The sequence below is a fragment of the Strix uralensis genome, chromosome 10 (genome assembly GCF_047716275.1).
Source record: "Strix uralensis isolate ZFMK-TIS-50842 chromosome 10, bStrUra1, whole genome shotgun sequence".
Lineage (NCBI taxonomy): Eukaryota > Metazoa > Chordata > Aves > Strigiformes > Strigidae > Strix > Strix uralensis.
This window is the reverse complement of record NC_133981.1, coordinates 17,738,411-17,882,292: the sequence shown is the minus strand read 5'-3', so window position 1 is coordinate 17,882,292 and position 143,882 is coordinate 17,738,411. Positions and strand designations below refer to the sequence as shown.

Below are 143,882 nucleotides of genomic sequence, written 5' to 3'. Positions count from 1 at the left end.
CCAGGAGCTGAAGAAATCATGGCATCCACCTAACCCAAGCTTTTCTCAGGAAAACTAGGGAAGGCTTGGGTCTGGGTGGTGGCATTTCTCATGGGAAACGTTATTTCCTTGGAAACCATGGGTATTCAGGTCAAGTAAAAGCTATTAGCAAAGTGGCATCAGACTCATTGAGCCTGTTGAGTCAGAAGATAATTTCCAACAGCATGTAAGGTAATTTCCGAGGACCAGGAGTGTTTCATCACTGTTTTCCTGGTGACATCTTCAGCTGTTTTGCTTTTAAGAATCAGCCTTTTGTTTACTATTTTATCTCATTTCCCCACAGAAAGCCTTTTATTTACTCCTCAACATTACCTGTAGGTTTTCATCTGAGTGGGTGAGGAAGGAGGAGGTGGAAAAGGAACAGCTCTTCAGCAGCATGGCCAGTGTGCCAGAAATGATACTTTTTTTTCATGCTATTCATAAAGATAATGAGAGATGAAAAGGTTGTGTCGGGAGCGGGATCTTCTCTAGTTGGAAAACATGAAATACGAGAGACTGCTGTCTTTTCTGCTGGGGCCCTGACATTTCTGATGTTATCTTTCCCAGGGTTTGCCCTATGGGGCAGATGCCCCAGAAGGGCAGCCAAAGTGGATGGATAGATGGGAGAGGAGCCCACCAAGGGACTCACACCCACCCTAGAGGGGCTGCAAGGCCTCAAAGACAGAAGAAAACCTGGCTGAAAAGAAAACCCTCAGAACCCAGACTTGTTGGGTGAAAGGTGTTGGAAATGCAGATTATTCATTTAAAGAACTGGGACAGGAACCAGGGGTGTCAGGCTGAGCTGTTATCTGCTGCATCAGCTGTGAGTCTGGCTCAATATTTCAAAATAAAATTAGACTTGCAGTATATGTCTTTAAATATTTAAATTACTTTCAGTAATTCATATGGTGACATTTAAACAAAGTACGCCAAGCAAACGGCTCCCAGTGCTAAAAGGAAATGTTTGCAGGTAATAATATTTAATTTAAGAGGGAACAGCTGATATCAAGGCAGAATCTTAATGCTGAATTCAACCTACATTCCTTTCTGAACCAAGAAATGAAGAATAAATCCCTGGGCCTATGAATGGTTAAACACACAGAGTGATGTGATTAAAGAGTTGGTCCCAGGCACCCCAACAGAGCTGTGAGTTACATGCGTGCCAAAATATTTGCAGGATCGGGGCCTCTGTGCAGAGTTGCTTTGTGTGCTCCCAAAGGTGGGGATGGGCAGCTCCACGCTGGGAGGGGAGGATCACTGGGGCTTGGCAATGCCAACCCCTCCTGCCCCACTCACTTGCCAACCCGTATCCTGCTTGGGCCCTTTGCTGTGAGTCTGTTTTAGTAACTAAAGGTGAAATCCATCCTGGGTACAAACAAGCAAAACTCAATGAAGTCAACTTACACATGGGCTGTGCTTCCCTGTTGGTGCTCCCGGCCAATTTGCAGAGCTTAGCCGGGTCTGTTACATCAGTCACGCTGGATTTCATAACATTAGACGTTTCAATGAGGGTGACTCATTCTCTCTTGAAGTGTATTGTATGTATGAGCAAAGATGATTAACTTTTGCTGAATGGTATGATTTCTGGGATGGGAACTGCTATTAATTAGGAGCGGATCTCAGATGTTCACAAACCCTGTTTTCATGGCCTACTTTGTATATTTTTCTACATTCTACTTGTTTTTTTTAGCTCAGGATAAATATTAAAGTGCGCTTCCCTGCTATCCATCACTAAAGCAGTCAGAGAGCCAGAGAAGGCATCTGACTTTCACAGTCAGGCATGGCCCAGGGCTGTCAGTTCCTGTGGCCAGGATTCAGCTACCTGCCCCAAAAATCTCAGTTTTCACATTAAAAGCAAACAAAACATAATAAAAGGGAGCTTCCAGCCATTGCAAGTGAAGCAGATAAAATAGCAAGGAAGGTAAAATAGGCTCAAGTGGCTCAGAATGTAAAATACAAACAATTACCCTTCCTTATCCTCCCCCAAAATTTTTGTTATCAAAAGAAACTCAGCTGGGGGCTTATGCTAATCTCATGCTTCTGGCTGTAGAGGGTTGAGCTTTTGGGGTTAGAAACACCAAGGACTCTTGGGATAAAGAGTGTCCGAGGTTCAGGGAGAAAAATAGTCTTTCAGCTTCACTGGCTGCGAAGTTGACAATTTGCCAGCACAAAGGTCAGGATGCTCAGCAGCTTCAAATGCATCCACAGGACCTGACACCATGGTCCTTCATGAAGCACCACACTGCTCGAAGAGCCTGAAGGTATTAAGACCAGCCTGCTTGCAATAGCCAAAGGAGGCAGGCGTAGGACAGAGCCGTCCTTCCCCACCCCACCACTGCTGTGGGCATAGGCAGTGCCAGGGGGATGTTGATGAGCAGCCAGGGCTGAAGCTGAGGACTCAGCACGCCAGCATGGGCCAGGCTGTTTAGTGTCATCTTGCCACTACCCTGTGACTCCCAGCATCCCTGTTTTGATGACAAGGTCCCCTCCCAGCTCCAGCCTGTGAGCTCCCTCTTGCCCCATCCCATGGCACCAGCAGCGATCAACACACCATCCATCCCACAGAGCCGAACATTCCACCCTGCTCTGGCTCCATTGCTGCTGTGGGCAGCAAAACAGTCTTGGGAATAGACAACCTATGGCCAAACTCTCTGCCTGCCATTGAGGAGCTGGAGGCAGGTTTCTTGTCCTTGGTTCCTGGTGAAACACCACTGTGCAAGTCAATCAGGACTTCCAGAGAGAGAAAGGATGGGCGACAGCTCAGCCTGGTACTCTGCCAGCAAGGATGAGGTTCATCTGCTTTGCCCAGCACCCTCATTACTGTGCACCCCCACCCCCCCCCCCAGCACTTACGGTCACTCCTCAAATGTCAAGCAGGAACTGTGGGCAGCAGTTATGCAAACAAAGGTCACTGGATCCTGCTTTTCCCTTTCATCAGCTGAGGCTGCACAAAGCTCCTGGACACAGGCTGGAGGTCTGGTCCTGCTCCAAAGCGGGCAGTGATGTTGAGCACAGGCAAAGCCCAAGAGAAGCAAACCTTGCCCATGTTTGTAATTGATCGAGATGAGAAAAGATTAATTTTTCAGTCAAAACTGAGATGAGAGGGCTGGGCATTTCAGTGCAAATGGGGGGTGAGCAGTGAAACCATATGTGCAGCTGATCAGCCCTAAACTGGGGTGTTTTATAAACCTCTGGGGTAGCAACTTGCTCCAAGGCAGCCCCTCTTCCCTGGCAGCTCGGGGTCACTTGCTCTGGCTTGGGCACCTGGAAGCACCTGCTGCCCAAGCTTCCTTGTAACTACCACAGCTCCCAGGCTTGCTCTCAAGAAGCTGGGAGGTATGGGAGCATTAAAAGGCTTCTCCTTTCAGACTCAACGGTGAGGAATGTGCATTCAAAACAGAGATAGGGCTAGTTTTTCCTGAGATCATGGGAGGACATCCCTTCTCCTGCACACCAACCCAACCGTATCTTTGAGATAAAGTGGCATCTAGGCGTAGGAAAACCCCACAATTTGCCTAAAATGGGGCTGTTTGCACTAGCGAAATGCCACTGACAGATGGAAGTATGGATGTATGATTCAGACACAAGTCTAGGACACGTGAGCCACTGCCCAAATTCCGTGCGTGCAGCAGAGGCTGAGCCACGCAGCCCCAAGGGTTTCCTTGGAGACTGACGCAGAAGAGGCTGCTCCTCTAGAGGCTCTTTTTCCCTGCCTTACCAGGCAAAGAAACACCCTAAATCCCATCCCTACCAAGAGAGCCAGCAAGGCTCTGCTGTGACGCTGGAGGAAGGGGCAGCACTGGGAGCCTGGCGGGTGGCTTTCCTCCCCTCAGAGCGGTTTTCCTGCTGCGCAGCTCACTCATGCTTCTAAAAATGTACGCTGGAGCAACTGTCTCTAAGGCAATTTCCATAACAATGGGTGCAGAAGAAGAATCGAGGATGCTGGTGTGCCTTGCTCACTCACACGCATGCCGAGGAATGGGCACACTGCAATTTCAGTGGTGAGCTGCCTGTGTGAATGAGAGAAAAAGAGTGTTTAACCAATTTGCTCTCGATGTCTGCTAGAAATCTCCCCAGAAGACCTGCTGTCCATTGCCCAGCCAAGGGGCATATGCAGGGCTCCTGCCTGTCTTGTCCTGGGGAGGTAGCCTGGCCCTGGGTCATTGCCAGACAGCTGGAGCCTGTAGGCATAAAAACACCCAACAGTAAAGGTACAAAACCACAGAAAACACTTCCACACCTTGCCCACCAAAGCAGCTTACTGGTGTGCCACCACTTCCCAGTAAACATGCACCAGTGCAGGCAGACAGCAGAGGGGAAGGACCAGCACCAGAGGCAGGGTGCTTCAGCAGCAGTACTCAGTAACATCAGCCGAAAGCTCATGCTTCATCTGAGGCCCTGGTCCTTGAAAGGCCATGAGTTATGCAAAACCCTCAAGTGTTGTTATTTTATCACACAGTTCTGGGTGCTCAGCCCTAGCCAAACCCACCTGGGTTTGCTCCTTCCCACATCGTTTCCGGTTGACCCATTAAAGTCAACACTCAGCCACTGCCTCTGGTTTGAATCGTTCGCATCCTGCCATTACAGCTTTGTTTAAATCCATGCAGAGCTCAACCTGTTGTCAGACATACACTAATTTGTGTGTTTCTAATTATTTGTTTCCATCTTAAAACCTGTTTTTCAGCAGATTGCAGCTTTATTTTAATACATACTTGGCTAGAGCTCAATATACTGGTTGCCAGTAACCTAGACACAAATAGGTTTGCATTGCATAGGGGGAGCAGGGGGAGAAAAGAGGCTGAGTTAAACTGAATTAAAAGCCTGTTCATAAAAATGAATTAAGCAAAACCATGAAACAAGCAGCAGTTTTGCACTGCAGAAGGTTCTGCTTGTACATACCTCTGTTTCTACCACTTGAAGTAAGATGAATCTCAGCACTTGCACAAGGGCATTTGAAACATCTCCTTACATAAACACTTTGAGCACCTCCATTTTATGTGATTAAAGCTCTTAAACTTCTGTTTAAGCCTTTTTTCACTCACGCGCTTGGTGTTAAGAACTAGCTTGGCAGTGGATGACCAAGCCAGGATCATTTTCCACCTGTTTTCCCAGGATGTGAATGCAGAAAGTCAGACACTGTCCTCAGCGTCTTCATTCAAGCAACGCTCTACCAATAGCCTTTTGCTCTTCCAGTAGCAGGCTGGGCACTTTATTTCTTGGTCATTTCCATACAGGTCTTCAAAGGGCAGAAGTAGTAGTTGAAAGAAAACTGGGGTGCTATGCCAGGGCAGCTGACATCACTGCAACACACCAGACAGCATAACCAGTGCTCTGGGACCTGTCTTTGTTTCATTCTTTCTCTGTAGCTCTTTCTCCCATGCTGAGGATTTTGGGGTCTCTGATCTAAAATGCAGATTAGGAGACTTACTCTGAGGCAATTAAACGAAAAGAAAGAACGTATGTTATTTGTTGGAAAAGACTGACTTTTTAGTGGAGGCCATGTTTTGCATAACACACTGGTCTGGCTGCATATCCACCCAGCCTGGGAGAGCAGAAAGGGTGCTGTGGTGCTTGCAGCAGGCTGGGGAGACCCTCCCCAGCTCCTGGGACAACCAAAGCTGAAACAGCTATGGAAAGGTCCAGGCTAGATTTTTGCCCATGATAGTGCCGGTTGCTCCTTGCATTAGCGCTGAGATGGGACGAGTCATTTGCAGGGGGAGATGCTCAGCAGCAGCAACCATTGAGCAGGTCCCCACCACAAGGTGTTTCACCCTCAGCTCTTCTCTTCCTCAGGTCCAGGCCTGTCCCTTCCCATCCTTCATGTGCATGGCCCTGCCCTTGCTGGCGATGGTTGAACAAGTCGCCTGCCCTCTGTATCTGTGCTAAACTCTTCCCCGCTCAGCCATGTCAGCCCTTCTTGCTGGAAAGCCATGAGGAAGCCTTGGTTTAAATGGCCAGACATAGTGACATGAGACTCTGACACACGGCTTCACAGTCAAATCAGTGTATCTTCTGCAGGGATGGAGTGGGCTCAACAACTAAGCCTGTAACTGGGTGGTTTAAGAATCAAGTCCTGACTGAAGCTGCTTGCAACAGTCTCGCCTATGGCTTTTCCTCCCCAGCTCCGTCTTTCCCTGGGCGTGTGAAAACCCAGCAGGAGCATCCCATGGGCAAGAAAGCTTCAACCCCCCAGCACAGGGATTGTGGCTTGCCCTCCAGGATGGGCAGAAGCCACACGAGGAGCCAGCATGTGTGCATCCAGCAGCGCGTTGTTTCCCTGGCACAGCCTGGCCTCCAGCAGTCTCCATCGTCAGCCACAGAGGGAGAGTGAAATCCTTGTTCGGTTCTTTCCAGCAGTGAACACAGTCCAAGGACATTCTGATTTCTCTGCAGGTTTTTTGTCAGCAGACAAAGGGGCTCAAAATCTTGATGTGACCAGTGGGGTGTGAGGATACACCTCCCAGGAGGAACTGCTAGAGGCAAGCAGCTTTTCTGTGTCAACAAAGTGACCTGGGACTTTAGAGGGGACACTCAGTTTGAGTACACAGTCTAGAGCACCTGGGAAAGGTATCTTGCTCCTGGTGTGCAGAGGCCCAGCTGGAAGGCTGATGGTGTGCAGCATCTCCAGGTGAGCACCAGTGACCTCCTCCCTCTTGCAGGTCTTGGACTCTGCAGGACACGTAGCCAGGAGCAGCCCTTCCATCAGTACCAAACACTTGGCAGCAGCATGGAGGTCACCTGGGAAAAGGTCTTTTGCCAGGCCAAGTTTTGGTGTGGGCACCAACAGCAGGGAGATCGGCTGGAGGTGGCCACTGCCTCCTGTTTTCATCCTTGCAGAGGAGCATCTCATCCAGACACATCTGCCTTTACCTGCCAGCTGAGCCAGTGGGGACACAGAGGGTCCATCACCTCCTTGTAGCCCTTCCCTACTTCCGCCCAAAGTTGTTTTTGGTGAACTTCTGCTCCTTTTTTTGCTAAAAAGGAAAGAAAAAGGGAAGAGACGCACTTGATGTTAAGGAAATCTAAGAGCGTGCCGCAATCCAACTGCTCAGACACATATGCCGCCTTCCTTCTGCTCTGTACCAGCGAGGCTGTGCCATATTTAGATCTGGCTCCATCTCTTGCAAACTTGACCAACTGTTCCTCCACAGTGTCATCTTCGCTTGTTTACCCCCAAACTGTTCACTGAAATCCTCAATTCAGTGAGGGGGAAAAAAAATGTAGGTTTTTATTTTTAATGACAGGAAAAGCACTAAATGCCAAGAAAGCCAGATCACAACACTGCTGGGTAGAGAGGTCAAAAGATCTCTTCATGAGTCACCATCTTCACCAGGGACCTCCCGTGTGAGCAGGCGGACATGCTTCCTAGAAACCACTCTGCCGCAGGAGCGGGGCCAGCCCCGCACTGACTGCCAGGGCAGCGTTTGGCTGGCCGAGTCATCAGCCCGTGGGATGCTCCTACAGTGCCCCCAGATGAGTGGCAAGTTTAGCAACTACACGTGAAGGCAGGCAAAGACCTGTGGTCATGTTTGCCCATGGTGTAACTCCCCCATGGAGCCCCCCAGAAGCAGAGTGCTGTGCATCTGCAAAGCAAATGGGTAACAGCTACCTTAAGGAAAAGGCTGAAAAGTCCAGCTTTGTTACAAGTAGAAAACACAGGAAAGGACAGAGGGCATTCCCCTACCTTCTTGTGTGTGCTAAACCACTACAAGTTCACCCCAGTGTTTGGGCACTGGCTTTGGGACCAGGAGCCAAGCAGAGATGGTCTTGCCCAATGCTTGCACCCAGTTACATCGTGCACAAAGCAGAGGTGAGACCTTGCCCTCCCGCACACAGTGGGAAGCCTTGGAGGCTTCTCACTGAACATCCACATCTCTTCCTGGCTTGCCGTTGATGTCAAGATACCGCTATCTACTGGAGGATCTGGTGACGGTGACAACATGTCCTGCAGCCTTGCAGGATGCTGCAATGTGCAACATCTCAGCCCTCCCACCAGCTCTGGGGCTTGTATACGAAACATTCTCATGCTTGAGGCAGATCTTACGGAGTTAAGAGCATTTTCTTGGCTTGCTGTGCCGGTGGAAGAGCGACTTACAGCACAGCAGATGGATGAAATTCTAATTTGGGTTTCACATGATTTATATAAATAGGCTTAGACGAGGTTGCGCATAGATGGCGCAGTCATCTGCCAGCTTTGCTCTGTTTACCTTAAGACCCTCTCCTCCCTTCCCACTAATCTTACAGAGTACCCCAGTAACGTCTAGTGCATTTGCAGTGACAAGTCATCTCAGCCTGTGTCATCCTCCTGCAAACCACACAGCTCAGGTCTGGCCTCCCAGTAATGTGAAGCAGCCTCCTGGCCACCCCAGTTAGCTGGGGACAGCATTTATGCTCATCCCTCAAAACAAGAGGCAACTCGTCAAAGAGCCACCAGAGCCATGACTCCCCCACTTGGCTCAGGAGATTGGGGAGGGGGGTATGGACCATGTTGCTTCCTACTTCGGTGAATGGGGACAAGAACGGAGCTCCCCCATCTCCCCCACTCACTCACAGGACACTGATTTCTGCCAGGGCTTCTCCCCACCGGTGGGTGCTCTGAGTGAGGGGACACCAGTGGCCCCATTACCACCCTCATGAAGATGACACAGCAGCTCCCTCCTCCTCCTCCCTACCAGTGCGTCACAAAGGAGCCTCCACCACATCCTGATGAGGAACAAATCAGCAAGCACATCTTTGTTGGGTTTAATTAGAAACCCCTGCCTCATCCCCACCGCTCCTCTGTCCCTCCAAGAAGGAGCTTGTGACAATTAGATGAAGGTGTGGCTCCTGTGGCACTCCAGCATACATCTGCTGAACGTCTCCATCACATGTTTATTCTCTCCTAGAAAATAACCATGATGTGATCCCAGCAGGAAAAAATAGAAAACTAAGCTGCTGTTTATTTTATGTGGCTGCCAGAAGTTGGTTATGCGATAGCTGCATCGTCCCTGCGTTGGATACAGCTCAGGGGGTTATTCCACGCCTGATGCAGAGGAGAGCAGTAGGGCTCTGCTTTTAGCATCCATCAACCCCAAGCGATCCCCCAGTCTGAGCTGCAGGGCAGATCAATGCCAAAAATGCCAAGTCTAGGATGAAATGGGAAGTCAGACACATGTTTCTCCAGTTTGAAGGCCAAAAGCCAGACTGCTAAACAGAACGACACCTCCGCTCACCTGTGGACCCAAAGTACCCCAGCCCAACACCTTGTCATGCAGCATCTCTGCCTTTCGAGGTGCCTTTGCCTCTGGCAAAATGAGCATCATCACAAAGCGGGTGTGTAGTTTGCAGCAGAAACTAGCAAAAATGTTATTAAACATCCCCAGAGGATGCACTGCCTGCATCCTTCATTTTATAGTCTGATTTTCTATGGAAGCAAGGTTTATGCAGCCATACCATCCGTGCACCCCGCCTCTCTGCCTCTCCTTCTTGGACACTTTCAGCCACACTGTATAGGGGGTCCTGGTTATTATGGGAATGTAAATTTTGTGCAGTTTGGTGGCTGATGAGAAGTGATGAGCGCGTGTTTAGCTTTTACTGGCCAGCGAGAGTCTACGCACATGCTTTACCCCACGACACAAACCCATCGGAAACCAGGCTTTGCTGGTTTCTGACACTGGTGGAACAAGTTGTATTATTTGTATTATTGTATCCTAGGAGCCCTAGTTTCTGTCCTGCGTTTAGTCCCTGGCATGAGCAGTATTTTCCATGGTCAGCCTAGAAGGAGGAAGCAGACTTTAACCCCTGCAGTGCAAAGACCAGATTCCCACATCAGGCCATTTTCATGCAACCGTCCCCATGAGAAAAAAAGCCCGTCTAGGATCAAGGCACATACAGAGAAATCCCAACACCAGCATGGAGTTGCCTCTAGGAGAGATGCAGATGGCTCAGGAGTAGCTGGGGAGGCTGCTGGGGGGCTGCTTGAGCCTTTGCAGCTCCTGCAGCCGGTACCGTGCTCAAACCCCACCTTCAGCCCTGCTGCTGCCAAAACTCTCTGATTCAGTCTCTCTTTTCCAGACATGCATCATGAAACAGCTCTTTCCCAGCTGGACTAAGGCACAGGTCACCAAATGAAGAAAAAGATTTCTCAAGAGACAAGGCAGATAAAACTCCATGTTTTGGCCTAGTTCCCCTGCTTGTGGATCTCTGGTGGAGGAGAAGAGTGATGTCACACTGGCAGTTGGAGCTACCTCTACCTGGGTAGATGCAAGTACAGCCAGGGTCCCTGCTCTGGACCCCTGCAGAAGATAACAGGAGCTTCATCAGGCACCTCTGGCTTGAGATGGACAGCCAAGGCTTTTCAGAAGTGATACATGACTTGGGATCGGAGTCTGGTACATGCTGAAAGACCCAAGAAGACAAAGACTCAGGGAGGCTTTCAGGGAGATCACACCCATCCCGGAGTACAGCTACTCTTATCCTTGTGGTTTGAGTCCATTACTGAGGTCCTCCTTAGCCAGCCTGAGCCACATCAACTACCATTCCCACTCCTCCCATGGGTCTGTTGTCTGAGATCTGCCCCTAATTATGGGCAGCAGAGAGAAGAAAGGAAGCCCAGAAGGGCTAGAGATTCAGGTCAAGGAGTGGTGGGGTTCTGGGACACCAGCAATCTCCGAGGGAGCTGCAAAGGTGCTGCAGATGGGGGCTGTGAGAGATGCAAGGTGCAGGGCCACACCTCCAAGGGCATGGAGCCAAGCTGGGCTATTTGTAGTGTAGGTTGTGGCAGGCATGGGCCTGAAAAGCTGGACTATGAAACTTCTGTCAAGCTTGGAGACTCAGTTTCTGCTGCCCTGGGAAAGAAGAGCAAGTGGCAGATTCAGGGTACTGCCAGCAGAGCAAAGTTTACAACGACTGTTGAGCAAGCACTCTTGCATTTCCCTAGTGCCCACAACAGTGGCAGATGAGAAACATTGTCACATGGAAAATATTTGGGGTTTTCTTCTAACAGTTGCTGCCTCTGTGCTGAGGACATGCAAGAAAAAGAGCTGGATCTTCTGTCAAAACCATTTCCCACTATTGCAACGTTTTTAAGCAAAACCCAAAGCATTCCAAAAAGACCGAGGAAGATGCCCATAAACCAGAGAAAATAACTTCAGGAATGCAAAGCGACTCGTAGGTTTGGGTGTCATGTGCTTGTGGGATGAGTGGCAGCCTCTGCCCTGGCATCACCTGGAGAGAAGGAGAAAGTGAGCCCTGGGCTCAGGACCCGACTCGGCCTCCCCTCCTGCTCCCACCGCTGGATGGGGTGTGCCGGGAGGGACGGCACCTCAGCAACCCCATCGCCTACTGTGTCTCACTGTCAGAAACACTTTTGGCAGAGCTGGCGACGTGTCAACTGGGAAAGCCAAAGTCCCCAAGGAAAATCACCTGAAGGGAAGGGGCATCCTGAGCATCACCAGTGCGGAGTGGTGAAGGCAGCAGGAATACCAGGTGGGGACGATCCCTGCCCCAGACCCAATTTTGGGCTGAAAGTCAATCCTTTCACCTGCCAGGCCATCTCTGCTGATGGAAATTCAGCTCCCACCAAAGCTGCATGTGTTTCTCATCCAAGCCACAAATGACTTGTGGCAGGACTTGGAGTCAGAAGAGTTGATACACATCCCTTGTAGTGTTTCAAACAGAAATTTCTCCAAAAAGGTTTGAGTTTAGAATCAATTTCAGAACTGGATTATTTGATTATTCCTGGATTTCTTTTCAGTCTTCATTTTTCTAATCCTTTTAAAAAGCACCTACTTAGAAGTAAAGGCAAAGATATTCCCTTGTAGAAGTTTGAGTAGCTCGTAGAGGCAATGTTTGAAAAATAATAAAAAATAATAAAACTCTCCTCACTCCCAAGAGCAAAGAAAAAAAAAATTAAGTTTCTAGAAACATACTTACACCAGCAGAATTTTACTAGCCTGTGAACCAGTGTTTAGTATAGACACAGACTGAGGCTTTCCATGGGTATTAACAATAAGGTGACATTATTTCAGTCCCAAGCAGTAGAATTTCTTACAACATCTTCAACAGATATCCTGTGACCAAGCTGAAAGCTTTGATGAACAGGACAGCTGATTCCCACAACAGATTACAAATCGCTGCTTCCCCTTTGCGAAACAATGTTGAGTTAAGCACAGATTTCACTGTGAACCATTAAGCACAAATCCAGACCTCAATCCATGCCAGCATAAAAACTTGGATGAAGCATCTACTGAAACGTCTTTCTTGAGCGAGGGACTTTCCTGAGCTGGGCGCTCAGGGTCTTTGCCTCTCCCCTGGGATACAAGGGCATCGTCTCGGTTATTTCGGTCTCACACCGAGTGAAGTCACCACTGCTGCAGTGCTACTCGCAGAGAGCCATTCCCATTCACAACTCCAGTTCATTCACTCCAAAGCATTCCCGTTGGTCAGATATTTATCATTCTTGTATCACCCTCCAACTATTTTGCAGGGGTGGTAGGAGTGGCTTTTGGAAGACATTTGAGCACACACAAAAATACAGGCTTGGGCTGCTGTGTGTTTGGACAAATAAGTAAGTGCAATTTAATCAGAAGAAATGTTTTTATGGTAGCTACAAGCAGGAAGAGAGTATCCCAGCCCTGCCAGAAAACAAATCCCCGTGGGGATTTCTGAGCACACCCAAGACCAAACGCACTAAGACCCTGCCTGTCCATCCCACTGATTTGTGTGGGTGAGAAATTTGAGAAAATAGTAAGTTTTTAAAAAAATAAAACCAAGCAAACAAAATAAAATCCCCTTACCTTCATAAACACAGTCTAAACTGCCTGAAAAGCAACACAGCTGTGTGAGTTGGGCAATACAGCTGCTGGGCCAGGTCTCTTCAGCCCTGAGCTGGACATGCAGCGCTGATGGAGGTAGCTGCTCCTGCAACTCCCAGCACCCAGGGACCAGCAGCTTCCGCCCAAAACAGCCACTCACGTATATATATTCAAATATATCTTTTTTTACACCATTTATAAGACACCTAGGAAGGTCAGCCTGTCTGGGAGTGCTTTTTCTGGCCCCACAGCATGGTGGCAGCAGGTTAAGCAGCAGCCCTGGTGCAACACTGTTGGTGGTAGTGGTTTTCCACCCCCACATAAAGCCATCCCAGACCCGTTTGCCTCAACATCCAAGACAGATGCTGGCAGGACCTGGCGTTCCTGCTGGTTACAGGCAGCAATGAGCTGTTTCTGTGTCAGAAGACGGTTTTGAGAAGGCAACTGAAGAATTAGCAGCTGCAGCTCGCTGAGGTTTCACAGATGGCTCAAATAGAGCAAGGTGGCTGGGTCTGGAGCGAGGACCTGCACAGGGAAGAGAAAGCACAACCAGGGCACCAGCTGCCGTTCTAAGTGCTCTGTGAACATTGCACCTCCCAGGGAGCAGGATCCCAGCCGTGCACTCACCCCAGGCAGGGCAGCCCATCCCGCTGAGGTTGGTAGGACAGACATGCTGAACACCTGGCAGCAGGTCCCAGCCCTGATCCCTCTGAAACCAGCAGCTAAAGCTCCCATTTATCTTCAATGGGGCCAGGATTTAGCCTGGATCTCAACTAAACCCACGATCATCAATGGTTTTGCTCAGGATTTAATTCCTTGGATTAAAGGGAATTTGCCCCGCAGTCCCCTGGGGAGCCCCAGCTCCCTGGGCAGAGCTCAGTGCTCATGTCCCACCACTCTCCATCGCAGACCACGAGAGAAAACCAACCCGAGGTCCCTGGATTTTAAACAAACAAACAGCAAAAAGAGAAAGAAAAAAGAAGAGCAGCATTTATTTTCCCCACAGCTGTGCTCTCCCGGACAGAGGATTTCTGTGGCAGGACAATAACGCTTTATACGGAGAGGTTAAGTTTCAGTTACTTGAAACTATCAGCTCTTGTGTTCGAATCATCTTATTACCTCCACAATCAAACAAGGCTTCCCCGTTGGCAAGTATTCGGTCATGCTGTTTGAATCAGACACAGAAGCCAAGCAAGGCTGGATTTAAAGTGATCTAATGGGAGCTGCCCAAGGCCGCTTTGGGGAGGGGGTATAGCCACTGTGTTATTCACCCTGTTGGGCTGCCCAGCCCCTTTCCTGTGGGGGAGAGGCAGGTCCCACATGCTGAACCCCATTCCTAAGAAATAGGAACCCAAAATCAAGCTCTAGAGTTGAGCTTTTGGTTCCCAGATATCCCCCCTGACAGTGATGGGCAACCATCTAGCATCAGTTTTGGTCCTCTCCAAACTACTTGTTATCTTCAGGCCAGTGAGACACATCCAGTAGACTTTCTTCAGACAAACCTTCAACCCAATTCTCTTCTGGCTTTTGCCTCTCCCACCAGCAGATTGGGGAGGGCAGCATCTCTTCTAATTATCTATCCAAATGCTCTCTGTGACCCAAGTGGAGAGAAACACTCCTAGATCCCATTGGTCCGAGATAGATCCAGCCTGGGAAGTTACTTAATATTTGGGCACATCCCGCAGTGAGCAGTGCTAAACATGTGATGAAGCCAATGTGCATTTCAGAGCTGTAAAGCTAAAGATAGTAGATGCTACAGCCCGAAAGGTGCTTCTGAGCTACGACTGCAAGGAGGCAGCAGGAGTGCAGGAAATCATGTGCTGAACATCGCCTGGAGAGGCAGTGGGTGACCAAGCGCTTGCATTTGTCCCCATGCAGGGGACAGGGATTTACAGGCCAGCCCAGTGCCATGCAGATGCACAGAAACAAGGGGAACATCCCAGCCTGACATCTCACGACACAGGCATGGAAGGCAACCAGCAGTGGAACAGGAGGAAAACAAGCCACCTCCATCTTGTTTACTCGCACCGAAAACTGCTGCTCCTCCACCCAGCCTCATCCTGCTGGCTGCCCTTCCCTCTGCCACAGCCCAGCGAGTGCCTCAGAGCTGCAGTTAGAGCAAGGAGAAGCTGCTGGTAAAAATCAATGATGCTTCAGCCGTAAGAAGCAACCAATTACTGGCTGCTGCTGGTACCTTCTGCAGGCAGTGAAGCAGTCTGACTCCTGAACCAGGTGAGCGCCTCACGGCTTAGCAGACACCACATAATTGAGTTTGGGCTTCAGATGCAGCGTGACAGCCCTTCCGTGAGGCACCCTGGGTACCAGCCAAAGTCCAGCTGATGCCACGCCAGCATCTGCTTTGTCTGTCTCCTAGGTAGGATGCAGAGATTCATTAGCAACACGCTGCACGGAGGGAGCAGGCAGCGTAGAAGGAAAGAGCCTTATAGAAGACAGTCATGGGCTGGGGATACTTTACCCATCAAGGTACCATGCCTTGTCCTGCACAGCTACCCCAAACAGATGCTCCAAGCCAAAATCACTCCCAAAACATCCACTTTTGAACTCATTCTGAGAAAGAAGCAGCTGAGTTGGTCTTGCAGAAGGATCCTGCAGCCTTCACTGGCAGCCTGGCTGGCTGCTTCTGCCAGCCAAAACCTGGGCACTCCATCAGCCCCTGTACCAAAGCAGTCTGGTATGGAGCAGGCACCAAGCCTGGGAGCTGTGCTTGGAGTTGCCCCAGCTCTGCACAAAGTCTCCAAGGGAAAACTGTGGTTCTCATGATCGGATCCACCCCCTTGCCCACGGTAAGATGTCATTCTCCATTGAGGAGCTGTAGGATGAACATGTGGCTTGAAATCTTCCCTGCAATTAGCTTGCTACCTGCAGTCCTGACTACCAAAGGAAAAGATGTTGCATTATGGGACCCCAGTGCACAGTCCTTCCCTTCTCACACCCTGGGAAGGGAAGGCAAGGGAGCAACACAGAAAACCCCAGGGATGCACACAGGCAGCGAGCTGCTCAGAGCAGCCTTCTGGGCTAAGTGCTAAGGAAGCTTCCAAATGCATGAGGCCGGGTCATGTGTCAACTCAACCTGTGGCTCCTTTTAAATTAAAAAGCTTTTTCTCCCACCCAATTTCCTTCCCAATTCCTTAGGATCTCAGTCCAAGGGAAGGAGGAGGTCAGGTGAAAGCACAGAGGAGCTAAGTAGAGCCTTCCTAAAAGCGGTGTAAATGTTTCCACAAAGCAGGACCAACTCTGCCTCAAGACCAGCACCCGGGGTCTGCGTCCCAGATTCACATGCCTCTTCCTAGACCTCCCTTAGGTCCTGTCCTAACAGGCACCACCAACCTGAGCTCACTGGCTGACTCCTCAATGTGAGGTGACATCCTGGCCTTTTCAGGCAAGCCCCAACTGCTCTGCAAAGACAGAGCGGAAGCTTAGCCGGGCTTTCTGCACGAGCAAGCTCTGCCTGTCCCTCCAGGGGCACAAGCCAAGAACCAGAGTTGCTTCAGACAGCAGCTCTGTTCAAGGCAGGCAGATGCTCAGGGGATCGTCTAGACACAATCACCATTTCATATGCCTGATTTCACATCTTCCATCTTCAAGTAGCTCTTAAGTAGCTTGATTTAATGATCCAACACATTTCCACCCAAGCCCCAGGCTACAGGGAAATTTGCACAGGTGTGGCAGTGTTTCATTACACAGCAAGATGCAACAGCTCCCAGCCACACACCGGAGCTTCCCAGGGCTCCCAGAGTGCTCCAGACGCTACCACTGCGTTATCTCCTTCTTGAGATGCTCAGCATGCGGCCGACTTAAGCCTCAACACCTCTGAGCTCATCATCGGCGGGTAGAGCAGCCGGCGCAGGTCCGAGGCACAGCTGTGTCACACAGCAGTGGTGGAGCTGGGCATGGAGTCCACCTCCCCACCTCCCCTAATTGCTTTGTCTTGTATTTGACATCACGTGGTCACCCAGGGCATGAAAAAGTGCAGGGTAAATGAGCTAAATCCCATAATTATTTAATATAATTAACCACAGGATTGAAATAGGTTCATTAGCTAGAAGATATGCTGCTAGAAATCTTCCTTGTTCTTCTTAGAGCACTAACCTGAACACTGGAAAGGCTTTGCCACATCTTCCCCATTGGGGAGCAGAGAGGAGGAGGTCCTGCTTTTTAATGATCCTGACTTCAAAGAGAAGCTGTCTCTCATCTCAGGCTCTGGAACCCAGGATGCCAGTGTGACCCCAGGTTTCCAGACAGCCAGCATGGGTGCTCACACTGGTTTGGATCAAAGCAAGGGAGGCAGCTGCCTTCCACAGCTGCATCAACCGCTTCCCAGGGCCATGGCCAGCACCCTTCCAATGGGGCTAGTGAAATTAATTAATTAATTGCCTCCATCCTTTGGTGTTTCATGTGAGACAGCTTACAAGAACCATCCATTCTGCACTTCTCCCCCTTCCCAATGCAAAACAGGTAATTTTAAAGCACTTCTGGCAGTCCAGTGGAGATGCCTTTGATGAACCTGCTTCTTGCTCTTGCAAAAGCAGCCCCATGTGGGAGATGGAATGGGATGGGGGTTCTCCCTGCACAGCACACAGCGATGGGCTGTGGCCACATGCAGCCCTTGCACCAGGACTGGGGTGTTTCTGCAACACTCTTCTGTTGTGATCGTGGGTTGCAGGGATATCTCACAGCATGCTGAGGCCTGGGTTCATTTCACCAGCGACTGATTCAGCCCAAGGCAGCTGAGCTGCATTAGGAGATCCCCCCTTGTGCTTCAGGGGGAGAACATCACTACATCTGTGAATGCGGAAATCCTCATCTTGCAGGGCTGTGGGATCCAGAAACATCCATACTGGCTTCATCATTCAGGCAGAGCTCATTTACTTCAAGAAAGACAGCCAAATAGCCAGCTTTCTTCTTTCACTGCTTCCACTCCCATGGAGACATCCAAACCCACTGCTGTGACCCATGAGCCAAAACATACCATGGGGGTCTCGGGGCTTTGAGCAGAGCCACCAAGAGCTACGTTATCAGCCAAGCTGGCTGGCTTCTCACTGAACAGCATCGCCTTAGCGTTTGCAAACACTGCCTGTAACGGGGTACGAGGATGAAGACATCATTGGCAGTGCTTCGCCTGGGCTCCCTTCCAGCAGACCTCACTGCGAGGAGGGGGTGACCAATTCCCGGAGCAGCTCTGTGAAGTCATTCTCTCCCGACGTGCCTTCTCCTCCCTGACCTCATCAGCTGGGGAAAGCAGGCACAACAGCAGTCCCCTGCTGCAGGATTTTCTTCCAAAGGTGGCAGCAAATGATGCCATGCTGCTCACAGAGAGTTGGCCAGCACCCTGGGGAGTGCAATTGGGTGCACCCAAGACCTTTGCTCCAAGTAAACTGCCGTGGAGAAGCAGCCTCAGAGGACTGATGTTTGGTGAGCTGCGTGACACTGGTGGGAAACAGCTCAGAAAAGACAGGAAAAAAACAACTCACCCAGCTCAGTCCCTCTCATTGAACCTGGCTTGGGGGCACCCTCATGCTGTGGACAACCAGGAATTCATGGGTTCAGCAAAACCTCCATCTACCCTGAGGTCAAGGTCCTGCAGTGCAGACCTGTGTAGTCCAGAGCAGGGATGCAGAAACCTTCATTTAAATGAGAGAAATGTGTCATTAGTGATGAACATCTTCCAGAGGGGCTCTGATGGGAAAGGAGGGCACAAACCCTTCATTGCAGCTGGGGTTTTTCCTCCCGGTCTCTTTGATGCCCAGCAAAACACCCAGGCAGAGAGGGCAAGGAGCTGTCCTGGAGGATGCTGGACACCCAAGCTGCCAACCCTGGGAGCGGGGCATACCCCAGACCCAGGAAGAGCAGCTGGAAGTTGCTCCCAAATTAACAGGAGTGGGGGCTGAGCTCCTATGTTGGAAGTATTTAAAGATTTTCTGGGCTGGCGTCTTCACCTCCTCGTCCACCCCAGCAGCACCCGCCGTGGTTTTACCCAAAGAGAGTCCCAGTATAGCTCATCCTGCAGTGCTGGGGCTGCATGCTACCCTTCCAAAAGCTTTTATCCACTCAGGATGCCCCTGCCAACACACCCACAAACACTCACCTTCTGCCCCAGTTTCCAAATCAAACGTTTTAATTTAAGACTGGATGAATTCTTTGAAGTGGGGGGGAAAAAAAAATCACACGCAGAAAGTGGAATTTCTCTTCCTTTTTCCAGAAATTAGCATGAGCCACCTCTTTACTCTTTAAAGTTGTTAAAAGATTAACCAGCAAATGAAACATTTGGCCTTTTCATTACTTCTTCCCCTTTCTTCCTTTCACTTTTTTCTGTAACAAAATGAAAAGAAAAAAAGAAGAAAACATTGAAAATTTACTAAAGGGAAGAAACTTTTGTTTCTAAACTACAACATGAGGAAGATTTGGAGTCTTCTTTAGCATCTTCACTCTCTACCTTCTTACTCCTATAATTTAGCAGAAAGGGGAGACTACTTGAAAAGATTAGGGGGGAAAAAAAAAAGCTGGATTCCAGACATCCTGGCTCCTTGTGCTCTAGAGAAGTTGCCAAAACTTACTGATACTTGAAGACTATATACTAGCACTGGAACCACATTGGTGGTGAAAAGCCAAGAACTGGTTTGAAATTAAGTGGGTTTGATGGTGTTTGTACCTTTTTGTGTTCATTTTCATCCTGTCAGAGTTCAATAACAGGCTGAAACATAACCCTTGGGCTTATAAATCTCTTAACGGAGGCAGCAATATTCCTCCAGGCTGGGGACCGCAGCAAAGCCATGTGATCGGCCACAGCAAAGCTGCATAACTGGGATTTGCTCATTTGACTTCCAACCAAAGATAAAGTGCAATTTGAGAATAAGCTTCCCCTGAGCAACTTCTGTGACGAAGTCTGAGATAATCGTGGATCTGTTTGCAGATGCTCTGCCAGCAAGGGAGGATGTGCTCATGAACGACAGGATCTGTTCCAACTGCTGCCTGTCGGCTGTCCGCAGTTTATTCAGATGGCCGGGGAATACCAGCTTGGGAATGAGGTCTCCTTGCATGCTCCAGACCTACAGAGAGAAAACACGTAACGTGAAGGCTGTGTGTAGCTCAACGTGCTTTAGAGGTGCTCTTTAAGAGGCCTCCAAGCTCTTGCAAATCAAATGCACCTAAATACCAAATGGATTTCAACCTAATTCCAGAGGTAACGCCACCTACTCACATGCCAAAGCAGGGAGCAGACGGCTTGCTAATTAACGTGTCTCCTTCATGAATATTACACTTCCCGAGAAGGAGTTTGGTGCTTGAGCGAAAGACTGCTGAAAGCGAGCCAAGCTCAGTTGAGCAGAGAGGATGCTTTAAAACTGCTGAGATCCCTCCATCAGGGCTGGTGCTAAAGCCAGCCCCTGGTTTTCACACCTACCAGGTGAGTCGGTGGGTGCTACCCAGGTGACACCTCCAAAACACACAGCTCACAGCCACATCACGGGGGACACAGGAGAGGTGGTGGCAGGGACAGGGTGGGAAACGCAGTAAACCACAGAGCGTTTGTAGTCCTAAACCTCTGTGACATTTGATAGTACCTGGGGCATGACCTTTTTTAACCCACACCCAAATCCTTCTGTAAAACCTTCTGGGAGCTTCCTTGGGCTGTGATACCCCACTGGTGCTTGCCCTAATTTCTGCCATAAACAGCTGCCCCGGGCACCTGCCAACAGTCCCATCCACACACAGCAATTACACAGCCCAGGGAAGGGTTAGCACAGCCGCACACTTTGCGTTGGGAAGAGCCAGCTTTGCCAGCCCGATTGGAGCCAGGCAGGCGGGTTTCCCTTGGCCAGGGCTCCCAAGGCTCTCCCATGACGAGGTGTTACCTCGGTCTCTATTTGTTTCCACTGTCAGTCTCCTTTGATGTTACTCCACAAGACTGAGGGGGGAAAGACCAAAAAAACCTCACCAAGGTGCAGCTGGTGTTCTCAGAAAGCAGTTGTCCTTAGTGTCCTCCCCACTCCCCACTTCAGCACAGCTCAGATGCTCGGTCCTCCAAAACCCATGTAGCGCCTAAATCCCGTTGGTCTTGTGTATGGTTTAGATTTTAAAGTAGAAATTGTGCTCCTCAACCCCTGTCTCACTTTATTAGTTGTAATTGAACTGGACAAGCAAAGCCAGGTTTGACCACATTAAAAAGGTTCCTGCTTTTAACCAAAATGCTGGAACTGCCATGCTGGGGTCAAAAGACTCATCATTTTGGATGCCTGCAAAGTCAGCTGCTGTGCTAGAGACCAACCAACAGTTCCATCTACCAGCACTACCAACAGCCCCATCATGGCTTCATTTGGAAGAGGCTCCCAGAGATACCAAACAGACACTCTTGGACTACAACACATGCTCCAGAGGAGGAGACAATGTCAGGATGTTGCAAAGGCATCATCTGCCAAGCTGTGTACCCCCCAGCATTGGCTGCCAGCCCTTGCCCTACCAGTATAACACGTGCCACGGGCTTTGCCGCTCACGCCTAACACCACAGGAGGTTACAGGTTGCAGAGGGAACAGGGACCATTCAAGTCCTTTGGCCCAAGGATCCTTAGGTCACCTACCTCATGGAGCACCCCTCATGGGGTGACACCCCAATTACCCCAGCAGAGAGGTGGTAAAAGGATGATGGAAGGAGAGCAGGATGGACCAGAGTTTGAAGAACAAATGAACCTTTCTATTTTCCTCCCAGGTCAGCTTGAAGGATGCTGGTAACCCTGCTGAAAGCTAGCAGAGCAGCTCTGTCCTCCAGGCTGGCCATGCCAAGAGAGTGAGTATGGTCTCATCTTCATCACTGGCCATGCCAAAAAGCAGTCCTGCCCGGCTCTTGCTCTTCAGAGATCAAATTCAAGGGCTGTGTGAGAGCTCTCCCTGCAGCCGGGCTGTTGGCATTTGGCCCATGACAAACAGCCATCCCAGCAGCAGACTCCAAGCTGAGACTGGATCCCACAGCAACCTTTAAAGCCACTTCTAAGAAAATGCACAGCCTGTGTTATTGCCCTGTGGGACAGGTAGAGACTTCAGAGACCTGCTCCATAGCCCTTTCTTGACAATTACCCTTTAAATTTAGCACCTACTACAAGTGTGCATGAAATCTACTTGGCAGAGCAAAAAAACATCCCAGAAAACTTACTCAATCTTCGTTAGCATTTCTAGCACTGTACAAACGGCCTCCCTAGCCACTGGAAAGTCTGCCTTTCCCCAGCCAAAATGTTCCTCTGCAAGTCATTTGAGCTCTTACCTCAGAAAACTCCTTTCCTGCCTGCACACACAGGGAAGCAGCTGTAATCTGACTTTATTACGGCCGCGCACGTGCTGTTGCCATGGAAATGGCCGTGATGCTACTGGGGCCGACTGTGGCACAGCCAGGCATAGGCAGAGACCGCAGCCAGGCTCCCTGAGGCAGTGCTGCTGGAGAACCCCCCTCGGCCAAGTCACTAAAAAAACCCAACCAACCAGCAACAGTAAAACCCTCCCAGGCCAGGGATGAGAGGGTTTGGTGGCTGCCTGAGCCCTCAGGGTAGCACCAACAGTACATACACTGGGAGATCATTGGAGACCACTTTGAAGTTTATCTTGGTAGCAATGCAGCTCTTGCCATGTCATTATCAATGTGCCTGCTTAATTGGCTCCACTGAAAAGTCATTAATAACCCTTAGGTAAGCTAAGGGACGAACATCCCCAGATGTTTCTTGTTCTTCAGATAACTATTCTCAAAGACTTGGTCTCTTCAGTGGTTTGGCCAGTCAGGCCAGGGCCATGAGGGTGTAACATAAGCCATCACAAGGAAATAGAGAAAAGTGAAGAGCAGGACATCTTGCAGCCCAACACATCCTCCTCCTCAGTCTTGAACCTGCAAGGTGAAAGAGCAGGAAGAAACGGAAAGGTCTCACTGCCCTCCTTGTCCTGGTGGAGCAGGCACTGCCTGGATCCTGATCCACAGGGTGTAGACCAACCCTTCAGGAAAGTTATAGCAGCCTTGGTGACAGGAGCATTTCCATAGAGCCTGGAGGACAAGCTTGAATTGTGATAAAAAAAGAGGCTATAAATTCCTGAAGAAGCAGCCATCCTCTCTTAAGCATGATGGATTGGAAACCATCTACGCTGGGGAAGCAGAGCTTAAACCACAGCTTGCCAATGGCTGCCCGCTGGGAAAGCACGGGTCTACACATGCCCCATATTCATCTTTTAACCCCATGGCATTCCTTACAATTGCCGCTGGAAACAGAAGATGCTTCCAGTTGGACCCACGAAGGCTGTATTTATCTCCTGCTTCAGGCCTGTGCTCAAGCCCTGTGCTGGGCAGGGCTGGGGAGAAGCCCAAATCCAAGGCTTGGGCCGTGCCAAAAGGGACCACAAACAATCCTGCACCAACCTGCCCTGGGGGGCAGGATGGAGAATGGCTGCCCTGGAGCTGAACAGCAGTAAGGGCTTTGTAAGCACAGAGAGATTCAGAGGCAGACAAGTCCTGTGGGTTTAAGAGTTACCAGGGTGTCATGCAGAAGGGGCTGTATTGCATCTGAAGCAGATTGTGAAGAAAAGCAGAATAAAAACTTGATTCACTGAAAACAGAGAGAGGATGAAGCTTCAACTGTCATGTGCGGGACTCGAGGAAGCAAAAACGCTCCTCTAAGGCACAAGGAAGGAAGGAAAGGCATCACAGCACCAACCTGCCCACTGATGTTCAACTGCTCCGTCACCGCGGGGTGCACGGGGAGTGTCAGTGCTCCAAACCCCTCGCCCTTGAGCAGAGATGCAAACGCCCCGAGGTGCACCCGGCGCCACGTCACCGAGGTTCATCTCTTCATCTGGGCAGGAACGCTTTTAGCATCCTCCCATCCTGGAGCCAGCGCGAGTTATCTTCCAGGCTGGTGTTTGGCAGGTAGAAACCGTGGCGAAGGGAGATCCCACATCAAGCGCATGCCTCCCTGCTGCACCTCAGCACTCGGGCTCCCAGACCGCATGGCTGAGCGCCCCACTCGCAATTACAGATCTTCCAGTTTCTTTGGCCCTTTCATCATCCCAGACACGCAATACCAAGCAAACCTGGCAACTGCTTCTCATTTACCTTCAGAAGAGTTGAAAGAACCTGGCCAATATTTATAGCAGCAAATCAAGCTAACAGTGCACCAGCTGCCTTGAGAAAAATAGCTGAAGCTTTTCTGAGATTATTATTCATCAAATTGGATTCCACCTTCCTCCTTTAATTTTATGGGTTTTTTTCCTAAAATATGGATTTTTCTTTATGTTGAGGTTTTACTTGAGGATTAAAAAGGAGGAAACAGAAAACAGGAAAAAGGGGAAAGAAGGATAACAAACTCTGTTTTGTAAAACCAACAAAATTTTCAGCTAACAAAATTTACTGTCACAGAAGCCTACAAAGGAGATGGCATTGACAAAAGGCACGATGCACATTGTTATGAACTACTTCTTAAGAACTACTCAACGGATTGAGAACCCAGTTTACACCAACACCTCCACCAGAACCGAACCAATACGGCTGATAGAAAACCATGTCCCGAATTGGCTGTGGGAACAAGTGCCCCCGCAATCCAGGATAATCCCTCTGGGAGGGCTGGAGTGGGGCAGGAGGTGCAGGAGCAGGCGCTCGGCTGATGCAAGTCTGCTGCTTGGAGGACCTTGTTCCTCCGTCAGCTACCCAGAGCACATCTGACAAAGCCAGTTGACCACAGGGCCGTGAGAAAAGGACAGGATCTGCAACTGAATTACCACATCTATTTTCTCCAGGGCTTGCCCAGGAGTGAGTCACGTCAAGAGGAGGCTTTGAGCACGGTCTGGACCTGGGCAGATAAAAGCAGCATTATTTGTGTGCGTTTGCTTGAATTAGCCAGAGAGGAAAGTGCACAACACACCAAACCTACAAAATAAATACTGCACCGTAGAGGCTCACCCAGAAGAGATTTCCTGGGAAATGCTCTCATTTTATCATCTGCCCTGGGAGAAGAAATCACAAAGCAAGAACCAGCCATGGCCAGAGGAGAGGTGCCAAGGCATGGGACACCCTGTGCCCACCCAAACCCCGCAGTGGTGGCTGGGACTGTCCCTGTGGAGGTAGACAGAGCCCAACACCAAGCAGGGCTGGGAGCAGAACAACAGGATCAGCTCTTGCTGGAATTGCTCCTCCTGAGTCTTCACCCTTTCCCTCAGAGAAAGACAGCCCCAAAACAGAATACAACATCTGTCTCAGAGGTGGGAGACCAACAGGTGACCCCCCTCCAGCTCCAAAAGCAAGGCAAAACTGACTATAATTACTTCCCACTAGACATCTCCCCACGCCACATGCTGGGCTGCTCCTTCCTGTCTGTATGAGGCCATGATGGGCACGTGGTCCCTTCTTCCTTCACCAGGGACCTGATGCTATGGGCTCAGGGTAAGAATTACCCACAGATGCACACGGGCACCCTCCTACAGCACTTCCCAGCCTTGCATAGGCAGGGAAAAAAGACCAGGGGAGTTTCTTCCCTGAGCAGAGTCCTTTGGGAGAGCCACCATAAGGGCTCGAATACAGGCAGGCAGGCATTTTCCATTTCCCTGGTTACTTTGGCAATGAATGCTTTCATCCCTGTTTAGGGGTATTCTCCATGTGTTACAGGATCACGTCAGGACAAGCTCTCCAGTTGCCGGGGCTTGAGCAAGTGGAAGTCAGAGGCATAGCCTGAGTGTCTCTCTTCCATGCAAAGGGGAGGGAGAGACAGCAAGAACCACCTGAATGAGGAAAAAAGAGTTCACAAGCATGCTTCAGTATCCACCATGAAAAATCAAACTGAAACCCAAGATACTGGTATGTTGGTAGGAAGAAGGCTACAGAACAGGCTCAGGATGGAAAAGTAGGGAGAGGGAGAGAGCAGCACCTACAGCAGGGACCACAAGTGGAAAGAGTAGAAACAGGCTGAGGAAGACACCAGGAAAGGCAAGAGACACTTCCACAGCAAGAAACAGATGGTCCAAAATGACAGGCAGGTTCTTGCATGTCATGTCAGGCACCATCAGTAAACATCCACTGCTGACATTTCAAACCTACACAAGGGAGCACTGTCACACCTCATCACCCAGAAGATGAGACAACATCCTCGCTGCACTTGTCCCCAGTGCCAGGTCCTCCAGCTCAGATCTCCAGAACTGGACTCCAGGTCTATTCCCTGGAGAGTCTAAACAGAAGGTCTGTGTGTGATGGGAAGAGAGTCTAGTTCAAGCAGTCCGTTGTTCTGAACAGCTGCTGTGCCTGAGACATCTCTGTTCTGGAGGTCTCTAATTTATATGGTCACTTTTCCCTTGCTATTCAGTCCAGGGCAAGAATTTGCAAGAATTTTCCAGGGACAAGAGAGTCCCTGTCTGAATTCCCTTTGATTTCCTCATCAACACGAGGGTCACAGCAGCCTTCCAACGCTTGAGGTGAAGGTCCACATCACACGGAAGGGGACACCACCACCATCAACAAGTTGTTCGTCATCCAAGCCCAGAGAGGAAGCGCGTACATGTCGTTACCCAAGCAGGTAACGTCACAGCGACGGCTTTGCCGAGCCAGGGTGCGTGGTTTAGAGATCCTTTTCCTTCCTGACATTTTAGAAATTAGCTCTGATGTCTAACACCTTGATCATTCAGGAGTTTAGCTTCCCCCATCACCATGAGCTTCAACACAGTACAAACTGAGCAGCTTCCCACCTGACTGAAAAAAGGCTGAAAAAAACCCCCAGATGAGTAGGATTTAGGAACTGGGCAAAATGGATTCAGGTCTTGGCAGAAACAAGAGACAGTTGCACTTGGATGCGATGCCAAGTGAGTGCTCTGGGCACAGGGGGAGCAGCAATGACCCCTGCACTGCCCTTACCAGAGTCAGGCTGAATCTGTAATGACTTCAGGATAAAGGAAATGACATTTTTCTGCAAATTTGCCGTTCACCAGAGTCTTTCACCCAATTTCACTCTACTCAGAGTAAGTCAGTAGATGCTGGCTAGCAGCAGATGCCACCTTGATAATGTTGAAGAATGAATCCCACCAAAGCACTTAACAGACTCCCAAAATTTCCACCTTTGGAAAAGAAAATTTTCGTCAATGTTATCCAGTGGGAAGTCTTCTATTAGGTTTCAACAACAACAAAGTATTTTGGAAGGCTAAGAACAACTTACCAGTAAGAAAGCAAGCAATTTCAAAACAGACAATAAATTTTCTCTCTGTCATAGAAAAATATTCATTGTTTTTTCTCCCAAAGACCCCTAGAGGTCTCTAAACAGTGAATGAAGAACAGAAAATTGCTGCTTGGTGCATCCTCCACAACACAACTCTGAGTATATGAAAACATATAACATCTATGTAACACAAAGAAGGGAAATCAGAATTACCTCTAAAAGAGCAATAAGGCTCAAAGTTTCTGACATCCGATTGTGCATATTATACCTTATACTTGCATTTCAAAATTAGTTTATGCTCAGGGTGACTGATTACCCCTTGCCCCAAAACATTTCAATCAGATCTAGTCAGTTGGAAAATGAAGACATTTTTTATGGTAAAAGTTTCACAGTGCTCTTCTGTCCACACATGTCAAAATTTGGGGGAAATTAGGAAAGACAACTAATCAGGCAATGCAACAGCATAAGTGTTTCCACTAAGGTACTTGCTCATCCTTTCCCAGCAGGCTGTGTGCCCTGGCACTGCTCACAACCCGCCTGGGTCCAGGGCAAAGGGAAAGTTTTGTGTGTAACCTGAACTCTGAACACTTCCTTAACACCTGCAACAGGTATGACACATTTCCAAGAGCTGTCAGCTCTACCTGTTTCTCAAGCACCTATCAGTCAGCATTTCTTTTTGACCCACCTCAGTTCCTGATGGAGCGTACGTGACCATGGCACACTCAGCACTGCTTCCAGAGACACCAGCTCCTTCAGCTTGAGAGCTGAGAAAGAGTTTTATTGATCTGGGTCATAATATTCAATAACAGAACCTGTTAGAGCTCTGAAACATCCTACCCAAAATAAGTTATATAGAAACATTGGATGGGCTTTGAGCAAAGCAGACATCTGCCCCAGACCAAGGCAGCTGGCGAGGATGTGCTTGCTGCAGTGAAACCAGGCTCCTTCACCAGGAGCTTAGACCAGTTGAGTGTGTTTCCTAATGCTGCCGAGAATCTTCTCCAGAAAACCAGGGTGAAGCTGGAGGGCCACGCTCCTTTCTCTTTGTTCACCGTATTCTCACTGCCATTTTCTGCTCCCTGGTGTGAAACTGCATGCTCCAGGGCAATGCAGAGACCCAAAGTGTGGAGTCCAGGGGAAACAAATGGTTGAAATCAGCTGGCCCAGAGGTTTTCCACAAGCATCATGCACCAAACACAAGTTATTGCAAGCTTCTCTTCACAGCCAGGCATCTGCTGCTCACCCAACCACACCATGGCAGCCACCTGGTAAACTCATTTCTACTCAGATCTGAAGGCTTTTGTTGCAGAAGACACAATTAAGAGCATTTAGATAAGAGGGATAAGAGGCAGCATTTAAGATAAGAAAAGGTATGATCATCTCCCAATTACGTGCCCCATCCAGCCCAATCTGTGCCCACAATCCACACACTAGGCTGACCACAGAGACCACCAAAGCACCGTTCCCACTCTGCACTGGGTGCCCCATGGACCCCCAGGCGCAGTGCTCAAGGCAGGAACCAAAGGAGCGCTGCATGGGGCTTGACTGACATCATCTGCCTTTGATTTGCAGCTTATTGTCTTGGGGATGGTTTAACAAGCTAATTTTTCCCTGTGGCTGGGTAATGGACACACCAAACTCCAAGGCTTCCCTCCAGCTGTGCAGCCCCACGCAGTGATAGGACTCGGGAGGAACTGAGCTGCTGGTTTGCCTGTTGGCAGATCAAGCTCACAAGCTCAGGGAAAGCATTGAGCATGTCTAATTTTTGTGGACTCTCCATTAAAAGCACCTCTGAAATCCTTCTGCTCCACAGCAGCCAGCCTAAGCAGTGGTAGCCTCGCCTCCTGGCTCCTTCTCCTGCCTATTGCACCAGCCTCTCCTTGTGCCCTGAGCCACCCCGAGAAATGGTAAAAGTGCGGGTGTCACCCCAAACGTGTTAGAGGAGGAAGTAACACCACTGCCTGAGCAATCCACTTTGTGCAATGTGGGCGTAACACGACCAACCAGGGCAGAGCCCATCCAGCACATGCTTGTCTCATCAGCATGAGCTCCGTGGGCCAGGTTTGAGAGGTGATTTCCCACTGCACAATATCAGAAACATATCATGCGGCAGCTCTTGTTGGGCAATGAGAGATGCTGTTTCTCTTCCACCGGACAAGCTGGGTCACTGAGCCACGTGGCACTGGCTGCAGAGGAGTGTGCTGCCTGCCCTGCTCCCAGCGTCCTGCTGAACACAGTGATGGGGGAGTGGTAAGAGGCTGGGAAGGGAAATTCAAGGTTGGGATTGTGCCTGAAGCCTGCCACTGAGGAAACGTGTCTCAAAGTGGTAGCAGCAGCCCATTCCACACCTGATGCTCAAGGAAAGGGGTGGTTGTCAGGAACAACAAACCCTATTAGCAAATTCTGAGCATCTTCAGGGTGAGCCAAGAAAACGGACTTGAATAGGAACACTCTCCTGATCACTCAGCACAACACAATGGGGAAAAAGTCCTTGGATCAAGGGAAGCAGTCTGCAGGGAAGAAAAAGGAGAGATGGACCCCTCCCTTCTCAGAGGTCTCCAGTGAACCCTCCAGGCAGCATCAAACCCTTAGGAGACAAAGAGGAAGGGAGTAAGTCACAAAATCTGAGTGTAGAAACCAGCTTGTGGAGAGTCAGAAAGGGAGGAAGGTTGGTGTGGGAGACGAGATAAGCCATAAGATGCACAGGAAATCAAACAGCACCTGCAGCTTCACACCTGGGCTGTGACCCAATCAAATGCATTTCAACACAACCACGAGCTATTTCCTCAGCCAAGCACAGACGCTGGTGAGGGATGCAGGCAATTGTGAGGACCTGTCTTTAGGATGCTATTCTGCAGTCTCCAATGAGACTGTCTCACCCTCAGCAACCCCTGTTTTAATCGACATTTCTGCTTCCTGAACTATATTAGCAGAGAGGGGAACACGACCACAGCTTGGAATTCTTGTAGCTTTCCAACACCTGCAGGTCTTTCAGCAGTACCTCTGCTCACTTGGCTTTGACTTTCACACCACCCCATTAATAGAAAAATTATCCCTATCTATGGGAGGAAAAGGCCTAGGTCCTCAGGACTCAGCTTGCCAGCTCCAGCTCAGGACAGGGAGTCCAGAGCCAAACCAAACTCTCCCTGCAGTGCCACACCTCCATCCAGCACCCAAACACCGGGGCACCTTCCAGTAGGCAAAGTCACAAATGTCCTATGGGATGGCCCTGCCAGAAGAAACAAGAACACAGGTGCTGATCTTGGCTCAGCCTCTCACCGGCTCTCATACTGCAGCTGCAGAAGCTGAGCACCACTCAGGCTGCAGAAGTCAGCTGAGAGTGGCAAAACAGCCGGACAGTCCAGCTGTGCTGTACTTCCACTGCCAGCAGCACCCTAGCCAGCCAGCTTAAACCAAACCTGCGTCTCCATGTCCAAACTGAAGATCGCAGCGAGACCACATGCAGACAAGTTACACAGTCTTAAACAAGTCATTACACCTGCCAGTGAGTCAGGATCTCTGACCACAAGAGGTGGCTTGAGTATGACCTCTCCTATCTCACAGGACTCCGGCAAGATCTCCAGGATGCTTGCACAACATGGCGATTACGTGACATGCCATCTATGTGATGGTTTTTGTCAGACAGGAGCGCTGAGAAACCTACCAGCAGGGATGTGGTGGGGCTCTGTGAAGGATTCCCTGCTGGAGAAAAGGACCTTTCCCAGCACTATCCAAGACTTTTGGGTGTAGGTTGACTCACTGGTGAGACCCACATACTATCACTCAACAGTGGTGCATGGTTTTCCCTCCAGCCCTGCTTTGTCAGGTCCAGCTCACAGGACTAGCCCTGAAAGAAAGGGCTTTGCAAAAGCTCTCCATTCCCAGGCCATGAACAGCCCCTTCCTCCATGGGGAAACTCTAGCAGACAAAGCCCATCTACAAAGGGTAAGAAGTCCTGATAAATTAGCACAGGAAATAAAGGAAGAGAGATTTACTCTTCATGTCTGCAGATGAGACAAGAATGGGCCTGATGCTAGTGACAGGATCTGGAAAGGCAGAGTTCCCATGTGTCTTTGGAACGGGTCCCCCTGTTCTACACAATGACCACCCTGAACTCATCAACCAGGCTTCAGCCTCCAGGCAAGAACCTCAGCCGTGGGGCCTGCGGAAGCCCACAACTGCCAGGGTGTGATGAGAAACACAGCACGCATGGTCCTGGTAACGCTGTTCATCCAGGCCAGCTTCTTAACAGAGGCCACAGGTAAGTAGGAGCAAACAAAAGCCAGAGTTAGCCCATCAGACGCTGCCAAGCTGCCAGCTGTTCAGTGGGCTATGACCATGTTTCTTCTCCTAAGGTTTCACAGCTTTTGCTTTCCTTAGCATTCCTGACATCACTTCTGGATTTACCTGGCTGTCGCACTAGAGGATGATGAGAGGTTTCCAAGCATATGCCATCACTCTGGGACACAGTGGCCCGTCGATGGGCTATACCAGCTGATGGACTTCATCCCTTCATACCTGCACAGCATAGAACAAAGACCACAAAATTAAACATGATCCCACACAGTCTCATGGAAACACCATCTCCCACACTTTGCACAGGTCCACCACCAGCCCATCTGTTACTTAGATGCAACAGGACCCATTTGAATACCGCCAGCTGCAGGGACACGTAACTTATCCTGCAAGGCCACAGAGCAGCTTTATGTTTAGCCAGGATGCAAACTCAAGGAAAGAAAAGGCTCAGAAAAAAGGAAAATCAGTGTCGTGGCTCAGAGGAAAGGAGGCATTAATGTCTCTCCAGCACAACAGTCCTGTAAACGGTTGCAAAGATGCTGTGTTGAGTCAAAAGCGATTTCACTGTCACCTTTCTGCATACATGTGTTTTGGATTTGGACACCTCAGAGTTGGTGACCTTGGAAGGGGCCTCCCAAGCCATGTGGCCCCAACCCCAGTTCTGCATAATCTCCTTACAGGTATCTGACCTCCTCTCTGGTGAGGAAAAGCTCCCAGGTGGCCAGCTGGGACTTCACTACTCGCTCTGTGCAACTGGGAAGGCAAAGGGTTAAATCCATGGCAAAACCCCTTTCTTTTAGACATAGGGGCTGGTTTTAACTAACCTCAGGAATTTCAGTGGAGTTACTAGTTAAACTGGTGCACATAGATGTGGATGGATTATAGCAGTCTTGCTTAGATTGCCAAGGAATCAACTTCAGATGAATTGATGTAAACGTTTTTAAGAACAATTTCTATGGAGCCTGAAAGTGAACAAGAGCAAGAAGAGGGAGAAAACCTTCATTGAATAGTTACATCACAAAAAAATTCTCACTGGATGAAAACAAGGATTGTTTAGTGGGAAAAGCTAGGAAAAAGGCAGAGGGATCCTAAGAGGTGTGGTCAACACAGGCTACAGCTCTCCACCATCCAAAAGCCACAGTTCACCAAAAGCCCTGGGGTGATTCATGTCTTGAGGAAAGCAGAGTTACCTGGGGAGGAAGTGGAGCCCGGATCCAACATCTATCCATCTGTCCAGTAGGAAAGGAAAATCTTGCACTGGTGTGTGCAGCCAGGAAGATTTCAGGAGGATGGAGGCAGGTTATGGGTTGCTACAGCAGAGAGGTAAATACGCCACACACCAGGAATAAAGCTGGTTCACTGCCAGATCCTGCACTCTGGCTGAAGAAGCTGGAGGAAGCTGCTTGCAGCGAGCAGCGTTTGGCCCAGGGCAGTGGAAAGTTTGATGAAGCCTCCAGCATACCGTAACCAAGCCACCACTTCATCCTGGGGACAATGAACCTGCTGCTCCCCAAGGGCCAGCCCCTGTGACAGGGTCACCCACCACCAACGTCCCTACCTTGCTGGGAAAATCTATTAGTCTCCTGCCTCAAGGCCGATAGTGACCTCTCTGGGGTACCTGTCAAATTCCATTTCAGATTAGTACAACCCCTAGCACAAAGATGATGATGAGCTTCATCACAAGTATATCCCGGTACTGCAGCTGGCTCACAGCAGGGACAAACAGGCTGTCCTACCCATGCCCTGGTTTCTTGTCTCCTTCCACCTCATCACAGACTGCCCAGAGAACGTGACACATTTCTGTGCTGCCCTACGCATGAATCCCCCAGGGAAGGAAAAGCCTCCCATCTCTCTGGCCTGAAGCTTTCTGTTAGTAGCCACCTAGGAAACCTTGATGATGGGAGTCTGCTGATGGACAAGCCCCTTGCCATGGGCTGTCTCACTCTTTCCTGCCTGTTCAGGGATCCTTCAGCAGCGATGAGGCTCTCAGCTCACACTTAAGCTCCGTCCCCTCCTTACTGGCAGAGGCACCGGCCTGGCAAGAGGAAAAGGAGGCCAACAATGTCCTTGGATGAAGGAAAAGGAGGGGACTGAGTCTAACAGTTGTCCCCATAGGTAAATCTCGGCTTAGCTTGAGAAGAGGACATTAAATAAATAGTGGGCTAAGAACCACACTCATGCTTTCAAAGAGGTTCCTGCCAAGGCCACAGCATGCACTTATCCCTGGGCTTTGCGGTCGTACTGCACCAGTGGCCTTGCTGCCCACTCCACTGAAAACAGACACACTGGCTTTGCCGGTGGTACCACAGTCACGGTCCCTTTGTCACTCAGCTCAGCCATCGAGCTCTCTGAACACCTTCTGTGACACAGGGTCCATTTCACGTCAGTCTGTGACAGGGAGAAGCTTTTGCAGTGTCTGCAAGGATCTATTGATTGGCATTTTGGTACCTCTCCACCTCCAGCAACCTTCTCCCAGTGTAACCTCAGCAGCAGCAGCAGCAATATTGGGGTGCAACGCCTCTCCCAAAGCCTGGGGCCCCCAAGACAGGGCCAGAGCAGTTTGTTGCAGGACATGGGGCAGCTGACCCCGCAGCTCTCCAAGCAAGCCTGTGAAATGCTGGGGTGGATTAAGGAAAGATGGCTTTAGCTGACCTTCATTTAGCTTTCTGCAGCTCCTTTCCCATCCTTGTACATTAGCAAGATATTTGCATCTAAAAGGCACGCAAGCCAATCCACTTGGGACCAGGGCAGCATGCAGAAGTGCGAAAAGGGGCTTTTCATTTCAAAGAGGGGGGAAAAAAGCTACTTTCCTGACTAGCGAGGCCAGGCTGGAAACCCCAGATAACACAGATGCACATAAAGCATACTGCTGGCTTTCCCCTCCCCTCCGGTGCGGTCCTGGTGAGATGACCACATGTGGTTTCAGAGATGCCTCCCAACTTCAATAGGTGGGAGAGAGGGAAGGAAAATGGCCCCCAATCACCACACCAATTTTCATTGCTATTAAATATAATCATCTCTGCTCTCTTTCATCTTTGCTTCTCCTCCGAGAGCTGGCAACAAAGGCAGCTCGCAGTAAGGAGAGGCAGGAGAGCGGGGTAATTGCAGCAAAGAATGTAACCTCCAAAACACGCCGCCGAGCCGCAGGGCAGGGAGCGCAGGGAAACCTGCCAGCTGCAGGGAAACCAACCGGCCCGTTGCTATCGGAGGGGTGGGAAAAGGGAAAGGGAGCAGAGACAGAGACTTGTTCAACTTTGTTTTTTGAAGCAAAGCAAATGACTGATTTCTGGTGCAGGGAACCACTTGGTACCAATCCCAAGCTCTAGATCTCATTCAAGCAAGTGTTAAAATGTCACTTTGTAAGCAGGCAGCAAGGTTGGCTCCAGGCGCAGGCAAAGCAGGCAGTGCTTGAGGCAGCAAATTGCCAGAGGTGGCAAAATTACCCCAGGCGTGCTGGAAGCTGGGGCCACACCAGAGCCGGTGGCTGTGGCCATGCCCTCACTCACCGCCTGGGAACAGCAAACCCATCGCGGTGTTAGACGACATCGAGTTTCCCTGCCAGCTGCTGCCTTCTGCAGCACGGGGAGGTGATGGAGGTAACGCCAAGCAGGAATCGCTGCCGGGCAGCGTGGATACCGGGGGGAAGGGCCGTTAGCACAGACCCTGTGCTCGGTCTGGAGAGGCTGTCACAGAGAAATCCCACAGAGGGGAGCAGCGAGGGCCCAGGGCTTCATCCGGGAGCTTGTTCCTGACCCCACAGGTGGGAATGGCAGCACAGGAGAGCTCCCCGTCCTGCAGGAGCTGGACCTACGTGTGCAGAGCAGCCCCTGAGCCCTGCCCTGCAGAGCTGTGCTCCCCGTCCCACCCTCATTCCCTCCCTGCACATGAAGATCGAGTGTTTTATTGCCTGGTGCTCAGATTACCTAATTTATTACCTGGCAGCAGCAAGGGGCAGTTTATCCCCAAGCTCCCCCCGGTCCTGCTGCCTGTTTTTTCCACAACTCTTCTCCCCTCCCAAGGCCACCCCTGCAGCCCCCCAGTCCTCACTTCAGCTCTGGGGCGTCCTCCAAGGACTTATTCTGCAGGCATCCGCCAGACCCAGACTAGCAGCTGCCCTTTGACTGGAAGGGAGCAGACACTCACCTGCAACAGGAAAAACACAGAAGCAGTGAGGGGGGAATAACCACTTTTTGTTACTCAGCTCCACTGTTTGCAGAAGATGCCTCTGCCCAGCTGGTATCAAAGGCAGGCGCTACATCAGCTGGCTCAGAAGCTGGTTCTTCTGGTGGCTTTGGTTCCTCTAAAAAAGCCATGTCAGTGTTGGGGTACTAATGTCTGGAGCCAGCAGAGCATGGGTAACAGTTGGCTCTTTGTGCACACCAGCTCGTGACCACACCTGAGCCAAGCTGAAGGTTGAGGTCCCTTCTCCAGCTCGCATGGGTGCAGAGAGAGAGGGCAAAGCCAGGATGCTGCTGGGCCACACTGAAGACATCTCTGGCATTTCTTGCAAAACGTGGCTACCAGGTATATCCCTGCTGGCTGGGTCAGCTGAGACTGCTCACTGCTGCCTCCTTATGCACAGAATTTGATTTTTCCTGTCTGCAAGGGGAGGCTGGCAAGGCCACAGCTCAGAAAGCAGCAGGCCAGTTTGGGGTGTGGCAAAACCATGGGCTGTTGCAGCTGTATTAGTAAACGACAATCTGGACAGTCTTGGTATAGACAAGGGATAACTTTGTACCATCATGCGCAGGGTGCTGCACAGGAGCAACAGATCTGCCCTCTAAAATTGAGACGAAGCAGCCCCATGGACTGCTGCAGAGTCTCCAGAACAAACTGAGTCTGCTCAATGCCACCAACACAGCCCTGGTTAAAGGTATCTAAAGAATTTTCAGTGTCCTCGGCAGCACGTACCCTGGATCACACCCCCTCTTTCCCATCTGGGCTGCCAAATTTAGAAGACTGATCCCATGGCCCACCCTTATTCCTGCCCCTGCTTTCACTGAGTGACCTGAGGGTACTCAGGCAAGAATTTCTGCTTTTTCCCCCATCACCTGGGCCACTGTCAAGGCGTTTTCACAGACAAACCATCCGTTTGTGCTCAGGTGAGGTCCTCTCCTCCTCTCCAGCAGACACTTGGCTGATGGGAAAGGCTGTGCTAGCAGGCAGGTTTTCGCATTCTCCTCCAGCACACCTTACTCCAGACACATTGCAGCAAATGTTCCTTTTTAAGATCTATTGATTTCATAAATAATAAAGGAAAGAAACACATCACACAAATACACAGGTCAAATAATCTCTCCCTTAGGAAACAAACAGGAGCTACAAAAAAACAACCCAGCAGGTGCACGTTGATCTTTAAGCAAAAGATCAAAGAGCATTAAAGTTATTTGTTAATCAACTCAACAGCATATAGGTAAGCCATATTCAAATGGGTCACCTTGAGGGGTCTTGTCCCAAAAGCCTCCAGGCTTGAAGCCTGCCTTTCTCATGCCTGAAGCTGTGGAAGCACCCGTAGTATTTTGGCACATCATTGTACTGAAGATCAAGCCCTTGAAGAAGAGAACAGCTCCATGGCAAGGCAGCTGTACCTCTCCCAATCACTCTTCTCCATCACATGTGCAGGATTTTAGTCTCTGCTGCTGGGGCATCATCTCAAGAGCTTCTGTTTCAGTGCATCCCCTCCATCCTACAGTTTTGTTTTAGCCAGTTGCTTTGCAGCTGTGCCACCGCTGCTGCAGAGCACGACAGGAGAGATGCCTGGTGAGCAGGAGGGTTTGAGAGCACCTTTCCTGGGCAGCATCAGTGCCAAGAACAGAGTCAACCTGCTGCTCCCCACTTGTGCCCTCAGACCTGAAGCCTGCGGTAAGTCACTTGCGAGCTGAATGTTGCCATTTCCACTCCAGCCCTTTGCCTTGCTCCACCTCCACGTAAGAACACACCACACTGTCAACAGGGACTTCTGCACCCCAGTGTGGACAGTGGCAGAAACGAAGAAGCATCAAGTGGAAGAGCTTGTTCCAGCCCTGCTTTGCAAAGCTCCTCCACATTAAGTGCCGTCTTTCCCTATGACCTCAAAAGCAAAACCTGGACACCATCCTGACCTCGCTGCATTGACCAAGTGTGAAGCTGCTCTGGGGAAGGGTTTCTTAAACTCTACCACCACCACAGGCAGATACAAGATGGGATGAAACACCACACAGGCAAAGCTGCAAAACCAAAGCCTGCCCTCCCGCTCCCAGAGTCTCTCCTAGGATCTGCAATTAAGCCAGATAAAACTTCCAACCATACTGGCTTGTGGGCCACCAGCACTCAGTAGTGACATGTCATATGCTTCTGCTCCAGCCACATTTAGTAGAGGAAAATGAAGCAGCTTCTACAATAGCACAACTACCTCTGTCTTGGTTGTACTGACCAATGCTCACAAGGGACAAGCACCAAAAGCCAAAATCTTCATCACTAACTCCTGCAGAAAGCTCTTATCTAGCAAACCCAGCACGCAACACGAAGCTTCTCCAGCCACAGGCCTGCATCAGAAGACACTGACATAGAAAGCAGCATATACTGCCCTCTCTGAAGCAACCACAGCCTTTCAGAGAAGCTGAGCAACTGGAAGGCAGGAGGGGAGTAAAAAAAAAAAACCAATAACCACGTCTATTCCTAGGCCTTCACAGGATGAAAACCATCTTGGTTAACGCTGGTTAGCACAAGGCGCCTGCCACACCACGTGGACCAAGCGTCGCATAGGCAGGCAGAGCCTTTCTTGCTGTTATGTCATCTACACGTGGCAGAGCAGGTTCACAGAAGGGGAAAAGCAATGACCTCCCCCCGCCCCCTACCCCAGCCCGTACCATGCTGCGAGGAGGTTCTCCTCCTGGGAGGATTTCATGGTGCCCAGCACACTCCCAAGCTGGGAGAGCCCACAAATCTGCCCATTTCAGCTGAGCAGTGAAGCTCTTCCTCCAGCTGGGAGACCTGCACACCAAAGGTCAGCTCTGGCCTTCAGCAGGGCTGTGCAAACCTGAGGATGGAAACATTGCCAAGAGCAGCCTCGGGAAGTGAGGCCATGCAGTAGCTCCATCCAGGCAGCTACTTAGCTTAACCCTTTCAGCCACCAGCTGAAAGAACAGCTACCACCAACGGCACACAGCCTATGCAGCCGCAAGCTCTTGGAGTAAGCAGGATCAGCCTTTGTAGCACTCCTCACCTGACATTTGCAGAAAAATGACTGTGCCACACAGAGCACCACCATATCCTCAGCTTGACTGGTGTCTGGAAGGTGATTGCGAGTTATTAGCTTCATGGAAGATGCCTGCAGGGAGCAGAAACAGCAAAGAAGAGGTGACAGGTTTTTGGCACTGGGTCACAGTGCTGATTCAGCCTAACTGTTTTGTGACAACAAAATGGTGTGTTTCCAGCTGTACTGCATTATCAGGGAGGAAGGGCTGGAGTCAGTATAAAGAAATCTAAGGGTGATCACTGGGGAAAGACTTCCTTGCAGATGGCAAACTCATGGCCTCACCTGGCCCATCTCAGCTGCAGCTAAGCGGACTGTGAGTCTGCCAGAACATCCCCAGTTGTTCACGACGCCTATCCCTCACCAGAAACCACCCCCAGCACCCTCTCCCAACACACTGATGTAAGCATGGCCCCCAGATCTTTGCTCAGAAGCGAGACCAGTTACCTTCAAGCTCCACCTGAAGCCCTAGGGGACAGCCATCACTCGTGCCGAGTAGCAGAAAGGCGCTCAGCACATCCCCCAGCAGCACCGGCTGCTGTGCTTCGAGGAGACAGGGAGAAAGTAAAGGATGCTAGAGACCTCTGCTCTGGAGGCGAGCCTGCCTCTCTCTTCCCTGACACACTACATACGAATCTCTAATGAGCTCTTCGTCTACAGAACCTGTACCTCAACAGAGGAAGTAATTTATATGCATCTCCCCTGACAAGGAGAACAGTGGATTGGAGAGTAATGTTTGCCTGCGATGGCAGTTCTGCTGCAGAGCTAGAAATAGATCCCAGCTTTCCCGGAGACACACATAAAGCTTCCTACAGCATGCTAAATCCCGGTTAAATATGCAGATGAGCATCAATAAGAGAATCTTCTTTCCCATCGCATTTCCTTCCCAAAACTACAGGCGATTGGGTCATGCCCTTTGAGAAGCACTTGGAGACCAACCATTTCTAAAAGCAAGAGAAGAAACGCAGCCCTGCTCTCACATCACAAGCAACAAACCTTTGCAAAACGATTCGCTTCCCTCCCCTCCTACTCACTCGTTGTTTTAAAAAGCATTTCGTTCAAAAGCAGTTCTGTAAAGAGGTTATATAATAAGTGATTTGTACCATGAGGCTGGCTGGTTTTAGCCCAGCTACTTAGATCATAGTTGGATTTTATTTTCTAGTTAGCTGGCCGACTCATGTCCAGTGACGACCCTGCGGGCAGAGGATGCTCCTGGCCATCTCACTTCCCACCAGAAGAGTAAATACCACGGTGCTCTGGTGTTTTTGCCTATTCAGTTATGAGCTCAGCTGTGGTATCTGTCCAATTCCAGCTCCCAGACAGGAAGGAAAGTGGGCAGTGCTTGAAGATTCTTACTTTTTCACAGATCACGGTTATGTTTAACATGCTCCATACTCATAGCAGCCAAAAAGCCATTTGCAACAGTGCCGGGCTCCCCAGGGGCCAATCTCGGCACAAAGAACTGTTGCTAAAAGTTTAGTGAGGTCATACGTCTGGCAAATGTAATGGCAACAAATTAAACTTACTTTTTTAAGAACTTGGCCTCAAGCATGCCTTGGAGATCCAAAACAAAATCTTTAACTCTTTGTAGCCTCCCCGTGCACAGAGTTCACCGCAAGCAGTTTTCAAGGTAGAGTATATCCTCACACAGCGTAGAACCGATGTCAGCCCAAGTACAGACAACGTGCTCCTCCTCACTCGGCTGTTTCGCTGCTCCCCCAGTTAACAGCTTCACAAATCAGTTGCTGCAGATGTTCCCAAGTCAAGAAAAAGATCGTGAGTGTAAAAATAAAAGTGGATTTAACTCACTGCAGAGGCTACTCTCTCCTCAGCACTCAAAAAGCATGGTGTTTAGGGAACAAAGTTAAGCATGGAGCCTAGGGACAAGACAGGCAATAGGATTTGGGCTCCTCAGATGCGTTTTTCAGGTTATTGCTCAGTGGTTAACAACAAGGATTATATCTTAAATCTTGTATTTTCCACACCTTGACTGCCTCTCAAGCAATAGCCACCCTTTCGAAGTGCTGGTACATTTTAAGTCCTGATATCCTACTCCAGGTGAGAGGTTGTAAGGAGGTGAAATGAAGGACCAAGTTGCTGAGATTTGGGACAAGGAAATGATTGAGATGGAGAGTACTGTCAGAAAAAATCCCCTTCAATTACCTTTCTTGCCACCTACATCATACAGAGGTAGTTCAATTCCCTCTCCTCCTGACTCCCCACACCCACCCACCCTGGGTTATTTCTACAATACATTGTATTGATCAAGTGAGTGCTTTTAAGAAGTTGAGTCCAGAAAAGCAACTTTCCCTACACCCCACTGGCTTGCCCTTCAGCACATGAGCATCTCATCTGTTTTAGAAGCACAATTAAATCTTTCAAATGGATTCACTCAGAACATCTGAAAAGAAGAAGTGTCTATATCAAATGTGCCCAAGTCATTTGTATTGCCATTCTCCTTAAAATACTATATACAAATTGCTTCTGTGGTCTCCAAGACATTAGAAACTACACATTAAAAGGAAGCAAAGGTTATTTTTAAAGTAAAGCTTAAAAACTGACGAATGTTGGAATTGCTTAAATTTTCTTCTCCCCTCCACACCCCCATCTCAAAGGCCAGTCCAGAATATTCAGGATCGAGTTGATAAATTAGGCTTTTGCAACTCATTTTTGTCATCACTTCAGCGGCAGTGGATCAGGGCAGGAGCAGCCTTCTCCTAGCAGCAAATTGGCTGCACGTACCTTTGAGTCCCCTCCTCCCCACCCACCCGCATCACTACACAAGCTCATTTCAATGAAAATGATGTCAGTCTCCCAGCAGAAAGCCGCTGAAAGCTTATAGCAAGAGCACGGAAGAATATCACTGAATTGATTCCATTAGCGTAATCTAAGAGAAAACAATGATTTATCAGACTCAGAGCTTGGAAACAGAAAACAAACAGTCTGTGGCAGAGCACAGAGAAATTCAGATTTATAACCAACCTAATAAGCATGGAAATAAGAAAGCTCTCAGCTTTCTGCAAATGAAAGAGTGAAATATTGTGATAATGCCAACAAGGGGTTCTTACAGATGTAGAAGGTACCAGGAGGGAAGGAGACCAGAGCTTCCCAGTGATGGCAGAGGAATGCGAACAGCTTTGCCCAGATGGGATGAGGAGTATTAACACTATCAAGACACTGTACCAGCGGACACAGCCTGAAACAGAAACAGGTGTAAAAAAAAAAAGAGCCAAAACCACATGGGCTGGCCTTAACATCTGCTAAGCCCCATGGAAATAAGGAAGCCAGCCAGTCCCAGGCATGCATCCAGAATGCCCACAGCACAGCTGGAGATGGGTGCCTTGGGAGCTGTGCGAGGCTGGCAGGCAGTAGCGGCAGGAGGGACCACCAAGGGTAGGGATTGAGGCAGCCTCCCAGTTTGAAGAGGTCAGACAGACAGCGGCGAGAAGGGTTTATTAACCCTGAGGCACTCAAGTTCCCGCAGCTCATTTCTCCAGGAATGTGGGTAATAGTTTATTGCAAGAAAGGAGACCTCCAGTGGGCATTAGCAGAAGAGGTGTTGGAGAACAGGATCTCCCAGAAGTCCAAATTCTTGTGCAGCTACATATTGAACACCTGCTAAAGCCTTGAAAAAGTGAGGAGGAGCGATGAGGGGACCAGGGTGAGAGCACAGGTGTGAGTGATGAGCTATTCAACTGTGAAAACATCTGCAAAATGACTGAAAATTAAAGGCAGTCTGGTGTGAGAAGAGGGAAGTTCCACAATGGAGCAAACATTCTGCTATTTGGTTGCCTTTCCTCTCCCTCTACTCTGCCCTTTAATTTATGAAGCTGATAAAGACAAAGCAAAATCCATTAGGAATCCACCCTGCACCTGACCCACCAGGGCCTCTCTTCCAACCTCAAGCAATTGTTTCTCACACAGTGGACAAGGGAGCAGGTTAAATCCCACCAGTGAATTCAATCACCTCTGCACAAATACCATCCAGGGTCTGAACTGCTCTGTCAGACTCGCCAGGGACCACCCAGGACGTGGGTGAGACAGACCCTTCTCCAGGTGCCGGCTGCGCTGGGATCTCACCTGCTCACTACAGTCCAAGAATGGAGGTGAACTCCCCCACTGCCCAAAATATCCTGGGAGCCCTTTGCTTGTCACCTATAGCCAGCACACACCTCAGCAACAAGCCTAAAACAGCCCGTGCCAGACATTTAGCAACTCCAGGATGCTTAAAGGTTTTAAAACTAACGCAGCAGCACCAAAGGCAGGAGAGATGCAACCTTCCTAGTTAGTACTCAGACCACACGCTGGCTGCTGTATCTCTGGAAAACACAGGAGATCACAGTCATTATTCACGCTTATGAATAAAATATTCTTTTTATTTTAGTAAAGTAACAAAGCTTATTTACAGATACAATAACTGTACATTCCAATTGAAAAATAGATTGCGCTTAAAATCATTAAAGCAAGTCACACACAGTCTGTTAGGAACACAAACAACCTCAAACCTCCCAACGCCTTCAGCTCCTGTCTTCTCTCAGGAAATCAGCTCGCTTTGTTCTGAATGATTTTCTGCTGATTCTCAAGACATTCCTTTAGCTTGTCTTCAGTGAGCGTCAGCCTCTGCTCCAGGATGGAAACTGTCTGCAAAACAAAACAAAAGCTGCTGCTGAGCTGCTCACAAAGACAAGCTACGTACTATGGGTAATCAAATGCTAAATTCACAGGAGTATTTTGAGGTATTTCAGGGCTGTGACTCCAGTACCAGCATTTTAGCAGGGCAGAGCCCCACGCGACTTCAGAGAGGAGCAACAGAAGCTGCCAGGCATGAAGCTCTCCCGCAGACACCACCGAGCACCCATTCCAGCACTTGGTGCTTTCAAATTGGGCTCTGCATTTCCTTTCACAAACAAGTTCTGTCCTTCCATGTTCATGAGCCACCAGACACTCTTCTGATAACAAGAGACAGAGGATTTGAACAGTTTTGCCCAGCTGAAGGTTTGATTTTGCCTCTCTGCTTCAGACTCTTTCGTCCTTCCCTGAGTGCCATCAGTTTGCTGCAATTAAAACATGCAAAACTTGCTGGACGAGCACAATGACAAGCAAGAAAACCCTCCCAGTGTAAGTGCAACAGGCGACAGAGTGGAATTGAAAACCAAAGTGGCAATATCTACCTCAACATAATACCTAAATATTTTTGTGTAATCCAGTTACCCCACAAAGGATTGTTATATATTTCTCCTCAAGCTGAAGTCATCATGTACAGGATGCACAGGAAGAACATTTTAACCACGTGGCAATAAAAGCTTCTGCTGAAAACCTTTTATTGATCACTCGGAGGTAATCAAGGGACCTAGCTATGCAGAACTGCTTTCAGCTTCCAAAGACACCAGAGTGGCTGATAATAGGTGGTGATGATTTAATGCTTTAATATCCATAAACTTATCAGCAACAATCAATAGCTTCACATTTTGAGCATTTTTACTGCATCAATAACATCCTCTGTTAAAAACAAAGGATGTTCACAGAACCTTGGACTTTAATAAAGTAATTCAAATAAACTTGGACAACTGCTGTTTGTATAGAAGTTATACATAGAAAGCCTTTTAATAGCACGTTTCGTAAGCACATCTCTAAGTGCCTGACAAAAGAAAGCAGGTCTCATTATCCCCATTTTACAGCTGGGGAAACGAAAGCACAAAGAGAGGAAATAGCTTGGCTACGGCCACTTGAGACTAGGAAAAGTCTCCCGTAAAATGATTTGGGGAATGAGGCGGGGGGAAGAGAAAACAGACGTAGTAAAAACAACACCAAGCACTATGGCAAAGCCATCTTGCAAGACTGCTTATCAACAAAGTCAGAAAGGGCTTTGCTTCATAGCATTTACCGTAATGCACCCTTTTTTTCCTCCCCATAGTTCAAAGCTTATTTCTGCTGCACATGTACCGCTGACTTGTGACAAGGCAGAAGAGCTGACTCCTGCTGCCTAATGCAGCATTGCTGCAACTGCAGAAAGCTTCACCTGAAAGAAAAAACCCTGCACTGCTCCATATTCCTGTGGGCTACAGTACTAGCTTCATTTAAGTTTTTTCTTCCTCTATTGCCAAGCCTTTGAGGCACAAGAACTGCAGTACACAGAGAACCATAAGAAAAGTTGCGGAGCCAGCAGGTAACATCCCAGGTGCCCCCAAGCCAGCAGGAGCCCTCCCGTCTATTCAAAGGAGAGAGGATTTCATCTTTTTCATACCCAGCCTTGCTATTGCCTAGTGGCTGTCTTACTGAGGTCAGGAGTAAAGCTACTCAGGGCAGAACACAGCAGGCTGAATGTCTACCAGGGGTTTACAGCTAAGATCTTATCCTGCAAGCAACCAGACAGAGAATGAAAAGCAGTAGGGATCCTGGCTTTTCCATTTAAAATAGAAGAACTAGTGACTCAAGACTCGGTTAAAAAGGGGGGTGTGTGAAACATTGCATCAAATTTCCTTTAGAAAGATAATCAACTGCATTAATGTCCTGGTCACACTGCCCTGCTAGAAGCAAAGCCCCAGATTACTTGCTGTTCCTATATCCCATGATTTACTGCCATCACAATCCTGCCGATACCAGTTAAGTGCTGTTACACACGGCACTGTGAGACTAAGCACAAGTAAAGCAGATTTCAGAAAGTGTTGAATTTGTGAAAGAGCTGTAAGGAAAATGTTTATTGGAATGGAAATTGCATGTAAGTATAAGCAGAAAGCTTGTAGTGAGTATTTGTTGGAAACTAAAAGTGGAAAAGTAGCAGTCAGAAATGAAATCCAGGAAGTCCAAAGTAGGAACTGATGACTACAGTCCATTTACACTTGAATATATAACACCCAAAATACACAGGGCATCTGACATCCTAGGAAGGTAAGGGAAAGCACCAATACTGCCCAGCTGCTATTAGTGCTATATTGTAACTGACGCTTAAAAGAAAAGCTCCTTTATTCGCAGCTGACAGAGTTTTACGATATTTCCACGTTGCTATTTATAAAGCAAGTCCTTGTTAGGCAAATTAAACTGCACCCATTCAACTCCTGAATGTTTTTGCTATTGCTTTTCAGAAGATAACTAACCAACAATTAAGCCAAGGAGGAAAATACTGTTAGCCAGATTCAGTGAGGATTCACTGGAGCCAGGTTTGCACTCAAGCCATTCCTCTGTGGCAGGACCTGGGCTTCCTGTTGTGTCAGGAGCACAGTACATGTCTCCATTACACACCAGGGAGTAAATGCTGGATAATTTATTAAAGTCCTGGCTCAAATTGGCAGAAGGATAACAGTTTAGGCTTAAATAAGAAGAAAAATCAATTTATTTTTTTAAGGAGTATTTCTGACTTTAGAGGAATATACCGAGCATTACTATGGACACCAGAACAGAATATAGAATTTTTCACACAGAAGAGAACTTACTTAAATCACTTCTACCAACACTTCCTGCAACATTTGTCTTCATTCATCTTCTCAGACTTAGCCTAGGAAAAAACCTGCTTTTCCCTCTGGAAACATTAATGAGAAACTAGGTAGGAAAAAAAAAAAAAATTGCTTCCTATTTACCTTTTAAGTTCTGGGGAATACTCAGCTCCATCTTCCCCCAGGACACCTAGACTGAAGCACCCAGTAGTCACACTTGCTTACATGACAAGTCCCCCTATGCTATTCCTCCATGTTATTTTTACTCCCTCAACCAATTAATAGTCATTTGTGATGCTGTTCTAAGATGCTTTCATCAGTATCTTTTCCTTAGTCCATGTTAAACATTCCCCCGTCCTATTAAGTAGCAGAGACAGTTTAAGAACCGCTAGCCTCAGGGCTGAGGCTTTTGCAGTGGCCCTGGAGGAACAATCAATCCTGCCTCTTGAGGACAGATAAGGGGAACCAGGTGCTAATTGAATGCCAACAGCAACCAGTTCTACAACTGCCACAGGAAACCTGAAAAGCAGAGTCCAGAGCAAGCAAGCGGAGGCCATCAGCAACCCTCTCGAGCAGTGGTGTGAGTCCCTGCCAGGAGCGAGAGATCCACCTAGACAGATGGCTGCTCATTAACTAAAGCAGTACTTAACCTGGAGCTGGGGGCAAAGCAGGCAAGAGCAGGGGAACAATGGAATAACTTTAGGCTCACCCCGCTGCTAAGGGATGCCTGCTCTGCAAGCAAAAAGCTGCAGATCCTTCCCTGTGAGCAGCACACAGGTTTTTCAGTATGCCACACACACCGGCTTTGATTGAGTTAGCACACATAATAGCATGGGGGATGTAACACTGCTCCGCCTGATCACCAGTAATTGTGGGACTCCCAAAAAACACATGTACTGATACAACAGTTACTCAGATCAGGTAACAACAGCTTGGCTAAACCTACAAGGCATATGATCCTGCACACCGACTGCAAAGTAGATGTGCTCTTGGCTACGTGCAGGCGAAGTATTACGCTTGCACTTCTATTCCTGTCATCATTTCATAATATAAAATCTCCCTCTCCATTGATCTCGAAGGAGGCAGAAGTAGTTTCCTAGCTTTACTTAAGTAAAAACATTCTTAAAAGTTTGCTCCACCAGTTTTTTTAAGCATATGCTAAAAAATATTTTGCAGAGGACTAACATATCAAATAGCCCAAGAAAAAAACATTACTTCTACCTCTTCAGATTTTTCTTTCCTGACATGTGAATTTATGAAGACAGCATTTTCTTCAAAAAATGCACTTGCAAAAGAACACGCAACTAATGCAGAAGTTTATGTTTCCATGCACTCAGTTTCCCCACTCCAGTGCGCTGGTAAAAGGAGAGACTTAGGGATGCCTTTAGGCAGAGTAAATCTTAGAGAAGACTACAGATGGCCCACGGATTTGCAGAATGAGACTTGTCAAGTTTAACCTTGAGTTGCAGGCTTAAGAGCTCTGCTCTCTGTAACGAGCAAGGCCAACACCGGTTTGTTTTCAAAGACCTAGATGCCCTGCTATAACTTCTTACAGTTTTCCCTAAAAATGATTGTTTCAGAGCTGGTTTCAGTCCCAAACATGGCCAAAAAGTACAGCAAGTAAACCATGTCATAAAAATGCTGCCTCAGCATCCAAGGGTCCCTCCTTGGCAAATGCTAATGAGTGGGTTCAGAGGTACCTATACACCTTTAGGGCACAAATTCATGACACCTGGAGCAGACTGCTCCACAGCATCGAGGAGAACTGTTGGCACTGTACTGGAAAGTAAAAACAGTCTCGCAAGTTGTCAACCTTCAAATACACCAGTTAAAATGAGTAATATCGACAAGAAGAGGCCCCAGTTATTGTATGCAGATCACTAAAGTGGTACCTCCAACACACTAAATACAGTCCTGAGTGTACACACAGTCCTATGCAGAGACAGAAATTAGCAAATATCCAGGTAAATTAAGCTTGGGACCCCTTTCTCTAAACTAATGCAATGAGTGAAATAAACTACCACAGGAAAGGTTTGCAGCAGGGTCCTTTCCACCAACAGTAGTTTAAGATATCAAACTTAAACTGCAAGATTAAGAGGCTCATAGGAGAGCCTGTGCAGCAAAAGTCACCCTGAGATTCAAGCATGAACCTGTCTGGTAAGAAGCAGCCTTTCCTCTTATCGTACTAAATTCTGCCCTGACTTGCTGTCAGCCTCCCTTTAATCTTGGCAACTGCATCTAGTGAAACTCAAAGCAGACCCCTGCTATTACTAAGCATGCTTAGGGAAAGCATCCTCATGTGCAAATTATGTCTTAACACAGTTTTGAGATGGGACCCGAAAAGCTACTGACATTCAGTATGCTCTGAAGCATTTTCAGCATAGGCTGGCAGTTTAGACTAACTGAGGAAGCCTCTTATCTGAGAGTATAACAAGGTATGAAGCCTTCACAGTTATGAACATTTCATGTAGCAAACAAATGCATTCAAGGCTCTTTGCGTGCTGGAACTAGCATTATTCTAGTGGTCAAGGCCTTAATCTCAGAGATCAAATATACAATTAAGGTGGTTTGTTTTTTTTTTTTTTTTTTTAAATGTGAAATGATTTCTAAAGAATTGATAGCTCCTCATCTATTCAGACTAAAACAAGATGGTGTTCCTCAGGGCTCAGTGTTGGGACCATTTCTGTTCAACATCTTTACTGATGATCTTGATAAGGACATAGAGTGTATTATCAGTAAATTCGCAGATGACACCAAGTTAAGCGGTAATGTCGATCTGCATGAAGATAGGGAGACTTGGATAGATTGGATCGGTGGGCCAACGTCAATGGCATGAGCTTCAACAAGGCCAAGTGCCAGGTTGGCACTTGGGCCACAACAACCTCATGCATCACTATAGGCTTGGGGAGGTGTGGCTGGAGAGCTGGTGAAAGAGAAGGATCTGGGGGTTCTAATTGACAAACAACTGAACATGAGCCGGCAGTGTGCTCAGGTGGCCAAGAAAGCCAACAGCATCCTGGCTTGTATTAGAAATAGTGTGACCAGCAGAAGTAGGGAGGTGATAGTCCCCCTGTACTCTGCACTGGTGAGGACACACCTTCAGTACTGTGTCCAGTTTTGGGCACCTCAATACAAGAGAGATATTGAGGTGCTGGAGCCGGTGCAGAGGAGGGCAACGAAGCTGGGGAAGGGCCTGGAGAATAAATCCTATGAGGAGTGATTGAAGGAGCTGGGACTGTTCAGTTTGAGGAAGAGAAGACTGAGGGGAGACCTCATCACTCTCTACAGCTACCTGAAAGGACGTTGTAGAGAGGTTGGTGCTGGTCTCTTCTCACAGGTGATTAGTGACAGAACAAGAGGGAATGGCTTTAAACTGCAACAGGGGAGGTTCAGACTGGACATTAGGAAAAAAAGTTTCACAGAAAGAGTGGTCAGACAGTGGAATAGGCTGCCCAGGGAGGTGGTGGAGTCACCATCCCTGGATGTGTTTAAGGGTCGTTTAGCTGAGATGTTGGGGGATATGGTGTAGGGGAGTAGGGATGATGGTTGGACTCGATGATCCCAAGGGTCTTTTCCAACCTGAATGATTTTATGATTCTAAGATCTGCTACCCTAGAGACATTTTAAACAAGTTCTGTAGCTCCTCACCATCTCAGTTGATTTGAATGCAAACTCTAAGGTGAATTCTCACAAAGCTTATTTGCATAGAATACTTCACAACAGGCTGATTTACAGATACTGTATTGATTATTTCAGATTGAAGAAGATAGCTCATGTAGTGCTTCAGTCTTTCCCTTGATGTTTCTTCAATGCAACTTCATTAATTTTCCTGGTTTTACTTCGTAACATGCTTCAAATTCCACAAAGTTTTGTATTTTTACTACACAACACTTAGCTCCAGTGTGGCTAGACAGGAACATATGGGTCAGTGCTGCTGTACAGGTGTGGGTTAGGAAGTCCCACAATCCCCTCAACACAGTTTTTGCACATTCATCTGACATCACTGTTGGGTCACGTGGATTAGCAATACATGACAATGCCTGCGGAAGTGCAAACGCTAGTACTAACCTGGCCTCAATGGGATCCCTAGGTAAAGCTCCAGATCTGCTCAAGAAGTCATGTGGCTAAACAACCTCTATGTCTGTTCTAGAGCACAGGGCACAAGAGCTCATAGTCCCACCAGCTCTCTTCAGCCAACAGACACACGCTACTCAGAATACTCGAAAAATAAAGAATTGAGTTTTTTTATATTTAGCAGCCCAAAGCACTACAGGAAGTCAGTAGTTCTAACATTCAAAACCAGTATTGCTCAGCTAGCCCCACATTATTATTACTGTGAGGGTGGTGAGACACTGGCACAGGTTGCCCAGAGCAGCTGTGGCTGCCCCCTCCCTGGAAGGGTTCAAGGTCAGGTTGGACGGGGCTTTGGGCAACCTGGTCTAGTGGAAGGTGTCCCTGCCCATGGCAAGGGGGTTGGGACTAGATGAGCTTTAGGGTCACTTCCAACCCAAACCATTCTATGATTCTGTGATTATCAGCTTCCATCTCTTCTTCCACCTCCCAGTATACTCCACTTTCTGCAGATGCTTGAATCACAGTTAACCAACCCTTTAACTACATTATAGGGGCAACTTAGGTCTACTGCATAAGTCTACTCATGGATGAGTCTACTCATGCAGTAGACTCAGTACAGCAACAACAATGAGTTATCACTTGCAGTGCTCACTGTGCTTTTTACAGTAGGGGAACCATACAAGATATCTGAAAATGAAAATTCTAGTATCATCCACTTTGCCAGATCAAGCAGCATGGCCAGTACCAGTATCACAGTGACCAAAGGGACCCTGGAGGACAGAAAAGGACATCCTTTGTATTAAATCAATCCTAGCCACAAAGAAGATGAGCCACAGGCTCTGCCAGTTTCTTCCGCAGAGTGTGGGGACACAAGGCACACATGCCATCTGTAACTGAGCCTTTCCATTTACAGCCCTCTTACTAAAAATGTTTCATCACACATTGCTGTTGCTTCAGTCTTGACAGTCAATCAGCCAAGGCTAAACTGATGGCACTTGCATCGAATCCTGCAAGTTTCTGGAAGGGAACGGCTGCAAGCTTCTGTGCAGGTACAGGCAGCTTCCTTGGTGCAGAGCTCCTAGACCTCTGGGGCTAGACCAGCACAGCAAAAGGAAACAGGAGGCTTCAAGTTTCACCACAGAGTGTGAAAACACAGCAAGTTATGATGAGCTACAACAAAATATTCAAGCATGTACCATGAGAGCAACTGCACAATACAGAGGTTAGAACTCCAAAATGACTAGAGGTCTCCCCCAACTACAAAGACTTCAAAGACTTCCCATATCCTTTCCCTGCTGCCCAATCTACCTCTGAAAGGATGCAAATCACTCAGCTAAATTAATCCAGCTGCTGGCTGAATAACAATTTCTATTAATCTTCAAGGTCTGATTGTGAAAACAAATTGTGGGAGGTGTTCAGTAATCCTCCCCACTCAAGGATAATGGAAGGTGAAGGTCCTATGGACCTCCAGGGAGGTGATCAGCACTTCGAAGTCAGCCTTTAGACAGTGTCCTACTAATATAGCAATATCCCTAGGAGTCCATTTAGTTTAGGCAGTCTTAGAAGGAAGAAAAATGCATTTGTATCGAGACTTAGAGTTTCTAACAAGCATATTTTGGAAATGAAAAAAGTAGCTCTGGTAACATTATACAGAGGACTAGCAACAACCAGGATACTTCATTTGTTTCAAGTGAGAGATCAAAGCTACTGCATCTCTAAGAGATGGCTTTGACTCATGAGAAATAGCCTCTATTAAATTAAGATTAAATTAAGACAGCTACAGGCCACCTGACCAGGTAGACCAAGCAGATGAGGCCCTCTACAGACAGACAGGAGCAGCCTCACATTCACAAGCCTTGGTCCTCATGGGGGACTTCAACCACCCCGATATCCACTCGAGGGACAATACTGCAATGTATAAGCAATCCAGGAGGTTCCTGCAAAGCATTGATGATAACTTCCTTCTCCAAGTGATAGAGGAGCCAACGAGGAGACGTGCTGTGCTGGACCTTGTTCTCACCAACAAGGAGGGGCTGATGGGGAGTGTGAAGCTCCAAGGCAGCCTTGGCTGTAGTGACCATGAAATGGTGGAGTTCAAGATTCTTTAGGAGAGAAGGGTGCAGGGAGACCTTATAGCAGCCTTCCAGTACTTAAAGGGGCTACAGGAAAGGGGGAAGGGACTTCTTATCAGGAAGTGTAGTGATGAGATAAGGGGTAACAGTTTTAAACTGAAAGAGGGTATATTTAGATTAGATAGAAGGATACTGAGGGTGGTCAGACACTGACACAGGTTGCCCAGAGAAGCTGTAGCTGCCTCCTCCCTGGAAGGGTTCAAGGCCAGGTTGGATGGGGCTTTGGGCAACCTGGGCTAGTGGAAGGTGTCCCTGCCCAGGGCAGGGGGGTGGGGCTAGATGAGCTTTAAGGTCCCTTCCAACCCAAACCATTCTGTGATTCTGTGATTTAAAAACTAAGCTCCTCTGGCATTTGACAGATTTTTCAGATGGAAACTTTTTTTTTATTACCGTTTTGGATTTCAAACCATTTCTTTTAGAATAAAAACTTTCAGTTTTTCTATGCATTGGGCCCACCTGTAGCCAGTGGGTGTTCAGGTCTTGAAAGCAACATAGAAACCAAGATATTTGTCCAGGGCAGATTTGTCCTCCCCCTCCAATCTTTCTTCTTGACCTGTAACTACCTCAAGTCATACAAGCATTTATTTTACTAAACCAGTTGCTAATCTACATTCAATACCTCTCAGAAGAGAGAAGCCACATTCATTCCTCACCAACACAGGCTTTGGAGACCACATCTCAAAAAAAGGAGTAACAAATTTGATTTTAGTTGTTTTCATTACAAGCATCGGACACACAAACATTTCCAGTTTTAATTAAAAAACAAGTAACTTGTGTCCAAGTCTTTTAAGGCTAAAGAATTTAATTTAAAAAAATTATTTTCCTCCCTCCCTCTACAATCTTTTATGGAGTGAAATAATCCTTTAATCTCACATGAGCTAGATTGTCCTTCAATTCAGGCTTGGATTATTTTACAAGTCTTCTCCATTTCACTGTGTTGTTTTCTCCCAGCTTCAGTGCAAAATTAATTTGGGGAAGTATATAAAGCTGTTTCCTGTGGGTGGATTATCGCAGCTATTTATGAATTTTGATGCTAATCTGATTCTGAACTCTTCGTTAAGAGCAGGCATCTTCCCACATAAAACCAGCAGCTTTTGCCTCAGTGCCCATTGCCCACCAGTGCTACAGATTAACAGAGTGAGCACGGCAGCTGCAGGTGTCTGGAGGGAGGGCAAGAGTATACAAACTCTTTGAACATGATCATTGTAAATGCAAGTTTTCCACTGCAGCCAAGATGGTTACTCACAGATGACCTTCTTTCAGAAGTGCAGTTCAGCTGCAAACGCAGAAAACACATTTGAACCAAGTAAACTCTTAGTTTCTGCTCCATTTTTGTTTCAGCCAACACACACTTTTCTGTTCCAGGAACTTACCCAAGAGATTAAATCACTTTGTTTCCCCCTTAAACTTTAATATTCAACCCACATCTTTATATAGGCATTAAGATACTGAAATCCAGCCTTCAATTAAAAAATAAACACAAACATTTTGCATTTTCCTCCTTTTCACATCTCTGAAATGTCAGTAAAGAACTGGATGTTTAAACAGAGAGACTGACAAGATACTAAGCTGCAAGAAAGGGAGTAGCAAAGCATCTGTATCATACATTTATTACCCTTATCTTCCTCATTCCTTTGCCAGTTTTGAATTGCCCACTTTCCTACAAAGGGGTACCAGGGTATCTAAGTAACCCAAAACTACTGGAAACAATCGGCTTATGTCTGGGTCTCAACTTCATCCTTCAGGGCAGCAGAATTATTAAGCACATGCTACTCTTCTGAAAAAGGCAGTCAAACATTAACTTCTTTATTTGCATGTGAAGTATGGCCAGACAGAAACCATGTTTAGAAAAAAAAATCCCAGACCACCCTGTCAGGTCACATTAGACCACTTTCTTACAAGTAAAACAAAAGATATCCTGAGAATGTTCTGGTGAGGAGGAAGAGAGGAAGGATAATTGAATCAAAGACCAGTTTAAAAACAGTTGTCAAAACCTTGAAGAATAAAATCATAGCACAAAGTCAACAACATAAAAATGAAGCTTTGTAAATCTGAGGGGGCCATATCTATTCACTACGATGGTTACTGCTAGATGTGGTATACAACAGCCACAAGTTTCCTCTGATCCATCTTTCTCTAAGAAGAACTGAAGTGCCTAACTGAAGGAGCAAGTCTGCTCAAGTGTATCCTCCTGCACAGGGCACAACACTTCTACAGCTTCAGCGCTTCTACTTGCAATTGGTGTCTGGCAGGAAGAGACCTCTTAATGGAATAAAAACAATCCTGCTGTCTCCAAGTACGTGACACCCCACTTCATCTGGAAATCTGTTGTCAATGCAGGGAAGGTACTGATAATTGGTGATTGGCAGACAACGCAGCTTCAAGTGTGCAGCTCAGAACTAAGCTGTGCACTGGCAAGAGATGACAGCCTTCAGCTGATGACTTACTATTACCTCTTTCAGCAGAAATTGAAAGTATTTTCGCTCCTTCCCACTTTTACATGATACCAGGTTTAGCATGATAAACCTTGAAGTGATAGCTATGGTAAAAATATTAGGAAAATAAATTTGGGAAATTATGCAACTATAAACCTAAGTAGTTTATCACAGCTTTAAGTTTCCCCCACTGGTACATTACATCATGTTAACACAGTGTTGGAAACTACAACAAGAACAAAATGCGCAGGAACACAAGGTACCACATCAGAAATATACCCAAGTTCCCATGGAGCTAACAAATTATAAATTCCTGAAAAACCCATGGATGGCTCTATCAATAGAAGGTTTCTGGAAATATCACAGGAACTCTGTCCTTTCCCTTCAACCATATGGCCCTGCTTATGCCATCAGTGTTCTTTTTAAACAAGCAACCCTCAGGAATTACGGACCAGTGATTTGTTACAGAGCACCAGGAGCATCCTCAGCCCTTCTTCAAGAAGGAAAAAATACTGACACCTGTTACATGTTATTTATGAAAGTTTTTTGCTCCATCTTTGAAGAAGTAGTGGAGTCCTCCTTTCACAAAAAGTCAGCAGGCCAAATCTGCCATATAAAATCCACAGAACCTCGGTTTGAATCTGCTACGCACAGGGAGCAGCGCCCAGCTGTGCTTTGGCAGAACAGTGAGGAAGGCAAGAAACCCAACACCACTAGCCACTGTTTCCATCTCACTTGGATCTCTGTCAGCAATCAGCACGCCATGGCTCCCCTGGTCAACATCTAATTGCACAAAACATGGGTAACAGTGGCTCTACTGGAGCTGCATTCCCTTCTCTGTTACAGGTCATCAGCACTGGAAAAACCAAAGTTTAGCTATGCAAGCAGATGCCCTCCAGAGTTACCTCCGCAGCTCTGCCTTGCTACCTGCCTGCATCCCTCCTCTTTGAGGAACCTCCTCCCTTACTCTAGGAATGAGTAAGTCTTCCAGGCTCATTTGCTTAAGTTTGTTTGGTGTTGGTTTGTTTCACTGCTAAATATCAAAACCTTGGCATGAAAATGAAGAATTATGAAACCATTTCAACAGTGTGTCAGGAACATCTACTTGTACAAACGCATTAAATGGTGTTAATACAAAAATGTAACATAAAAAGATTAGAACCAATGGGAAATGAAGTACTTCAAGGATGGCAAAAGTGCTACAAAAAAGATAAAAGATTGCTGAATGCAGAGTTACTCAAGGCAGCTTTTTGGTTTTTTACTATTTCAGGCCTATTTCCAATTTTATCCTATAACCTACTAATTTATTCCTCCCCCACTGATCTCAGTTTCTCTTTCTGCTAGGTTAAAACAACATTTGGAATTTTCTACGGTTACACAATATTTGAGAGAGATGTTTGCATTGCTTATATCTAGTTTAAATCCTACACATACTGTTTACTGCAATATTTGTCTCCTCTAAACACCTATGAAGTTGAAAAGGAGCCATTACACATCCATCATCAGAAGTGTGGATCTGATTTATGTAATGAAAGATAACGATCACATTCCAAGCTTACTAGGGAGACGTAAAAACAGTAATAAAATATTTTGTGTATACACTGGGTTGCATTTTACTCACAAGCATGAGGTCCCAATGTCATACAAGATTTCCCCTCCACCGTTCAGCATTTTAGAGATCACAGGAAAAGTGCTTTCTTGCATTTCTGCCAAATGAACTTAAATACCTTTTGGTTTTCACCCTACACTATTTTAGACTGCCTGTAGTCCTAGAATTTTTTTAATCCCTAAATCAGCCCTACTTCAAGCCCTGATGGGCCCTCCAACCCATCAACTTACACTTTTTGACAAGAAAGAGCAGAGAGCAAACTCGGACCAGTAATCAGTATGTTCAATAACAAGTGTTTAAGACCTGCTTGTTCTTCCTCCAAAACAACACTCAAACTCACAGAAAAACCCTCCAACACAGATTTTTTCCATCCTACGACCATGCTCTCATCCTCAGGAGATCACCAGTGTTTACTATCCCATGCTTTCTCCCTGCTTCTCGCATACCTCAAAAACACACAATGAAATTGAGCCCCAGACAATGATCAGAAATGGAATTTCTTCACAGGAGCAATGAGCAGCTATTTACTTGAACAAAAAATAGCTATATCCCCTGATTCTTATTAAGTAAACACATACTATCATGATCACCATTAACAGCTGGTACTGTTCAAGCATTGCTTAGTGACTCTGAGGAAGAACTGTATGTTAATGTTTTAGCAAGGGATTAGTTGTTTGCTAGCTGTGGGTGAAAAGCATGTTTCAGAGATGAGGCACAGAAGGGCCCAGACTTGTTGATGGGAGGAGAATACTGCAGAAATTGGGCTGTGTAGGTGAATGTTGGGTGGGGGAAAGGAGCGGGATCTGAACAGAGTTTATCTATAGACTGCAGTATAATGGAGGAGGGAAGAGAGACAGATTATTCACCAAAACAGAGTCCTACTGCCAACCACTCCTTTAGGCATCACCTTAGATAAACCTCGGCTAATAGCACAGGGTACTAGAGCTGGCTCAAGTAGTGCTCTGCTACACTGCAGCATAAAGGAATTAGGGGAAGAGCAGGGCCTGAGCTGGAAATTGCTGTGAGGGAACTGATAGATATAAACTGAAAACAGATGAAGACAGATTTATCAAAAAATTACTAAAAAAAGCAGAGGTTTTGAACTAGCCACATTTTTATTCTATGAAACTATTGCAAAATATTCCCAGTTCTTCCAGTCAGAGGTACATCTTTCATTGCAAAATTAAAGAGCAAACCATACCTGAGTTAGAACATCCAGCTGTCCCATAATATGCTCCAAGGTATTTGCAAGACTGGTCTCTTCCTCTTGCTGCGCATGGTTCCTATCAGAATCCTGAGGTTTTGTTTTCTTAAGATGAACACCACAATCCATCTCTGATTGCTAGAAAAATAAATAGACAATCTGCTATTGCGATGCGAACAACTGGAGAAGGATTGCTGTTTCATGGAGGGTAAAGAGTAAAGAACAGTTTATGTTGGGACAGTCTATGCTGTTAAAAATGGGCAAAAGAGAACAGGAATTGTTCTTGCTACAGCTGGAAAAGGAAAAGCTTCTGCAGACTTGTCTGTCTTTACCAAGTGGAGGGGTGTTTTTGTTGTTTTCTGGGCAGGTGGAAAGGGTACGGGGGGTGGTGTGCATGATTTTTTTGTTTTTAAACATTCATCAGGAAAGGCAAACCTTAGATAATAATTTTATAGCAATCCTGCATGGTTCAAGTTTTATATATGCAAAGAGCTTTGGCATGCTCGTATGGTACACAGGCACTGACTGTACAGGTAAATGAAGACTTAGTGAAGACACATGGAAGTTCTACATCCAAATCATAAAAAAAAAAATAATCAAGTAAGCTACCCTGAGAGGAGTCCAATTATTTCACTCCAACAGTGCAGTAAAAGCCTCTCTCCATTATTGGTAGTTGTCAGAAGGCAAGGACACAGTGCTGTAGTTAAGTTCAGCAAAAGCAAGATGTTCCAATGTACATTAAAACAGTTTTGATTTAGTCATTTTAATTTTGTTTGTATCTTGAACTGGTTTTCCCTCCTCAATGAGGTTAAGAACAAGTTTACTTTGAAGCTTCAGTTTCAACTGTTTTAGTTATGCAAGCTTGAATATTTCATTCAGAATAAATTAAGTTTTAAAAGCACAAATAGATCTTTACTAGAGAACTTATTCTTTCCTTCTCTTTCAAAACAGTATCTTTCTTCTGGAACAAACACTATTTGCATTATTTATCTGCATTACTGCCAGTAAAAGAAGTTCAGAGAAGTTTATCTAACTAAACAAGGTAGCCAACTGATTAAGCAATTGCAGACTTCAATTTCTCAATTTACACTAACAGACAAGATTTGAATCTAACGCCAAGATCACAGCACTGAAAACTTAGTTCTCTATGGCCTGATGCCAGGTGCAGCTCCATCCCATGCACTTACTCACATAAATGACTGAAGTTTGCAAATCAACAAAGCAACAAGGAATTATGACCGACTGAAAAAAAGGTCTAAGTTCTCCTGCATGTACTTTTTCTAAGCAAGAAGAGTTGCTTCCACCTCCTCTCTTACACACGCTACTATGAACGCATTTCTTATCGGCACTGCATTGATTTATCTGCTCATCTCTATATTTGATGCCAGGTGTATGCAGATGTGCAACTAAACTGCAACAAGACTTTACACCAGCTCACATAACTTTAAACCCAAAACTGTTCAGTGCATTATGAAGAGATATATATACACATATATGTGTATACACACACACCCCCCCCCATATATATCTTAAAAATAATTATATATAAAAAACTTGTGCTGCTGGGAGTCACTGATATCAGCCACAGAAAGGCTCCCAAGGTTGAGGTCCAGCCCAACAGTTAAGCTAAACAAGCAATAAGCAGTGCAAAACACAAATGTGACTACATAGGGAAGCTGGAGACTGGGGCAGTGGGAAGAGGCCACAGCAGTAGTAGACTTTGACAGGAGCATGGCTTGCTGCTGTCCCCTAACTGCTAGTAAGGGCCAACCATTCTTCCAGCCCCTGCCAACCAAACTATCCTCATACAGCCAAGCATCACAAAACTACAAGGAGCAGGAAAGGAGGGGAAAGGTTTAAAGAATACATATAACAACTGCTCCACAGGGGTCACGGTGCTACCCCACAGGCTTGGGATGCAGCTGGGTAGCAGGTGGTACCAGCCGTGCCAGCCTCCACTAATTTGTTTCCTCCCACTTGCTTAGATAATTCGGATTACCAACAGGCCCCAGGCCAACACAGCCCCCACTCCAGGTCACATTGCACAGCCTTGGCATGGGAGCCACACTCAAACTACTCCTGTGCTGCAGGTAGCCCAAGAGCCACATGTTGCTCACTGATGCATTGATTTAATCAACAAAAATATGTTCTTGCAGAGATGAGATACAGCCAACCTTACAAAGCTGCTATTTGCTGTTTAAAAGTAAAAAGAAAAAAAAACCCCAAACACTGCTTTTCAATGGGTAATTAGCATTAAAAGCATGTTTTCTTGTTATTTTAAGGCTATCCTATTTTGATGATGTAACTTTAGGCCAGTCAATCATGGCACAGTAGAAATTTGAGTGAGCTAACACTGCATACAACCTGCACTTAAAAACCTCAAATGATGATGAGCTATCCACTTCAAAACCCATTAGAACAAGCTGACTCACAGAAGCAGAAAAATGACTGTACCAACATATTTTCTCTCTCTATCAGACAGCTTTTCATAAAAAGCTGCTGGGTTAAACTCAGAGTTGATATTCTCTTTGCTACAGTCCACAAAGTTTAAGAGTCTGGCATATTCACAAGGCCAATACGGCATAGATGTTTCCACACCCGATGCTTTAGGGGTCAGGTGGTCCCTCCTCGTGTCAAGTTGAATCCAGGGGCAGCAGCAGCTGTTTGTCACAGATGCTACATTCTGCTGATGAACTCACAGGCTATGTACCACCCCCATGAAAAGCCACACAAGCCACCTCCACAAAGCTCATGCGGGCTCCTGAGGCACCCTGAACAGTGGCAACACCCCCAAGAACAGAAGTACATCTACATTTAAAAACAGAAGCATGATAATATGGCATACTGCCCACTTCAAACACTATAACTGCTTGAAAGGTTCCTCATCATCAGGAAGATCGCCTGTAGCTAGTGCCTTCAGCAATGAAGTTCTGAGTGAGTTCATCTATCTAAACTAGGGACACATCCAACCAGCAAATAAAAACTATGTCAATGTGTCAGGGAGTGTGACTTCCAAACAGGAGGCTTTCAACTGACCAGGGGCTTTGAATATTTAGTTCTAGGAACAAGCAGATCCTACCCAGCCTACCCTGCCACAGCAGGTGCAAAAGCAAGTATCCAACACCCACACCTTCAGACAGCACTTTGAATCACTGCCCACAGTCAGGCAGAGGAACTGAAGTCGGTTTGCTCTAGCTTCTTACTCATCCCACCCACTCTGATGGCATCAAGCTGAAGTCTGGGACCTGTCCCAGCAGGCTTCTCAAAGAGGGGCCCTATATACAGCTTTCAACAAGGGTTAAGCCTGGATTTGCCCAATGCAGGCATGTCCAGCGCAAGGTGAAGCTCACTGAAAATGCCTGCAAACTCTCAGCTAGACACACAGGGAAACACTGCAAGGTGTAAATGCAGCGCACGATGTGCAGAAGGACAACAGCAAAGGATCGGCTGACAGCCAACCCGGCCAAGGCGGACATGCACACTGCTCCATCTCAAAGGCACAGCACTTCCTTTCCGCAGGTTAAAGGAGCGCGTCTGCATCCATCCAGATCAGATTCACTAGACTAATTTCAACTCACTGGTTTTAAAGAGGCTGAAGAGCCCAAGTAGGTATATTTGTGTTGACACCACCCAAAGCATGTCACTCTGCTACCAGCTAACAGAAGCCTTGTGAACAGCGGGGAACAGGGATTCCATGGCCTTCCTACCATGGCATCAAAAAGAAAAACAGGGTGGTTTGGTTTTTTTAACCCTTTTGAGTTTTTCATGCCAAAGTCTCCATTTGTTACAGTCAAGGAAATCTTTGCCTGCTAAGAAAACACAGCTGGGACTTCACTGGGCTGATGCTGGGGCATTTTACAGTTATCCTATATCCAAATGGACACCCAGAATTTTGTTTGACATTACTTTTAGAAAGCTGCCGAAGATTTTGATGAGCTCAAACACACTCTCCTTCATTAAAAAAATTTGGAAAGAGACTGCAATGCTCAGAGGACAGGTTGTCTGCCCTAAGCACCCACCTGGACTTCTGTCATAGTTCAAATACAGCAGTGACACCAGTTGAAGTTGTGTTATAAAGGCAGTAAGGCCACCTCTACCAAATCATTAGTACAGCTTCCAAATTTGACAGTGGTAAGCATCACTGTGGGGTCCTTCAGAGGAAGCTTTGCCCTTTACATTTTAACAGAAGAGGGAAATATTCAGAAACTTTCCCTTAACAGCCAGACTACAACTTGTACTTACCACTACCTTAGTGGCCAGTACATTTGAAAGGAAGTGTGCACCCAAGTGAAGAACCACCAAATTGCCCCCAGACTGAAACCTTTTCAGATTTTGTAAAAGAGGGTTAAATCAGCCCCTGCTACTGTCTGTAAGAATGAACAAGAAAACCCTCACAGACCAAACTACAGCCACCCTTCTCCTAATAGCCATCTCTATCAGGTGGTGAGCCAGCCACTAGTGATTTAAATCCTAACACTTCTTTTAAAAAATTACAAAAATATGGAAAGAGCCCTGAAATATGCATCGGCTTTGTGACAGTCTCAGTACTGATGAGCATCACAAATACAGAGACACACACCTGTGCTCTCATCAGACTCACCTGCAAGGTAAAGTGCCAGCTGAATCCTGGCAACAGGCACCAGAAACAATGACACTGCTGCAGAGGTTTAATTTATTTCAGTGAGAGTTCAAGTGCACAATTTATTCAGCACAACCGAACAAATGTATTTGCCATCAAATATCTTATTACAACATCTGCATATTAAGCACTGGGAGCATAGCAAGAAGCAGCTGAACATTAAAGGAAGAATAGATGAACAGTTTCAGAGTACAATATAGCTCTCAGTGACAAAGGGAAAACAGAAGTGATTTATTTATAGCAACCACTTAAAGACAGCACAGTGCAACTACTTGGGGGAAGGGGAAAATTAATCAGCCTTCATTCCAGAGGTCTCTTACTGAGCCTCTTATGAAAATTATTCTGGCTAAACAGCATTCTGGCCAGCTATTACAGTGCTGATCAGGGGGTGGGGGGCAACTATTAGCTACACAACACATGTATATCTGTAGTAAAACTGCAACGGACAACTAGAAAAATGCCATTTTGCTTTCTAAATGGTGATATTAAGAAGATAAATTGACAGGATAACTACCTACCTGAATTTTACACCTAGTAAAAAGTAGGATTCTTATAATACAATCTAGAGGAAATATTTCTTTTCCCTTCTCTTCACCTTTATCCACTGGAAGGGAGGAACTGAGTGGTGTGTGTGGGGGGGAAGGTTCAGCTTTACTTTTAAGTCCTTTTAAATCAATTTCCACAGTGTATCTATTGTTTTGCAGTTTTTTGTTTGTTTTTAAAAAAACCCCCATGAAGTTATCATGAATTAATTTTCAAGTATCTAGAAAAATGCCATCCCTTTCAGCAACACATACCTCCAATGTATTCAATTCAATGCAGGCAGCCAATGTATTAAAATTCACTAAGTGCAATTAAATTCACTATCTTAGCTCAAAAAATTCCCCTAGAAACAGAGGGGCAGAAACTCCCAAAGGTGGTGTACACTGTTTATTGGGACCTCAATTCTACTGATCCAAATGAGAGAGAAATACCATTAAAAGACTTCTATTCCGAGGAGTCATTTTCACCATAGGTAAAGTGATATTTTTAATGTGTTCCCAGAGAGCAACAGTGACATCCAGTGGAAGCACATTAGCTTCAAGGTAAACTCCACAGGAAGGTCAGATAGAGTACACCATGCTAGATTGAAGGACTCATTAAAAACTGAGAGGTAACCTCATTTCTCCCTGCTACATACAAATTATCACTGACTGAACACAGCTCTCCAAGCACAAGCACATTTCTCTAGACTGGAAGAGCATCCCCTCTTCAAGGCAGCACTGAAATTTCTAGAGCAATCACATTCTTCAAGACTTGCGTTACTCCACATCTACTGTCCAGACCAGCACAGGGTAACAACCAGAAATGGGATACAAGTTAAATTAGCTTTGTGAAACAATTTATAGGACTATTCATCCCTGCTCACCTCTTATTTCAGGATCCAAGTTGCAATAACAAAAGGGGGAGGGAGGGGGAGAAAACAAAAAGGGAGGTGAAAAGAACATCACTTCCCTTTATTTTTGCTTCGCACCAAAAGTTAAAGTTGGCTTAGATATGCAAGAGGCCAGAAATTTAGACAGAACCCTTCTCCCTCTTGGTGCTAATAAAAATGCTGAGCTAAAACATTAAAACTTGGCACCTCTATAGTAATGGCCATGTTTTGCCATAGGCCAGTATATATTATGTCTCTGATAACCCCAAGAAGAAATAGAATTAATAGGTACATCTCAAACCCCTTTAAATCCCAAGGCACTCTCGTGCCAAAGCCTAAGTGAACCACTAACAGAGGCATGCAGATGGAGTAAGGTTTGTGTATTTTAGGTGAAGCAGCATTATACCATCCAGCTCTGCTGACCAAGCTGCCAGGAAGGAAAGAAACAGGGCTAACAGCTAATGGCCAGCTACAGTGCTCAGACATGCATGAAACCAGCCTGTCCATACACAGAAGGCTGCAGTTGGATTGAAATTTGTATTTGCTTACAGAAATACCAGCATCCCATCTCTGCAAGTGATGCTGTTTGGCAATCTCCAGTCGAGAGCAGGTCCTCACCCTGCTCCTGCCTGCCAGAAGGGAAAAGCTGTTCCCCTCCCATGTTTGTGACCTTGCTCTTTGGTTCACTGTTGGTCCACTTAACTCACCTCTATACTCTATAAATGTCACTTTTAAACCAAAGACAGACATTAGTACCATTGTTTGAGGTAACTTAAGGTAACAAGCATCTATGCAGACTGCTAAAAGCATCCAAGCTATGTGCTGTCCATGCTTTTCAGTTGGTTTATACTGAGCACCATTATATATACACCATGGCATCAACTGGTTGTGTGCCAGCTGAGATCAAGTCTGTGGGGTTTTTTTGTGCTATATGATCTTTGTTTTATAGAAAAAGTTGACAGAAAGTAGATCGCTGCACTGATTTCCAAGGCATTAGAAGGAAGTCACAGCTCCTGATAAGCTCCAGCAAAGGGGATCGCCACAACCAAAAACTTGTAGGAATATAACTAAAAAAAGCTAGGGTTTCCAAATGACTAGTAATTAATGCAATACTACATTAATTCACAGCCTTACTCAAGAAAAACAATAAAATAGGAACTAATCTTCAATAGTCAACTCCTTCCCAATTTGAGTTACATTTTAAATAGCTAAAAAGCCCTCTACAAACATCAATGAACAGGAAAGTTTTGTACACATTACATTTCCAAAAGCACAAATGGCATTTCTGTGATGAGTGAAAGTGGGAAACGGTAATGACAGACATTGAAAACCTGGTGAAAGAGTGCATGGACAGGTAAAACTTAATGACTACCAGCTGTTCCAAAAGTGAAGCAGGTCTGTATTTATTAAGAAGGAAAAGCTAAGGGTAGCATTCAACATTTTAGATTTGTCTTTTCCTGCTTTGCTTAAGTGTTTTACCTCCCTTAACCAACCCCCCCCTCCTATCAGTCCTGGTGTTTTCTTAGGACATACGAAGGCGTCTCCTGGAATTTAGTATGGAATAATTAAACTCTGTTGCACAGGTGATGCTCAACAGGCTATTCTAACACTGCTCCTGGAGAATCACAGCACCAAAAATTTCAGAGGAACAGTTCCATGTGGAAACAAGCCACTATACGAACAAAGAGATAAGTAAGAAAAACACTGGTAAGAAATTTCACCAAGAATTGAACTACTGCTCCCTGGCCCCATTTAAGATTGCTCTTGGGAAAAGCTCCCAACAAAAAGCAGCCAAACACTGAAACAAAGTGTTTATGCTCAGCCCTGGGTTATCCAGCTATTGGTTCTTTTACACCAAAAGCAACAGTCTCCAGGGCAAGAAACAAAACACACACAGTGATACCCTGAAGTGTGAACAACGGCTTCCAGCTCATTTTCTTCATCAGAATCATTTGCCTCTTTTTAATGAAATAGGTATGTATATGCTGCGTAACATACATAGGCATGCACGTGATATGTATGTTACTTATGTATAAATGATGCATGTTGTGTATATATACACATATGTAAACATATGCAGACACACACACATAACATGCCCATTTGTTATTACTCTTGCTTGAAGTTTGGATTTTAGCAGAAAAGTTAGAGATCTTAGAAACTTTTAAAGCTTGAGCTATCTTCATCCATCTCAAAGCTGACAGAATAGCAGCTTGGAGAAAGAACAAATCTTGCCTCTGTCTCTTCTCTTTGAATTGTAACTCAAGCATTAAAACAAGCCACATACAGCAGCAACCTAAGTGGGTGAATTTACATTAATTTGCCTGAGATGCTGAACTTAAAAGGCAATTTTTATTCTGACCAGTGATGACTTGTCAGGACTTGCCTTATTGTTCCAGAGCCTTAAAGAATAAATCTATTTGCTGTAAGATGACAGAAATTAAAAGCTGATCCTCTTATTTCTGCAAAAAATCTTGTCAAACCAGAGCACAAGGGAAAATAGTTGTAGCAACACTGCTGCTCCCATCCACTAACAGGCAAAGCTGTTGCAGGTTGCTGCAGTCAGCCTCTTGGAAAGCCAAGCTAAGGGTGCCTACACCCTGCCTTTTCCTCTCTCTCAGGTCCTCACCAAGATCCGATCTGATAAACAGTCTGCAACACTGTGTAAAAAATGTTAACACACAAAATCATAGAAGACGTAAGTTTTCATTTGTCATGCACACCCTTCTCCCCTTACACTGACCAGATCAAGAGAAAAGCAAACATGAAAGTTTCACGGGAAAGAGCAACAACATAGGGACAAAACCCATTAGCCTGTGAAAAACTCAGTTTCACACAGCAACAACAGAAAAAAGCTGAAGGAGGAGTATTAGAGGGCTAGCCATTAACAGAGGCTTCCTGGAACACCTTCCAGAAAGAAGGTCCACTGTTAGCTGCTTGCAAGGTAGAAACTCATTTGGTTGAGTGAGGGAAAACCATTTATTTTGCTCTGATGCAGCCTCACAGTCAAATTAAGATGCAGAAAATCAGCGAGATCTGCAGCAAGGCTCCACAAAGCACACAGTCAACTGATACAGCTATCCAGTTCTGCTCAGATAAACTCGAGCTTCCTGGTATGAAGAAACCTGGCACTGTTGCTAGACTTTATTCTCCAGTGAGTTAGAGTCAGACTAGAGCTCAGCTGGATCCATCCTTTTCAACAAGGAAACCAAGGGGTTATCCCCTTGGGGGCTACCCACAAAACAGATGACACAACACTGATGTCTTCCTGCCTGAGGTTCTGTGCTGGAACCAGGTTATCTGTACGTGGGTGAAGGAGTTCAGATAGGCCTGTAAACACACAAGACCAAGGTTCTATCTCTTGTTAACAAGAACGTGTGTTTATAAACGAATGGGCAGTGTGCTCTTTCTGGTCCATGTTAGCCATAGTTCCTACTGACCATGCTACCATAATGGAAAGAATGATAGTTTTCCCAGAGTCTGAGGATGCTGAACCAGGCAGGAAGAGATCAAGCAAACATTCTCAACTAGCCAGGCTTGCTCAGTGTGACAGCTGCCTTGGTCAACTAAGTGTCTGGTACCTCTTGGGGGTCAGAGTTCATCCCCCTCTAAATCTCTGCTTTCCAGCAAGATGAGTGGAAGACACCACAGGAGCACACTCCTTGCACAGAAAGAACTGCTAGCTGCTCTTGCTAAAAGGACATGTGCAGTGAAAGAAAATTACATCCTTCCAGCTCTCACGAGGTTTACAAGCATAGCCTCATAACACTTGACCAGGCCAAAGCAGAGACCCAGCTTTGTCCACACCACAAAGGAGGGAGAGGTTTCTGTTGGAGCTTTGTCTCCTTGCAAAAAAATTACAAGGTCACATGTTGCTATAGGCTTATACAAACAGGTTTCCTTCAATGAAAGGAGAGTGAAGGTTGCAGGTGGTTACCCATAGCTGCCCAACCACTGCTTGTGAAGGATGTGGGGAAGAACTCCTGAGCATCCTGTGATCAGTCACAGTAAGACTCCTGCCCATCCCATCCCTATGAAGCTCCTGCTTGGACAGCCAAGCAGGGCAGAGAGCAGTGGAAACATCTTGAACATTCATCACACTGTTGTTCTTTTAAGTAAATAATCTACCTACCTATTCCAAGAGGAAGACAATCATATACCAGACTAAAGCTTCCTGGAGTGGGAACACATCCTCAGGAAAACAAGGTGACAAGCAGATCAGGAAAAAGAATCACTTTGCAGACCACATTTATCCTGAAGGCTGAAGGTTGGATCCCCTGCTGTTGAATACAGGATTCCTCCCTTACAACACTTAAAAATAAATAAATAGAAGGGGGTGGAGGAGGTGCAAATGACAACACACATTCACATCCAATTGCGAAGAGTTACAGCTCTATGCAATGAAACTTCTTCCCGGGAGGGGATTTCACAGCAAGTAAAAAAAGAAAAAATGTACAAAAATATTCATAAGTATTAACGGATGCCAAAATTAGAGATAGTCACCAATTTGGAAGCCAAAAGGTCAAAAAAAAAAAAAAGGCACATCTGGCCTATGAGTAACTCAGGAGGAATTTATTTACACAAGGATCGAGTGGCTGACAGAATGAACTGCTGCAGTCAGCACTGAGACCACGGGCTGAGCACAGGAGGCACCCAAGGTCACCAAACAAAACAGAACCAGCAAAGGAGAGAGGTGGAGTCAGCTTTGGACATTCAGTTATAGGCCTCAGACAACTTTATGATCAGATCATGTTTTTTGGAATTAGTCTCCAATCCTATTCAACGGAACTATTTTGGAAAAATTGCCATTGAAGAAATAAGCATAGTCCAATGCCTGGAGAAAATTTTAAACCCAGCAGTGTAGAGAGGCCTAAATGCCTCTCTTAACCAAAAGATGCATCTGAAGAATCACAGGCTACTTGTTTAAAAGTCCTTCCTGCTGAAGCACTGCTCTTCCCAAGCTTCACTTTGTAAAGTCTGCTATGCCATTAGCTTTTAATTTTGGTAGGTTGGCAACTGAGTACCATTTAACTTCAAAGGAGCTAAAGATATTTAAAACATTTGTACTCTTGAATTTCAAAGGAGCAGAAAGACAGCTTGCCAAAAGAGTGACAGAGGACAACTCTGCACCTCTGCCCATGTCTCCCCAATTGCCCTACCATGGAATTACCTGCTTTTGAGTCTGGTTCCACATCCACTCACACGAGCAGGTCTCTCAGAGTCCTACCATGAGCTGAAAACTAAGGTGCATATATTTAAGCTATATGGTTGCAGAATTCACACCTGAACTGGCAAGAGAAACACCTCCCCATCACCTGTAAGCCTATGTTCTGCTGTACCTATTACCTCTCTCACTGGGATACCTTTAGTTTGAGATAAACAGACTACAGGCAACCCTTGCAGACTGTGCATTTCACTGTCTTTTGGACATCTAAAGCTCCCAGTCCCCCTGTTCAAGATAGTTTTGCCTCTAAGGTACTACAACACAAACAAGTTTTAAAGTATTTTTCTTTAGAAAGCTATGAGGCTTAGACTAAAGTCTCCTCATCAGCCTCCTCCTTTGCAAAGTAGTATTTTGCACAAAAAGTTACAACATGCCTAAAGAAGGTTTATGAGTAAAAAAATCTCTGTATCAATGAATATTTCCTATTTTCCATAATATTGCCTGAAAAACTGTTTACCAACTTAGCTTATACTACAGTGTTTTTATTCATAACTTTCAGTGTACAAGTTTAGATAAACACCCAAGCACTTTCCGTGTGACATCAACTGTTCAGCATTTGCTCATAACACTTGACCATACATAGTCGTCTCGGAATTAGTTAACAATAGCAGCAGATCTGTCACATAGTGAAACAAGTGTTCTTGTATACTCACGTCAGCTCTAACTGCATGCACAAAGTTTTCCTTGTATTTGGAAAAAAAATAAAATCGCCAAATCCCCCAAATAAAACACATTATCAGCCCTCTCTGGAAAGAACAAATTGTATGATGAATGTTTTCACAACATACCAGATCCATGAGCATGTCCTTTGATCTGATCCTACACAACTTCAGAGAGACCCTTATGCCTACAGTTACTGACCCCAGGACAAGCATAAGAACCCATGTTTATGAGATCACATGCAAAATCCATTCCTCCTATGCCGACTTTCCTTTAGGTCCTCACCACTCAATATTGCAGCTTAAAGCCATGAATTTATTCTTACCCCCTAAGATTCTAGATCAAAGCAAACACAAATGCTTATAGGACCAAGACACAGGACTGTAAGACTTCATTTCTTCCCATCAGCTTGTACAGCATGCATCACAAGTGCTTGCCCTTAACTTCGGTTTTCAAGGCAGTTATGCAACACAACAGCAACAACTGTTAGCTTATAAGAGTAAGCATTTATTTCAGAGCTACTGTAATTCTGATCTAATGTTTGAAGTCTCACATCTACGTTAACAGATATTTATAATTTACTTCTGACAGCTTTAGCGTTTTCTTTATCACACTTTGGTGTCTGTGCTTTTACGCCATAGTCATGACTGCAATTCCTGTTCATCATGAGCTTCTCTTTCATTTGCATTAGTCCTGGCACAGAGCAATTTTACTTTCAAAGCAAGCTGCATCTCCCAAGCCTCATATATTTACAGAAAACACAAGCAGGTGGGCAGAGTAACTTTGAAGTTCATGCCTATTGTTGCAAACAAACCCAATACCCTGATTCATAATGAACTTTAACCAACTGCCTGAGAAACCAGCATCTTCTAAAGGCTCCAGTCTCCCTCTGCCTACGGAAGTGAAAATTGTTTTAGATCAAGTTTGTTTTCAAGCTCACCAAGCTTGACAATGTTTCATGCCTCTTATCCCACAGATTATTTAAGATTCTTTTTTCTTCCTATTCATCTTGATGACAAACTAGTTTTAATGTCTGTGTTCAGTTTTTCTGTTAGTCTGACTCTCCCCAGGAGAAACCAGATACTAAACTGAGCATTTTTACGCAGCCACTGTTTTGATCAGTATTTGTGCTTTCACAATGCTTAAGAAAAATGATACAGCTACACATGAAAGCACAAGCTCTCCTTGGAAAAATATTCTAAGTAAAGGGTGAAAACACATTCAGGATGTGTCAAGAATAGTGTTCGAGTGTTTTAGGAGTACCAAAACCAAGTGAAAACCCACATGCCTGTTTTAAATGTAGTTACATCCCAGAATGACCACAAAATCTCAGTATTATTCAAGCAGCAGAATCCTGACACACTAACACTGCAGTAGAGAAAGATGAAGCAGCTTCACTTTTCACTGAAGGAAAAGGTGACCTTGGCATGAAATTAAGAGCCACAGGTGACAGTTTCAAGTCTGATTTTGATGGAAAAAAAAAACTGATCTCAACTACACAAAATCCACCAAAATAAGTATTTCATTATTAAAAAGCAAACACTTTGCTCAAAACAAGAAGGAGCTCAATATATAGTGAAATTTAAGTCTTGCAGTAAGCTGTAGCAGTCAGTACTCTTAAAGAGCCTGAGAGTAGACTGCCATGAATGGACAAGTTATTATGAAGCCCAGACTTCCATGCTCAGGTTATACTTAAAGTAGCAAGCCAAGCCCTTTTCAGAGATATCAGCTTCTTTTTAACAGCAAAGAACATTTCATGTAAAATCTAAATTTAAACTTAGCCTATGGTATTCAAAACAAGCTCTCAGACTACATTGTTTATTATTCCCCTTCTACCTTCAGCAATTATGACTGCCTTAACATTAAAGCATTGCATTCCTAATAACTTCATAAACAACAATATTGAGTACTAGTCATATTTCGCATTTCCATTCTCATATAGTGAGCAACCTGTAGAGACCAGGTATAGGTTCAAGCATGCTATGTGATTGTTCTTGTAACAGGCAGCCACAATGCAACTGATACCCCCCCAAAAAATTTAGACTATAATGGCTTTAGTATTAACAATCAGACTGTGTGACATGAGACAAATTGAAACTCCACTCCTTTACAGCAGGACAGAGCTACATCACACTTCCAAGGCAAAACAGTGTTCTTAACTGCATAAAAGAAACCATGTTGAACTGCATCAACAGACTTAGTTGACTAAGACAACTTCGGTCTTAGCTGCGCCAGCTGGCACCCAAGCTCTCCATTGCAACCACCTTCATGCTCCTGCTTTTTAACCAGGGATAATTTTACTGTTGAAGGCAGTCAAAAGCTTAATTTACAAGTCTATATTAATGTTCAGAGCTAAATTTGGCAGATCTAGGGGAAGCATTATTTGTGCTATTCAGATCAAAAGATAAAAAAACCTTTGCCCAAGGAGTAAATAGGAAGGAAGAATCCCACCGACTATCACTCAGTTTGATATAACACAGCAACTTTGCAACGCTTTTTATATTCAGGTAGTACTGCTGGGATCAGCTGCTCCCATGCTGCACGCCCAAGCAAGAGGTTGCATTTGGGTGGCAGTTCAAAATACTCTTTTCAAGTAATTTAGGTCTCCAAACAAAAGTATGTCTCTTCTGCATGACTCAGCATGGATTCACTTTGCCCTCTAAAAACACAGCACCTGGTCCAAACCAACATATTACAACTCAAAGAATATGCAGTGCCCTGTTTCCCATAGGCTCAGAGCATGAGCCGAGCAAACCCTTGTCAGCCACCACCACATGACATGGATTTGCCTGTCAGTAGCACAACAGTTGGTCCCAGCAGCATCTATTAGAGGTTTTGCCAGATAAACCCTTTTCCACAGGGGAATAGTTTTGTTGGAGGGACAGATGTTCAGGATGGTTAGTCATTGCTGAACAAAATGCTTGAACAGCTACCTTCAATGCACATCTTAAAAGGTTCTATAATGAAGAACTAAGTTTTAGAAGAGCTCAGGCATTTCCTTCCTTTCCTTAAATTACTACTGTGTAATATGCTCTGGTAATAAAAGCAGTACAGGTAGGGTTCAACTTACCATAATCTCCCATTAGCAGACACCTTGTCTACACTATTTAAACCATTCCTTGGAATGTTACAAACTGAAAAGGGTAATTCCTCCCATACAGGCTTTCTTTGTCTCTGCTGTATTTCAGCCCAGAATTATACTACAAAATATCTTAAATTAAAGCAGATAATAGTTCAAAGTTAGTGCAGTTCAATAGGCTAATAAACAAAGAGGTTATTGGACTGCTAGTTTCATAGCCTGCATAACTTTAGAGTTAGATCACAGGAAAGGAGGAAAAGGAAGAAGTCAGTTTTAGCCAAAGCTAGCCAAGGATCAATGAACACTTTCACCTCCTCCTTCCTTCTGTGATTGCTTCCTACTATCCTCTCCTACCCACCTAGCACTAACATCCTCTGGTTTGCTTTCTTTACAGGGCACTCCACATAGTAAGGCATCATGTTTAGAGCTGCAGACTCAAATCTTGTCCATCACAACATATGACAGCGATTTCAACACTCCCAGCAATGGACTGAAGTCATATTAAATAAAAACGCTGCTATGTTTAAGAAAGAATATAAGTTCAGTAGCTCACTAAAGATCTACATTGAAAAAATTAAAGACACTGCCACAGAGCAACAGATGTTGGCTAGAAGCTTACCTTTCAACTGAAGCAATGCCACATATGCATAAACCCCTCAGTTCACACACTGCTTTTTAGTTTACAGCTCATGTTGAACAAAATGTATCAAAAACCACCCATAGTAATAACATATTTCAGAATCCTCTAGGTATACTCAAATGTATCAAAAATATCAAAAGATTGACAAGACAAAATACAGAAGTTGAAGTGAAGCATCATCACATGCAAAAATTGTAACTCGTATGGGCAGTAACTTTAAAGGGTTACTCTTGTAACAGCCATGACAGCCAACATCAGTACTACACTCAGATCAGTGCATCATACTACGTTACTCAGCTGGTGGATTTAGCCATTAGATACAGTCAGAACTCTGATGTCTCAACACAAGGTTCAGGGAACAGATAGGAACTAATGTCTCCAAGTATTCAGGAAAGAAGCTCCAGTACAATACGTCACCTATTTTTTATGTGTGAAGTCTATGCCCAGAGATTTCTTTTGTCTTTGCTGACTGTCGGTGAAAAGTATCATGAACAATATCTATTTTCAGGACTGACACCAGCCTAAAGGATTCATATCAGCTAGCAAAACTGACTTCAGCTGTTACTCAGTCTGTGCTTTTTTTGGTGGACTATCATCAAAGCCTACCACACATTCTTAAACACAGGCTGTTAATAAAAAAATACATATATACATGCACTAAATTTATTTATTTCCCTTTAAAAATCATTATACATCATTTTCCTATAAAGCGAGTACAGTTAAACAAAACAAACCATACCAGATTGGTTAAAAACAGACATCTTGCAGCTCAAATAAATACCAAGGAAAGATGGCTCTATAGTTCAACTGCCTAAAAGTCACATGCTTTCTAGTTGCAGAAAGTGTCCAGAAAAGGAACTCCACATGACTGCTGTATGCTGACCTACCAGAGTGTGATGGGTCCCATCCACACTAGTGACAGACTTCTGTGTTTTCAGTACATCACCATAATCTGCTGCATCGAAGTTAGTCTTCCACACCATCACCTGCAGAAGAAAGCCCCCTATTAAAATCTTCCATCTACATCTGCTTAAAGGTCAGTTTTGTCAATGCATCAGAGAAGAGTCAGCAGATGCACACAAAGTTTACCTACAAAAGCTTTGCCATTGATTAAATTAAGGATGTTATTTGTAAATATGCTGCTGAATACAGACATAGCATAACTGAGTTCTCAATGGGCAAGTGATCTCTTCCAACATTCTTTGGGTCAGGAACATCGGGAAACCAGAGTTACCTAGTGAACTTCAAAGCAACATGCAGAATACACAATTAAAATGACAAATATATTAATACACCATGCTTAGCATTATGGCACTTACCAGCCACACCCCAAACAACTGGTCACTGGTTTATCATGAGATTCATTCACAGGAAAAAACAGGATTAGTACTTTGAGACTAGCATCAGAAACCTTGAGCTAGTTTGTCAGCCAAATATCACTTAAAATCCACTTATAGGCATCTTCCTTCCATAATGCGCTATTTATTTCAGAAGAGAAGGGAGGCCCTAACACATAAACAACTTCAACATATCAAGAGCAAATCTATGGAATAAAATTCTTAGTAGTGGCTCTAAAAGTCTAAAAAGGTTTAAGAGCCATCAATCAACTATTTCAGAAGTCTGAAAGACACCTATGAACCCAGGCAGCTCATCTTGGTTACCAGAAATACCAGTGTTTATTCCTCACTTACAAGTTTCCATTCCTGATTTGTGTGAAATAAAAGCATTTTTATTCTTTAGTTGCATAGTTAACCAACAAGGCCATTCCATTGTGAAACAGAAAAAAGTAACGTGCTTTTATTGTATAGATTCTCTCTTCACAGCTAGCAAAGGGGCTATTACAGCAAAGATGGACATTGCCACCTAGTCTAACCTGGGGATTAAGAGCAATGCAACACAGCTCAGTGAAGACTGATGACGGAAAAATGGATACTTACTCAGACCACTACTGTGGGTTGAAGTCCATCCACACCTTCAGTGGGGCAACTCACACTATGTTAGAACCAGCGTATATTTGCAACACAGGGTGCAAACGGCACCTCCTGATTCCAGCAGGCTCATACAACAGGCCTGTTTGCAGTTCAGTAATTAAGTATTGGTTTTTTTAGACAGGCTACATGTCTAAATTACCACACACAAAAAAATATTTGTTTTGACCTGTAGATAAGTTCTTGATCATTATTTCTCATATTTTCCTTGGATTCAGCAAGGTAGTATTCAGTGAGGTCCATTCCACTGAGAAAGCTTCTTGTATATACACAACTGGCAATTTAAGACTAATGCTGTTTTTAATACATAGAAATATTGTATGTTAAAGTTCTTTCTCCATGCACAAAAAGAAACACTGCCTGAATTTTCAGATACAAATCTAAGAGAGGCAGTTCCTCCATGGGAGCTAAGAACAGGAAAGCCAACAGCCACCCTTGCCAATACATACGTTCAGAAACACACAGCCTTGAGTTACAACAGAAAGGGCTGCCAAAGAAGTCAGTTATGACCCCACACCATGAATATGCCTTTACAAAGCACCTTTCAGGGGAGGCACTGCCATCCAGTTTCAGTTTAACAATACCAGGTGATACTTTGCAATGAGCATTACCTTGTTTAAAGAAAACCCAACTATAGGAAAGACAGAGGGAGCTGATAAAACAAAAAGCCTTTTGAAGGAATCTATTTTACACAACAGAGTATGGAGGCTAATACATCCTCTTGAGCTAAAAATGAAACAAATAAGAAGTCAGCTTCTTGGCTATGCCTAGAAATAGTAGACAAATAAAACTTCTGAAGTCTTCTATTGAAAATAAGTAACAATGAATTGCTATGTGTTTACAACTTCAAGCTACATCAAGTCTTTTAAGAAAGAGATAAACAAACAACAGCAAAAAGGCATATTTATTTCTTGTGTTAGATAAACATTTCAAGAGCAAATCTTAATCTAGTGACCTCAATATAAATTTATAAGACAAAAAACTGGATACATCTCTTCAAAACAGTTTGTTTAAAGCCTTAAATAAAACGTGGTCTTAAAGAAATAGGATGACAAGCTGTGCCACCTATCTCAGCAAATCTATAAAATAGAGTTAAAATGCAGCAGCTTATGAAACTGTCATGAGCTACAACCCTAGGACTGGTTTCCTCCTCAGCAGTATACAACTGAAAGTGTACATTGTTTAGAGAACCCAGCAAGTCATTTCAGCATGGTCCAGACATACTGGGTACATTTTTGCTTTCCCCCACTGACAACAGAAAACAAAACCCAGCAGCTTTAAAAGAAATGCGAATCTGGATTATAACTCAGAACCAAAAGTAAAAAGGAAGAGATCTCCCCTCCTGCCTCAACTGCTTCATCCACAAAAACCGTTTACCAGCAACACAAAGCACCCAGGCTCTCAATCTCAGTGTACATATCAAGGTCAGCAGAGAAAAGTCCAACTCTGACCCAAAAAGCTGTGCAACTGCAGCACTAGCACAGCTTTGCACCAGGCTCCCATCAATAAAGAGGCCTGCAGCCTATATCGAGGTCCAGTCAGACTCAGAACCATCTGGTCTCAGTCTCTGGAGATGGCTTAGCCACAGCATCTCAGGTAAGACTGAGAGGACAGATCTGTGGGGAGGAGGAGAGCTTTAAGGAATATGACATATAGAGCACTATAGACCAGTGGAGCCTGGAAGAGTATTCAGGGGAAGCATCCCCGCCTGCTTGTCTTGTCCTTACACTTGTGTCTCAGAACTAGCCAGTGGCAGATCAGGAGACAATCCATCAGCACAGCCTGTGATATTCAAGGTATCTCGACACAGCCATCTGTACACCCATCTAACATTTCCCAGCAGCACATGCCTCAAAACTTACAAGGGCCATACCTAGGGTAATATTTCCTCTGTTGTACATACCCATTCCCAGACAATCCAGCTGAAGTGCTTCCTCAGTAAAAAAAGTCTATGTTCACTTTCTCTCACTATTTTTATTATTTATTTTCTCTTTGAAAGCAGTTAAGATGTCAAGAAAACAGTAACCAGACACAAAACTATCAAATTAAGCTAGTCAGATTACCTGTTCATCAGACCCTCCAGATGCAAATAAGTCTCCAGCTCTTGAAAATGCTACACAGGTAGCTGGCCCCTGTAAACAGATTTAAAAGATAGGTTTAAAAAAAATATGAAAGAAAATGAAGCGTTATAAAGCTCCGTTCATTACAGCTTCACAAGGTATTTCTCATTTGACATCAGCAATCTAAAGGCAAAATTAAAAAAGCTCTGTGAGGTAAGTGGGCCACAATTAACATGCTAAACTTGCTGGCACTTACTGTTTCCCACATTTTTGCCCCCAGTTTAAGACACCCACTTTTCAATATCCATGGCATTAAGTCAGAGACAGAAACAAACCAAGTTTTACAGCTTCAGGCTTTTCCTTGCTCCCTCTCAATCATTCCCTCTTCCTTTTAGAATGAGAAGTTTCTAAAACTCCTGTTCATTTATGAAAAGCAGTGAAACTGTTGAGTTTTGTTAAATGAAGCCTTCAGTCACCTGATGGAAAGGTTTAAAGCAGAAAAGGAGGTTTAAACACAGATACACACAAAGCAGCATCAAAAGACATATTGAGAAAGATTGTTAGATGTAAAATACCCCCACTACTGACAATTCTAAGCATTCACAAATCATAAACCATGTCCCATGAAAATAGAAGTTTTTTAAAACAAATTTGAGGAGTAATGAATCCACCTTCAGGCTTCAGTTGCCAAGCCATCAGAATCCACATTTTCCAAGCTCCTTCTCACACCATGAATACTAGAACCATGGAAGGAAAACACACAAAGCCAAGATTTTCACATAATCATGGAACTCCAGGGGCCAGAACTTCAAGCATTACCCAGAATCTTCAAGACACGGACACCACAAGACAGCAAGTTTCATGGACCACTGTGTGCACCAGATTCACCACGGAACAGCGTATCTTCTCTCCACATGCTTTTCCAACAGCCTTTCTTTGAAAATACATAACTGTCCCTAAGGGACAGCGTAAACCACATGATTGATAATAAAAATAGTCAAAAGGCAGGGCTACAGGCAAAACGTGAATGAATCAGTTCCATCACAAAGGAAAAGATGGGGGGGGAGTTCGCTTGGTTGCTTTTGTTTGCGGCTTGTTTGTTTGTTTGTTTCTGGGGGGGTTTTTTGGTTGTGGGTTTTTTTGGGTTTTTTTTGTTTTGGTTTTTTTTTGTTTGGTTGGTTTTTTTACACAGTTATCACATGCTCTCCTATATTTCTAGGGTATTCCGTACAAACTGTTCACTGCAGAACACCCAAGGCTTGAAGCTCTTGCTTACTCCACCATGACATAACTTCAAAACATGCTTGACCATCTATCAACCAAGGCAATCAATTTCTATCAATTAATTTGGCCAAGGTTAGAAGCATTTTAAGTCAAGAAATCTGTGCTGAACACATAAGATTCAGTATTCAGAATCCAATTAGTCATTTTATTTGAGACTTGAGAGTTAAGAAGCCCACAAAGTTTTCAGCACAGGAGGAAGAAAAAGCCAAGGTTACCTGAGGAGCACTGGTAAAAACAACAGGTCACTGAATGGCAGACAGAGAAGCATCAGCAGAATATACCATGTTTGTACATTAGCTTCTATTTACGGTATTCTGTAGTGCTATCTAGAGTTTCGCAGGAGGCAGCTATTCTCTTTGGATAGCAGGATGAGGTCAGTCCAGGGGGTACATCCAAAGGCATCAGGAACAAAACAGAATCACTGTTTCATATCCCCTTACCAGTGGGCACATGGCCAAGCAACGACAGAGGCTTCAAATCAAACAGGCACCTGCAGCAGCACAGGAGAACGCAAGCAGCAGGCAGGCACTGCTTACAATACCATCATTTGCCATTTTTAAGCTACAGCCTAATGATCTATGCAGGTTTGTGTTAGTTATCAGGTTTGTAACTGAAGAGAAGGCTGGCTTAAATGGCTTTTCTCCTAGTTTTACAGAAGGGATGCCAGAATTAATGCACCTGGTATCACACAGCACAGGTGCTTGCATTCTGAAGAAGCCTCACTCTTAAAACAACAATCAGGTCTGAGAAACTTTAAATGGTGCTGACTGCTAAAGCACCACTTGAGTAAAAGCATGCATTTCACACCACACATCTATTTTAATATGTTTTCAACCTTTCAGAAAGCACACAGGAGAACGTGCATGGAAAGGATGAGGCAGGCACTCTGAGATGCAGTTAAACAGAGCTGGGAAATTGTTACGTGTGTTCACGCACAGGCACAACAGACAAACTGTTCTGCTTAGAATAAACAGCTGAGAACCCAGAGAGAGAGGTTTTATGTCAGCTACTGAACACATTACTCTGCAGATGGTCCTAAGCCTGAGCTTTTTCCCAAGCTGAAATAGGCTGAAGAGGTAGGAACGAGCATTTCCAGAGGCTGCCTATGGCCAAGTTTGCTGGGAAAAGCAAGCTGAACTAATGACAAGCTGAAGCCCCCCTGCTCCACCTTCAAAACAAACCACAACAGCCACAACCACCACCACCACCTGAAAACTCCACCCACAAACACACACCTCCTGACAGAAGCAGAGTTATCTTCTTTCAAGTAAGATCATTATATATCGGAAAGCAAGTAAGAAGCTTCTCCTCACCCTGTATGAATCACAGAATTATCTAGGTTGGAAAAGACCTTGAAGATCCTCCAGTCCAACCATTAGCCTCACACTGACAGTTCCCAACTACACCAGATCCCTCAGCGCTATGTCGACTCTAAACACCTCCAGGGATGGGGACTCCACCACCTCCCTGAGCAGCCCATTCCAATGCCTAACAACCCGTTTTGTGAAGAAATGTTTCCTAATATCTAGCCTAAACCTTCCCTGGCGCAACTTGAGGCCATTTCCTCTTGTCCTATGGCTTGTTACTTGGTTAAAGAGACCCATCCCCAGCTCTCTGCACCCTCCTTTCAGGTAGTTGTAGAGGGCGATGAGGTCTCCCCTCAGCCTCCTCTTCTCCAGACTAAACAACCCCAGTTCCCTCAACTGCTCCTCGTACGACATGTGCTCCAGACCCTTCACCAGCTTCGTTGCCCTTCTCTGGACACGCTCGAGTCATTCAATATCCTTTTTGTAGTGAGGGGCCCAAAACTGAACAGAGTAATCGAGGTGCAGCCTCACCAGTGCAGAGTACGGGGTAAGGTCCCTTCCCTGTCAATGCTGGCCACGATGAAGTTGCAAGGATAGACTATTCTGTTAAAAGTTCATGTCTTCCCAATGGCCATCACATGGAAATCTCACATCCAGTTTGTTTCTGGTTTTCCTTCTCTCTCTCCTTCGTAAAAGTGAACTCATCATTATACATACCCAAAGACTGCACCTGAGATAAGCACCCAACTCTCACTGCAAGCTGTGTCTCACAGTCCTGTGTACTTTCAAATATGCTTGTACAAGGTTATGCCAGCAAAACTAGTTTTGATGTGGTCACTCCTAGTGTGAAGAGTTTTAGCTTCCTTAATATGGAAATACCTTAATGCATTTTATCATTTCACCTGCACTGATTTCAAAAGGTTCTTAGGCCTTCTAATAGCAACATCTCACCCAAGAGATCCTGCCAGAAATTATCTAGCAGCATCAATTTCAAAATGCATGCACAGTCATTAGTGTGACTAAGCTTGTTCAACTAACACAGCATTAAATAGTGTCGATATTTCAAACCAAGGACAGCACTGTCAATCAGCTGGGACAAAGCATGCTTCTGCCGTCTACCCCCACCCACCTTCCCCAGCAGTTCAGGTCTCCGACCACACTGTCAGGAATGGAGACTCTCTAAAAAAACATAAATGCAAAAGCAAAAGAAAAATAAGCAGTAAGAAAGGGCAGAAACAAGTACATAGCCAGTGAACTGTACACTGGTGAATACTGCTTAAAGGTAACAGAGCTGAGGATACAGAAGCTGCACTTTGCTGTAATAGACCAGTCAGAGTTGGGAAGGAGGAAAAAACTTTCAAGACATTAAGACAAAGTGTTCAGGAACAAGCACAAGTGAGGAATACTGGAGAGGACCAATGTTTCACAAAATTATTTTTATCAGTCTAAATATTTCAGTGTATTTAAATAAAATTTAGTACAATACAAATAACATCAAAACAGGCAATGAACTGACTCCAAAGTCAGGCATTCTGAAAGGGAAAAAAGTTCAACAGAACATATTCCTCCCAAAATAGAAAGTGATATCAAAGACTGAATGTGCCTTTATAAACTGAAAGAAGGGGAACAAACAAGTCTATAGACACAACATCCTCTACAGATTTGTTGACATAAATTAAGTGAAAAGTATTTTTGCTACATACACTTACAGCACTCTTCCCGGATGTAACAGGTTTGCTATAGCAACATAGAAATAATAGTTTGCCAAATGCTCTTGCAATATAAACACACACAAAAATAAAAAGCTACGCTTGCCAGTGATTAGACACAGCCTAACTCCCATTCATTCCAGGTAAGCATGGCAGAGATCCAACAGATCTCTGATGCAGTTCTGGACAATAGGTACATGGTTGGAGTCTGAAGAATTCAAATCTTCCTTCAGATTTTTCCCCCCCTTTAAACTTACTGTTCGCATTAAAAGTGTCAAAAAGCAGCAGTTGCATATTCCTCTATACAAGTTGCAGGGAGAATTTTAAGCTTATTTCCCATGCAACTAGAACACGGGGGATGCAGCAACCTTCTGAAGGATCACTTTATTCCTCTTTCTGTATCAGGGTACAAATGCTCTTCTATTAGTATTCCCTGGGGGTTCAGAATTTCCAGTTCTGCATCCTCATTGTGCTAGGTGCTGCACACAAGCTGCTAGCACCAGTCCCCAAATTCTTACAGCTTCTTGCCTTAAACAGCAAGCTGCAGAAAGAAGGGACTGGACAATGAGCTACACCAAGTCAGCAGTAAGGAACATTTATATTTAGTCCTCAGCAGGCCAACAACATCAGGACAGTCAAGCCTTGTGCTTGTCAAATAGATTTTGAAATTATTATAATACTTTTGTTGATACTGGGAGAAAGCTGCAGAAAGTTTGACAGAAAGTACAGAAGAGAGCAAAAAGTCATCCAGTGGAAATGTTGAGTGGGAAGAACAGTGCCACTAATCAATATTCAACTCATCTCCTCCAGTGAAAGATAAGTACCAGGCAGGGTGGAGATAAGCCCCAGGGAGCCTTGAAAAGGACAAATTGCTCACACACTGGATACAAAGAAACTGGAAACAAAAGGAAGCCATACAGAAGGAATGATAACAAGATCAAGCCTAGTTCTTTGCAGCAGCGTTCCCCACGAACAAGATTCAGGCAAGGTCAGATAGCCATGCCAGGGTAGCCAGAACACCAGGTGACATCGCACTTCTAGCTGGAGATGTAGGTAAGAAGGGTGAGGCACAGCATGTTACACAGTAATTTATGGGCAGACTACCCCCCAGAGATAGATACTATACTTTCTCCATGTTTCCCCACTTTCTACAGAAGTAGGCTAATGATCTCAAGGCCTTTATTGCCCTAGCAATTCACAGGTTGATCAGCTTACACAAAACATTAAGTGTGGCCTTAGAAAAAGATGTTCAGAACTATTCTGAAAGGCTTGAATGCATTCATCACCCAGAGAGACAGGATCCTAAGCCAGGTCACAGATTACAACACTGAATGAGTGACTGGCAGGATGCTAACAGCATCAGCAACAACTGGCACAGGAATGACAAGAGACAACAGGAATAGCATCCCTGAACAGAAAGCTTTCAAACACGGAGCTAAAAATAGATCTCTCTGAAATAAATACTTAAGAAAGGACAGGAGTTTAGTTTGAGGAAATGGAAATACGCCTGGAGCAAGCAGTCATACCTGCATGCAGATAGCAGATGAGTGTGCACCACCTATAAATAGTAAGCTGACAATCACAGAGAAAGCCCTCTTGAACACCACTTCCTCCCCCATAGAACTGCTGGAGGACAGAAGGCACAGGATTTCAAGAACAGCAGGGCCAACACCAACAGTCAATTCAAGTCAAGAGAGGCCAGACTTGTGAGCTTCGGCTAGGAACAGAGCTAACATTTTGGCTTCAGCATAACAGAAGAAACAAGAGCCAGGCTGGAGAGGGTCCAGGAATAAACCAGAGGAGAGCAGTTTACTGATGCACAGTCTGCACAACGAAACAAGGCAGAGAGGAAGGTAGCTGGAGACACAAGTGGGGGCAAGGATGCCAGTAGATTATTTTTTTTTTTTTTAAAATCCTGGGAGAAACTAATGCATAGCAGAGAAGAGCCAGATTAGTATGAGAGGTGCCAAGAGCTGGAACAAGGCATATCTAGAGGATGCAGATATTTGAATTAAAGGAGAGCTTCCTCTTCCACTGCCCACAAAAGGAGATGTAGAAATGGGAAGATATGAGCCAGTACGTTCAGTCAAACTCCTGGAATAGATTAACTAGTGCAAAGAGAAAAAGGAGATGAGTGATGACGAAGTCTGAGAAGCAAATCCAGCAGCAACCAACACACTAGGATGATCAGTTCAAGGCATGAAAGAAATAATAATAAACGGAGCAGTCATTGCCACTGTCCACAGTGCTTTCAACTGCTTCATGGCACAGGAGAAGATGGCAAGTCACACTGGGACATTGAAATGACAGATGGTAGAGGAGCAAAAGATGCAAAGAGTAAGTGATCAAGACAATTAGGAAAACACCAAGAGCAGGTAAGAAACTTGATAAATGCATTCTAAGTGCCAAAGAACATAGAGGGCCTGAGACAAGATGCTGGATTTATGTGTTTTTCATCTACCACTTGGTTTCAGCAGCAGAGAAAGCAGTGAATAGTTCAGTGAAGACCAATTTAAATTAACAGACCTTTTGGTAAGGCGGGAGCACCGAGCCTGTATCGCAGCATCAATGATGAACTTGCAGCAAGGAAATGCACAGCTGTGAAGATCTATTCAATCTCATCAGAAAAGGTGAAAGAATAGCAGGATATTTAGTAGGAGAAGAAAGCTGAATTCAGAGAAGACAGAGGCAGGAAGAAATACAAGGGGCAAGACAGGTGACAAAGTTAACACGCACTTGTTTCACAGTCTGGTACAGGATGCAGCACATATCCTGCAGAAGCATCAGACAGAAAAATCCAAATATTAGAAAGTGGTAAGAGCTAGTAAAAAAAAAAAGCTATGAAAGCCATGGATGTTTGTTGGCTTTTTACAAACAACACAGGTACCCTAAAGATGATGTGGAGAGGGGAAAAGGTATCAGCACAGGTATTGTACATTGGCAAATCAAGAGGTGCAGGACAGAACTAAGTATTGTCCTCAAGTGGGGATGGAGTGGAAAGCTATAGGGACCGTGGAAAGGATCCACATCTCCAACGGTAAGGACAAGAAAAATGTTTAGATAAAAAGGGCAGATTCCTAGAAACTGCCCACAATGAAGGTGATAACAGAAAGGAGAGAAAGGGAACCAAGGAGAAAAGCACAGGGGACACATGGCAATGGCAACAAGGGACATTTTCATGCAGAATACCTCTGAAAAAAAGGTCACAAGAGTTCTCATTACATTGAGCTTTGAAAAATCCCTGTATTACTACACAGAGCAAGACTGTCATGGGTACACCTTCCTCCACCAGAGAGTAGCGGCTGGAGCTAACACAGGGAAAATTTATACTGGCACCTTATAATTGAATCTTCATTAGCTTTTTAACTCTTGAAAGCTTCAGTTTAAAAAAATACAAGGGAAGAATAAAGCACTCGTATTTTCTTTTAATACTTGGAAATGCTAACCTGAAGTCAATTGCTCGTTTTCAATACATCCTTGTCTCCCTTTGCTGGTTCAGTTCTGTGCAGCTCTGAGATGTCCTGACATCCTTCAAAGAGGACTAGGCCTGCACAGATGTTTAATGCCACCTAGGTAGAGCTGGCAGCAGACAGGAAAGGAGCACATTTGTTTCCTGTGCACCTGCTCAGAAGATCTTGCTCTTTAGTCAGCCAGCAAAGCAGAAAGCACTTATGCCACCCAGGTAGGTAGAATGCAGCTACTTCACAGTTCAAGTCAAGGTTGTTTGGAGAATCATAACTTTGCATTTTCTGTCTTCCTATTTATAAATATAACCATGCAGATGTTTTCTAAATATTTACTGAGAACTTCCATTCCACTAAGGAAGTCAGTCTGAAAATGCTCTAATCAAACCACCCCTAAGGGCAGACAAGCACTGTGTACATACCTGATCTCCTCTAGCAACTCTCCAGACGTGACTTACAGGCCCCAAAACATTCTGTTCCTCGACAATGATTCAGTACCAGAGGTGGAACTACACACCAACCCAGTGTCTCATCTGTATGGAATTAGGCAAGAGTACTTCACAGCTTGAAGCACTCCAGAACTAAAATACGCAGCACAATACAGAATGATATTTCGCAGCTGCAAGATGTCAGCTCCAAGCTGCAAACTCCTGTCTCTAACAATCCTTCTGCTACAAAGGGGCCAGCTACATTACAATTAAAGACAGCAATGTAAACTTGGCAATCCTCCCTATGTAAACTACAGCTAATCAGCTGCTAACAAATTCCTGGCACTCCAGCAGTTGCGTCAGAGCATGTCTAAAGGACCTTAAATTTTTTTCCTTCAAGTGTCCACTCGCATGCAGCCTTCCCAGAACAACACAACAGCAGTCAACTGTCAGAGTAGGAACAGAGTCTCAACCAGCATATTCACCCACACAAAGTCACAACTCAAGAATGTCTTCAGAACAGGCTGTTCATTTGGTGACTAACCTATAGCTCTCACTTAAAAAGGCAAATCTACTTAATGACCAAAAAATCCACACCCACTTCATTTTTAGCCACTTGAAGATACTTGCAGAAATCACAGTGAGAAGAGAGGGGAAAAAAAAAGCGCCATCAGTATTAAGTAGCCTGGGTTTATCTGAGCAGAGCAGACTAGGGAAGCAGCCAGTGCAGGAATCCACCCCAGCAGCTTCTGATGAAAGCAGGGCCTGTTGTCACTGCCAGTTGCTTACTGTGAATGAAGCACAGGTTATCACACGCTTTTAGTGGAAAGATGAGGCAGGCATTAAAAGAACCAGCCCACAACAATACAGCACATGCCAGCAGAGGAAATGCCAGCCAGGGCTACACTAGGACTGGTTCCACAGCCATCTTGGTGCAATACCCTTAAAAGATGACCAGAAAGCACTACCACCCACTTTCATGCTTCTACTTGTTTCCAAACTGGAGGAAGTATAATCCCACAGTGGCAACTACCCTTCAGCTGTGCCAGTGTCAAAGCATTTCCAATACCAGTTAGATGCCTAGGAGAGTGGCAGACGCTGTCTTACTGATCTGAAATAGTAGTGGGAAAAACATGAAGTTTTAACTCTCCTTCTGAACAGATGATTCACAAACCAACTGTTTTGTAGAAGCCCTGAGTTAAGTACAGCACCAGCCTAAAGGGACTTTCTATCGTCTAATTCTGAAGACCTCCATCACCATAATCAGTTTTGGACTCTCAAAGCTAAGCTTTTTTTTGTGCCATGCACTCAATGAGGAGCAGCCTACAGCTCAGAAGGGAGGAAAATGGAACACAGGTTCAGCCTCCTGCTCAACAATAAACAGGCACATACCTTCCCAAGGGAAGGATGAAAGATGTAAAGATCCACTGTCCCTCCACACTTACCCTTTTCCAGAATGCTACTTCCTCAGAACTGACGACAAATTAACACAAGAGACAAATATGAAAACAAGACTAAGACAACAGTTAGAAGCTTTGCAGCTCCTATCTGATAGGAGTATCCACTTAGTCCAGCTTTTAAAGTAAGAAAGTTTTATGCAGTCAAGGTTTACATGTTAGGATAACCAGCATTTGTTATCTTCCCCCCATTCTTTTCAGCATTTGAACCCTTTGGTCAGTTTTCATCAGATCTTTCCATGAAGCAGAGTTTTAAGTATGAGGTTGTCCTATTTTTCCATTACTATTACAAAAAAGGAGAAAAGTTTATTAATACACAGCAAAAGAGAAGTTACAGAACAAACTTGACCTTTTTAGACATCAGGCAAGGCAGTCACTAAACAAAGCCACAAGAAGCCAGAATTATCAGTTTTGCAGCTTACGCAGCTACCATTATTGCCCAGAACCATCCCTACCCCCCCCCACCAGCAGCTTCAGGCTGTGATTTTCCCCAGCTAGTTTTCATGTTTTAAGACTCAGCCCCCATTTTAACAGAGACAAGTGAGTTAAGAATTTCTGTTCTCTTTGTCCCTTTGGAAAAGGAAACTTTAAAGCAGGTCTGCTTTTTCATGCCTTTGAGCTCCACTCAGCATGGACAATGAAATTAGTCTATTTATTTTCATTTAACATTTAAAAAGAGAGCTCCAAGCATTCATATAATTAACCTTACAAGCAACACACCCAGCAGCATAATACTAATAGGCCAATCAGTTAAACTTAACAAACCAGCAGCATTTATCACCTTCAATTATTTAATTCAACCTGTTAACAAAATGGAAACGTGTTCCCAAATCACATCCCAAAATATATTTCCTCCATTTTACCACTACTGTCCTTAAGTCTCCTGTCAGGTCAATAGCATTTATCTTCACAACCCTTCGCATCAAGGGAGCGTGTTATTTGCACCACTCTAGAGAGGGAGACAGTCAGAGCTGCAGTACAGAGTGCACGACAGACCCAGGATTAGAGTTTAGGCCACAGCTCTGACTGCCCCTTAGGTCTAAGACTTGCATCCTCAATACTGGAGCTCCCTTTCTATCTTGATTTCTCATCCTCTTCACTCCTGCCTTCCCTTCCCATAAGCCTTCCCTTCCAAACAGTGATGATCTCAAATACTATTAGTAGTAGTATCATTGGCATTTTATGCAAGGAAATTCTGGCCACAAAGAATGAAAGGCTCAAGTACAGATATGCCCAGTTTGCTGTGGGTTTGTACATTACTGTATAAAAGGCTTTACCTCACCTGGTGACCATGAAGAGTATACAGAAGTCTTCCTTCTAGTAAATCCAGAATTTTAAGGGTTGAATCATTGGAAGCAGTAACAAGATAGTTTCCAGAGGGGTGAAAGGAAAGACTGTTTACCACAGCACTGTGCACTGAGGATGGAAAAAACGTATATAATAGTCACCAAGACTAGTTTACATAAGCTCAAGGCAAAAGAATAAAATAAAGTACAAGCACATTTCAATTTTCTGTTACAAAGTTTAACAGGAAGATTATCACTGGAAAAACATTCCACAAACTCTTCAAGGCACTGGAGAACAAGCACAGTACTCAATTCTTGTAAAAATAGGCACTACTTTATTGAAAGAGAAAAGGAAGCATTGCCAATTATTCCGGGAGATTTAAGGATACAAAAGCTTCCAGCATAGCCCCAAAATGTAACTATATGTGCATGTAACTATATGAGCTATATGATTCTGTGAGAGAGCTGGACATTGACATATTTTGCTACTGTGGAGCTGCTGTTCTCACTCCCAAGTCATTCTAGACTAAAATCTATATGCTAGTACATTAAGGAGAAGACTGAAATGATGATGAAAGACACTCAAAGTTGGCATTGCACAGGTTCTTTTGGTTTAGTACTCAACTCTAACTGAGACTGGATTTAAGAGAAACTAGAAAAGAAGAACGAGCAACTTTAAAATGGTCCAGTATAAGCATTTCTTCAGACATCTAATTTGTCTCACCAAAAAAATTAAAACAAGTATGAATAGACAAATTATCAAGAGTGTGAACTTTCAATAATGCAATCCTTCCTGCATGAAGATGAAGCTGAAGAGTTACTTTGGAAAGAGCTAAAGAAAATGCTCTAAGAAACAAGAAAGTCAAATTACACTTAAGTTCACTGTAACATTAAACATCTACCTAATGTAGAGCTTTTTTTTCCCCTCCCCAAACTTTTACAAAACAGGCTATTGAACATATTTATTTATAAGAACATGCAGTATTTTACACATGCACAGCCTTCTGAACGTATGTGACATTACAGAATATTAGGACTATGCTTGAAGAGGGTTTTAACTATCCAATTATACTTAATTATACTACATGCCCTCCAAATGTTCTGGTATCTCAAATCTACTACTACTAATACATCCCCCCCACCTAAATTTATGTTCCCTTGAGAGTCTACTGTGCATTTCAAATCCAAAGTGCAAGTTAAAAAACCTCAAAATACAGTTTTAAAGACATTAGAACCAAATATTTTTTTGCAGATAGATTTGAAGCAGAAATCTGAAATAACCTAGTTCAACTGTAAAACAGAATGCATCTACTTTTGAAATTCTCAGGAACACTAGATACGTCAGCTTAAGTTCTGAGAACATGATTCCTCTTGACCTGGACTATTAAAAAACACAAAAGAAAACTTTAACTCAACACAGGTAACTTATAAACAGTTATTCTTGTTGGTGAATATTGCTTTATCACACAGCTAGATCTTCTTCTACCTACCCTCCAGCCCTGTTTTACACTATATATTAAAGCAGAAAAAGTCTATGTGGAGTTTGTCCTCCTGAAAGAATACTAAATACATTTCTCCTTTGAAAATTTTGTTCTGAGTGATCCGGAATATTCTTCAGCCCATTGGTATCTAAATCCAGATAAAGGCAAACATATTTTGTCAACTAAAGCAAGTCCTGACAGGAATCACACCAGAAATAGATAAAGTTAATGATATATCCTCCAAGTTCCAGACAGTGAATAAAGTATTTCCAGCTTCAGCAAAAAACCTTTTCATAATGGAAAGAAACCACACAGACTGTGGCTGTGTAAGCAGTCACAGCTTCTGTGCCCAAGGAGTTTTTGGCTGTCATAAGCTCAGAGAAAACTTCATCTCTTCTGCCAAACCAGCTCATACCTCCCACAAGACCATTCACAACACCTCTCCAAAAACTTGCCAACACATCCTGCAGCCTCACTTGATTTCATGTTGCAAACAATAAATCCAGCGCAGCATGAGGTGGCATCTCCTGGTGACTTGGTGCTATAAGCCTACCCTTCTGCTGGCAAACCCCTAGAAAAGTAATGGCCAGTTAAGGGACTTATATTGGGGGGTTAACAACTAAAATTGAGTCACACCAGCCTGTAGAGTGACTGAACATAACTGTCCCAAGTCTGACAATGCTACTTTTATGTAATCGGTGAATGCCACAACTTAGTAACCACCAGTGAGAAGATAAATTAGGAAGGACTTGACACAGCCACAGTCCCTACAGAACAAATAACCACCATCCAGCCGCATCTGAACTGTATAAAATTACCAACTGTTCTTTCTAGACAGCAATAAAAAGAAAGGTTAGAGCTGTTTCCATAGACCTTCAGAGGTGCCCTACACACAGCTTTGCACAGGGGAAAAAATGTCAGGCAATAAACATCAGCCATCTTTGTAGGGGGATTATCTGCTGTACAAAAAAGTTAGTGCCAAATACAGTATTGAATACAGTGTCTGTTCTCCTGTACAGTAAACGTGACCAGAGCATACTTTGCTAAAAAAAACGCACACAGCATACAAAAGGTTTTGCAGTTTGCTCTCTACTTCCAACTTTCATTTACCAATGTCACAGTTGGAACAAATCCTGGCAACATGAGCAACACTGCTGAAAGATTAATCAGTTTTGGAAAACAACCCAACTTTAACACACAAGAGTCTGTGGCAGAGCTACTTATCTATTAACTCCTCGATGCAACTCAATCTTTAAAATGGATTCCCTTGAAATCGGGCAGCGTAAGCACATACCGAAGGAAGAGATGCCCTCTAGTGGGACTGAGATGGCAGTTCCACGGGGGAGAGCCGCAAAACCAAACCCGATTTAGTCTATTTAGGCTTGCGTATAAACCCTCAGAACAGCAGGACTTATAAACACATCTCCAGAACATGTTACAAACGTCAGTTCGCAGCCACAGGTGCATGAAGCGACTGCATACAGCTACCGCTGCAATTTTATGTTTCTTTGGCTTCTATGACACTTCCTAGTTCAAAGTTTAATACACAATCAGGATTTACACAGTAGCTGTTAAAAATGACACTCCTAACAGGGAAAGATCACTTCAACAGCAAGAATGTCAGACTAAAATACCATTCAGTAAGGGTAGGATATAGGGGAACTAGAGAATTCCAAGACAGAAAAAATAAACCTGGCAGCCAAACCTGAATCACATTAGATTTGGACAATTTAATACCAGTAAGTGGAAAGTAGGAAGAGATGATTCTTGAGCCAATTTATACTGTGGCTGGAAACATGCACTGCAGATCTTGCCATTGTTGCAAAGCTGATAGAGTAGGTTAAAGGACAATCTGACACTGTTTCAGTGTTTAAAGAGGCTACCTATTTTAGCAACAAGACTTCAGAAAGACATTTCCAAATTTTGATATGGGCCACAAGTTAACAATACTTATTACACAAAGAATCATACTTCAGCATTCATTGTTGAAATTGTACCACCTCAATACCAACAAATTGGAACAACAGTTGTCAAGAGGTTTGATTTCCATTGGATGTTAACTATCTGAGAACTGGGAGTGATTGCGAGTCCATAAGAATAACTGAAGAAATTAAAAAAAAAATAAATCGTGTTATATGAGAGTTCAAGGACCTCAGGGAGGTTTGCAGTTGAAAGAGCTCAAGAAGTGCTCGACTTGACTACACAGAGAGAATACACTTGAGTAGCACCCCATACGCCAGGAATAAAACAGTGCAGGAAGTTGATGCCAGAAATAAGGAATATGATTTTTTGTTTTCTATCCAAGAAAAAACCCTGTTCCAATGACAGTGGTGTCACCATCAGTACTTAAAGTCACATCAGATGATCACAATAGTATTTCCATCTATATGCAAAGAGCAAAAGAACAGCCCTCTATATACAGGAGAATTATGAAAGCATTCAAAAGTTTGCAGGCTGTTTCTACTCCACAACAATCTCTTTTCAGGGAACTTTTATTTACTGTTTTATGGAACCCAAAGGACTTTCATAATCTTAATAGCTTCTCTGCAGACAATCTGCATGTGCTTTGAGATGACTAACTCCCATTGCTCTTATCTACTGGAAGAGGTCTAGTCTTTCACAGGTTGCTGGGAAGACAAAGCAAAGAACTCTGCTCCTTTAACATCATTACACTTTCTCTGCCTTTCTGTAACAAGGGAAACTAGAGAACTTGTATCAAGAGCCTGAAAATTCTTTCATTGCCTTGTGATTAAAGGGATACACAGTCAAAAGCACTTTAAAAAACAATTGCAGTTACATAAAGCCAGGATGACCAACAGCTTTAATTTAGAATTCAATTTTTGTCTCTCAACTTGCAAAGTTAGCAGGAGTCAACTGCAAGCTATTTTACTACTCTCTTTCCTGCCTGGCATTCAGCTGTGAGCTGTCACAGCAGGAACTGACAGCATTTGGCATTTGATGTGGATGGCAGAAAGAACAATACACCAAGCTCTAGCCCTGTATCTCTGATCTGCTTTACTAGCATGCCAGAAGCAGTCTTCATGAAAATCTAACAAAATGAAGTTTAATAAGCTATGGAAGCAAAGCACTGGAAACAGTAGGGATTTACAAAATACTACAGCAGCCCAAAAAATTGTTAGTAGTAAAGGAAAGAAAAGCCACATTTAGGCTCAGGAGACTAATATGCACAAACCAGGATGATCAAACTCAAAGAAGCTCGCAGGGATGGGAAAGCATCCTTTTCCCACCCAGTTCCACCAAACAGCAGCACTGATCAGTTTGACAAGAGGTAATGGGAAGAGATACCATTTGGAAGGTAAAGGAGTGGGGTGGAGATTTAGACTCCTAAATATACAAGGTAGCTACTCCAAGGACAAGCCAACTGGATAAGTCGTAAGAAGGTCAAAGCTAATTCTAGAAACTGAAAACCAAACAGCTACTGGAGAAGGAACTGTAAACACAGATCATGGTATAGAATTGCAATTGGTTTGTTTTGCTCTTCCTCTTTTGTTAACTTTCCTAATTTTCTCACGAAGAACTTAACCTTTTGCTTTGCTGGAACGCATCTGACTCCTCCTATGGGCTTATTCAGAGACAAGGCCACATCATTTTTACTGCACAACACCTCCTCAAGAACAGTGAATATGAGCCAAGTGGCATCATAGATAACACCTATGCACACCTGCAACACAGGGCAATTTCAACATTGGGGCTTTTTTGCTTTTTGATGGTGGGCAGGGGAGGAGAAATCAGAACAGAGGTGTTTCTCACCAATATATAAGAATCAGTCTTGGAGCTAACACAAAGCAAAGCATGATGTTTGGTGAAAAAAGCCTTCCACTGACGGGCCTAACCCAGTGCTTTTCTGAAAAAGCAGCAGATGGAGAAACTGTCCTTGGACTTCAGAGCAAGTCACATCAATATGTGGAAAGGCCCGGCTTTTCTAAGAGCTTAACTTGCCTTGATAATGTTGAAGAAGTCTATTCATCCTAACGTCCCACACCTTCACTGTGTTATCTGTACCAGCCGCAGCAATGCACGTACCACTGGGATGAAAATCCACGTGATTCACAAACCTGTAAATTGCAGTTAAAGACAACTGTTTATATTCAACTCTTGCTAAAGATCAAAGAGGTCTTTTGAAAAAGGGAAGCTACATCATGATGCATTGAACATTACAGAAAGGAAGAGATAAGAGAAATTCAGCAATACAAATTTTCAGGTTAAGCCCTTGCTTATAACCCCAAGCAGACTGCAGGATTTTATCTAAGCTTACCATCTTCAACACTGTGCGTTACAGGTGTAGGAGCTGCAGATATAAGCCTCCTAAAATCTGATGGATCCGACTGTCACAACATTTTCAAGTGTTCATTTAATGTTTGTATAATATGTCTCCTACTAAATTAACAGGAGTTCTAGAGTGGTGTGTACAAGACTGAAGAGATTTTTCTACTATTACGCTTAACTAATTTTAAGGTGGAATTTACTGAATTTGTGCCTGGAATCATATGCTGCCACTTGGAAGGTAGCAAGGCTGAGACCAAGTTCCTTTCTGAACCTGTATGCAATCAGTTTTTATTCTGAACACACAAGTACAGTAAAACCTTCAGTGAAGAGCATCTTGTAACTCCTCACCCAATCCACACAGTAAATTGTACAAAATTAATTATTCTTTGAGTATTCTTGTAACAAATGCTGAAGAAGTTGAAATATTTCAATAGGTTGTTTGGAGAAGCTCTATTCTTAAGAGCACTCGAAAAAATAATGCTGTCTGAATTTATCTTAATGTCGCTGTATATTATCTGGAAAGAACACAACTTTGTACTTAAAGATTCAATGCAGCAAGAAATTAGGCAGATTCCAGTCTCACTTCTCTAAGGACTTGTTTTGTGTTTCTGGACAAATTAACTTTTGCTGTGGCTCAATCTCCATGAAAAAAATCCTGATTCAACAGCTGTTTTTCTGAATACAAAGTGGTTTTTGGAATAACCTTATTATTCAAAAATTTGAGGATGAAACAAAGCATCCAAGTGCCAATCTGCCAGTACACTTTTACTCTTTTAATTTACTTCAACTCAGAGCAAAATAAAAAAGCTTAACATAGCTAGAAGAGATAAAAAATTTAAGCATCTCCAAAAATAAATAAGCGTAAAGATACTAAGGCTTGACATGTTGGACAGTTATGAAAACATAATCCTCAAGGTTCCAATATGGAGAAGTCACAAAAAGGTCAAAGGAATTCTGGGAACTCTTTTTGCATCTCATCCTCTGCTGGCTGCCTTTGTAATAGTGCTAATGAATTTTTAAGAGGTAGAAAAGATTGCCAGGATAAGGACCTCTGACTGCAGTCACAAAACGAGGTGTACATTGACCAGGCATCCCCATTTTAGAAATCACAAGAAGGCCGGTCCTCATGCACTACGAGGTACTTACCCCCCATGCTCACAGAAGGAGTGTATACATTCTCTGCTGGTTTTATCCCACAGTTTGACAGTTTTATCATCGCTGGCTGACACTATCAATCGTCCATCAGGAGAGAATCTAAGATAAGAGTTACAGCAATTAAGAAATGCCCCCAAAAGGTGTACGGGGTCAACTGGATTTGGCCAGCTGTCAAGGTATATCAGTAAATACACCTTGTTCTTCAAGAAGTCACACTGGCATCAGTGAAACTAAAAATCCAATTACTCCAAGTTGAGGGAAAAACAAAGCAAGCTGCAAGCCCTCAAACTATCCCTAATTCCACAAACACATAAAATAACCCTCAGGAAAGTCTTGAGACTGACTTAAGATCTCTTGTCCTACTTGTTTCAATTTAAGTATATCTCAAGTTGTTTCTCTACCCTGATTCGAAACAATTCCTACCTTTGCCACAAGCATTCAGAGCAATACAATTACTCCCAAGATAAAAGCTGCAGCAGGAGAAGCTTCATCATTCAAGTACCTTAGAAGAATGTATTAAGCTATCTCAGAATTTCATATACAAGACAGATCAATATCTCTCTTCAGAAACATACATTTTACAGGATCAGGACTTGAGTCCCTAACTAGAGAACATTATAATACATACTGGAAAAACATTCTTTCTACTCTACTGTGAGCATCTGTAGGACTACCAGCCACTGCCACCACCATATTCAAGAACTATAATGAACTTTTCACCTACAGAAAAACTGTGTCTTTATCCTACATGCATATATACATAAAAACTCCTCAGAACAGCCACAATGGACAACTGAAAACCAAATCTGAAACAGTTACCATGAAATAATGTTTTTATTATGGCAGCACTTTCAGCATTTTGGAAGGAGCACAGGTGATCATTTTAACTAGAGGCATGACAAGTCTAAAAGTAACTAAGCTGAAATAACAATATAAATCTCTCATTTTGTTTCTGTTAGCAAGTTCAAGATGCAGAAGTCTCCAAACCAGACAAAAGCAAAACACAGAACAAATCACTAAGCAGAAAACTCTCTGCTTGACAAAGATCACTGAAGAAACACAAAGTGGGTACACAACTATTATCCGAAGGCATCTCTGCAGGTTAGCAATAGATTTCAATCACTAAACACACCTGAATCATCCTGAATAGAAATGTGTTATACGAGACCATGATACTCAGTCTCCACTTTGAGGGATAAGCCCCCACCTCTTTGTCAGAGCGCCAAACTTACCTGGCACAGCGAACCCAGTTTATGTGTTGACTAAGTGAGAATAGAAACTTCTGCCTGTGAACCGTCCACACTTTGATTGTTTTGTCATCAGAAGCTGTAACTAAGGACTGGCCATCGCTGGAGAAATGAACACTTCTTACAGTCGCCGTATGAGCCTTGAACACAGTAGATTCTCCTTTGCTATACAAAAGGAAAGAGCACTTTAAAACCACGTAGCAGGGCAGCAAAGACATCATGTACCTGAAAACACAAAGCTTCTGCATGCTGAACAGTGCTATTAACCACCACTTCTATGGGAACTGCATGTGCTTACATTTGGAAGAAAACGTTGATCAATCCCAAACTCATGCTTCATGATCTATACAGAATACATAGCTAAAACCAGTTATTCCAGTTCAATACTGGAGCCAAATCCAACAGAAAACAACTCATGTCTCCTATAAAGAGGCAAAAATGGTATTGTTAATTTTTGCAACCATTTAAAACAACATTTATGGAAGCATCAGTATAAAAGAGGATGCTGAGATTCTGTACTTTTACCAGGCCCTTTGCTGCAAGGCAGGTAAGGAGGGAGGTACGTGCTTTCACAGTTCATCTAGACAGAGCCAAGCAGGCAACTACCTCACAACTGTTCCTATAATGGCTCACACTCCAGCTGAATGTTTCCGACGCAGCATCACACAAGAAATAACACAACTGAATTCAGCACACCTGACGTTGTACAACTTTGAGCAAGCTATCACTAACTCAGCCAGGCAAGACAAATGACAAGGTATCGTTATTATTCTTTACCCATAATTTCCAAATAAATGCAAGAGGCATTCTTCTGGTAAATAAAGGCAAGGCATATTTAAAGATCCAAGGTCCAACGTATTTAGAGATCTAACAGGTATATGGGACTCTTGATCCAAGATGTCTCCAGCATGTACTGTACTACCAGGAGCTCCATATTCACAGACAGGACAACAGAAAGACACAGTGGTTTGCTCCCTTCTCCATCAGAATTTAACAGGCTTTAGACTGAGGCTGACGACTGCTAAAACTGTAAAGGCCAAAAAAAATCAAAATACTACATACCTTCCAGCAACATTCCCTCCCTCCTCAGAAAAGGTCAGAGCTGTCTAGTTTTATTTAATCTTTTATCTGCCAGAAGGCAAGGAACAGTAAAGGTTATGTCTCAGGAAAGTTTTCTTTCTGTCCAAAACCACAGAACATCCCCCAGTCTGATAAGTACTCATGCAGAAACATGAAATTACAAAATTCTGTCAGCATGGCTTATTAAAAAAAAACCCACAACAAATCCAAAGACTGAAATCCACACACCAGGGTAGCATTAACTGCATCAATAACACATCGCCCCTGAAAGGCAATTCTTTGGAAATAAAGTCCTGGCCCACAGACTATAGGGCAGCTTCTCCCTCACCCTTTTAATGACTGTGCAAAACTGGCAAGCTGAAGGTCTCAAACCTGATTCAACATCAACACCTTTTTTTGGTTATAGAGAAGGCAAATTGACAAAGAATACTAAATAAACACAGATTAAAGAGGCCATGCACCAAGGTACGCACAACCAGCATAACAATAACAACCCCCTTTCCACACTGGCTCTTTTCTGACTTGACATTCATAGGTGCAGTTTAGATCACAGAGCTCACATGCCTAAGAAACTAAGATAAATATCACCCAACACAAATTCATTTTTCTCAGCACATCCCAGTCCTCTGTTAAAATGTATATGCTAACTTCTGAGAAATCTAACAAGTTTGCGCTGTAATTTATTTCAGTATTCTGTATTAGCAGCACAGCTCTGAAGATAGCTAAATGACACTGTCAGTCTCTTTCCTTATAAGAGATTGATGAGCAGCAAGGTCAAATTTTAATCATAATCCATCTTGTGCCTTTTAATAATATATATGCTAACATGTCACTGTGATTATTCCTTCCAGGAAAGTTTAACTAAACTGAAATAATTAAAATTGAATTTACAATCTGCAAATTTGAGTACATTTCACTATAAATTATTTAAAAGCACTTTCATCACAGATTTTAAAAAGTCTCTTTCAGAACCTATCAGTTCCATGGCAGAGATTATCTATGGTTTCATAGATCATCAAATAAAGCTTCCAATGGGTAATCATAACCCTAAGAACTCATCAAAAATAAACAACTAGAAATGCTTTCCCAGGTTCCTGAAGTGACATGTTTATTTTAACACTGGAGTATGTTTTGTGCATGGTTTTATTTGGTTCTTTTTTTTTTTTTAATCCCTTCTATCTGCCACCACAATCATGGGTCTGCTTCTGGACACAAACCTTTAGTCTTTGACAGCAGCAATTTACAAGCTCACAAGCAAAGGAACCTCTTATACTTTTTTATGTGCCTGTCCATTCAAAGAAAAACAATCCCACTGTTTAGTGTGAGAACCAAGAGACCCAAGGAAACACTGGCAGTTGCTCTTCTGCATCTTGGCTGCAAAAAGCTTCTTGTTACTTGCAGCAAGATTAAATTTTCAAGCAATTCTTCAGCACTCTCCTGTTTGTGCTGTATTTCAATTAAGTGTTCCTTGCTGAAGACCTATCACTTAAAACAATGCATCGCAGAGTAAAACAGAAGTTGAGGTGTCTCAGACAATGATCACCAAGGGTTAATGAGTTAAAGCAACTAAACCCTCTACTCAGAAATGGAAACTTCAGAATTAGGCTGAAGTACTGAAAGTAAGTTTTTATTAATCATATGCAAGCTCATAAAAAATACATAATCCAAAGCAGTCTTGTGTTAGTAATACACCATCATTTACTATCAGTGGAACACAGAGTTTTAGGCCAAGAAATAAAGGTTAAAGACACCTAACCATTTTGTGGACCATAGCAAGCATGCAAGCTAATAGCCTCCACCCTGCTCACAGTATCTCCATCACTAAACATCAACTTGTGTTTCAGCATCTTGCTTAACACTAGCACAGAAGCAAAGGATCTATTTGCTAGGAGGAAACACGGGCTGGGGGAGAAAGGGGAACTCCAACATCTCACCACTGATGAGTTACATTAGTGACTTGTTATATTAGCATAGGAAGTTAATACTGACTTTAAGCTTTGCAAAGGATTTTAGTTTTGTTTCCAATGCAATACCAAGGCCAAATTACTACTTCTCTGTTAGAGCTGTCACATAAAATGGTTCTTCCTTCCCTCAAACAGACTCCAGTCCCATAGCTGAGAACTGCTATCTAGAAGCAAGAAGAAACCCCAAACCATAATTAAAACACAAGAAAAGAGACAGAAGGAAGATACTTACACACTGGGAACCCATAAACGGACTGTTTTGTCTCTAGAGCCTGAAGCCACCAGGTGACCAGAAGGGGAAAACTGAACACACATCACCGCATCTTTGTGGCCCACAAAGCGATAGGCTCTCATCTGAGGCCTCATACTCCAGATCATCAGGCACGAATCCATCGAGCCACTTGCTGAAATAAAAAGGAAAAACAAAACCACACAAAACCAAACTTGCATTAGTGCTCCTCCAATTACTCCGAAACTGCATTTCACACTCAGTTCACCATCACAGCTTCCAGCAATCTCAAGTACATTGTCCTTGAAGCTTCACCAATGTATCGCATACTGTTATTTCATCAGTAATTCAAAGTCAGTCATGCATTGGCTTGGACAGACAATTTACTTCCAAGTCAGGTCATCCAACAGCTGCAGAGGCAAAAGCCACACAAGTTGCAAAATTTCATCCAAATAAATACACACGAAGGAAACACATAGAAGGTCTGTGAATTAAGGTTCCTCATCACTTTTTTTATTGGAAAGCAGAGTCAGCTATCAGCTGCAGCAGGTTAAATATCAAGTAACACACTACAGATTAAGCAGAGAAGCTCTGTGAGTCAATGACTTAAAGGCAACCCATCTACAACTCCCTCCAACACCTCTCCCTTGTTGCAAAACATTGATCAAAGTCACCTCAGCAGTTCTTAACAATAAATGAAAAATACAAGTTTGCAATGTGATTAGAGCAGTGTTTAATTTTCTATTAGTAGGAAGGGTCAGCAGGACTCAATAGTAGTCATGAGAGGTTTTAAAGAACTATGGATAGAGATAGGGTCACTCCATCTACTCACAGCCACTCTTCCACTCATGCCCACTGCTATACTCACCTGCGGGAATAAAAAACAACCACCACAACTTGCCTTTACTCTATGAAAGGGGTGGAAGAAAGTAAAGGCATGCTCCAAAGACAAGAAGGAAGAGAAAGGGCTTGAGGGAGACCCCAGGGGGCAAAGACTACTTATGGGAAGGTGGACATTCCCCAGCACAGATGCTGCTTTTTCAAGATCTCCCTCAGCAGCAAGAGCAAAGGATCACTTAAGGAGAAAGCAGAATTCAGGTGCACATGCTACATCCATTGAAAGCACAACTGACAACTCATCTCCCTGACACTGAACTTCATAGAAGCTACATCCCCCTCCCTATGTGACAGGAGCCGTATCTGTCCCTGCCAAGAGAACCAGGGAACAGGTTTCCCAAACACAAGAGTAAATTCCACTTCAGTCTAAAACTCCCCTGCCAGGTCCCATCACTGACTCAGCACAGTGAAAACTGAAGAGCTGCTCGTCCCCTAAAGCCCGCCATACTGCATGAAGTCTGTAGCACTGGGACCCTAGTGATTCGTAAAATGGCAAACATATGCCCGTGGCAACTTAACATCTCAAACAATGACAGTAAAAATACCCCTCCAAATCAATTTTAATGCTTAAGTAACAGAAAACTGTAGATTTTCCACAGGCAAATACAGAATATACACATCTTAGCCTGCCAACAAACCCAAGCTGCATCTGTATCTCTCTACCCAAGTGTCAACATCTCCAGGGAGATCTTAAAATGTTCCTAGAAAAAAAAAAAGAGCAGTTTGATGGTAGGTTCTGACATGGTAGTATCATAATTACAAGATTTCAGTTCATTAGTGTTATGGCAAAATACCAAATAGATTTTGCTGGATATCTCCTTGTATTTCACAGTCATTTTAACACAAAAAATAGTTATCTCTCTTCCTGCTATTGATTTGGGATTATTACATGCCCATTTCAAACAGGATCATTCATTATGCATGTCCTTTATGGGGAAACAAAAAACCTTATATATTTGTCAGTTCAGCTGTTGTTTTTGGTTTTGTATTTCATACAAGCAACACTTTCCTTACGGATATTAAAATTTAAGGGGAGACAACTGTGTAAAAGTAGATAAACATACAGCCTAGTGTCAAGAGATTTGAACGTTAGTCATAACTACACTAAGTCACTGTCTGGCAAGGATATTAAGTTGCAGTATCACAGCTTCCCCAGGACTGACGTTAAAAAATGTAAGGAAAATAATGCTCTGACATCTTAATAAAGCACTTCAATATGATACTGCTTATATGTGACTTGCTGGCAATAACAATTATCCTTACTGGACTGGGCAAGCAATCTAATGGAGTAAAAAGACCAAGTCCTCTAGGTCTGGCTGTTTTATTGGGGAGGGGGTCACAGAAATGGGGAAGAACTTTGAAATCTCATAAGACTCAAGTACACACAACTGACCCAACAGTACCTAGAAAAGAAAAATTCTTAGAATTTGTTTCCTTTCTTACCTGATCTCATTTACTTAAAATATCAAGAGCAACTACTTCACGGTCTAGATGGAGGCAGCAAAGGCTCCCATACTAATTCTGAAAGGCCATTCAAAAGCAATGCTTAATTATGTTCAGAGAACCCTTGCTAAACAGAGATGTGCACTGACCAGATGAAGTTTTAGGAAAGACACAGGAAGTAGAAACAAAAGATTGCAGACAACAATAAAAAGAGCAGCATGGAGAGAGGTGTCCAAAACAAGTCTGATTGATTTTCACTTCCTTGCAGCTTCCAGAGTGTTGTGTAGGTTGCAAGATCCAGAACAGGATTATTACCTGCTAGACTGCTGCACTTCTATTTACTCATGCCTACTGCTCCAGCTGCCTAGCAGGTATATTGCCTCAAACTATCATTTCTGCCTTATCTGCTCTGCGAGCCAAAGCGATGCCCACCATGCCACAGACTGAACAGCAGCTTCCCCAAGAGCCAAAACCCCTCCTGGTTCCTACTCAATGCACACACAGTGGGTTACTGAATAGCAGCTAGGACATAAGCCTTGGCAGCTGTCTAAAGGGGAGAAATGGAAGGGGAAGAAGAAAAAGCAAGGTTTCACCTTAAGTTGACTGCATGGTAAAGCCAGGTATGTGAAATGATAAGCAATGGTAGATGTTCTTAAAGCTCTAGCAGGATGCACACAATTTGCCACCCCTGTGGTTCAACAACTGGATTTTTTTCAAAGCACACAGAAATGTTCACCCTAAAATGCTAAAATTTCTTCATCATGAAAGCAAGTTCTTCGCTCTTGTAGAGCTCAGTACCTCCACTGCTCCCTCCATTTAACTAAAGCAGAGAATCTCTTTCTTTATCATCTGGCCATCAAAACACAAAGAGATAATTTACCCAATTGTTTCTTATTGAGACTGAAGTCCACACTAGTGATGGCATCTCTGTGGCCTTTGAAGTGTCTCTCCAGGGACGGGTCTTCCTAGAAGAAAATAATGTTCAGACACCATAGGTTAAGAATCACTTTGGACAATAAAACCATTTTATTTCTATGACAGGTGAACCAAGTCACATATTCATCCCACAAAAGCCAGGTAGAGATAAGAACAAGATGCAACAAGAAATGCAAATTTCAGGTGTATTAACAAACTTTAAAAAAGGCAAATTATTCAAGATGATAACCCCCCTGGACCTTAGGTGACTTGCACAAATCATTCATGCATTTTTACAACATGCTTCTAGTACAGAGACCCCAAAGCTGACTTTGGAACAGATAAGCCATGTCAGTGACCACCTAAGCAAGCAGTCAAGCTCAGCTTTGCTCTGACAGCTGCTCATCTCAGCCCAGGCATAGTCAAGAGGCCACTGTTGGCACAGAAGGGACTAATTTGCAAGACTTAGCACACCTGTTGAAACAGACAGTAGAATCAGAACTGCAGCAAAACAGACTGACCCACTACCCCTCCCCTATGTCCCTACACAGCACCTTGCTGCAAGCACCAAACAATGCTTCAGGTCAGGGGAAAAAAAAAACCAAAACCAACACCAGCCCCACCCACCAGCCTAAAGGTGCCCCCACACGCAAACACAGACCAATCCCAGCTCCAACAGCACTCCAAAACCCAGGGCTGCCCCCCATCCCGAGCCCCAGCAGCATTAAGCTCCCCCAAGTCCAACTCTGTCCCGAGAGCCCCAACTGCATGATGCCGCCCCACGGACCAAGCCCAGGTAAGCCGCTGCTGCACAGCCCAACCCCAGCAGCACTAAGCCTCCCCTAAACCCAGAACTGCCTCCCCACACCACCTGAGCCCCAGAACCCCCCTGGCCCTCCCCTGCACAGCCCAGCCCCAGCAGCACGACACTCCCCCCCTACAGCCCCAGCCCCGCCTTCCCCCACAGAGTGATGCCTGCCAGCAGTTGGTGCTCATTGCTGGAAGGGGCCTCGCACCAGAGCACACCCAAGGACACAGTTTTTGCAACTGTGATGGGGACATCCCGGAAAGGGCAAAAAAACAACAGACACCTGTGCAAGCCAAAGATAGGAAAGCTGAGAAACTTCACAGAGCAATGAGCCAAGACAAGTCCTTGTGTGGAAAAAGACTGAGCGTTCATGGGAAGGACACTACGAGACGCCTCAACAGCCTCTAGGGTCCACCCCAGAGCACCGAAACCCCCGCGGAAGCCCCTCAGAGACCCCTCCCCAAATTTTAGTACGCTTGCACAATGTATTAACATACGGATTAGATTCTCTGGACATAGGGGTGTACTTCTCGGAAACTACAGGAATATTCATTTCGTTTATTGTATATAATAAGCGTGCCTGTGTCTTTCGGCACCCACGTTGGGTGGAACGATCCCCCGTGCACCCGGCGCTGCAATAAAGAATGCCTGCCTCGGAAACTCCAAGCCTCAGGGGGGTCTTTTGAGACCGAATTGACGGTAACAAAAGCACCAGGACCACCCCTCCGACACCATCCCGACGGTCACCCCTCATCAAACCGGAGTCCGGGGGCCCCAGGCACCACCCCCCTCAGTGCCAGGGCTCCCCAACACTCCCCCCAGCCCCAGAGGCCACGGCCCCCCCTCAGCACCATCCCAGACGCTCAGGCGGTGCCCGACCCGGCCCCAGCAGCCCCCCAAGCCTTCCCCCTCTCGGCGGCACTAAACCCTCCGGCCGCAGCAGACCCCGACCCGGCCCCCCACCCCCCCAGGGCTTGCCCCTCTCAGCCCAACCCCGGCGGCATTAAACCCTCGGGCCGCAGCGGGCCCCGGCCCAGCCGGCCCCTCACCAGGCACCCGGCAGCCATGACACCCCCCGCGCGCCGCACTCCCGTTCCCGCGCCTCCCGCGCCCCGCAACAACGGTTCCGCCCTTAAAGGGGCCGCGGCGCCGGGCCGGAAGGGGCGGGCGGGGGCAGTGCCGGCGGCGGGCCGGGCCCCGCCACTGAGGGGCCGCCATTACGGGCCTGGGAGGGGGCGCGGGCATCCGCCACAGTCGGGGGCCCCTCCGCCTCCCACGGCAGTCGGGCTGTGAAGCAGTCCCGGCTGGAGGCCCAGGGAAGAGGTCTCACAGGCCTTGCCATGGCAGTCGGTGCCCTTGTGTAAAACTAAAGGATGGCCCGGCCCTGGCCATAAGGCCTGTGCTGTGTGGAGCTGAGAGCTGCCCATGAGGGATAAAAGACACCCCTGGGCAGCCGGGACACAACCAGCGTCCAAGCCCTTCTGACATGGCTTTGAAACCCTCCCACCACCATACACAAGTACCCAGCTGGGCTAACTTCAGGGATGTCTGGAGCAATAGACAAGCTGTGAGAACACTGCAGAATAGAGTTGCTTTGCAAAGTTTTCTTGTGATTAAGTGATTGGTCAAATCAGGTTGCACCTCAACACCTGAAGGGTGTAAAATCCTGGTGTAAAACCCCATTTGGGATGCCCTGATTTGGCTGGGGCACCTCGTGCGCATGAAGAACTATTTACCCGTGTAATTCCAGACTTGGCGTCCTGGCCTCTCTCCTCGCCCAGCAGGGGCCAGTTGCGAATTTTCATAACGTAGCACATGGCCTGCGCTGCTACTGAGGCGGCTTCTCCCCAGTACAGTTCTTACCACATCATCAGCAGATGTGCTTCCTAACTTTGAAGTCCAAGAAGAGCAGAACTGCACGGAGTTCTCCCGCCTGTATTTTACAGGCTCCTTGTCAGACCATCAAACGTTGCGTTCCTTCCTCTTCATCCTCTGGGCAGGAGATGTTCCCGTTCACTTTATCCCAATCACTCCTGCTTTGTTCACAAATGCAGAGCACTTACCTGCTTGGAGGCCTTGTGACTTAAAAGCTGAGGTTTTTTTGGAGGGAGCTCATTCTGCGACGTGAAATTGGGTTAAAAACCAAACGGATTATTCTCCAGTTATTAAGGAACTGGCAGCTTCATTCAACGCACGGGGAATCCTCCAGCTTTGCGTTCCAGTGTTAACAAACTGCTTCCAAATTACACCGGTCTGTCTTTGTTGTTGAAAACTGCCTGCTACAGCGTAGGGCAGTGGATGGGCTCTAACATGGCACTTCCTGGAGCACCACCAAGCAAGACACAACCTTCACAGGACACATTCCAAGATGTCCTGAACTTGGACCAGAAGTTATTTTACTCCCACTCCTAATCAACAGCAAAAAAGGAAAAGAAGTTTTCTCTAATGTGAATCAGCCCAAGCAATCAAGCAGCCCATTGGCCAGGCATTCACACCTGCAGCAGTCCAGAAGAAATGTCAATGGAAAAGAATTCAAGAATATTCATGCCAAGGTCTTTGGAAGAAAAGGGCCCTCCGGAGCAACCGGCACACATCAGGTCCTGTGGGGGAGAGGATGGGGTCTTGAGATAGCCCAGCTCAGCCAGGGCAGGGCCGGCCAGGCTCTGTCCCAGCATCTGAACATCTTTGTGGAATTACCTGCTCTGGCTTTGGGCAGCATTGGATTTTCCCATCCCTCAGAAACCGTGGCCCTGGGAGCCAGCCCCCTCCCAAAGCCCCAGCCAGGGAGAAGGACCTGTCACCCCGCCACAGCCAGCACCCCGGTGTCACCACCGGCCGAAGAAACACAGCCGGGAAAGTGACTCCTGGGGGATCTAATTGATCTGGGGATTCTAATTGACAAGCAGCTGAACATGAGCCAGCAGTGTGTCCAGGTGGCCAAGAAAGCCAACGGCATCCTGGCTTGTATTAGAAATAGTGTGACCAGCAGAAGTAGGGAGGTGATAGTCCCCCTGTACTCTGCACTGGTGAGGCCACACCTTCAGTACTGTGTCCAGTTTTGGGCACCTCAATACAAGAGAGATATTGAGGTGCTGGAGCAGGTGCAGAGGAGGGCAACGAAGCTGGGGAAGGGCCTGGAGAATAAATCCTATGAGGAGTGATTGAAGGAGCTGGGACTGTTCAGTTTGAGGAGGAGAAGGCTGAAGGGAGACCTCATCACTCTCTACAGCTACCTGAAAGGACGTTGTAGAGAGGTTGGTGCTGGTCTCTTCTCACAGGTGATTAGTGACAGAACAAGAGGGAATGGCTTTAAACTGCAACAGGGGAGGTTCAGACTGGACATTAGGAAAAAAAGTTTCACAGAAAGAGTGGTCAGACAGTGGAATAGGCTGCCCAGGGAGGTGGTGGAGTCACCATCCCTGGATGTGTTTAAGGGTCGTTTAGATGAGATGCTGGGGGATATGGTGTAGGGGAGAACTTTGTAGAGTAGGGCTGATGGTTGGACTTGATGATCCCAAGGGTCTTTTCCAACCTGAATGATTCTGTGATTCTCTGATTCCTGCTTTTCTTCAGATGACCACGTGAGGGCAGGCTGAGGCCTCGTCCAGCCTTCAGTTTTCTAAAGATACAGAAATAAGAAGGAAAATTGGATGAAGTGCAATATGATTTCATTAAAGATGAATCATGCCGAGCTAGCCAGCTTCTTTGTTAAGACCACCATAACTCTGGGTGAAAGAAGTGTTGAGCTAGCCTCTTTCAAATACCACTTCCCACCTTGCAGCCTAGACATTCCATAGTAACTCTCGGCAAGTCCTTCCCTGGGGTTATTTGTATGACCATGGATCAGGAAGAGACCAGAAGCCCCAGGATCTGCCACCTCTGACATAACGACAGAGCCTTGCACTGCCAGCCCTGCCAGGGCTGCGGTCCCTGCACGCTGCAAGGCAGCACACAGCCACGGGCAGCAAAGTTACCGCGCAACATCGCACCCACCCAGAATTCAGGTGGGTCATTCTTGCGTGAAATTACAGCTAACCTTTGACTTCAAGCCCAATTCAGAAAGCCCTCAACTTCTCGCTAGAGTGAGTGGGTCTAAGTTTAGCTACTAAACTGAATGTTTACTACTTCTGTATTGCAAACCCCAGTTCTCATGTGTCCTATTAATATTTAAACTGCTGAGCACACCAGTCGCTGTACATACTTCCGCAGTTTTAAGAATATGGCAACTGGGGGACAGCGTGCTAGGCTTCCAAAAGCCATGGTGAGACTGTTTCCCTGGAAAAGCTGAGGTTCTCAACAAGACCAGTGGTGGGAAGAAGCACCAAGAGATGTGGAGTTGGTCAAGGCAATGCGCACAAGCCAAGATGGAACCAGCAACCACACCCAGGTCTCCCAGTCGCCAGCAGCACTCTCAGAACAAGCTCATCCTGTGTCCATTACCACCATGATCCCAGCATGGGTTTTCAACAGCTCTTTTGTGTCCCATCCCAGGACGCCCTAGAGACGGAGGCAGGGCCCATGAGCCACCACCCCTGCCATGCTTTGGCATATGTCAACCCAACCGGCTGGGATGGAACAGCCACCCTGTTATTGCTACTTTGCATCCAGAGAGCACAGCAGGGCTGTAGGCAGCCTAAGCAGACAGCTACAAGGAGACAAAAATTCATAGAATCACAGAATGGTTGGGGTTGGAAGAGACCTTCAACCTCATCTAGTCCCACCCCCCTGCCCTGGGCAGGGACACCTTCCACTAGACCAGGTTGCCCAAAGCCCTGTCCAACCTGGCCTTGAAAGGGTCGGGGCAGCCACAGCTCCTCTGGGCAACCTGTGCCAGGGCCTCACCACCCTCACAGTAAAGAATTTCTTCCTTCTATCTAATCTAAATCTACCCTCTTTCAGTTTAAAACTGTTACCCCTCATCCTATCCCTATACCACCTGATAAAGAGTCCCTCCCCCCTTTCCTGTAGCCCCTTTAATTACTGGAAGGCTCTCCCTGGAGCTTTCTCTTCTCCAGGCTGAACAACCCCAACTCTCTCAGCCTGTCCTCACAGGGGAGGTGCTCCAGCCTGCTGAGCATCTTCGTGGCCTCCTCTGGACCTGCTTGAGCAGATCCGTGTCCTTCTTATGTTGGGTGCCCCAGATCTGGACACAGCACTGCAGGGGGGGTCTCAAGAGAGTGGAGTAGAGGGGGAGGATCCCCTCCCTCGACCTGCTGGCCACACTTCTCTTCATGCAGCCCAGGACACAGTTGGCTTTCTGGGCTGTGAGCACACATTGCTGGCTCACAGTCAGTTTTCTGTCCACTAATACCACCAAGTCCTTCTCCTCAGGGCTGCTCTCAATCCACTCCTCACCCAGCCTGGATTTGTGCTTGGGATTGCCCTGACCCATGTGCAGGACCTTGCACTTGGCCTTGTTGAACTCCATGAGGTTTGCACAGGCCCCCCTCTCCAGCCTGTCCAGGTCCCTCTGGATGGCACATCCCTTCCCTCCAGCGTGTCGCCTGCACCACACAGCTTGGTGTCGTTGGTGAACTTGCTGAGGGTGCGCTCAGTCCCACTGCCCATATCTTCACCAGTGCAGGTGAAGAAGATCAATGTAGTCCAGAGACTTGCCGTCCCTACTTCCCTTGCTGCTGTGGAAGGAGGCAGCTGCAGACAGTTTAGGCACTGCAGAGGGGACCAGGTCCACCAAGGAGCTCAGCTGATGACAATGACGTGGTCCCATTGCTTCCACGGGGAGATGCTGCTTTACACTGGCTGAAGATGTAGCTTGCTGCCACATCATGGATTTTCTCTCTTATTAATGACTTCATCCTCCCATGTGTGCCAAACCCATTTATTCATAGCCCACAGTTTTTTCTCCCACCTGCCTTTGTGGCTTATTTTCCTCTATTACGGAGTTAAGAAAAAGACAAGACAAAACCCCCTTTTCCTCAAGTAAATCTCTCACTGACCTAAATGCAATGTGTTTAAGCAAATTCAGTGAGCTTTGATCCTGTGTAAGTAAAAGGGGAAAGGGGAGGGGAGCAGACTCTGCTGCTATCGAAGGGATCTTTACTGCTGCGTAACAACTAGGCAATGAAGCAAAAGCCATGGTAGTTTAAAGAGGAAGTTCAGCCAAAGGTCACCTGGCTGTCCTAGGTGCTTGTTATCAGAGCCTTGAAAAGAGGGAGGAAGGCTGAGCTGATTATAGCAACAACTGGAAAAGGCTGACAGGGCTGGGGGAGCCTGTCACCCCTCCTCAGCACTCGGCATGCAGGGGTGCTTTGCTGTTGTAAAGCAAACAGTCGGCAGAGCCCGGACTCTGGAGCTGCTTGGGCCACTAAAAGAAAATTTGTCTGTCTCAGATCCGAAACATCTGCTAGGCAGAGAGCCAGAAAGTGCCCTGTTAATCGCAGTACTGTATTTTATTTGCTGCCTTGTCTTTGCAGGTGATTTGTACTATTTTCACCGCTCATCCGTATAGCTGAAGTCATGAGGGGAAGGGTGACAAGGGGACAGAGACATACTGACACCAGGACACATCCAGGAGCACCAGAGGAGTACACTGCTACTCCCTGTGTGAAGCTGTACAGTTCTTCAGCCACCCAAGAGAGGTGGAGGGAGGGGAGCTCATACATACATACAATTTCCAGAACTAGCCTAAAGGAGGAGAAAGATTCAGGAGTGAGAAATGCTGGCGAGCTGGATCCAGCTGGAATCCCATCAGCAGCTTTCTGGGCATCTACAAAGTTGTCTCTGACCACTTACATTGGTTCTAGTGTCTTAAGCCACTGTCAGACCTTCAAATCTGTTACACAAATGTAGATCAAACCCACCTTTAAAATATCTGCCGATGCAGGTGGTCCCAGCTCTGCTGATCTTGCTGCCCCAGGGCAGGTGGCTGCTTTCAGTCCCTGAACTTTCTCTGCTATTGCCTGCAGGGGTGAGCGGAGTTCAGACTTCGCTGAACTCACCATTGCATCAACCCAGAATCCAAAGTCCACCGAGACTGGCAGTAGGAGAATGCTAGCTGAGTTCACAGGAGTGGAGCTGAGACCTTTGGGACATGGAGTTCCCTGGTCACGGGGCATGTGCCCAGCGTCCGCACGCAGCAGGGGCATTGCTGCACAGACCTTGGTGCTGGGGCGGGTCTGGCCCGCACAGGTAATGCTGCACCATCCAACACCACCCACCTCATAAACCAGCAAGGTATTGTCAGCCTGAACAGTGCCAGAGGAGCGTGCTTCAAGCTCTTCACCTCCCGCTATTAGCCTGCTTTCCAATCAACATTGATCACTAGGCTGGATCACATTTGGCTTTAAGTTTTAAGCCTATAATCTTGTTGAAAGTCTTTGTCCCAAAATATCCAAAGTCTGTGGCCTCACTCTGCAGATTAGAGGAGGGTATCAGTCTGCCCCTGCTAAAGGGTATCAAGCTTCCACGCAGAGTATTACATGGAAAAGCCAAAAGGACCCACACTCCGGCATGCTGAGCACAGCGTGGGCAGGAGGACATTGACCTTTCTAGAGAAACCCCTGTTGACAGCACTGAGTTGGGTCAGCACAGGCAAGCACACAGCCCTCTGGTCCTTCTAAAGCTCTGTGCTCCCAGTGGCCTTGCACCTCCTGAAGACCCAGGGCGGCCCTCTGCGCTCCTTTCCACACCATTCCTGCATGCTGCGGAGAGGAAACGCAGCTCAACATGACCAGGACAGACCACAGGACAAAACCAAGTATCTGTTGCATTTGCTGCCTTTACGTGCATCTGTTTGCAGCGTTCAAACCAGCATTAACTCCACAGCATCTTCTTAACCATCTCCCCCGCAGCCTCCTTCTCCTCTCTGCACAGCTTGTAGAGTTCCTAAAGCCAGACCCTTCAGCAGTGAATTTAACTGCGTGGGGGGACAGCGGTCCTTTGTATTTCCAAGCCATTTCAAGGCAGACAGAACTGGAGAGGCGGTGCAGCCCACTGCCCACCAGTCAAACCAGTTGCTTCCTTGCACGGATCATTTCCCCTTCTGACATCTCACCCTCAGAAAGAGGCGCCTGGCTGCTCTTCCGTGCAGTGCCAACAGGAGCTCAGCCTTTGCTGGACCTCTTGGCACTACCATGACATTGGCGCATGGTTGTGCTGGGATGTCTGTCTTGCTGAGACCACTAAAGGACAGGTGGGAATATTAAAGCCACACAACTGTGTAAGAACAGTGTTTTCCACTGTCCAGACAGGACAGGACAACTGGGACAGGTTTACTGTTCAAACAGTTTGTTTCCTACTCTGCTAGGCTCTGTTTATTACTAACTCTATTAGGCTCTATTTATTACAAAATCCGTTAGACTTTATGTATTCGTAACTCTGTTAGACTCTATTTCTTACTAACTCTATTGGACCCTATTTATTTCCAGGGCTGTTGGGCTCTACTCCCTCCGGAGCGACTGTCTCTGCTCTCTCTGCCATGTGCCGCGCTGGGTCCAGCCCCGTCCCCCGCAGCCTCGGAGGTGCAGGTGCGGGCGGGACAACGCGGGGCTGTTGAGCTCTGGCAGTGGGTGGCGGTGGCAGGGCCATGGCCAGGGCTGCTGCCAGCACGGGCAGCGCCAGCCCGGGGTTGCAGCAGGGAGAGTGGCCAGCCCAGGGGACCAGCCCCGCCACGGTGCCCGGGGGCACGGCGGGGGTGGGAGAGCCCATGGCTCCAAGCACATGGAGCCATGATGTGCTCCAACCTTTTAGTGCGCTCCCTCCACAGCACTGGCTGCATTGCGCCCTTCATCCGTTGGCTTCTCTAGCCCTGCAGGAGTTTAACTGGGAGGAAGGCGTTTTGCCTTTTGTTTCTTGTATTTGACCAGAAAGGGAAGGGGGCGCAGTAAGAAATTTGCCCTCTCTGGATCTGAAGAGCTGGCAGCAGTTTTTCCTGAGCCTGCTTTATGTGTCCACATAAGCTCTACTGACCCAAAGCTCCAGGCACTGCCACGATACTGATAAAGCACCTTCAGGCCAGCCTTTAAGGGTCTGTGAACAAGGACTCCTCAGATGCCCTGAGATCCGTCCTGCAGCTGGAAAAGCTCCCTGGTAGCAAACTAACCTTTCCGAGGTGCTATGAATACTTCTGCCAAGCAGGGGCAAAGGGTTTCCCTTGTTAAAACACATTGCAGCAAGCCGTTGTGTGGCATAAACCGTCTTCATGCCAGCAGGATCAATGCAAAGGACCTGCCTGGGGCAGCCGGTATCTGAGCTCCTGCTTCTCTCTCGCAGCCTGGTTTGGGGCAGGTTGGCTGCAGTGTTTGGCGAGCTCTCTAACAGGGGAGGCTATTTCTGAGGTGACAGAGACCCAACAGACAGCTGAGAGCCCAGACAACCCCTGAGCTCGCCCTGTTGGCAGTCCCAGGTTCCTGTTCTTTTACAATCTGTTCTAAGCATTGGCTAAGTTTGGAAACGGTGCTAGAAGCAGGCTTGCCACTATCATGCCAATGAATGAAGAGCTTGTCAACAGAGGGAGATTCGCCAGCAGCAGGACAAGGGAGCAGCACAAACATTACTGTACAGTATTTCCTCTACAGAATGGGTTCTGTCTAAGCATGAGTCCTTCAACACACTGTTCTAGAGCTTTAATACTGCATGAAGGGCTGGGAAAAGGGAGGAGAAGAGTGTATTTCACGATCTAGCTTCAGACTTTTGCAAATGGACATGAATCCCCCACCTGAAACACAGTTTCAGCCAACAAGCCAGTTCCTATCACGTTCTGATCCTCAAAAAGTGTGCATATTCAGTTTTTGGCTTTCACTTTATCTCCAGAAAATTTGCAGCAGTTTAGGCTTGCTCCAAGGGTGAAGCTTACCACGTGTTCACACAAGCCAAGGAACAGCAAGCAATGTGCAGTTGCTGGCAGCAGGGCAAACCCTTTGGGGTGGGGAGCCAGGACCCAGCGATCGCAGCCACCTCTCCCATCTCTGCCTCCAGGAAGTGACTCGTTCCATTTTCTCCTGTGAAAGCAAAAAGGGGAAGAAAGCAGCTGGTTGTTACAGGAAGACAGACAAGTCAAAAAAAGAGGCACTGCAGCTGCAGGGAGTTTGGGATGTTCTGCTCTGAGTCATCCTGAGGTGTAGGAGAAGCCACTGTCCCCTGCAGCACCTCAGGCCTTCCCAGAAGAATTTATTTCCCACCACAAGTCACTGTGCTGGGCCTGTGTGTGGTGGGGTGCTGGGAGCAGGGCAGGGGCTACAGAGGTGGCTCCTGTGAGAAGCTTCTAGAAGCTTCCCTGGCTCCAGGTCAGAGCTGAGCCAATCAGTGATGGTGGTAACACCTCTGTGAACAACATATTGAAGAGGGGAAGAACCTGCTGAGCAAGACAGAGCAGAGCAGAAACACCTCTGCAGCCACCAAGGTCAGTGAAGAAGGAGTGGGGGAGCTGTGCCACAGCAGAGACCCCCCTGCAGCCCGTCGTGAGCAGGCAGGCTGTCCCCCCACAGCCCATGGAGGTCACTGGTGGAGCAGATGCCGACCTGCAGCCCGTGGAGGACCCCACACCAGAGCAGGCGGCTGCGCCCAAAGAAGGCCGGGACTCTGGGGGAAGCCGCACTGGAGCAGTCTGGTCCTGAAGGACTGCACCCTGTGGAAAGGACCCACGCTGGAGCAGTTCATGGAGAGCTGCAGCCTGCAGGAAGGACTCATGTCAGGGAAGTTTGTGGAGGACTGTCTCCTGTGAGAGGGACCCCACTCTGGAGCACGGGGGAGGACTCCTTGGGAGCAAAGCTGAGCATGGGAAGAAGGGAGAGGTGGTGGGAAGGTGTTTTTAAGATGTGGTTCTATCTTTCACTGTCCTACTCTGATTTAATTGGTAAATTAGCAGTGGTAGTGGTGTTCAAATTAAATTGATGATTTTTGAACAAGTTGACTCTTATCTTTTGCCCATGACCATAACTGGTTAGTGAGCCCTCCCCGTCCTCCTCTCGATCCAGGAGCCTTTTGTTGTATTTTCTCTTCCCCATCCCACTCAGGGGGGAGGAGTGAGCGAGTGACCGCATGGTGTTTAGTTGCCAACTGGGCCCTAACCATGACAGTCACCCAGCCCCTGCATTGCCTGGTCAGGTTTACTTCATCTTGGAGAACAGACACACACCTCTGTCTTTCAGCTCAATGCCAGGTTCGCAATGCACCTGATAGATAAACCAAGCCCTATCAAGACCAAGAGCATTCTTGTCTATCACAGTACCTTGACCCATTGTATGAGATCTTTTTTATCAATGCCTGGAGATTTGGGAAGCAGCTGGAACCCGAGATCCATAGGAGGAAGGGACAGCATATCAGGCATCTCAAAAATAGAAAGATCAGAAAGGTTAGGCTCAAACCAAGTGAGGCAGACAAAGCGCATAACCCCTGCCAGGAGGATGAGCAGTGCAAACAGTGGATATCTGTATCTGAAGTAGAGATTTTTTTCCCAGTCACAGCAGTGGAATGTGTTTTAAGTAGCTGGCTTTCGGCCTTCTGTTTTGTTTATTCTTACAAAGACAAAACCAAAAGTGACACCATATCCTGCTTTACTGAGGCACAGAAGGAAGCATCTGGGAAGGGGAGGCAGAACAGACAAAGTCCAGACCTGCTCAGCCTGCTGAATATGTATATATTTATCTACACAGCCTGCCACTGCAGCTGAATGGAAAATACCTTCTGGGCTTCAGGGTGCTTCAAGCAGCCAAGAGAACAGGGGGAATATCACACTCAACTGCTCCTCAGGGGTTGCTTGGTTTTTTGAATAACCAGCACTGCACAGAAGGACCAGACCCTCAGGTGATGTGGGCAGGCTCCACAGCCTCCACCATAGCTGCATTCATACTTACACCAGTTCAAGAGCCGCGTGGCTACTGCCCAGTTTTCAAGCTTGTGGTAACTTTTAACCTGTGCAAATAGAAGCAGAGAGCAGAATGAGGAAGTGGTCTACTGAAACTTGCCCTGTGTGAGGGACTTCCCTGGAGAACCAGCATGAGAAAGGCACTGCCTGCCCAGAGAAGTGCCACATAAACCAGGCGCTGGAGAACGGCCAAGCACTGGTTCAAGCTGGGTGCTTCGTTCACAGAAGACAGTATCTCTGCCAAGTGTGGGCAGTGGCTGAACACTGTTATAATTAGAGCAGAGGTGCCAGGCCAGTTGTTTCCAACTCCTGTTACTTCTATTATTCATCTTTCAGTATTTTGTATTCACCTGAAGAGAGGTGGTGCCTGATTTCAGGGGGTAGGAGAACTTCATGCTAAGTGCATCCAGTGTTTTGTTTTCCCAGTTATGCAGAATGCCCTCATCGCAAACCTAGGTGCACCACAAAGGCAGAGCAGAAAGACCCAACTTGTTAAGTCAATTTCTTGAACAATTTGGGTTGGTAGCATTTTGTTCTGTCAAATTACTCCAAGGGTAACTTTTCTATCAGCAAACGTTTATTGGAAATTGCAGAGGTACAGTAAGGGACTGGCACAGGGAGGGATAGGCTATTTCATCTGCAACTGTCCTGACCTTCAGGGAAAAACCCCTCCAGCGTAACATAGTTGCCATAAATACTTACACCATGACAAAAGATGTCAGAAATGCAAGCTGTTGACATTACAGTATACTTAGCCAAAATGAAATCTTACGCCTTTCAAACTGTGAGCTGTAAAGACCAGCAAGTTTTACGACAGCGTGATATGCTACCCTAGAGTTTAGAGGGCAAGAAAGTGCAGCTGACATCAAACACACAATACTAATGTCTTTGAAGGAAGTTCATTTCCAAATGATACACAACTGCCTAACTCATTGCCAAGTTCTGGATCTAAACCAATCAAGTTCATAAAAGGGTTAGACAGATCAATGCAGAATGGGTTCACCAGAACTTTGATGTCCTGGGATGTATCCTCTGGCTCAGGGGACTGCCGGGAGCTTAGTGCATACCAGCATCTTCCCTTAGTGTCTGCTGCTAGCTGGATGGACGTTTAGTCTGACTTGCTTGTCACATACAGTCAGCCAAGACTCAAGTATTCGAGGCTCAGTTTTGTTTGCGCAAAACAAAGCCTCCTCGCCTGGTGGTGTGGGATTTTACAGGCTTGTTTCTCAAAGTGTCTCATGCATTTAGTTCTTCCTGCTGTCTCTTGTGAACCTGAGCAGAGGATGGGCCACCATCTCCAGAGAGGGCAGACACCTCTGCACAGGGCTGCTCTGCTTCTTGTTTGTGAAGTATTACAACACACTGTGCAAACAAACAGTCTAACCTCGGATGAAACAGACGTCTTAGATAAATCCCATGCATGGAATTAGTCACGCTGATGTTGCAATCACTGGTGTCATGGATAAAAATGACCCAAAGAAGAGGAGTATGAGAATCTTCCATAATGGCTTATTTACATTAATTATAAACAAAGACTCCCAACTCTCTTGTGCTAGCCCAACAACTACCTGTTGTCTGTTATCTTAGCTCAGGACTATGCTAGAGCAGATTTTCTGCCACACCTCTGGAGTGGGCTGCCTCGTTCTTACAACTTCAACCAAGCAGCGAAAGTATGATTTTACTGCAACTGCTTTATACATGTTTCTTGCACAGTTACGGGAACAATTCCTTGCTGCTATAAAGACGTACCCCCATCTCACCTCCAGATGACATGATTATAAGCTAAAGGTGCCAACCACACCATAAGTTCTTACACAGGTGAATGTCCTTGTTCAGTGTGGTACAGCCCCAAACACTGCCCCTGAGATGAGCTGTCATTGCTGCTCGGCTCGTGACGTTAGCACTCACAGTGGTTCCTCCGGGCTTAGACCATGGAGAAGAGGCTTTAGCATTAAAATCACTAGTAAATTCATTAAATTGTTTTAAGTTAAACATATCTTTTATACAACCCCTCCCCTTCCCAAGTAAAATCCAGATGTGCAGATGTGATGCTCTTACAGCTTGACCTAATGCTTTTATGCAGTAGAGGAGGAGGAAAATCAAACCCCTTACGTAGCAAAAGCAACCACAGAGAGTTAAATCATTGGGCTAAAGCAATAGGTCATGTAGACAAACTGAGATATCCGACTGGTTTTCTTAGGAGTGGGTGACTACTCACACAGATTGTGCAACTACTCCGTGTCTGCTCTGCAAACACAGCCTGATGTCCAAACACCAGTGTCTGTAATACAATTACTCTGTATTGATACCATTTGCGTGCATTTTGTAAATAAACAGTGACTCATAACTGATAGGTTTGGAGAAACCCAGGGCAGGGGTTATAACGCAGGCTAAGTCATCACCTTCTCATTTGTCCAAAGATACCACCCTACGTAGTGGGACTGAGTACGGCGGGGTAACTCCAGAGTGGAAGTAACCCTGGATGTGAGGCCAAATCTTACTGCCCATGCTTGCCCCGAGTAGCACCTTGCCTCAGGCAGAGTCCCACAGCAGCACACATTCAGCTCCAGCAGCTCAGGGGCATTCAGTCTCACGGGCAACAGCAGCCCTGGCCTGGCAGGGTATCCCACAGAGGTGGACGTTCACACTATATCCTCACCCAAAAGCACCTCTTCCCTGCAGCGCTGTGTGCGCCGTCCCACCCTCCAATAGCCACACTGAATTAGCATGGGGCACAGCAGATACTAGATAGAAATTCACATTTAGCCTTTAGTAAGGCCTTTGACACTGTTTTCCACAGCATTCTCCTGGTGAAACCGTCTGCTCGTGGCTTGGATGGACACACGCTTCGCTGGGTAAAGACTGGCTGGATGGCCGGGCCCAAAGAGTTGTGGTGAATGGAGTTAAATCTGGTTGGCAGCCGGTCACGAGTGGTGTCCCCCAGGGCTTGGTTTTGGGGCCACTCCTGTTTAACATCTTTATTGATGACCTAGACGAGGGGATCGAGTGCACCCTCAGTAAGTTTGCAGATGACACCAAGTTGGGTGGGAGTGTTGATCTGCTCGAGGGTAGGGAGGCTCTGCAGAGAGACCTGGACAGGCTGGAGCGATGGGCTGAGGCCAACTGGAGGAGTTTCAATAAGGCCAAATGCCGGGTGCTGCACTTGGGCCACAACAACCCCCAGCAGCGCTACAGGCTGGGGAGGAGTGGCTGGAGAGCTGCCAGTCAGAGAGGGACCTGGGGGTGTTGACTGACAGCCGGCTGAACATGAGCCAGCAGTGTGCCCAGGTGGCCAAGAAGGCCAATGGCACCCTGGCTTGCGTCAGAAATAGCATGGCCAGCGGGGACAGGGAAGTGATCTTACCCCTCTACTCTGCACTGGTGAGGCCGCACCTCGATTACTGTGTTCAGTTTTGGGCCCCTCACTACAAAAAGGACATTGAATGACTCGAGCGTGTCCAGAGAAGGGCAACGAAGCTGGTGCAGGGTCTGGAGCACAGGTCTTATGAGGAGCGGCTGAGGGAACTGGGGTTGTTTAGTCCGGAGAAGAGGAGGCTGAGGGGAGACCTCATCGCCCTCTACAACTACCTGAAAGGAGGGTGCAGAGAGCTGGGGATGAGCCTCTTTAACCAAGTAATAAGCGATAGGACTAGACGTAATGGCCTCAAATTGTGCCAGGGAAGGTTTAGGCTAGATATTAGGAAGTATTTCGTCACAGAACAGGTAGTTAGGCATTGGAATGGGCTGCCCAGGGAGGTGGTGGAGTCCCCATCCCTGGAGGTGTTTAAGAGTAGAGTCCACATAGCGCTGAGGGATCTGGTGTAGTTGGGATCTGTCAGTGCTAGGTTAACGGTTGGACTAGATGATCTTCAAGGTCCTTTCCAACCTAGATGATTCTGTGATTCTTTCTCTGCCTTACTCTACTAGAAAATAGTTGCAGGCAATGCAGAAATTTTTTCAATCACTTGGTTTCTAATTTGTGAGCAACTTTGTTTCCTCTGCCATGAAAGGAGCTCCATCAACAGCAGACCTAAGGAAACCTGGTCCCTCATGGATTTTGTATTTGAATAATTAGTTTCTGCATGTTTGGGGTTTCTTTTCCTCATGGCTACTGTGGTTTCAGTCTGCCAGTGTCTTTCATGGTCAGTGTATTGTAAGTTATGTGGTTTCAGAGATCCCTTAGGGACCTTTAAAAGCTTTACTGTTCTTTGAGCTTTTCACTGAGCTGAAGCATGGCCACCACGTTCAAAGCTGCTGGCAGGCAGTCAGCACCACCACAGCACAACCATGTGCCATCATGAAGTTCAGCTTAAAACAGATGGAAAAGGAAGCCTACAGTGAATCATATAGTAATCTAGCAAAAATCCTTTAAAAACACAAGAGAACTGCAATAGCAAATCTGAAAAGGCATCAAATCAGAAAATGCTTGTTTGTAGCCTCATCTCTTCAATTCACAGAGATAAAGCCTGAACCTCCAAACCAAAAAGCTTGAACAGTCACGATCTAGCTACCAGATCTTCAGGCCTGAATGCCCAGACAGTAGGGAAGCTCTATAGCTCAAATCTGGGGTCTTGTTCTTCTCTCACAAACAGTAGGCAGCCACAACCACCCAGCATAAACCCTCCTGTCACAAGAGGAGAGTCAGTCCTTTATCCCTGCAGCCCATCACCCTGCAGGACTGCCTGGTACCACTGGAGAAGCAGTAGCTGTATATAAATGGATGGCTGATTCATGCTGGGACACTGGTCTATTTTCTTGTCCCCCCCAACATGATCTCACCCAGCACAAGAGAGCTGTAAAGCCAGTTCCCTGCGTGGTCCCACTCCAAGCTGCAGTGGCCACACTGGGCTGAGCAACCAGAGGCGTCTGTGGCTTACTGGAGGCTGTGATCCTTAAGGCTTTGTCTGGTTGTAATTAAGCCATCTCATTCTTCTTGATGAAGGCTTGCTTGGGAGGGTATCCTGCCTGCTTTACTCAGCAGTGTCTGAAAATACCAGTGAACAAGAGGGCAGCGCAGGAACAGGCACAGAGGCTGCTAGGATCTGCTTGCAGGCTGCAGAAGGAAGAGCAGAGCCATGCTAAGACCATCAGTTTGAGCCTCCAGTGACCTCACCCACCTTCTCACCTACCTCGACACACATCCAGAGGCATACAGTCATCTCCACGTCCCTCCCCTCCTGCCCGGCAGGGCCCAGCTGTACTGCTCCCCCACCCTGGGCAGCCCAGGGCTGGGCTGGGGCCACTGCACCCCCCCAGAGGTGGAGGCCAGGACCTGAGGCCTGGAGGGTGGGTGCCATGCAGAAAAAAGCAACCCCAGGTTGCAGTGAGCTCACTGCAGCACGAACAGCCAAGGTGTTTTACTCCTTCAAGCACCCTCTACTTTGAGATTAATTCAAATAAAAATTGTTTTATTCACAGGACAATTGAAGCTTGCAAGACAAGTAACTGGTGGGACAGCTACTCGTTAGCAGCCCTAATTATTATTCAAGACCCAGGCTGGTGTTTAAAAACCCTCCATGTTCCAGTACAGCTCTTCCACTACCCACAATAGTTCGGCAACATCTGAAGCTACAGTAACCGTTAAACTGTTGTCCCGTGGTTTGGCTGAAAACCTGCGTTAAACAATATCAAGACTTATCTTGAGATGAGCTAAGCAAAGTTGAGCAAATGAGAGACATGCTCTTGCAACAGAAAGCTGGCTAGGCAGAGTGTTGCCAACACCTCCATCTCAAGAAGTCAAGTCCAAGGGCTGCCTAACCTCATCTCTTATCCAGAGCAACACCAGACACTTCCCAAAGAGGTGCAAGAACCCCAGCCCGCCTGCATAGGTCTCAACATGCCCTCCAATGCCTCGGGACAGGTTTACATCTGGACCATAACACCCATTACTCCCTCGGGAAGGTATCACTGCTTATTACACCAGGTCACCTTGCTTCCCATTTAAGAACTTGAGTTAGACACTCTGTCTTGCTAAATTTATGGCCTCATCAACTTCTGAAGACAATGAGACATGCATAAGTAAACTCAGTTAATCAGTGGTTAAAATTATTTTTTCACAGGCCAATCATCCTTCAGTTAAGTTCCACAATTTCATGGCAACAAGCCCCAGACAGGCTGGAGATGCTGGGAACAGGAGGTTCTCCCCAGCTACCACACAATACATACCATGCCTGGGCAGCTATTGGCTGTCATCAGTCCGGCTGGGAACAGCACTGTGCCCTGTGACACAGTGGATTCAGTTTATAATAAAACCAAAAGGAAAAAAAAATAGGGCAGCCTTGACAAGATCTGCTTGACTCACCCCTGCTGCTGTGTTTAACATTGTTGGAGAATTGCTCCATGCAAGGAGAAATTTAGGAAAAGCTTAATGAGGAAAGCTTGTGATGAGGAAAGCTTATCTGCTCTCCTTTAGACCAGCCGCATGCCTGCCCAGGACAGATGCAGTTGGCACATATATGGAGACGGCTCATACGTACTGAAGGAGCCACTCATTCCATAACCACACGTTTATGAGACAGCTCCTAATCAAACACTTCCTTCAAGCACAGATAGCAGGCTATCCTCAACATTCTCACCATGGGCACATGACATCTCTAGCACTCTGCTGTCTGCAGCACACAGCAGCCTCTGTGTAAGGACCCACCAAGCCAAGTGACAATCCCAGCCTCAGGGCACCTGTCCCCTGTCTAACTCAGACTATCTTGTGCTAGGAATTTACCCTAATCCTACATCTTGAGTAAGACTTCCAAGCTGTCCGCAGTACACTAGCAGATCACATGGCAGTGCCTCCAGCTAAGCTACATGCCTGCTTTCTAAATGCTCTGCTCCATGTGGGTGCACAAAGCATGGGAGACGTCTTTTTACTGTAGGGGAAAAAATGTCATTCTGTTCAAAATTTCATTGCTGTATTGCTTACTACATTGCCTTCTCTCTAGACTACTATGGTGTAATGAGACAAGGAGGACTGCCTACCCTTGGGGTAGACAGCAGAACTGGGATCCACAGAGAGATCTTTATATATTAAATAGAAAACACCAGGATCAAGATGCTGAAGAGGGAGGACAGTCCAGACACAGACAGATGTATGTGCTTTATCTAGACAGAACACCAGATGCTGACATAAAGAGCAAAGGCTGCAGGAAGTGAGCACATCTAAAACAAAACAAGCAGCTCTGCAAGAACCTGTGTTCTGGGAAAAGATCAGTCACACCTTCAAGCACAAGAGTCTGTGCCCGGCACCTCCTGCAACTGGAGAGACTCCACTCGGGCTTAGCAGGGAATGCAGCAACAGCAGAAGCGCCCAGCCAGGGGCTGCTCAGCCAGCCCTGCTGCATCGAGCAGTGTCATGGCCATGATGGGGACCCAGCAACAGCAAGGCAGAGTGGGGCAGAGCCCTCTGCTCGCTGCACAACCCACCTCCCCATACAACTCTTTGTTGCCAAGAACGCAGCATACTGAAATCTCCTTTCCTAAGGTAACATCTCATTGTCTCACCTTGATTACTAGTGAAGCCTGTGAGTGATTTCAGCTTCTCCTATCAAACCTGGTTGTCTCAAAATCATCACATTTCTACACATTCAGAAGAAAAAGAGAAATCCCTCAGTGAGCAGGTAGAGAGGGGAGCCACCTTCATGCTCCCACTAGGGAAAGGCTGCAGCTCTCTACCTGCCCACTGGCTGACCATCAAACACACACTTCCCCAAGCGGGAAGTAGCCCAGGCACAGGCTGTCTCCAGCCCAGCTGATATTTAGGGGATTTGGGAGAGAAGAGGGTAGTGTGGGGTATTAAGAGTTACTGCATCCGAGGCAAGTGTGAGAGAAGTCAGACAGAGCCTGTTCACAGAGCAGTTTGTCCCTCGCTTAGGTTACAGTCAGGAGTTTATGCTAAGGACTTTCTCATTTCTCAGTGGGTATCACAAGGTGTCAGCTCTGTTACAAGCGAAGTGGATCAGCCCAGGGTAATGGCCCTAGCATGACACCGAGATGAATTTTGGTTCAGGTCCCAGTTTTACTTTTGGCATCAAGAGGCATTTGCTTGTTCTGTGTCCCCTTTTTACCCCTGGCAGGACAGTCTCCCAGCAGGGACTGCTCCTCCAACACACATGGCACAGGTCTCCGCTGTGCAGACATATGACCAAGGTAAGACCAGCAGAAAAACGTCCTAATTATCAAAACCAAGCCCAAGAAAGTCATTAAAGGACAAACTATCCCTGACCACTCAAGTCAAGTTCCTATGGTCTACCTTAACGCACCGTTCGCCCATCACAGGGCATGCTGGATCTGCTTGCTTTCAGGGTACTGCACATCCCTCCAGCTGCAGAGCTTCTCCTGTTTGACTGCTCTGCCCAGGGTGGGTAGAAGAGAAACAGGCCCCACTGCCTGCCACCTCCCCCAGGGCAACTTTCCCTGCTTTTCCAGAAAGAGCTGCTCAGTGGAGGAGCCCTACTAGATTTCTCCTACTTTTGAAATTGTTTTTTCCTTCTAGTCGACGATGACCTACATAATAAGCAGGTCACTGGAACATGAGAGATGTTTTCTGAGGCAGAGGAGAAAAGCCAATCAGTTCCCCCGCTGTGCGTGCTTCTGAGGACAAAGTGAAGCGCTGTTTCCCAGGGGTCCCACTCAACAGCCTCCTTCATGCTCTTCCTGCCTGAAATCAGCAGGAGCTGCTGGGATCCCACTGGGGACCTGATCAGACCCTGAGCAGAACATCAGGCTAATTAAGGACCAGCTCCATGTGGGACCGAGGGGAGCTTCGGGAACACAAACCCTCCTCACATGAACAGTAAACATGCCATGTGCAGCCCCTGTGCAGAAGGCTGTGAGCCTGTGCCATGGCCCAGCTGCGTGAGATTCAACCCGCCAGGCAAGGCGAGCTCTCATCAAACAAGCAGCAAAGGGAAGAAAGGAGACAGCAGAAAGATGTGAACGGGACAAGTCCCCACCATGTCTGTGGTGCAACCCCACCCCAGCCAAAGGAAGGATCTGGTTGTAGCAGGTCTGCAGACAACAGGAATACGAGACTGAGTCGCTCCCAGCTGGAACAGTGCCCTGCCTGAAAATTTGGCAGGCAAGAAGCAGGGTTAGAAGAGCTTGAACTCAGTTTACTTCCCAAGCTCTAGTCATTTCTGCTCCTTTATGGGGAGCATTCCTGAAGGCTTGCTACAATAAAGTACAAACTGGAAATAAGGCTTTGAGTAGCCAAGAGAGACCCTGGGATATCCGTTCAGCATCAGTTGGTTTAAGGCATGGCAGCATGGAACTGGACTGTCTCGAGATGTTGTCTCCAGCACCATCCTCTCTCATCTTGCCACTGATCTCTCCCCATCTTCAGCCTCCCCCTCCCAAATGGGAGACAACACTGCAAAAGATGTAGGCCAGCATACCTAATCCCCCCAGCGTCTGGTGCACTGCAAGCAGGAAGCAGCTAGCTACCTACCCAAGGGTAAGGCAAGAATCTATTAGAGAAATGAATGTAACGTGATCCTGCCTGGGGCTCAGAGTCAGTCCCAGAAGGATATATGGAGCGAGTAACCAGAGCAGGCAAGGGTAAGAAGCTCTCTCAAACAGCCTGATGGCTCAGAGAGCTCCAGTAACAATAGTGCAAGTCTGGTAACTAGGTCACAGTTATGATCCTTAATTAATCCTGAAGAGACCCCATCTGTGGTGGGGAACAGATAAGGTAGCTCATTAAGCCCAGAAGCAGGCCAGGAGTAATGCCAGACCCCCGCCTAGCCCCCAGAGGTTTGGGGACAGAATCCCGTTTGGCAGCAGCAGCAGCTTTACCCAGCCTGCTCTCTGCCAAGCTTTCAGCCAGCAGATGCACCAGGCTCTCCCCATCTCCTCCGAGGAAGCGATGGCAGCCCAGAGCCTGTTCACTAGCCACTTCCCAAACCACGCTGACATAAACCATGAAACAGGAGAGAGGTGGGATCAAAACCAGCCCGGGGCAGGCAGACATGGGGCTCCAGCAGAGGAACCATACCAAATCCTGCTGGACAGCTGAGCCCTGGCTCCCTGCACTGTGCTTCATCCACAACCCTGCTCTTCTCCCCCACATCCCTCTGTGCTGGGGTGTGCTATTCTGAGTCGCTTCTTCTCCTGACTCCTCTGGGAGAAGCTGAGAAATACCAGCTTCTCCACGTGCACTGCCTCAGCTTGCACAGAGGGTTAAATTAACATGCTGGGCTTGCAGCCACAGCCCTGAGACTGGGTGCTGCAAAGGGACATCAAGGCCGGTGGAGAAAAGGGCCTTGACACTGCAGCTGAAGTTAGGAGGGGTCACGTGCCGGCAGGACCAGGTTGTTCACTTGGCAGACAGACCTGTTCCTGACCATGACAGCGGAGAGCCCATCTGGCAGCGGGGAGGCAGAGACCAGCTGAGGGCAAGGGCACGGATGGCTGACACCTGGGAGAACAGTCTGGGTGCATGCGATCTGCCCTCGCCTCTACAGTGAGCTGTGGTTTGCATCTACACATGATCCCTGCGAGTGCCTTGATCTGCATAAATCCACTGGTGACAGGAAGATAAGCTGAGATAATGTTGATTGGGTTTTCAAGCCCTGCTTCTGCCACCTGAGCAATTAAAAAGCAGCCACCATCAGCAAAGATGGCAAAACCTAACACAGCTTCTGAGGACTCAGCACAGAGCAGGAGCATTAAAAATAGTTCTTTCAAAGGAGGGATGTGTGACTAATAAGCCTTAAACTGACAACAGTTGGGAGATGGGGGCAGCTTAGTACTAAAACCATGTCTCCAGGGACCCTTATTAAGGTGTCACTTGTGCTCACTACCACCCCCAAAGGCATTGTGTTCAGCAACATGCACAACTGACAGCACACCAGGGAACAGACACGACTCCATACAATTAAACCAGAACAAGTAGCAAGGAGAAGAGCTGCCAAGTAAACATAAAACAGTACTTCTACCCAAGGAAACCTTGAATAGCAGAGCAATCAAACTCCAGGCATACGCACCATCACCATACACAGGCACTGTTCTCCCTCACCCAAGTGCAGCTGGGCGAGGGACTGCACTGCTGTGAGATCGCTCCATGAAAACTAGGTCACTGGCTATCAAGCCCAAGAGACAGTGCAAGGACTTTGGGAAGGATGTACTGAAATCATTTCTTCCAATTAAAACACAAGCTTAGGAAGCAGCTCTAGTTTATTTGCTTTTGTAATTGGAGCTTTAAATCTCAATTACTTGCTCAAAATCTCATTGTACTTCATGGTAAATATATCTTGACAGGGTTTTTGCTGTGGAGGAGACACACAGTTTGGGGAACCAAGTTGAAGCAAATACAGGAAAGGTTACCACCTTTCTGAGACAGTAGAACAGAGAGCACAGGTAGTGTGGAGCAATCCATGGTCCCAAAGGCTCACAAGGGAATCCTGGGCCTGCCCCCTTCACTCACCCACAGAAGAGCAGCACACTTGTGTGCTGTGCCAAGCACCAGCCTCCTCTCTCCCTCCTCCATGCAAAGTGCAAGACCAGGCGCTACACAAGCCCCGAAGATCCTTCTGGATTTCAGTACTAGATAGCACAAGGATCCAGAGGGTTTGCACACCTTACAGTTGTTGGCTCCTGTTTTGTGGCTGAAGTGGTGGCTGCCCCCTCCCAGGTACCCCACCCTCCACTACAGGGTCTCACTCCTGCTGCAGGTTGGACAGGATGAATGTCTGCTTCATATCTTAGAGCCTGGCCTAGGAAGCATGCATTGCCCAGCATGACATCTCTCCCCAAAACTGCTTCTTCCAAGACATGGTTGCCTCACAAAAAGCAGCTTGGCAAAAAGCCTATTTCACACCCACCCAGACACACAGATTGCTCAGCACACCCCATCAGAGGCAGAAGAATTGACCTTTAAGTAGTGAATGGGCTGGGGAAAAACGTTGCGAGGCAACCCAACCACCTCTCTACTTCTTAAACACTGAAATAATACATGCCAGCTGTGCTGTATTTGCAGACTTCAAAGTGCCAAAGAACAGAAATACAAAACTGTCATTAGGGCTTTTGGGGAAACAGTTCAGCCACTGCTTAAACTCGAGCATCCCAGCAATAGCCTTGTGCAGTGGAATTAATCTGAAAGTTCGATGGTGCTGATGGCTGGAGAGAATCACTCACTCTTCACCCCAAATTACTTCTCCACGTAGAGCCACCACCCCTCCACACCACACTCTCACATGGCTTTCTCCTTATGTGATCAATCATCCCTTATCAGTGCTAAGAGGGGGGTGTCTCAGGGGAGGTCTCCTATCTTAACACTGAATTTATAGTTTGATTAACACATTATCAAATTTCACATGAAACAAGATACAGCTTTTTGAGAACATGAATTCTGAATTGCTTTTTCAAGTTAAACTTTGAAGCAGAGACTTGTCAGGACTAGAGGTCTTTAAAAATCAACATTGGAAGCACTTAAAAAAACCCCAAACCATCACCACTACACTAGTTCACCTAGGAGCTTGTGTGATTGCTGCGGCAATTTTTGGGCAAAGTGCTGCAACTTGCAAGTCTGAAGACACCAGATTTTCTAATGTATACAAAAGCTCCTTAAGATTAGCAGAGCTCTACATAAAACCACAGCACACAAGTCAATCACAGGATCCATCACTAATGCTAAACCAGCAATAACCCTCTGCTCTCCCTTGGTTTGCTCTTACAATCAATTCAACATGAGAAACCAGGTATGTAAGTGAAGAGAATGATTTAACATTGGGTTTATATTTTTGCCATTTCAGTTTTAATTTCTCAGCTGATCTCTTTCAACTTTTTTGTTATACAATGTTTGCACTTCCATCTCTTTCTAGGACATTTTCTGGAATCAGCTTTTGTCTTCTTTGCCCAGGGCTGGGACAATGCATTTCCAAGAGAAAGCACGTGCATCTCACCTGATTAAGTGGAGGGATTCCTGAAAAGAAGACTTTAAGGGACTCCAGGTTCTTTACCACGTCTCCTGGAGGTACAAGAGCAACACATTTTCCAACCATTACCACGGCCCCAAGCCAACACCTGACAAGGCTAGGCTTGCTCAGCACACCAAGCCAGAGACAACTCGCTCCTTTGAGTCCTCTAGCTCCAGAGATCTCAGCTGGGATGGTGTTCAAAGCAGCTGCAGAACCATCAGGTCAAATAAACTACATGCAGAAAAGGCTGCCAGCAGGGTCACAGTACCCCAAGAAACCTCCCATCCCAGCGGTCCTGGCTGGTCCTCACTTGTACTCCTCCTGGTACCGCCTGTGCTGCTTGGCAGGCAGCATGGCCCAGGAGCCTTGGAAGTAGAGCCCAGAGCTTTGCGTGACTTCAGCTGTTTGAAAGACAGCGCAAACAGAGCACCTGCCAGCTTTTTGAAGAGTTCAGTAGGCAAACAAGGAATGGAAGCCTCGTATACTGCAATAACCTTAATATGTCACAGAGTTTCTCTGGTCTGCAGCTCCCAAGTTCAGCTTTGGAGATATGATGTGCTGATTTCCTCCCCTAATATTTCAGCACTAGCCCCTTCTTCCCTATTGCTGACACTTGTCTCATTTTAATACCTTATCACCACCCTCTATCTATAATCTTTAGAGCACAAGGAGGAATAATGTATCTTGCACGTCAAAGGTTAAGCAACAAGAGCTATTGCAAAACAGCACAGCAAACCACATGGGCAGAATCCACCAACACATACAGTGGGAGATGGAAAGATTTGCACAGGAAGGAGCTGGACACCAAGAAGGCCGTAGCTCATCCTTCCAGCTTTCTGCTGTGGCACACAGGTTGTGGTGTTACACTGACTCTCCTCCCACTCACGAGTGAGTTTGGCCCCATGATGTTTCATACCCCCTGTTACCACACACTTCCATGCTATTTTAATGTCTGGAACATCTCCATTTTAGATGTGAGACATCCTTCTGCTCTACTGCCTGGCCACTTCCCTCTCAACCCTTTGGACTGTTTCTTTCAAGGAGCTAACTCTAACTGACTGTACAACTATACCAAGTAATATTAACAACAACTAATTTTAACTATAACGACTAATTCTTTAACTATAAAGCTTCCCTTACCATTGACGGAAACAATAAAAGATCAAAACTGCTTTACACTTCCCTCTGTTTATTGCTTGCTTTCTCCAAGACAGCTCTTAAGACTGTCTCAAGACCAGCAGCATCTAATGCTATGGAATAGCTGGATAAGAAGAAAAGCCACCCAGATAACAGAAGAGTTCTGTTGCCTCACTGGGTACTCGCTCATGGGATAACACCCACACAGCAATTCCCAGCTTGGGTCTAAGTCAGGAGGGGGATTTTCCCCCACCTTCTCATGTCATCACCAGATATTTCATTCTGAAATGCTTCTCCTTCTCCTTGCTTCACTCAAATATTGATCCTTGCAGAAGAAATGAAAACACCAGATGCATAAGAGAAGATTAAGCCTTTGCTGAAACAAACCACAACAACTAGCCTTGCTTGTAGGTGTACTGTACCTACAATAGACTTTTTAAGGTCACAGCCTTTTGAAATCCCATCATTTTCACCCTCCCAAAAGAGATCAGAGACTATTAGGACTAGGATGCCTTTATCCTTATTTCCAGGCTGAAAAGGCAATCTTATTTGTATTATTACGCCTAGGAAAAGAAAGGTAGCATGTACCTCTGCAGGAAATAGCACTGATTAAAAACCTGGCTAGTCAGGGAATCTCCATTTTGACAAACAACACTACATCAGTTTATACAAAGGATTTAACTTACCGTGTCAAAGTGAGTCTGGGGTGACTGGGGAGGACCGAGGGCACTTGAATATGCTACTGCCTTGGCAGGCCCATGGGACAGATATACAAGTCAGAGAGATGATTTTTTTGTCGTGGTTTAACCCCAGAAGGCAGCTAATCCCCACACAGCCACTCGCTCACTGCCCCCCAGTAGGATGGGGGAGGGAATCAGAAGGGTAAAAGTGAGAAAACTTGTAGGTTGAGATAAAGACAGCTTATAATTAAAAAAGAGGAAAACAACAACAGAGGAAAAAACCCACCAAAACCAAGAAAAACAAGTGATGAAAAAGAAAACAATTGCTCACCACCAACTGACTGATGCTCAGCCAGTCCCTGAGCAAAGGCAGCCCCAGCCAACCTCCACTCCCCCAGTTTTATTGCTGAGTTTGATGTCATACGGTGCGGAATATTCCTTTGGTTTGTTGGGGTCGTCCTCTCCACCTCGTGCACCCCCAGCCTACTTGCTGGCAGGGCAGTGTGAGAAATAGAAAAGCCCTTGACGCCATGCAAGCGCTGTTCAGCAATGACTAAAACATCCCTGTGTTATCAACACTATTTTCATCACAGTTCCAAAACATAGTCCCATACAAGCTGTTATGAAGAAAATTAACTCCCAGCCAAAACAAGTACATTTTTACAGGGCAAGAGGGAGAGAACAAGGTATGTCCTTGACTTCTATCAATCTTCTGCTTGACAGAAAAGTCCTAACATTGATATTGCTTTGAGAGAGACAGCCCATAGGCTCCAGCACAGCATTTTTCACTGCTGTGGGTCAATTTCTTGTTTTCAGGGACTTTTACAATCCTGCCTCTGCTCTGACTTCCACATTCCTGCCAATATCCACACTAATGCAGATATGAGCTCACTACAGCTACCTGGTGTAGCAAAGATGCTTTACTATATAAACATGACTTGAGCGTCTCTCTGGGCCTGGAGCGTTTAAATTCAAAGAAGAGACACCCACTTCCTTCTCTATCAGCTGTCCTTCCTATGTAGAGAGGAGCAGACTATCTACTTAATTCCTTTCTGGAAACTCCAGTTACAGAAAGTGATAGAGAGCTCTGACTTCAGAGCTAAGTCCTTTCCCCACCCTCTCACACCTTCATACAGGAAGCATTCAGAGTCACTTTTTCTAAGGTACTTCTGCTCTCTGCTGACTACGTAGAGAGTTCAAGCTCCTAAACTGGATGTAGAAGGTGGTATCTCTGCCTGAGTAGCTAATGAGGAGAAATGAGGGCTGAGATATGCAAGAAAAATGACAGGTTGAAGCCCAGCAATAATCCTAACTAAAAATATACTGGTTGGAGTCTACTGGTTCTTTCTAAAAGAAGGAGGAAAACTGTGTGAAAGAGGAGCAAACAAGGGGTGGGAATGCAAATCATTGCAAGTGTGGCAAAGCTCACAGTAGCTGGAAGGATTCCTGTATCATTTCCTGCCATGTGCTGCACAAAGCAAGACAAACCCCAGGATGCAAGATGAAAAAAAGACTATTGCATGATTTTCCACATCAGAAGCAACTGGAGGGATGTCAGGGAGATATTCTGGAATTAAGATAAACCACTGCTGGATGTGTTAATCAGATGGGCTACCGACCGCAGCAGTCCCAGTGTGGGAGTGGTGCCCTTCAGCAGAAGGGCAGGGTACCCTCTGTGAGGGCGGCAACAGCTTCTGCTGTCCCGACTGAGCCTGAGTCATGCCCCTGTAATGGGACTTTGCCAAGAGACCAAACACCTCTGCATCAGTGGGCAGCACCTGGGGCCTGGCAGACAGGCAAAAGTGTCCTGACCCCACACCCTTGTGAGGGCCCACCAGCAGTTCATGAATTTTAGATATCCTTTACACTGGGGAGAAAAACAACTCGGTGCTTGTTTGTATGAGATGGGGTAAGAAGCTTGCCTGGCCTGTGTCTGTGAAACAGGGGTGCCGCTCAGTCACTCTGCAACAGGTCGCACGTGCCTCAGCGTTCAGCAGCTCCTCCAGCTTGGTCGAATTCTCTATCGATTAGGGGGTCCTATAAAGAAATGAGATTTCCTGTTCTGTCATGTAAAGAAGACACTGGATCCAAATGAGGAAAATCTGCTAAAGAAATTCAGCATGGGAAGAATTTTCACTATGCTGCTACTATCACAACCCTCGAATTTTGCCTTAAAAGGTAAACTAAGTTCTCTCTAACAACTGCCAGTCTCAGGACCAGAGGTGGAAGTTCTCAGATCTAAGCCTGGAATCTGAGTCTGGATTAAATCCAGATGTCAGGATCACATCCACTCCCTTGGAAAATTTAGATCTCAATATAAACAGTGGCTTGTGTGTGGGGAGGGGGAATTGTTTTTCTGACTTGCCCTCTCGTGACACTGACTGGGTGGGAAAAAATTAGGAATATGTGCAGCTCTGACTTCTGAAGTGGGCAAAAGGGATTAAATGTTGCTAATGGTACAGTGATATACTTTTATTTGGACAGGCTGAGTGCAGAGGAGCTTTGACTCTTGCTTTTCTGCTGAAGTATCTAAATGTTCTCTTAAAAGCATACCATTAATTAAAATTCCATGGAAGGAGCTAACTGCTGACAGATGTGAGGCTGAATGAAGGCTACAAACCTGTGAATCAAGTTCTGTTTCCAGGAATATTGGGCAAAACAGGCTTGAGGGAAGGAGAATGGGAGGGAAGTATTGAAGGTAGCTTACACCTGAGCCTATATGGTAAACCTGTAACATGGAAAGAGACCATCTTCGGCCGCAACTCTTCACAGACATCTGCAGAAATCACCTTTATGCTGTGACAGGGGATTTTTTTTTCCCCATTTCAATTTCTATAGGGGACGCACTTTCTATGGCTTCCCATCCACTCCCAAATTGCTGGAATTTACCTCCCCCCCCCTTGCAACTTATTAGTAAAGAAATGGACAAATCATCAGAATGGAATGGGCTTTAGAAAACTAAAATCAGCAGAGGCTCTCAGGGCAGCTGAGTCTTCCCTTCCCTCCCCCTACCACTGCATCACATGGGCCTCTCAGGCAGAGCAAGCTTCCTCTGCTGAATCCATTTGGTACCCAGCACCCAGGTACCAGCTCCAAAGACTGCTCCAAAACACAGTTACAGCTGGGAACTACCCACCTTCCAGCCGAACCTTTGTTAAGGCCAGATGAATAAATTTGTTCTCACACCAATGCTATGCCCTCAGCTTAAACCATTTTCCTTCTTTATTACATGCTACTCTGCCCTTTACATATTCACAGGCAGCCATTGCTTCTCCCCTGCCCACCGTACCTGCCGTCTCTCTCCAGCCAGGCTGTGTGAGCCTGCTTTCTCTCTCAGGATGGGCTCCCCGTTGCCCCGTTGGCTGCTAAGGTACTTGTCACAGTCTGAAGTTCTCCTGGAGCATGGCAAAGAGCATTTGCGTGACACTTCATGCTAGTTTCTCCTGAGCCCTGTAGGATGACGTTAATACATCACCACAATTAACATCTTTAAATACCATTTAATTAATCCACCAAAGCCCTAATAAATTTTAATTAATGGCAGCTTTATTAGTATTTACTTCACCTTCAACATGTAAGCTCTGGCAATATTTCCAAAGAGAGGAAACTGGCAGAGCAGTTGACAACACACCCTTTACCCCTGACTTTTCCCTGCTCTGTTGGTCCCAGAGCTCACGGCCATCTCTGTGCACTGACAAGGACACGTTTCTCTCCAAGGTGAGGGTCAAGTTAATGTCATTCCATTGGTATTTAGCTCTGCGCAATCCTTGTCATGTACAAGGTTAAACAAATTCACCAATATCAAGCTCTAAAGAAGTGTTATTGCAGTGTCTGATTAATAGCACAGATTGTAGGGGAGTCTGACAGGAAAGCCAAGAGTTCTGCTCCACTTGGAGATCTCAGTATCGCAGCCAAGGTCTCTGCGTCTCTGCTGCCAACCTTGAGTGATGTTTGTGTAAAAAACAGATGCTCCTCCAGCTTCAGGCTTCACGTGCACTTTTGAATACAAAAGCACATTTCTAAATTCCAGCAACAGAGCAGACTAACGTACTTCATCCCTCAACCTTGCAACATGGTAAGATGCTGCTGTTAAGATTATCAGGATAAATAAGGATTATCAGATTTTTGTGGGATTGAACCTGCTGTGGCAGGTGTCTACACGGAAGAGCTCTGCAGCCTGTTGCAGTACTCTGCCAGCATATTTGCACAACACCTTTCTCTGGTGCCTCTTACAACAAAACATGTATTCTCTCTGTCCCTCTTAAGTACCATGGTCAATTAATAAGGAAAGAATAGAAGAAGGAAAAATACTATCGACATACTATAAATCAAGCATACGGGACTTGATTTCTGTTGTTAAAACTGAAATTAATGTAAGAAGCACTGGAATGATCCCTCAGGTTCAGACACATTAACTCTGTGACCTAAGGACACCTGTCAGGTATCTACATGGTAGAATGTGGTGACATTTCCTCACTTTTAAAGTAACTGATGCGATAAATGCTTCAGGGTAGGGAGTCAAATGTTGACAGTCAGGGGAATAGAGACAGCAGTGATCTGAAACACAGATCAAGTATCTTTAAACTTCAAGTGCTAATTAACTATTATATTTTGCAAAATGTAAATATTTGAGGCATGCAACACTAATTGAAAGCCAGTTGTGAAAAAAGAGCAATTTTCATGAGCAAACTAATAATTTGAAGCACTGTACTGGTGTTACCAAATGACCAAGACTCTTGCTATCATAACTGCTATACAGGCTTGGGTCAAATACCATAGCATTAGCTTAATCATTTATTTACAGAACAAATTAAAACTAGCAGATGCCTAGTTTAACAATATCCACTGATGAAAGGCTGTTTCTTAATGGTAACTTCTGCATTACATTGCTGGAATAATGAATTGAATTGTTTAAGATCTAATCTTCAAGACTTATTAAACAATGTTGTCTTAAATTCTGAATAAGCAAGAAGTAAACTGTGTTTTAAAAAACATCTAGCCCTACTAAAACCCAAATCCCATGCCTCTGCCTTGTAAAGCCCTAATTTTTTCAGGGCCCCATGAGGAGTACGTGAGGGCAGAACCCTCTCCCCTTTCCTACCTCAGAGCTTAGTAGCATGCTGGAGTTGACAGCGAGTTTGCCATTCGACTATGGTTTAAGGTTGCTTTCCTCTTGATCTACTTACTCAGATCACAAAGTTTACCTGCCGCAGCCAGCATCCTCAAAGTGAGTCAGTGATGAAGAGGGGTCAGGCAAATATCCTGCTGGTCTTCCCTGTGCCCTCCGACAGAGGAGTTATCTAAAGATTAATTTGCAACATGTAAATACTGACCTTCTAGTAACTACACAACGTGACAACACGTGAGATACCAGTCAAGTCACAGCGAGCTTTAAATGATCCCTCCTCAAAACTCTGCACTTGGTACAAAAACCACTCTTGCCTCAAAATGTCCAAGGCAGCTTTTAGCTGGCTGAGGGACATGAGGCTGAGAGAGGCAGTACTCTGCCCGAATCCTGTCTTCCGTGAAATCATTGTTTCACAAGATGGGAAAAAAACGCATCGTCATCTTTCTTCCCCATTCTTTCCACACTTCAGCATTGAGTGTAAGCTTACAGGAATTGGTACAACTGCAGCTCAGATGGCCAGATATATACAGAGAGCTCCTTTTACCATTACCCACCTGTAAACATTCTTTTAAACAGATAAACTTTAACGTCCGTTGCACATCAGAGGATGCAGGATTCAATTTTACTTGCTGCTGTTGTTCTCACAGAAGTCTTATTTATCTTCAAAACCTGGGCAACGGTGCCATGCTTCAAAAACAGAGTCTGAGCATCACCATCAGAGAAACAGATTCATACCAGCTGTAGGCCAGGTGAGAAGGGTTCAGGATCCCACCACCACCAGCGAGACTACCTGCTGCTTTCCGAGCCCGTGCGCAAGGACTCTGCCGGGAGTCAGAGGTGTGTATTTAGGAGGAAAATACATGAGATGTGTCTGAGCAGCGCTGGGTTTCCCCACGCAGCTGACTCAGAGCTCGCGTTTCCCAATGGACAGGCACGACAGGGGCCCCCAAATCTCCCGTCCTGCGGGTAAAAGACTCCAATACTTCTGGGAAACAAGCGCTGCACAGCCTAGGGCTGGGGGGAAACCCAGAGCAGGACAGCCACCCACCTCTTCTTCCCGTGTGGGCCGCGCTCCCCTTGCGGGCCGTCCCCTCACAGCCCCCCGGGGCCGGCTGCCTCGCTCTGTCCCCTCACACACCCCCCCGGCAGCTATTCGGGCCCCCTCCGTGCCCTCACGACGCCCCGGGAGCCACGCAGCCCCCTCCGAGTGCCTCCACCCCCTCACGGCGCCCCGGGAGCCGCCCTAAAGCGCCTCCATGCCCGCAGCCGCCGCCCGAAGCCGCCCCCAGCCCCTCACAACCCTCCCGCGGGAGCCGCCCCCGGCCCCTCACGGTCCGGGCAGCGCCTGCGCAGTGTGGCGGCCGCACCGCGCCTGCGCGCTGGGTGGCGGGGCTATATAGGCAGCGGCGGAGCGGAGCGGGCCGGGGTACGGTAGCTGGGCGGGCGTTACGGTCCCTTCCCGGTGGTTAACGGCGGTCGCTGGTGTCAGGCCCGGTATCCCGTCAGGCGGCGAAGATGGAAGCGGTGGTGCGACGCTGCCCGTTCCTGGCCCGCGTCTCGCAGGCCTTCCTGCAGAAGGCCGGGCCCTCCCTGCTCCTCTATGCCCAGCACTGCCCCCGGATGATGGAGGCGGCCCCCCCAGCCGCCGCCCGTGCCCTGGCCACGACCGCCGCCCGCGGGCAGCAGGCGGAGGAGGAGACCCCCACCGCCCGCCGCGGTGAGTACGGCCGGAGGGGAGCAGCGGCCCTGGGCTGCGGTCGGGAGCCAGCACTCCCCGCGGGGGGGCGGCGGGGCACCGGGCTGGGCCACGGTAGCTGTAGCGAGGAGCTTTCCTGGGGACAGACCGAGTCGCCCTTAAGGGAAAAAAAAAAAAAACAAAACAAAACCTCGCATGTCATAGAAGGAAGCTTCTGGAATGGGCAGCTTCGAGGTAAAGGTTGCTTAATCCTTTAAATGTCTGTGGTAACTAAGCATGGGCATAAACCGGAGATGTTCTGTATCTGTTAGGATGTTCTGCAGTAAGGTCTGGTTGGGGATCCGTGATCCTGGGTCACAGAGCTGGGATCGCTCAGGTAAATGGCTCTGAATGGTTTGTGCCAAATTAATTGCAAAGGTAATGGACAGAAAAGCTTAAGTCAGTGTATTAAAATGATGAAGCTGAAGTGCTTTCCCTTCTCTGCCCCCACCTCAGAGGCCAAAAATGCCAAAGAGGTGGCCCAGCCGAATGCAGATGGAACCCAGCCACCTACTGGCCACCCACCTGCCGGTGCTAGCCAGAGCTCTGCTACCAAATGCCCGTTCCTGGCAGCTCAGATGAATCACGAGAACAGTAATGTTTTCTGCAAAGCCAGCCTAGAACTCCAAGAGGATGTGCAGGAAATGCAGGCGGACAGGAAAGGTACGTGTTCTGTGTGCTGATGTTGGTGCCTTCCAAGAGCTTCTGATGCCTGACTTTGCTCTAGAGTGTGCCAAGTCTAACAGTCACTACTTAAATGGTTAAATCCTGCAGGTAGGATTATGGGAGATAGCACTAAAAAGCTGTTGGAGAACACAGGTGTTAATGTAGTACCTGCAGCATGGTGCAGTGTTTCCCCTGGGTGATTTTGGTGTGGGAATACTGTATGCTCTATTTTGATAATGCTGGCTCTAAATATGTGAATCCAGCTGTTACAGTTGTGCCCAAAGGAGATGCTTATGACTGAAGAGAGCTTTACTGGGGTGCTGGTATAGATAAAGGTGGTATATCCAGAGATGGGGGAAACTGGGTTGAGGCACTAGGCAAGTACCAGCACAAATCCACGCTGGAAAGCAAACAAACTTTTTATGGAACTAAAGGGTGTTGGCTGGCTCGCAATCCTGATGCGGAAGGGCTGTCCTTCAAAGGAAGGAACTTCTCACCAATATCAGTAAAGCCTTGCTGTCTGTCTCAGGAAGTTTATTTTACTTTTCTGTTTGTTTTCTGTGGCATAGTTTTAAAAAAATCTGTGCTAACTGAACAAAATACTAGGAATGAAAAGGAAGCAGCTGACCAGAATTCTGCCTTCAGTTAGGTGTGTACCAACTCTTTCAGATAAATGCTGTAGCTGTATAGAGTGGCTTTCTGAGTCACGATGAACCAAATATGTTATAAGGAAATTACATGTTGTATTGTCATTGATTAGGAAAGGCTTTCCCTTTGTCTTGTACAATGCAAAATTGCAAGCAAATAAAATGCCTGACCCTAACAGGGACATGTGGATTTAGGCACATGCTTCCTAACAAATAAAGAGTTAGTTACTTAAAATGTTTGCTTACCTTCATTTTGTTTCAAACTGATTAAGCTCACTAGAATTTATTACAATGTCTGTAGGTACAGAATTTGCCAAAATACCAACTACTTCCACAGTGAGGAACATTGAGACTGAGGGAGAAGAGCAGAGTGGCTTGCTCAGGAAGTTTAAGGATATTATGCTGAAGCAAAGGCCGGAAAGTGTCTCTCATCTGCTTCAGGATAATTTGCCAAAATGTAAGATTGTCTGGCAGAACCCCCACAGGCCTGGTCTCTTGTGATTATTTCGTGTGTGCTTAAGTCTCTGTCTTATTTCAGCTGTATCCACCTTTCAGTATGATCAGTTCTTTGAGAAAAAGATAGATGAAAAGAAGAAGGATCACACCTACCGAGTATTCAAAACAGTGAACCGAAAGGCACAAATCTTTCCCATGGCAGATGACTATACTGATTCTCTGATCACCAAGAAGGAGGTGTCTGTCTGGTGCAGCAATGATTACCTGGGGATGAGTCGTCACCCTCGTGTGTGTGGAGCAGTTATGTGAGTATTCTTAAGAGGCAGTTTCAAGCTGTAGTGCCCTGCAGAAGCTTTTGTGGGAAGGCTTCTGAAGAATTGATTTCTGACCTATGCTACAGAAGCTGCTTCTGATATTATTCTTGGTATATAATTAAGCTTACACCTTTCTTTTGAGCTGGGGGAGGTAACTTGGTATATAGCTCCAGTATACCTGTCAGTCACTAACCCTGCTCCTTGGATTTTCCTTAGAAGCCCCCAAATGTTACCAGATAAACTGGATGGTATATTGCAGCTGTACTTGGTAACTGATTTCTTAGCTTATCAGATTCCTGAGTTGTGCAGGTTGCTTAAAGACCTTAAGCTTAACAGCTGCTTTCTGCAGTCAGTTCCTTTTTAGAAAAACACCAATTATGTACTAGAATGTTTTCAGCCATGATCCTTTATTAATCTATGTCGTGCAGTAACTCTAATGCCTCTTTTTGGTCCCTCTGCAGAGATACACTGAAACAACATGGTGCTGGAGCAGGAGGCACAAGAAATATTTCGGGAACAAGTAAATTTCATGTTGATTTGGAAAAAGAACTAGCTGATCTTCATGGGAAAGATGCAGCACTGTTGTTCTCATCTTGCTTTGTAGCCAATGACTCCACTCTCTTCACTCTAGCTAAAATGCTGCCAGGTAAGATCTCAGACTGCATCCCCTATTTACCACAAAACCACAACCATGCCCTAAGTAGTTGGGAGTACATTTTACAAATGGCTACCCAAAGTGAGGATTCATCCTACTCAATCAACAAAGTATGGTTGTTTTTAATGCCATACTCAAATTATGTTCCCCTCATGCAAATCATAGTAGTAGCCTACTGAGATCTAGGAGCTAGAAACTGTAGAAAGAATTAAACAAAAAGCACAGTCTTCTGCTCCTGCATTTAAATTCCACCTGAAAATGAGGCAGAAGAATTTAGTGTCCACTTACCTGTGGGTGTGAACTTCTTTCTCTCTAACTTCAGAAGTTAGTGGAGTTAGATAAAAATATTAAGGACTTGGAAAAACCCTTCTGTGTTTCCTTAAACTCAAGTTTGTGTTAGTTTAAACACCTAAAATAAGCCTTAAATATTCTTGCTTCATGATCTTTTGATCAAGAGCATTACTTTCTAGGACATGCTACCCTTGCTGCCTGAATACTTCCCATACATAAAGCAATGCTGGGAATCAGTTAATGCTTTCTGTACTTAAAGTGTGACCGGGCTGTTTCCTCAGGCTGTGAGATCTACTCTGATTCTGGAAACCATGCCTCTATGATCCAGGGGATCCGTAACAGCAGGGTGCCAAAACACATATTTCGCCATAATGATGTCAACCATCTTCGAGAACTATTGGAGAAGTCTGATCCATCTACCCCTAAAATTGTTGCATTTGAAACTGTTCACTCAATGGATGGTAAGTTGACATCAGACCCTTCTCTCTTCAGTGCAGTTAGTGTTCAAATTGTCTGTATTTTAGATCTGAATATGTACACTGCTATAAGGGTTTATATGAAATAGTCTTCTGAAATACCTGGTGTTTGGGGGTACTTCTAATATTTATCCAAGCTGAGTACAGGGAATCCAAAGCTGCCAGTCACAGTGTTGGTTCCTAGGTGCAGTCTGCCCTCTGGAAGAGCTGTGTGACGTGGCCCACGAGCATGGGGCAATCACTTTTGTGGATGAAGTGCATGCTGTGGGGCTGTACGGAGCTCAAGGTGGCGGTATAGGAGACCGGGATGGAATCATGCACAAGATGGACATCATCTCTGGAACACTTGGTATGCATGGCCTGGCACTTCTACAGAAGTTAAGGCAGCAAAGCTTCTGAGCAGCCACATGAAGTGGGTTAACTCAGCATCTGTATATTCAAATGAACTTGCTAAGGGCTGTTGGGGGCTAGGATTTTCCAAAAAGCCCAGTGAATTTAAGTATGCCCCACAGTTTGAAAAGCTTGTGTTAAGCTACTTACACTGCCTTACAAATTAGTTTAAGGTAGCATTGTTTTTTTTCTTTAAACAAGCTAGCAAAAAGTCCTCCAGTGACATATTACACAACTCAAGAATAAATTCAGGTGAGAATGCTAGTAGGGTAGTACTCTATATTTAGTAGTACTTAGTTCTTTTATGTGAAATAGCATTCCTAATCTAGAAACCTGAGATGGGGGGTTATGTAAAGAGATTTGGCAAGAACTGAAGCAACTGCTATTATTTGAGTAGAATGCAGGCTTAGGAGTAAGTTTACTGCTGCAAATTGCAAAGTTGTTTGACCAACAGCTTCCAGAACATGAATACAATTTACTAGGAAAGTTCATGACTTTGAATTTGGGTTACAGCCTAACAAACAGAAACATTCACCAGACACCCTAGTTCTACCTGTGGTGCTGTTTGGGTAGCTGAACATTTGGAAAGGGGGGCTGATATCAGCCACATAATCACAGTAACAACCTTGTGTGCTCCTTAGGAGCATAGGCTATTTCTAGCATCTCTGAAACAGATTATTTTAAATCTGCTGGGAGACTTAGGGTCACTATTGAAGTCTGTGCTTGATGATTTGGCTTATAAGGTCTTCTCCAAAATCAGAACTTGAGCATTTGAGAGTCTTGAACTGTCCTTGCTATGTAATAACTAGATCTATGTTACCAGGATTGGTTTAAAAACAAAGCTGTAACGTGTGCTGAGTAAATACAAGACTAGCAGAGAGGGGCTAGAATTGTTGCCTGCCATGACTATATTAAGTATGTAGTCAGAATACCTCATCCCTCCAAGTGAAGGGCTATAATACTTCAAGCCATTCTAATGGATGGAAGAAATAAGCTTACTTACCTTCTCTTTTTCCTTAGGCAAAGCATTTGGTTGTGTAGGAGGCTACATCTCCAGTACAAGTTCTCTGATAGACACGGTTCGCTCGTACGCTGCTGGCTTTATTTTCACCACGTCCCTGCCACCCATGCTCTTAGCTGGTGCCCTAGAATCCGTCCGAACGCTGAAGAGCGCGGAGGGGCAAGTTCTGAGGCGCCAGCACCAACGCAATGTGAAGCTTCTGAGACAGATGCTGATGGATGCAGGGCTTCCTGTGGTGCACTGCCCCAGCCACATCATTCCAATAAGGGTGAGTACTTAGGATACTGCTCACACAAGACTGTGGTGCCTGTTTTCCTGTCCATGATAACATTACACTTTCAGGTATTGGTTAACATTCACAAAGTTCAAACCTGTCCTAGTATTCAGCAGTGATGTGCTAGGAGTCTGGCTTAAGTTGACCTCAGCCTGGTATAGATGTTGTAAAGCAGAATGATAAAGTGCATGAAACCCACAATCTGACAATACACAGAAAGCAAAGAGACTGGTAACAAGCTAGTAAAGAGTTGAGGTATAAACAACTACCTGCCTAGGCTGCAATGGTGTGCCTGTGCCCAAAGGGTTCTACAGCACAAGCTTTTAGCTCTTCTTTCTGATATATGTGCTACTTACAGGGGCACAAGGCACTAGTCCTGTTTGATTCCTGTGGCTAGCTAAGTTGGGCTGACAGTCCTGCTGCTTCACATGTTTTGGTTGATCTTGTAACTTACAACTTTGAACTTTAGGTTGCAGATGCTGCTAAAAATACTGAGATCTGTGACAAGCTGATGAGCCAGCACAGCATCTACGTCCAAGCAATCAACTACCCCACAGTTCCCCGTGGAGAAGAGCTACTACGTATTGCCCCTACGCCTCACCACACCCCTCAGATGATGAGCTATTTTCTTGGTAAGTGGATTCTTGCATCAGTGCAATGAAAATAGTGGGTTGTCCATGCAGTCTTTATACTAGATATGAGACTAGGAAATACTTAAGTTTTAAATATCATTAACTGGACAGTGTTTTTTCCACTTCTGCAGTGTACATAGAGCATACTTCTGTGCTTAACCTGCTTTGAGCACAACAAGGGAAGGCCTGTGCACTGTGACCTAGAATAGAGTGTGCAAGGCCAGTGCAGTCCTGTACCCAGCCAGTTCTGTCACAGCCACCTCTGCTGGGGCTCTGCTCATGCACCGTCCAAACCAATCTTCATTTGTTACATGTGGTCCAAAGAAATCTGCTCTCCTTGGCTGAGCTGTTAGCCCATCTTAAACACAGATCTGTCTAGGGAAAGTAGCTACTTGATCCTGTCAGGAGAGGTAGCGTGAGAATACCTGAGGCTTAGCTGCAGCCCTGTCACCTCCCTCAAGAGGTAAATTATGTCACAGTGAACTCCTATTATCCCTCCTCACTTGCTAGGAGAATAGGTGTGCTGACACTTCTGCTGCTTCTCTAAAGCATTCCACTGTCTTAAGCCTTGACCTTGATGAACTTTCCTGTTCCTAACAGAAAAACTGCTGACTACATGGAAGGATGTTGGTCTGGAGCTGAAACCACATTCATCAGCTGAATGCAACTTCTGTAGAAGACCCCTACACTTTGAAGTGATGAGTGAACGGGAAAGATCCTACTTCAGTGGCATGAGCAAACTAGTATCTGTCAGTGCATGAAAGTAATGGTGTTAATCATGTTCTTGTCTACTTCTACTACCCAGTCAGTAGCATTTTTAAATTGCTTAAGTATTTTAATCATAGTCAAAGCACTAAGCTCTGAAAATAAATTTCTAGAGCCACTATGCCCAGTTGTGTGTTTTACTGCTTATCTTCCATAAGTGAAACTGAAGTGTCAGTGCATGGAAGGGCATCTGGTGCAATAAACAGTGCTCTGCAGCTTAATGCCCTTCAGCTGAACTACTGACTTCTAAGGAGTGTATGCCAGAGAACTTCAGCAGTGTTTCCTGTAGTACAAGGGATGGGTTTATTATGAAAACATGCAGGTATAATAGTACA

General features: G+C 45.8%; 2 protein-coding genes and 2 long non-coding RNA genes across 17 annotated transcripts; 1 reads left to right on the top strand and 3 right to left on the bottom strand.

Annotated features, from left to right (window-relative positions):
- Window positions 1-15,408: 15,408 nt before the first annotated feature.
- LOC141947859 (uncharacterized) lies at window positions 15,409-32,564 on the bottom strand. Its single transcript, XR_012630283.1, has 5 exons — window positions 32,110-32,564; window positions 31,397-31,507; window positions 19,483-19,879; window positions 18,919-19,142; window positions 15,409-18,454 (listed from the first exon to the last, which is right to left on the bottom strand). It is a non-coding gene; the product is annotated as an uncharacterized LOC141947859 (long non-coding RNA).
- Window positions 32,565-38,493: 5,929 nt separating this feature from the next.
- LOC141947860 (uncharacterized) lies at window positions 38,494-41,716 on the bottom strand. The gene is made up of 3 exons (XR_012630284.1): window positions 41,588-41,716; window positions 40,046-40,264; window positions 38,494-38,594 (listed from the first exon to the last, which is right to left on the bottom strand). It is a non-coding gene; the product is annotated as an uncharacterized LOC141947860 (long non-coding RNA).
- A 1,148-nt stretch (window positions 41,717-42,864) lies between these two features.
- Window positions 42,865-136,392, bottom strand: POC1A (POC1 centriolar protein A). Of its 14 annotated transcripts, XM_074879468.1 has the most exons (21): window positions 135,780-136,392; window positions 135,302-135,397; window positions 133,387-133,547; window positions 132,020-132,134; window positions 120,250-120,425; window positions 115,723-115,824; window positions 115,362-115,419; window positions 114,737-114,835; window positions 113,363-113,507; window positions 107,081-107,167; window positions 105,285-106,148; window positions 102,706-102,790; window positions 99,489-99,660; window positions 96,198-96,377; window positions 94,957-95,064; window positions 93,484-93,599; window positions 88,039-88,172; window positions 77,111-77,179; window positions 73,947-74,045; window positions 57,401-57,541; window positions 42,865-43,160 (listed from the first exon to the last, which is right to left on the bottom strand). In XM_074879468.1, exons 11-21 carry the CDS (start codon window positions 105,363-105,365, stop codon window positions 43,062-43,064), a joined length of 1,284 nt encoding a protein of 427 aa, XP_074735569.1. In that variant the 5' UTR covers window positions 105,366-106,148; window positions 107,081-107,167; window positions 113,363-113,507; window positions 114,737-114,835; window positions 115,362-115,419; window positions 115,723-115,824; window positions 120,250-120,425; window positions 132,020-132,134; window positions 133,387-133,547; window positions 135,302-135,397; window positions 135,780-136,392; the 3' UTR covers window positions 42,865-43,061. The 14 variants fall into 14 exon arrangements, with proteins under 14 accessions (XP_074735569.1, XP_074735567.1, XP_074735566.1 ...); XM_074879466.1 differs by lacking the exons at window positions 115,723-115,824; window positions 120,250-120,425 and adding an exon at window positions 132,718-132,825; XM_074879465.1 differs by lacking the exon at window positions 120,250-120,425.
- Window positions 136,393-136,607: 215 nt separating this feature from the next.
- Window positions 136,608-143,668, top strand: ALAS1 (5'-aminolevulinate synthase 1). Its single transcript, XM_074879459.1, has 10 exons — window positions 136,608-136,942; window positions 137,417-137,623; window positions 138,575-138,730; window positions 138,812-139,034; window positions 139,505-139,689; window positions 140,271-140,450; window positions 140,650-140,814; window positions 141,876-142,144; window positions 142,620-142,782; window positions 143,383-143,668. Exons 1-10 carry the CDS (start codon window positions 136,741-136,743, stop codon window positions 143,541-143,543), a joined length of 1,911 nt encoding a protein of 636 aa, XP_074735560.1. The 5' UTR covers window positions 136,608-136,740; the 3' UTR covers window positions 143,544-143,668.
- Window positions 143,669-143,882: the final 214 nt, after the last annotated feature.

What these genes read in the sequence shown, in the direction of transcription:
- POC1A (XM_074879466.1), bottom strand. Translation starts at nt 105,365, where the DNA reads ATGTGCTACGTTATGAAAATTCGCAACTGGCCCCTGCTGGGCGAGGAG. An exon ending in TCTCAATAAGAAACAATTGG is followed by an intron (nt 99,661 to 102,705) that starts GTAAATTATCTC and finishes TTTTTATTTCAG; the next exon opens with CAAGTGGCTCGATGGATTCG. An exon ending in ATACTCTTCATGGTCACCAG is followed by an intron (nt 77,180 to 88,038) that starts GTGAGGTAAAGC and finishes ATCTGTTTACAG; the next exon opens with GGGCCAGCTACCTGTGTAGC.
- ALAS1 (XM_074879459.1), top strand. Translation starts at nt 136,741, where the DNA reads ATGGAAGCGGTGGTGCGACGCTGCCCGTTCCTGGCCCGCGTCTCGCAG. An exon ending in GACCCCCACCGCCCGCCGCG is followed by an intron (nt 136,943 to 137,416) that starts GTGAGTACGGCC and finishes CCCCCACCTCAG; the next exon opens with AGGCCAAAAATGCCAAAGAG. An exon ending in CGTGTGTGTGGAGCAGTTAT is followed by an intron (nt 139,035 to 139,504) that starts GTGAGTATTCTT and finishes GTCCCTCTGCAG; the next exon opens with AGATACACTGAAACAACATG.